The 140,451-nt window shown below is 40.8% G+C and overlaps 4 protein-coding genes and 1 pseudogene across 12 annotated transcripts; 1 reads left to right on the top strand and 4 right to left on the bottom strand.

The window, feature by feature from the left end:
* Positions 1-13,087: 13,087 nt before the first annotated feature.
* LOC127571135 (elongation factor 1-alpha 1-like) lies at positions 13,088-17,853 on the bottom strand (annotated as a pseudogene).
* A 22,257-nt stretch (positions 17,854-40,110) lies between these two features.
* On the bottom strand, positions 40,111-59,637 carry ogg1 (8-oxoguanine DNA glycosylase). 2 transcript variants are annotated; one of them, XM_052018039.1, is made up of 9 exons: positions 59,627-59,637; positions 57,372-57,501; positions 55,542-55,683; positions 51,930-52,363; positions 50,647-50,826; positions 46,617-46,795; positions 44,531-44,678; positions 44,056-44,105; positions 40,111-41,086 (listed from the first exon to the last, which is right to left on the bottom strand). In XM_052018039.1, exons 2-9 carry the CDS (start codon positions 57,481-57,483, stop codon positions 41,003-41,005), a joined length of 1,329 nt encoding a protein of 442 aa, XP_051873999.1. In that variant the 5' UTR covers positions 57,484-57,501; positions 59,627-59,637; the 3' UTR covers positions 40,111-41,002. The 2 variants fall into 2 exon arrangements, with proteins under 2 accessions (XP_051873999.1, XP_051873998.1); XM_052018038.1 differs by lacking the exon at positions 59,627-59,637 and adding an exon at positions 58,948-59,607.
* A 4,779-nt stretch (positions 59,638-64,416) lies between these two features.
* Positions 64,417-102,182, bottom strand: brpf1 (bromodomain and PHD finger containing, 1). Of its 6 annotated transcripts, XM_052017916.1 has the most exons (15): positions 101,713-102,182; positions 95,867-97,414; positions 88,588-88,744; positions 88,020-88,151; positions 85,919-86,047; positions 85,486-85,798; positions 83,502-83,813; positions 81,625-81,912; positions 80,259-80,406; positions 78,193-78,326; positions 76,773-76,888; positions 74,572-74,726; positions 72,829-72,970; positions 69,359-69,412; positions 64,821-64,956 (listed from the first exon to the last, which is right to left on the bottom strand). In XM_052017916.1, exons 2-14 carry the CDS (start codon positions 97,402-97,404, stop codon positions 69,377-69,379), a joined length of 3,600 nt encoding a protein of 1,199 aa, XP_051873876.1. In that variant the 5' UTR covers positions 97,405-97,414; positions 101,713-102,182; the 3' UTR covers positions 64,821-64,956; positions 69,359-69,376. The 6 variants fall into 6 exon arrangements, 5 of the variants coding, with proteins under 5 accessions (XP_051873873.1, XP_051873874.1, XP_051873876.1 ...); XM_052017913.1 differs by lacking the exon at positions 69,359-69,412 and having other exon boundaries at positions 64,417-64,956; XM_052017914.1 differs by lacking the exon at positions 69,359-69,412 and having other exon boundaries at positions 64,417-64,956; positions 83,502-83,810.
* Positions 102,183-102,542: 360 nt separating this feature from the next.
* On the top strand, positions 102,543-109,476 carry ccdc51 (coiled-coil domain containing 51). 3 transcript variants are annotated; one of them, XM_052017413.1, is made up of 4 exons: positions 102,543-102,621; positions 103,741-104,078; positions 105,656-105,820; positions 106,899-109,476. In XM_052017413.1, exons 2-4 carry the CDS (start codon positions 103,779-103,781, stop codon positions 107,667-107,669), a joined length of 1,236 nt encoding a protein of 411 aa, XP_051873373.1. In that variant the 5' UTR covers positions 102,543-102,621; positions 103,741-103,778; the 3' UTR covers positions 107,670-109,476. The 3 variants fall into 3 exon arrangements, with proteins under 3 accessions (XP_051873373.1, XP_051873372.1, XP_051873375.1); XM_052017412.1 differs by having other exon boundaries at positions 102,588-102,758; XM_052017415.1 differs by having other exon boundaries at positions 102,588-102,899.
* A 666-nt stretch (positions 109,477-110,142) lies between these two features.
* zgc:171775 (STKc_p38 domain-containing protein) lies at positions 110,143-136,587 on the bottom strand. Its single transcript, XM_052017416.1, has 12 exons — positions 136,380-136,587; positions 131,443-131,572; positions 131,248-131,306; positions 128,760-128,871; positions 125,822-125,851; positions 125,372-125,419; positions 123,628-123,742; positions 120,136-120,207; positions 118,042-118,121; positions 117,099-117,177; positions 115,358-115,531; positions 110,143-113,748 (listed from the first exon to the last, which is right to left on the bottom strand). Exons 1-12 carry the CDS (start codon positions 136,496-136,498, stop codon positions 113,687-113,689), a joined length of 1,080 nt encoding a protein of 359 aa, XP_051873376.1. The 5' UTR covers positions 136,499-136,587; the 3' UTR covers positions 110,143-113,686.
* Positions 136,588-140,451: the final 3,864 nt, after the last annotated feature.

Here is a 140,451-nt window from a genome sequence, read left to right as displayed (position 1 = left end):
TAAATCAACATGAATACAGGCCCTTTGGCCTAACCAATCCATACTGGCCACAGTGCCCACCCATCTAGTCCCAATTTCCTGTGTTTGGCCCATATCCCTCTAAGCCCCGCTACTCGATGTACCTATCCAAGTGATTCTTAAATGATACTATTGCACCTGCCTCAATCACTCCCTCTTGCATTTGGTAAATTGTTTTATTATTGTCACATGTACCGAGGTACAGTGAAAAACTTTGTTTGGTATACCATCCATACAGATAATTTCATTACATCAGTACACTGAGGTAGTACAAGGGAAAACAATAACAGAATGCAGAATATAGTGTTACAGAGAAAGTGCAGTGCAGGTAGACAATAAGGTGCAAGGCCTGATGAGGTAGATTCTGAGGTCAAGAGTCCATCTTGTCATTCAAGAGGTTTGTTCAATGAGCTTATAACAGTGGGATAGAAGCTGTCCTTGAGCCTGGTGATATGTGCTTTCAGGCTTTTGTATCTTCTGCCTGATGGGAGGAGGTAAAAGAGAAAATGTCCGGGGTGAGACGGGTTTTTGACTCTGCTGGCTGCTTTACCAAGGCATCGAGAAATATAGACAAGAGTCCATGGAGGGGAAGCTGGTTTCCATGATGTGCTGAGCTGTGCCCACAACTCTCTGCAGTTTCTTACGGTCTCGAGCAGAGCAGTTGCCATACCAAGCTGTGATGCAATATTAATCCAGTCTTCAGCTCACGAGACCACCTTCTAGCCTGGCAACATACAGCACTCTCTGAAGTGAGAATGGGAATTTCAGCCTTGCAGAGCTGGGAGCTGATGGGAATCAGGGAGATAGGGCGCTAGATGAATCCAGTACAGGACAGGATGCAGGCAATGGCACAAGGCTGAGTCAAGGCTTTTGCATGTTGGAGCCCAACAGCCCCCTGTGAAGTCCAACAGTTCACGGATAAGGATTTCAGTTTTAGTGAGATTAAAGCAGAAGGTTCCCTTTGTTGCAGAATGGAATTAAATGGTGTCAGGGACACATTAATTTTAGGGCTTTGAACAGCTCGGCACAAAGCAAAGCAATGAGGTTATTGCAAATTGGTTCAGGCTATGTGAGCAGTTTTCAAGTGTAGTCAGACATTGATAAGATAGGATATCTTTATTAGTCACATGTACATCAAAACACACAGTGAAATGCATCTTTTTGCGTAGAGTGTTCTGGGGGCAACCCGCAAGTGGGGCCACATTTCCGACGCCATCATAGCATGTCCACAACTTCCTAACCTGTATGTCTTTGGACTGTGGGAGGAAACCGGTTGAAAAACTGCAGATGCTAGAGATCTAGAATAAAAACAGAAAACGCTGGAAATACACAGTAAGTCAGGCAGCATCTATGGAGAAAAAGAGTTAATGTTTGAGATCAACGACCTGCCATCAGAATGACAATATGTTAGAAAACAAGCACGTTTTAAGAAAGGAGGAGAGAACAAAGGGAAAACCTGATGGAAAGTAAGAGAGAGAGTATGATGCAAATTGTGCTGGTGATGGAACTAGTAACTTGTAGCAATGAGCAAAAAGCTACTTTCTTTTGAACAGAGGGCAGACCAATTCCTAATCACAGAGTCATAGGATTGTACAGCATAGAAACAGGCCCTTAAGCTTGCTAATTACAAAGGATCTGTCTGGAGGAGGTATAAATAGAGGGAGGTGAATGAAGACAGAGCAGAGATACAGAACACTGCATTGTTCCCAGAGGTTACGTGGCACCTGTGGAGTGGTAAGAAGGGAGTGAACATTACAGGCTGATAATCTGCATTTGTTTTCTCCAATACAGAGGAGACCACAATGTGAGCATCAAATGTGTTGGATTCGAATGTTTTAATTAGTTTTTTTAACATGTATAGTGTTTAATACACGTCAAGTGGCTGCACAAGCAATGGCTGCTTCCTAGTTTATTGGTTCGTCCATCAGGCTTTTTCATTGGTTGGTTTTTCATTGGTAGGTATCTAATAGGTTTCCTGATTGGACTATTGTTAGCTAAGGAGGACCTCTTATCTCAGGTATAAAAGGAGTCGTTTTTTGTTAATCACCCTCTTGCCTGTCTCTCTCTTGCTTATCTCTCTTGCTCTTTTCCCCCCCACCCCCACCTCCAGCTCATCTTTAGTTCATTTTGTTTCGGCTCATCTCCTAGTAGTAAAGCTAGTGCCATGTGCTCTGTGATTGTTTCTTTGTTTTAAACTTTTTCAATAGAACTTTGTGAAGCACCAAGTTGTTTTCAACTCGTTCTTGGACTCCTGAAAGAACCTGCGGATTTGAAAATAACCGGATCCGACAAATGCAACACACCAGATTGGAAGTAGTGGCAGTGGTTTGCTCTTTTGCCTGTGGACTGTTTGAGTCTCTGGAGGGTGAAATAGTAGAAGTAAAAGTTCAGGTGCTGCATCTCCTGCCATTACGTGGCAAGGTGCAGGGAACAGATGTAGCCAAGGGCTTCAATCTTCCTTCTGCAGGAGCACTGACTAATGCTGGAAAACAAGGGAGTGGTCCTGGCGTTGTGGGTGAGGGAGAGGCTCCATGCATCTGAAGCTGACTCTGTATCTACAAATGATTCTATTGAACAAAAACATGTAAACAAGGGGAACGAGGAGGAAGAGACTCAGGCTGTTCTGAGGTGGAGTCAGTACTGGAGATATGTATTCTCTTGGGTACATCAGGAGTGGTACCACATGAGAACAGTTCAATGTCACCAAGTAACAGCTGAGGAGGCACATCAGGGAAGGTGAGGGGTACAAAGCCCCCTTGATTCAGTAACAAAGTCCTTGTTGGTGACTTTGACTGGAGTAATCCCAGTACTGCAGGCTCACCTGGATGAAGATGTTGCGGGAGAAACTGTTGGGCCCCGGAGATTAGAAAAGGGGAGAGGCTGAGATTCACCTTTTACAACTGGTTTGAAATAGAGCAGCTTTGAAGGAGACGTGTAAACAATGAGAGCAGCCGGTGAGTCAAAGAGGCCAGGAAATTGTTTTATTATCTTCTACTCAAGGTCTGCCTTGTAATTTATTTAATCCTGGATCTGTTATGACCCCATCCATCAGCTCCCCATCACCCCCTCCCACACACACACCCACAAAACTAAACCCCCATGGTCTCCGCTGTCTTTCAAGAAACACCAACACCACTCCGGTATATCACTGGGATCTATCCAGCAGTGTGGAGCATTACCCATGTATGTCCTTGAGAAACAAAGGACTGCAGATTCTGGAATCTAGTTGAAAAACACGATGATGCTGGAGGAACTCAGCAGGCCAGGCAGCATCCGTGGAGAAAAGCAGGTGGTCAACATTTCGGGTCAGGACCCTTCTTTCAGGACTAAAGATAGAAAAAGGGGAAGCCCAATATATAGGAGGGAAAAGCAGAGCAGTGATAGGTGGACAAAAGGGGGAGGTGTGGTGTGCGCAAGATGGTCACCGGATGCTGCCTGGCCTGCTGAGTTCCTCCAGTATCCGGGTATGTCCTTGTTTATCAGAAGATGTGCAGCTGCTTTTGAGCTGTTTTGTAAAAAGGAGGCAGATTAAAGGTTGGCAACAAATTCTATCATTAGCCAAATTCACCCAACCTGGTCAGCTTTTCCAAAGCTAATAAAAGGCATCTATTACCTTTCATAGACAGGTATCTAATGGATACCTATATTTAACAGCTAATGATGCCTTTTACCATCTTCAACTTGATTTCACCTCTGGGAATGAGGACAAAATCCTCAGAATCCTTTCTGAAGACAGGTAGGTTATTAATGGGCCCTCTTCACTTATCCACTTTTATCTTGCATCACCGAGCAGGAATCTGCTGATAAAACCAACATGCCAATGCCAAACACCAATCTGACCTGCAGACTCGAAAACAAAAGTCACAGAGACTGGGTTTCTGTGGATAGATCTGAACAACCCAATAACCTGACAAAATGGTCCTTCAAAAGTCCAGGTTAGATGGTGTGGACAGAGACCTTTGATTAGACCTGACAGAGGGATGTTCCTCTGCAAGTCTGCTCTCTGCTTACAGCTAACCTTGCCCCTATATGGGCTGTGTGTTTTCCGTGACAGGATGAGATATCACAGCCTCCCCTGTAACGTGAGATTCAGTAATGAAAAGGGCTTGGATCAGGAAACTTAATCTCCAGAGTGCATCGTGAAGAATCCCCAAATTCCACTTAATTCACAAATGATTAATCATAAAAGTGAAACAAACGTCTGCTTCTCTGTCTCTTGCCCAACAGTTGAACTTTGTTTTTCTTTGGTAAACCACCTGCCAAGAAATAGATTCACACATCTGGAATTTTTATTACAGAGGAACTGTGAGCCTGGAAAGTGCTGTCAGTGCATGTGTCTGGTAACTGGAATCCTGAATGAGCCTTGAGCAGAAGCCACAATCAAGGTCCCACAATCCACTTAAAAGGAGGAAGGTTGTGAGGGATAACCTATTGACCTCCTCCGCCTTCCTTTCCCCTTGGTTTTATTGTTGACACCTGCGATCTTGTCAAATCGTCCTTTGTCATCAAGGTAAGCAAGTTAGAAAGCCAACTAGTTTCAGAATCAGATTTATTATCACTGACTTAGATGACATGAAATTTCTTGTTTTGCACAGCAGTACAGTGCAGAGACATAGAATTACTATAAATCACATAAATAAATAAATAAATAAATAAATAAATAAATAGTACAAAACTGAAGGAATAACGAGGTAATGTTCATTGGTTCATGGACTGTTCAGAAATCTGATGGCAGAGTGGAAGAAGCTGTTTCTGAATCATTGAGTGTGGGTCTTCAGGCTCCTGTACCTCCTCCCTGATGGTAGTAACGAGAAGAGGGCATGTCCCGGGTGGTGAGGGTCCTCAGTGCTGGATGCCACCTTCTTGAAGATATCCTTGATGGTGGGGAGGATTCAGAATCAGAATTATTATTGGTGACTTATATGATGTGAAATTTATTGTTTTATGGCAGCAGTATAGTGCAAAGACATAAAATTACTATAAATTACAAAAATAAATAAATAGTGCAAAAAAATGGGTTGTGCCTGTGATGGAGCTGGCTGAGTCTACAACCCCCTGCAGCCTCTTGCAATCCCATGCATTGGAGCCTCCATACCAGGCTGTGATGCAACCAGTCAGAATGTTCTCCATCTGTAGAAATTTTTAAGTCTTTGCTGACCTACCGAATCTCCTCAAACTCCAACTAGCTTCAAGTCAAACTCAAGTTAGCCTTAATCAAAAAGTATGAAGAGACATGCAAAACGTTGGTACTAATGGCCTCTGCAGTGCCAAGGTCCTGAGAGCACAGCATTAAGAAAGCACGTCCTCAGGAACTGTGGCTCTATTGGAAAAGTAAAACACTCAGCAGATCAGACAGCATCTGTGGAAAAAGAAACAGGGCTATATTTTAGATCCGAGGTCGTCCTGATTTTCAAGGAAATGTTACCACCTTTTTAAAAATTTCCACAGGTGTCAAAACACTGTATAGCCTACTGCTGGTCTTATTTCTTACCTTCTTGTGTCTTTTTTTCATGCACCAAGCATGGGGGCCAAACACATGCAAGTGCCCAATTCTCAGGCTTCTATGCTCACTATTCTGTAGCTGCTTTCATGTTACAAGCCTGTCTAAATAAAAGTTCCATCACTCTGTAATGCACAGTATTAAATTACTGCCTTCTTATGAAAGAATGAGCTAAATTAGAAATGTGAATTCTTTCCGTGTTCTCTACCATGCTGTGCCACCCACTGCTGTGAGAGAGCATTGCCCCACTCTGTAATTGAGACAACAGAAGGTCCCAGTTGATGCCAAGTGATGTAAGAGAAGAGGTGGTGTAATCAACACTGGTGCCCAGCTATAGGAGAAAGGAAGCCAGGCTTTCTATCAAGTTCAAACAGCATCATCTGGACTGCAATGCCTCTCAGGGTTAAATAGCCTGCTAATTTGCATCATTTAGGCTCACATAAGAAAAATGCTATAATACGTCATCCTGGAACTGTGATCCCAGGAGAGAAAAAAAACAGCACCAAACCATGCTCCTGAAGATATTTGGGCTCTGCTTTGCTAATCTAAAAGAAAGTATTATCTTTATACACTGCCTTTCACATCCCTTCCAGCTCTTATAACTACTAAAGTATACCTGAAGTTTGTCATTGTTGAAATGCAAGAAGCAAATGGCCAATTTGTGCATAGCAAGCTCCCACAAAACAGCAATGTGATGACAACCAGGTACACAAGTTGTGATGTAGATTGAAGGTAAATATTGATCAAGACACTGGACATAAGTGCTCACCCCTTGCTCTTCTTCTAATAAGTGGCCATGGGGTTGTTTACATTCACCAAAGAGAGAAAGACAGCATCTATTGAGGATGTATCACATCCCACTTCCACCCCGTACTAGAGTTGTACGTCAACCAAAATATTTGCACTTTTCTCTGGAGCAGGACTTGGACCCACAGCCTACTGACACTGAGGTAAGAGTACAACAATGGAGACCCAGAAATCTACATTAGTAAAATAAGTGGACTAAACATGATAGGGGGCAGAATTCCAGTGTATTTATCATTACCAACTAATATTCATAGACCAGCTCATCATTAGCTAACATCCCCAGAAGGTTGAAAGTGTGGACATTAGGTAAGAGGACATTATGATGCTCCACTCAGATGAATAGTCTGCTTGTACACGTACATGAAGGCAGCCACTTGAATGAGGTAATAGAAAACCAATGACACCTTCAGAAGAGCATAGTGGAAAATTCTGCTTTGCTTCCTTTTATTTAGCCTATTACTGAACACCACACAGGAGTGGTGCTGTAGTTCCCCAGTGCTTCCAGCTTCCGTCTTCATCTATTGGGCTGGTTTTTTATAGATAGGGGATTTGTCAGAGTCAGATTTGAAATGTAAAGTTTCAACAACTAAGGCTCAAAAAGAAACTGTACCTCACTGCTCTCTGTGACATGTTCAATGAGTACCACATGTTCAAATATTATTTTAAAAATAATGTTTATTAATTGATTTCTCTTGGGATTATTCTACAAGGGAAGAGCCCTTTATTGGTCCCCCTCAGTCATGCACAATTCTCCATAAAGAACTAAGTGATTCCTATCTTCAAATTCTCCTTTTGAGGGAAATGAACATAAATTCACAAGGCTATTTCATCCCAAGTGAAGTGCAATTTATTCATCAGTTATGAATCAGGAATTCTTCACTCAGGGATTTGAACATAGACCAACAAAATAACTGTTTTTAAGGCTCACAATTGGTGTTGGAACAAAGAAGCATTCAGGGCCATAAACACTGCAGTGCTATCATGATCTAATGAATTTGTGTTACGATTTTATGCTTCTAGTTTGTTGAAGGTTTGTTTGGTGAACTTGTCAATGTGCTTCAGGAACATATGTTTTGTGAAAAATGAGTACATGTTCAGTCACAATACGGGAAAGGATATTCTAGCTCTGTTTAATCTTTGAGGAGTCTGTGTTGTGGTAGACAGAGGATGTTGGCTAATGGTACAGTTGCAGAGATCAGAATAAACATTGAGAATTGATTGCTTAATGCACCTTACATATTCCCTAACTACTATTCCAACAGCACCTCCCAAATCCATCACCTCTACCAGGAAAAAAAGACAAGGGCAGCAAGCCCATGGAAACACTACAACATATAGTTTCCCTTCTCAGTTGCACACTGGCCTGACTTGGAAATATAAGGAGATATCTTTATTAGTCACATGTACATCGAAACACAGTGAAATGCATCTTTTGCGTAGAGTGTCCTGGGGCGCAGCCTGCAAATGTCACCACGCTTCTGGCACCAACATAGCATGCCCACAAATTCCTAACCCATACGTCTTTGGAATGTGGGAGGAAACCTGAGCACCTGGAGGAAACCCACACAGACACAGGGAGAACGTACAAACTCCTTACAGACAGAATGCAGCCAGAATTGAACCCGGGTCGCTGGCGCTGAAAAGCGTAACGCTAACTGCTACTCTACCATGCCTCCATCATTGAGTCTACATCCTTAACCTCCCAGCAACACTGTGGGAAAACCTTCACCAGAAGGACTGCAGCAGTTCAAGAATGGTTCACCATCTCCTCAGGGGCAATTGGAGATAGGAATTAAATGACTTGCCCGTGATGCAGACCACAAAAATGAATTTAAAACAAAACAATTCTCCTTCTCACCTGAACCACTCATCAGTTAATTCATGACTGGACATTCTGAATTGCAATTTGGCAATGAATGCTATTGGATTATTTGACCATGGAAGACTTCACATACAAGCCCAATCTCATCTGACGTCTCCTTAACATAGATCACTAGATGGCAAAGCAAGTGAGGTAACCTTGGTTACTTCCTCCCCTGCCCATTCAAAGTTACTGGGCCGATCAAGCATGCCTACCTTTCTCATAGCTCCAAATATCACAGAGCAGAGACTGGGCATGGAACACGTATCAATACAATAACACGAGGCAATGGAGAGTGAAAGGGTTAAAGTTGTAAGATGATGACCCATCAGCAGAACTGGAGAAAGGTTAGAGAATGAAGAAAGTTTTCAGTACAGAGATAAGGATAAAAGAAGAGTGTAAAAGGGAAGGTCTATGAGTGGGTGGGTTGCCAAAGAGTAGGTGATGATGTAAAGTAGAAGAAATGGATCTGGGAGAGGGATAAATGGGAACAGAAATAACAAATGTTGTTAGAAAAAAAAAGATGGAAGCAGCACGATCTGGAATTGTTGAACTGAAGCCTCTAATATGCTTAGTCATAAGATGAGGTATTGTTCCATAAGCTTCCACTGAGTTTCATTGGAAGCAGAGGGAAACAGAAACTTAAGAAAAATATCTTTCAAGTGGGAAGTCGAAAGACAACAAAAAGTAACATTCCTTATAATTTATTCCTCTCGTGTACTTGGTAGTGAAACTCTGAACCCATTTTTCCCCCCAAATATTATAACTTCAATACCATTTGGCAGAGAAAATTCTTCCCACTAATTTTTCAGGGAGCAGAAATATTGGATTGGCAGATATTCTGGTTTGTGTTGAATACTAAATAGCTAATCAGATGCTCAAATTAAATGTAGTCAGAGGCAATTGAAGCTGACCAGAAGGCTGTTAATCTCAGTCCTAGACACTCATGGCTTTAAGCACCAGATAACATCCACACAACATCCACACTGGGGCAGGTAAATCTTAATTCCATGAATGCTGATACAGTTATGCAACAACCTTTCATTCTGAAAGTACCAGCCCACGCCAAGAAACAGAGCTGAGATTAGGAAGTAAGGAGGGGCAGGGTAAGAGAAGGGGAAGAAAGGAAAGGGCACATCTAAAATGCCAATGTCAGACACGACATTTCTGAGCACATTTGGGAAAGAATGTGCTCAGAAATGTCGTGTCTCCTCGGGCAGCTGTTCCATCAATCTTGTTTACTTGAACAGATGTGATTATTTGTGAGGAGATGGTGTGTCATCAAAGATTAGTCACAGATAATATTACCTTCTGGTTGCCAGGCAGCTGTGGAGGAGTTCAGCACATGTTACAATGAGAACACTCATAAGGACACTCTCTTGTATGGCAACAATGAAAGTGAAGGCTGGATGGAAATTTGGAGTCAAGTCCTCAAATCAGAGGAGGCAGAGTCAACCAGACAAACTCCAAAGGAATTCACATCTGACCCCCACCAAAATACTCAGCAAGAAGTAATTTATACATCATTAGAGTAAACAGCCCTCAAATATTTGAAGTTAACCATTTTTCCCACCAAACCACTCACTAAGAAATCTCTGGCTCACTGAGAATGGGAAATAATAGAACAAAATATTTCTATCTTAATCTGAGGAAGCCTGATCAACTGAAGACTTTATCTGCAACTGAAATACTCCCATCTTCTTCCAAAGAATACTGTTCAAAGAATAGGTTTAAAGAAATGTAAACATGTATTCATTTTCAAAATTGCTTTCTTCATCTTTGTTACAACATTAGCTTGTATGGTGTTCAGGAACCCAAGATTGATGGGTTACATTTAAAAGTGGAAAGAAATTCTTATGCACAAAGCAATTTAACTGGTGTCAAAGATTTTGATGAATGTGTCGCTCCAAATAGGGCGGGGAGGTGGTGGTTTCGGACTAACCCAGTCAGCTGCAGCAAACAGAGGGAGCACACTAATGCTCTCAAAGGGACCATCACTTACCAGATTAAGATTAATGTTTCAGTGGCTATCTTGTTGGTTACCTGCACAAAATCAGGAACCAGTTATCATCCCATAACATAGAGCCTGAGTTATACCACCCCTCAACTTTAAACTGCAACTGCATCGGTGTTTATAGGGAGGGAAAAAGCACAATGGTATTTAGACCATGTGCTCCTACAAGTCATTTCTGAAATTCTTGCTTCTCAGGAGCTTGATCCAAACCCTCAGTCTCCTCAATTTAATGCTGGTTACTTTTTAGTTTTCCAGTAGGGCACCTTTGTCCTGAACTCTGTTTAGATTCAAATACATTTCAGGTTTACTCAAATATATTGGCCTGCACCAAATTGGTATGAACTGTATGGTTTGGGTTCCTGTCCTATATTCTGAATTTTGTTCTTCAATGTGAAGTGGCTTGTACTTAAACACTGATCCATGCCACAGTAATAAAGTAAAACAAATTGCTAGAAACATTCAAGTGATCAGCAGCTTTGTGGAGAGAAACCAGAGATAGCAGGTCAGGCCAATAATCTTTCATTAGAACATCTGATGATGTCATTGTAAAGCATTAACTCTCATTCCTCTATCCATTGATGCTGCCTAACCTAAAGTATTTCAGTATTCTACACATTGTACTTTTGTAAGCCAGAAAATGATCTGGCAGGCTTTCATTTACTTTCTCTCACAAAGTACAACTCCAACACTCAGACTTAACAATCTGGGACAAAGCTCCTCATTTGATGAGCAACCCATTCACATCTTCCATTGGTGCACCATATCTAGCTCACCTCCAAAAACCTGCTGAACCCTTGACCTCTGCAATCTTGCAGGACTACAGTAGCAGCCACATTGAACTTGCATGCTCAAGTCAGACATCCCACTCTGAAAGTGTTCTTTCATTGGTTCCAAGAGTTTTGACCTGGCATCTTAGCAGTTTGAGGAGGTTTGGTATGTCACCAAAGACCCTTACATATTTCTATAGATGTACAGTGGAGAGCATTCTGACTGGTTGCATCACCACCTGGTATGGAGGCTCCAATGTGCAGGATTGAAATAGGCTGCAGAGGGTTGCAGACTCAGCCAGCTCCATCACAGGCACAACCCTCCCTGCCATTGAGGACATCAAGAGGTGGTGCCTCAAGGTGGCATCCATTAAGGACCCTCACCGCCTGGGACATGTCCTCTTCACATTACTACCATTGGAGAGGAGGTCCAGGAGCCTGAAGACCCACACTCAATGCTTCAGGAACAGCTTCTTCCCTTCTGCCATCAGATTTCTGAATGGTCCATGAACACTACTTCATTATTCCTCTTTTGCACCATTTGTTTTTGTAATTTATAGCATCATCAAAAGCATTTGGGAAGTTAGGCAGATCTACTGCTTTTTCCTCATGATCCTAGCAATTTGGTTAATAGAACAGATGTCATAAAGAATACCATTTGCAGTTATGTTTTATATCTGTCCAGTCACACTGTTCCTAATGATGCTCATGCACTTAGTGGTTTGATAGTCAATGGGTCTACATTGGGGCTAGTGGCCTCCTTGTACTGGGGGGGGGGGGGGGTGTCATATTTCACTGCAAGCCCTTATCATTGACTCCAATTCCCATGTTGAAGTTCTCAAGTTTCATCTTGTATGTTGTACAAGGCAGCCATTTTGTCCAACCAATTTATAGACAAGGTTTGAGAAAAGCACAAACATAACCAATGTTTATAACCCTGTCCCTTCATGCTTGTCCAGCCTCCTCATGAGTTTAACATTGATTTCAACCGATCCAACTGGTAAAATGTTCCACATTCACTTGGTGCAAAACCATAGCTTCCAAATCTGTTGGACTTCTGCAATATGGATGGCCTCCCCACCATTCCAATGGAGTCGTCACCATATTCATTGTCAAAACACTTCACTAAGGTCACTTCTCAACTGCCAGAAAGTTAGTTTCCATCACAAAACAGGAGCACTTACATTGCCATTGAACTATTAGTACTCGAAGCCAACTTGGTACCTTCCACAATAGCCAACAAATCCTTTGCAAACTACCCTTGAAACTACTCATTACAAATCTGATATGAGCAACACTTCCCCCAGAGCTTTAGCCCAGCAGCTGTTTTCTGTAATTTTCTTCAAGTATTGCTTCATTGATTGAAATATGTCCACTGTGTTTACTAGTTGGTTTTAAAAAAAAGTTCTTTCATCAGAAACCCACCTTGATACAATTCATTACTAGACAGTATGATTAGCCATTTCAAATCTATTAACAAGGTTACTAAATTCATATTTTACATTCTTGGTGTTTGGCTAACAGGCAACTTAAGGTACTGTCAGTTGTTTTTGTCAAGATGGAGATACAAGGTCAGGTTCAATTACATCCAGTGATCATCCTGTTACTTCATCAACCTGTCATTTACAAGACTGTCCAGACATGCAACAAGTTTGCCTAGGGTATATCCCAGAGGAATAAAGCATTGTGCTACTGCATTCCAGGAAAACTGAAGTCATTCAAATTGGTAAAAGTTTAAAGTCCTCAAATACCTCCTCAGCCAATTGATAATTACTAAAGTAGAACCATAATCCCCTCACCCACAAAGGTTTAATTTGAGGGCAGTTTAACAAGGGCCAGGTAGTTAGATTTGGAATAGCACCTCACTGAAAATTGCAGGGTGCCAAAAATACAAGTTATGCCACTTAGAAATTTCAAGCCCTTAACAGTCACACCTGGCTCCCCTCCTCCCATTCCACCTACCCCATTCCCTTACAACCTTGAATTATTAATAAACTGCAAGCTATGGAATGGCAAACACCTAGGTATTGTTAATCAGTTTGAGGAGTAGTTCCTGGTTTCAGTTTTAGGAAGTATCCCCCAACACCCTAACCCAAGATTCAGATAACATCACTCAAGGCTTTTTTTAAAGACTTTATTGCAATGTGGATACACTGAAACATTAGCAGATAGTTCATTTCTTTTGAGCTTTTGCAGCAGACTTGGTAACTTTAACTTGCCCAGTGGTTTCCTTGTCCACTGCTTTGACCACTCCAACAGCCACAGTCTGCTGCATGTCACGCACAGCAAGCCGACCTGCAACAAGGGAGGTTGTTTAAGTTCTTTCACAATCAGAAGTGTACTACAGCAAGAAAGTCTCTTCCCAGAAGGAAGAACAAGCCACCAACTCCATTAGAATATGTAGAAAGAATACATAGGGTGGAATTCAACCAGTTTCTGTCCAATGAGGGGGGTGGGGAGGGCAGTGGGAGATTGGAAATTAAGTCTTAGAGTTTGCCAATTGAATGTACTTAAACCGACAGAAAGAAATAGAACAAAATCCTGGGGTTCTCACCAAGAGGAGGGTATGCAGAGAAGGTTTCCACACACATAGGTTTTCCTGGGATCATCAAAACAATACCAGCATCACCAGATTTCAAATGTTTTGGGTTGTCTTTAATTTCTTGCCAGATCAATGGTCAATCTTGTGTCAGTTCAGAGAACTTACAAACAATGTGTGCAGTGTGACAATCCAGTACTGGGGAGTAGCCAGCATTGATCTGCCCAGGGTGGTTCAGAATGATCACCTGAGAAGCAACAGTCAACAAGGAGAACAATAGCAGGTAATCCAGCATTTCTACCACACCAAAACAAATGTCAGCCCAGTTCAATTGTTAATCTTATTTATGAACTTTGAAGATCTACATCAATGCATGTCAAGTTGCTGGTAAAGCTAAAGCATTCAACTTTGTCCAAGTCAATCAAATGAAGACAAAGCTTCTATCAGCTAACTTGCCCATGTTAAAATTTTCATTAATGTTTCACTTACTTTGATCAAGGTTTGATTAGACAATTAGCAATTTCTTTATGTCCTTGCCTTATCTCCAGGCTCCCCTAGTAATAAAACCTAAAAAATCCTTATTAACCCAGATACATCTAAAATTTATTTTGCCATCCTGCATGCTGTCACCTTAGCCCCATCCAGAACAAAAATTCTGCCATTCCTACTTTTGGACATCCATCTTGAAGTACTTTGTTAATGCCTTGGAATGTTACAATGCACTGCTTATGGACACTGGGCATTTGACAGCCATTATTCTCAATTTGCTCACTTGGGATGTGAAGCTTCCTGCTTCTAGAAGAGGATCATTCTTGCTGTCTCCAGCCACATTTCCACAGCAAATATCCTTTATGGACACATTCTTCACATTGAATCCCACATTGTCCCCAGGCATAGCTTTTGCCAAAGCCTCATGGTGCATCTCCACAGATTTCACCTCAGTGGAGAGATTGACAGGAGCAAAGGTCACCACCATGCCAGCTTTCAGGACTCCTGTTTCCACTCTTCCTACTGGCACAGTGCCAATTCCTGAAAACAGATTGTGGGAGAAAGTTCACAGTTCAATTCTTTCTAAATACATGCTACTGACATTCAGGATGGATTAATGGATCAAACCCACCTCCAATTTTGTAGACATCTTGTGGGGGGGGGGGGGTGGTAGTGGCTTGTCTGTGGGACGTGTTGGAGGCAGGATAGCATCGAGGGCTTCCAACAGGGTTATGCCAGTGACATTGCCTTCCTTGTGTTCCATTTTCCAGCCTTTGAACTAGGGCATCTAATATAGTAGGAAGAGAGTTTAGAGTTCCAGACTTCTTTTGAGACATGGGACTGAAGCTTTCCAGGAAGTAGAATTAAAAATTTGGAATGTTAATAAGGACAAATTAGTTCATGCTCAGTCTTTACCTCCCAATAAAATTGGATTAGTTTTAAAAAGTTGGAAATGAGTCAGGCAGCATCTGTGGAGAGCTAAATGAAAGTTAATGATTTTGATTGGAAAAAGACTAGTTTTGATAAAATCAAGTTTTGACTAACCAAAACTTAGTCCCAGAAGGAATTTCATACCTAGTTGGAAGACAAGATACTGTTCTTGGGACTTGTGTTAAGCTTTGGAACAGGTCAAAGATGATCAGAATGGGATGGAGGATCAAATTGATAGACATGTGGAAACTCAAGGTCGCCTATGTAATCTGAACAGAAAGGCTCTGCAAAGATGTCACCCAATACAAATAGGAAATCAGCTATACAAGATGGACATTTTAGAGAAGTTGGACTCTGCATCCTAACATTAGGAAAGGAATAACAAAATGAACAAGGTCACTCACATTTGAGCTTGGCTCCAACATGTTGTCACAATGCCAGCCTGAAATTGGTACAAAAGCCACACATGCAGGATTGTACCCAATCTTTTTGATGTAGGTGCTCACTTCTTTAGCAATTTCTTCATATCTCTTGCTGCTGTAGTTGGGCTCCGAGGAGTCCATCTTGTTGATACCAACAATCAACTGCTTGACCCCCAATGTGAAGGCCAGGAGGGCATGTTCTCTGGTCTGCCCATTCTTTGAAATGCCAGCCTCAAATTCTCCAACACCAGCAGCCACAATCAGCACTGCACAGTCAGCCTGCAAACAGTTGTACAGTTGGACTAAAAAAGGCAGGAGGTAGATGGTCATCATTCTGGGTCAAATCTAAGTTTAATAAGCTGTCTGGATACTACCCACAGCTGTGCCCCTGAGAATTCTCTACTAGCAGTAGAAAGTGTGAACAGCATCTCTATATTTTAAATAGGAGGATTGAATCCCCATGTTTAGATAAATAGAGTCTGAGGCATAGAAGGTCAAGTTTTGATAACTAGGATTAATATAGATGACCACTTTCATTGGTATGGACATGGGCTGAAAGAATCATTTCTATGCTATACAATTATGTTATACAAGCTATTCCTTGTGTTGAAGAGTAAAGAGCCTGTTCCCATGCTTTAGAGGCTAGGGCAAGAGGTGCATGAAAGCAAAAAATAGAGAATACCAGGTTGAAGGGCAAAGCTTCCAGCTCAATTATTCTGCTTAGTGGCAAAACCTCCAGTATGACAAGAAAAGATTGTGGACCAATGTGCAGTATGGTGCAAGTCTCCAAACCAGATGAAGAGAGCAGAAGAAAACCATAGATGCTGAAACTAAAAACAAAATGCTTGAAATACTGATCAAGCTGTATTTGTGGTAAGAAACAGTTAATGTTTCAGGTTGAGTATTGAGTTCTTGTGAAGGGCAATTGGAAGTTTTAGGCAAGTGAAAACTAGTGTACTTGAGTGCAATGCTAACCTGTTCATAATTTTAAATGTCACTGAGGGCAACAAGTTAGTGTCTAAAAGTCAGAATGCACAATTGTGATTCAATGTTTATTTATCCACAAAATTAGGGATTGTCCCATTTAACTTTCTCCTTCAAACTTCTCCCTTTCAATGACAGCATACAATGTCCAATGCCCATTAAATAATTTTCTCTTTACACCCTCAGCCACAAGCAAGCATACTTGGGAGGTCCCTGTGATCATGTTCTTTATAGAGTCCCTGTGTCCAGGTGCATCAATGATAGTAATGTAGTACTTGGTTGTTTCGAAATTCCACAGGGAGATATCAATAGTAATACCATGCTCCCTCTCTGCCTTCAGTTTGTCCAACACCCAAGCATATTTGAAGGAGTCTTTACCCATCTGCAAGATACAAGAGCATTTAGTCCTACCCATATTAAAGAATACTTCAGGGTCATTTTCCCAAAATACTACAGGAACACCACATTGAAGACAATTTCTTTCAGCAAAAGGAAATAGTTCTTGAAGTTTTCATTCAAGTTCCTTGATAAGAAACCTCTTGAGGTGTTGAGCCAATTCCAATTAAGGGAGTGCAAGACTAACCAATTGGGAAATTTAAAACAATGAGCCAGTTACTGTACTGTATTTAACTACCACAAAGTGTTACAATCACATTAGACTTTAAACACTTGATTACAGCCATATACTTTCCCTCCCCAATCCCAAAAAGTGAATTCTGGGAATACATCTGTCTGCAAAGAAGGCAGGAGGGAAACTTGAAACTGAAAGCATTCATTCTTTGCCAATTCATATTTCAATATGAAAAAAATTGACATTATAGACCATTGATCTATTAAACTAGTATGGTGGAAAGAGTAGTCAAATTCAGGGTTTGACTATATTAGATCCAAATGCAGGAATTGAGTGGTAAGTAGACAGACTGCTCAAAAGTCAGACAAGCAGTTCATTAGTCATGCAACAAAAAGAGGGATGCTCATTTTTCACAAGCACAAACCCAGTCTGTTTAAACCATTGATTATGGTTCTGAATATGCTACCATTTAAAGAGAACTAGTTTCAGATGTACATTTTCAAGTTAAGCAGTCACAGATTTTTTTGTATGTAGCATACCTTGTTAGACATTAAGACAGTAGCTACAGAAACACTTAGTTTTTAATATCCTAAAAGTCCTATATTTATAGATTAGGAAATATTAACTTGCAACTTTACCATTCAAAGACAGTCTTATCCCTTCACAAGTCAGTTTAGTTGCCAACAAAATACAAGGGAATGACCTTAATTAACAAGGTTCTTTAAGTAGGTCATGTAAAAGGACAACTACCACAACATCAGTACAGAGCAAAGCCTTCTCAATAGTGAAATCTTTGATAAAGCAGTTTACCTCTGCAGCTTCTCATTCAAACTTCTCAATTGTCCTCTTGTCAATACCACACTTGTAGATCAAGTGGCCAGCGGTAGTAGATTTACCAGAGTCCACATGGCCAATGACCACAATATTAATATGGGTTTTCTCTTTGCCCATGGTGCTTCTACTCAGGGAAGTCTGTACTAATCCCTTTTTAATTTAAAAGAATACTACTACCAGCAAAAAAGCAGCCTTTTATATATCCCACCTCTTCCTCCTCTGTGGTCCAGCAAAAAACAATGCTACAAACTGGGATCAATAACACCCAATTAGGCAGCCTGATCCCATTTGGTTCATTAACAATTAGGATGATTAATCCTTAAAGGGAAAGCACTGAAACACTTAAACCATTTTAAAGGGCCACAGACAACAAAACCCAAATTCCTGTTTGTTTCAAATAATGATGTTGTCCCTTTCATTTACTGTGTTTGTTGAAAACCTCAAAACCCTGCCATGGGATATGTAGAACAGAGGCAACAGCTGGGTTGAATGGCCCTCTCAACCACACTTTCTTGGGGTGTTAATAGCCAGGCCTTTAGGGGAACCTCCAACATGTCCACTCACCTCCACACTGGGTGCCCACCCCTTAAATAAAGGAAAAGGGTCAGCAACCTCTCATGAAGCCTTGCTTCATCTAGGTGGGCTGTAATGCCACAGTTTGGCTTTTCTTCCATTACTCACAAGAACTGCCCATAGTCATCAAATCTAACCTATAGGAGGGCACAATCAACAAGAAACTTAAACAAGAACAAAGGAGATTGAAAGGTTGAATATTATTATTTCTTCCATCCAGCAAGCACTATGGTCACAGAAGAACCTCAAGAATACCACTGAACATTGCATGCTCCTTCTCCAGGTTTTCAAGTGCCAACAATCATGCGATGTATTTGTATTTAAAATATAAATATAATTGACAATGAGAATTGTTTTCAGTTCTGATGTGGATTGGCAATGGTGGGAAAAGTTGTTCAAAAAACATTTGTTGTTGCACCCCCAAAATATCTCAGCTGGTATTATTGAGGGGCTCTGGGAAAGTCTGTAAGCCTGAGGTACAAGCAGCAGAAATGATGGAAAATAGCTGTGAGTATGAAAGTTCCTGAGTGTAGGCTCAGTGGATGCGTTTGCTTGGGTCGGCTCATAGAGAGAGAGAGAGAGTGAGAGGGAGAACATGAGAGAGAAAGGAAGAAAAGGAGAGCAAGAAAAGAGAGAGGAAAGGGCAGAGGGAGAGCAAAGGAAGAAGAGAGATAGGGAGCATTCCCCACAGAATGCTCTTTTAAAGAGATAAAGTTCAGTCACTCACCCTTAGCAAGAGAACCCTTAGTTCAACCAGTTGACTGTGAACATTACTATGAGCTGACTTCTCACAACCTACATGCACAGTTAGCAGAATACAAGTTTTTCAGCAAATGTAACTCATTACCTGCCCATGTGTACCTGGATGTGCTTGAGGACAATCAGAAATACCTCACAAGGGCTTGTACTCCGACAGGCAAGGAAATCATATTGCTGCAACGTAAATTGAAATGGCCAAGTGTGCCTTTGTTCAACTAGAAGGGCCTTATCTCTGCCTGAGACAAGATGCTGACAGGTCAAAGTCTGTGAAAGGCAACACTGATGCTATCATGGAAGTCACACATCTGGGAAAAGTCATTGAGTTAATATCTTTTGTGGGAATAAAAATTTTTTAAAAAACTGCAGATGCTGGAAATCTGAAATAAAAACAGAAAAAGCTGGAAAGGATGTTAGAATTGGAAAGGAGACAAAGGAAACTTGTTAAACTGCAGGGATGGTGGGGAGGAGATGCCTCTGAGAGGCTAAAGCTGGGGCGGCCATGAGGATAAGCTGTAAACAAAGTTATCTGGTCAATAAGTGAGTGGGAGCAGTTGTAAAGTGAGAACGTAGACAAAAGAATGTAGGAGTTGAAAAATGCCAAGCAGGAAGACATGCCTGGTAGGTCAGGCTGGTAATGTCCTCCGTTTCCAGAGAGAATAAAGAAAAAAAAGGAAAATAGAAACAAACAAGCTGAGCTGATATCAGAGATGGATGACTGACACTGACAAAGAGACCAAGTTACCTGAAGTTGTAGAATTCAATACTGAGTCCAGAAGGCTGCAACGTGCCCAGAAGAAAGATGAGGTGCTGTTCCTCAAGCTTGTATTACACCTCACTGCCACACACCAATGCATCAGAATGGGAGTGGGAATTAAAGTGGCAGGCAACAGTAAACTCAGGGTTGCCCTTGCAGACCGAACACAGGTGCTCCATAAAATGATCGCCCACTTGGCTTGAAGAACAGCACCTCATCTTCCATCTCTGTTTCTCTTCCCACATTTTCTGTTTCTGTTTTCTGGGAATGATTCAATATTGTTCCAGACTTCTTCCCTGACCTAAAGATTGGTGCTTACACCATTCCACCAGCTTCATAAGGACAATAGGAAATGGAATTGGACACCTGGACAGCGGAAGGCATTGTAAGTTTGAGCAGTGAATCTCTATTGGTTCATTACAGTACAATCAAAACCCTAAAGCTAATATGCACTGCTTCAAGTCATCGGCCATGTTGTAGAACATGGGCAGGGATACTCAATAGCGTTTTCTTCACATACTTTGGACAAAAGGAAGGATAGCCAATAAATTGAGAAGGAGCAAGACATTATCTTCAATGTGAAGAAAATCTGTCAGTTCCCATTGGAAAGGCCCTTTGTTCCTCTTATAAGCACAAACTGTTTTGGTAATCTTGGGTCCTAAAGAAGAAATTCCAATAATAGCATCTTCCAGGATACATAAATGGGCAGTTTTGCTATTGCAGGATGATTATATGATTGAATATGACTGATGATCAGTCCAGATTACTGCAAAAATCATTTGATACTAATCACTGAAAGTAGCTTGGTGAAGTAATTCAAGTATGCAGTCATTGGGTCTGGTCTCCTTACCTATGGAAGGATGTACTTGGGATGGGAAAGTGCAGCAAAGCTTTAGCAGATTGATCAGTGGGATGGAAAGGGGTGGGAGCAGTGGGCTTGGATTGTTTAGTGAAGAGAGATTAAGCTGATTAGGCCAATACCTTCTTGAGTTTAGAATAATGGAAGGGGATGTCATTAACAGGGTAGACATAGGGATGATGTGCCCCCGTCAGTGGTGACTAGAATCAGGGGTCAGCATCTCATTCTGAGGAGTTGGCTATTCAGGACTGATGTGAGAGCAATTCTGTAGAGGTTCATTTGCTGAGTATATTTAAGACAGAGACTGAAAGATTTTTGGTTATTAAGGGAATCAAGGGATACAGGATATTGGTATTGGTATTGGTTTATTATTGTCACTTGTACCAAGGTACAGTGAAAAACTTGTCCTGCATACCGTTCGTACAGATCAATTCATTACACAGTGCAGATACATTGAGTTAGTACAGAGTGCATTGAGGTAGTACAGGTAAACAAAAACAATAACAGAGTGCAGAGTAAAGTGTCACAGCAACAGGGAAGTGCATTGCAGGTAGTCACACAAGGTAGATTGTGAGGTCAAGAGTCCATCTCAATGTATAAGGGAACTGTTCAATAGTCTTATCACAGTGGGATAGAAGCTGCCCTTGAGTCTGGTGGTACGTGCCCTCAGCCTCCTGTATCTTCTGCCTGATGGAAGAGGAGAGGAGAGAGAATGACCCAGGTGGGTGGGGTCTTTGACTATGCTGGCTGCTTCACCAAGGCAGCAAAAGGTATAGACAGAATCCATGGAGGGGAGGCTGGTTTCTGAGATGCGCTGGGCTGTGTCCATGTCTCTCTTCAGTTTCTTACGGTCCTGGGCAGAGCAGTTGCCGTACCAAGCTGTGATACATCCAGATAGGATGCTTTCTATGGTGCATCGATAAAAGTTAGACCAGGAAAGTGGCACTGAGGTAAAGGATCAGCTGTGATCTTACCGAGCGTCAGAAAAGGCAAAAGGGAATGAATGACCTACTCCTGCTTCTATTTTCTATGTTCTTATGCAGTCCAGAAAGGTATTTGGTACACATTGGAAATGAGGTCAGAAGTGTCCATATTGTTCAAATGCTCACAGCAAGGGTGATACATTGGAACAACAGTAACTGCTGCTACCTCACAGCTCCAGAGACCTGGGTTCAATCCTGATCTCTGGTGCTGTCAGTGCGGTGGTGATTACATGTTCTCTCCCTGACCCCTTGATTTCCTCTGGGTGCTTCAGCTTCCTCCCACATCCCAAAGACGTGTTGTAGGCAAAGGAAAGAACTAAAGGAGAGTTGATAGAGCCATGCTGTTAGTCCTGAAAATATTGCATTAAGGGTCCCAAAAAAGCCTTTGCTCACAGCCAACTAAAACGCCTCCAGATCATAAATATCGGTTTCTGAGTATATATTCAATTAAGATTTAAAAATGGATAAGTCATTCCCTCACAAAAGTCAGTTGACTTGCCAACTCAGTGAAGCATGAGAGCCAAAAGGCCATAAATATTAAAGCAGTATAAACAATTGGTATTGGTTTATTATTGTCACTTGTACCGAGGCACAGTGAAAAGCTTGACTTACAAACCGATCGTACAGGTCAATTCATTACAGTGCAGTTACATTGAGTTAGTACAGAGTGCATTGATGTAGTACAGATAAAAACGATAACAGTACAGAGTAAAGTGTCATAGCTACAGAGAAAGTGCAGTGCAATAAGGTGCAAGGTCACAACAAGGTAGATCGTGAGGTCATAGTCCATCTCATTGTATAAGGGAACCTTTCAATAGTCTTATCACAGTGGGGTAGAAGCTGTCCTTACGTCTGGTGGTACGTGCCTTCAGGCTCCTGTACCTTCTGCCCGATGGAAGAGGAGAGAAGAGAGAATGACCCGGGTGAGTGGGGTCTTTGATTATGCTGGCTGCTACACCAAGACAACGAGAGGTAAAGACAGGTCCAAGGAGGGGAGGCTGGTGTTAATTGCTTAACACCATCAACATGACACCCTTCTGCTCTGTGGAGCCAGGAAGTGTCAGTCAAGGGTCTTGCATAGTAGGCAGTTAACCTTGGCAGGCACTAAGGCACTACAACAAGACATCCCAATGGAAGCGAAAAACAGTACAAGTAAACATTAAAGGAGTGTGGATCTGCTTGCTTCATTAGGTGCTCTGTTGAGAACTTTAACATGATGAGAACATAGAGACGTAGTCGGTGGGAGGGGAGAAAAGCAGCACATCAGAAAACCAACCGTCCACTGCTGAGCAGGCCAGCTACTCCCAAAAACACATTGAGTGAGAAATTTACGAGTTCAAGTCCCAGTCCAGAGAAAGGAGCACAAAAATCTTGCTGATACAACAATGCCACACTGTCAGAGGTACGAACTTGCAGATGAGATGTTAAACTGAGGCTCTGACTACAAAAGATGACATGACATTATTTAGAGAAAGAGCAGTGAGTTTTTACAGACCAATATTTATCCTTTCATCAGGAAAACAATCAGATTATCTGCTTGTTATCGCTTTGCTGACTGAGGTAAAACTATTGTACACAACCCAGCTGTTGTGCTTCCTATCTTATTACAGTAATTATATTTTAGAAAAAGTTATCATTGGCTGCAAGGCACTTTGGAATATGATATATTTACAGGAATGTTTTCTTCAGGGTCATGCTTAGTATTGACCGAAGAGTCAATCCTGGCAGCTTGTAGCAGTGGGAAAGTGATAGCTAATAACAGGACAACTCTTCCTGACCCTGCACTCACCAGGCTGATGAATGACCACAAGCCTGGCTGCCTAAAGATGAGGAGTATTTTCCATGTTGGAAAGTTGAGGAAAACATGAACAGAGCGCTAACAAAAAATGAAAAGAGTTTCCCTTTCATGTCCCTTTCACGTTGTCCCATCATGCTATACAGCCAAAGAAGTATTCTTGAATTGCAATCACTCCTTCATTACAGAAAGTATGGCAGCCAATTTTCACAGAGCTAGCCCGCACAAACAGCAATGTGATCATGGCCACATAATCTGCTTTGGGGTTGTTGATTGGGAGATAAACTGGTGGAAAGATTGAGTGATAATATTTCTGTTCTTCAAAATCACGTTGGGGGATCCTTTACTTCCTGAGAGCACAGACGGGGCCCCACTCGATCATCCTGGCAGAAGTACAGCACCTTTGGCAGTGACCCCAGGTCTCTGTCTTCCTTGGTTGTTTCAGCTAACAGTACAACCCAAAGAAATGTAGTCTTTGCCAATCACCTTTGCAAGGATGTGCCTGATTAAAGCTACTTTACTGGCAAAAAATGTCAATTAAAATGTCAATTAAGACAATGGTGCTTTCACACCACAGGTGACAACATTGAACAGACATCACCCATCTGAAAAAACCTAATGACTATCAACCTCCAAGATATAAACCAAAGTGTCTTCAGAATCAGAATCAGGTTCGTTATCACTGACATATGTCGTGAAATTTGTTGTTTTGCGGCAGCAGTACAGTGCAAGACATAAAGACATAAAAATTACGATAAGTTACAAAAATTCAGGCTCCTGTACTTCCTCCCTAATGGTAGTAATGTGAAGAGGTCATGTCACCATGTGAAGCTGTTTAATGTCAAAATGCATTGATTTTTTTCAAATGCAATATTAAAGCAAATAAGGAGATAAAACTCAATGTGATGGACATTCACATCTGAATGCTTAATGTGCTTATAAAGATACATTTTGTCCCACTTCTCACATCCTCCTCACCATGCTCCAAAGTGCTTTACTGACCATGAAATACCTTTTGAAGTACAGTGACTATTGTGGTGCTGGAAAATAGAGTGCACGGCAAGCTCCCACACACAACAGTGCAATAATGGTCAAGAATCTGTATTTTGCAATGATGAGTAGGGGAATAAATAGCCTATAATAATCTTGCGTGGTTTTTGTTTTTTTAACACTTCGATTCTAGGTGTGCATGCATGGAAAGTGAAAAGGTAGAAATAAGCTCCATAACTGCACCGCATGGGCTAGACCTCGCTTTGAATATACACAGAATTCCTGCATAATAATTTGTGTCTAAGGACACATTGTATGTTCTTCATATTTCATGGGTTGATCCTTATTTGCGACTGACAATTACCATAAATATTTTGTGAGTTTTCACAGTTAAGTGCTACAATGTAAGGTTACGCAATAAGGATCACTGCTGAGAGTTCAGAATCCAAGGGAAAGGCACATCACCGAGTCAAATGAGAGAGTGTAACTGCTCATGGGTCAATGACACTGCATAAAGCCAATTCCCATCTGATTCCAATTGCCCAAAGTCTGCAATAACAGAGCTACAATATACAGCCTCTCCCAACATTCTTAACATGGGCTCACCACTAATCACAGCCTCCCTAGATGCAGCCCACCACTTAGGAACAGTAGTGAATATTATGTAATATTATGCAATCACGAAGAAGGCACACCACCAGCTCTACTTCATTAGGAGTTTGAGGAGATTTGGTATGTCACCAAAGACTCTTACAAATTTCCATCAATATACAGTGGAGAGGATTCTGACTGGTTGCATCACATTCCTGGTACGGAGGCTCCAATGCACAGGATCACAAAAGGCTGCGGAGGGCTATGGACTCAGCCGGCTCCATCATGGGCACAGCCCTCCCCACTGAGGACATCTTCAAGAGGCGGTGCCTCAAGAAGGCGGCATCCATCACTAAGGACCCTCACCATCCAGGACATGCCCTCTTCTCATTACTACCATCTGGGAGGAGATACAGGAGCCTGAAGACCCGCACTTGACAATTCAGAAACAGCTTCTTCCCCTCCACGTCTAACAGTCCATGAACCCATGAACACTCCTTTATTACTCTTTTTGTTTGCACTATTTATTTATTTTTGTAATTTATAGTAAATTTGTGTCTTTGCACTTCACCTCTGTTGCAAAACAACAAATTTGACATCATCCAAGTCAGTGATAATAAATCTGATTCTGATTCTGATTCCGATATTCTTCAGAGCTAACCATTTATCCATTTGCAGCTGTTACCCTAATTTTAAGGACCACCATTTCCAATAATAGTCTTCATCATATGCTGAACACTCCACACAAAAATAGCTTATTCAAAACTTAATTTAGATGAGTGCCAATGAAAGATCACATGAATAAATATGGGAGCAGTGGGCAGTGCAGTGGTAAAACACATTGAAGTCCCCAGATGTTGCAGTATGAATGGTTGGATGTGACCTGGCAGCTGCATTTCCTTACTGAATGAACTTTCCATCTCAGCTATTTCACCAAGGGAGGCAGTGGCATTTCTGAGCAGAGGCTAGGTAGGAACATTTTACATGTTACTCCCAGGGAATTCCTGCATGGGTTTCAACAATCTAGAAGCACATAGTTTTCATTGCAGGAATATTACAGGAAGGAAAAGTAATTCATAAATATAGAAAGGGAAATTGCATGTGCTAGGACAAAGTGAACAGGTTGTTCTGGAAAGTTATATTAAATTAAAGATATGTCTTAATGTTCAGTGGGCAAATCTTTCCACTCCAATCTGAGTCCATTTTTTTCCCAGCTGGTGCTTCCCTGACAGAGTGCAAAATTCACTTCAGATTTATTATGTATTTGTATTGGTGAATCAGATCTTCACTACTGGCTCCCACTGGTGTCAAAGCTGCACCTCTTAAATTACAGGGTAGCTTCGATAGCAGATGGACTTTGAAACAACAGTGCAAGTTTAACCTTGTAAATCTACAGTTGTTTTCAATTATCCAGCAAAAGACTGCATTTCTTTGTTGAATCCTGCTAACATCGCCCATAAATGGAGAAGGGCCATATAAAACAATCACAGCAAAACTGTATCTGATAGCCAACGGGACGCATTGGGTATCATCTCTAACCAGTCCACTGAGACCCATGTGTTTGACTACCTGTAGTTCTGACGACAAGCTTGTTGATGTATATACAGTCGTCGCTGGCAACAGTGCTATGGGCTTTCCACTTTGATCCAGAAAGATAAGGAGATTCAAGGGGGATCTCCTGAGAGCAGGCCTGGTAATGATGTCCCTCATACCAATGCATGAGCATAAACAAAGGAAACAGATTCTCAGGACAAAGTGAGGGAACTGCAAGAGAACAGAGAGTTAGTAAACATGTACTAAGGTTGTGGGTGCCAAAGCCTCTACGGCAGCTGAAGATGATGAGAAGAGGTTATGCTCATTGCATTGGGAAAAGTGGTACCCATGCAGCATGGCATACGAACAACTGGGTTTATGCGTTAGAATCTGTAAATGAAAGGAGAGCAAGGAGGGGAAATTAATTCCAGAAGTGAGGCATAAGGGATGAGTAGAGGAGGACATATTGGGAGCAATCACCAGGCATAGCTATAAATGAGGTACCAACCTGGTGAAGCTGCAACACAGGACTAGGTACGTATTAAACAGCAAAAAAAAAGCACGCAACTGGCAGAGCTCAGTGATCCCACACCCAGTGGATCTGATCAAAGCTCTACAGTCCTGGCTAGTGATCATGGACAATTAAACAGTAAGCAGGAGGAGGAAGCTCCACGAACTCCTCCATCCTCGGCGACGGCAGGGTCTGCTTGCTGAAACATTTGTAGATTTATTAAGCCAACAGGGCCAGATGGTGATCCAATGTCGCTTCTTCCTGAGATCCACATCATGGCAGAAGTTAGTCCTCAGTCAATTTGATTCATGCATGATTTCAAGAAATGGCCGAGAACATTGGATACAGCAAAGTCGATGGGACCAGATAACACACTTGCTGCACATCTAGCCAAACTTTCAGTACAGTTATAAAACTGACACCTACTCATTAATGTGAGAAAATACCCAGATATGCCCTATTTACAAAAAAACAGGTCAAATCCAATCATAATTACAACCCAATCAGTCTACTCTCAATTGGTATTGGTATTAGTGTTGGTTTATTATTGTCACTTGTATCGAGGTACAGTGAAAAACTTGTCTTGCATACCATTCATACAGATCAATTCATTACACAGTGCATTGAGGCAGTACAGGGTAAAACAATAGCAGAATACAGAGTAACGTGTCACAGCTACAGGGAAGTGCATTGCAGGTAGACAATAAGGCGCAAAGTCATAACAAGGTAGTTTGCGAGGTCAAGAGTCCATCTCATCATATAAGGGAACCATTCAATAGTCTTATCACCGTGGGATAGAAGCTGCCCCTGAGCCTGGTGATATGTGCCCTTAGGTTCTTGTATCTTCTGCCTGATGGAAGAGGGGAGAAGAGAGAATGACCTGGGTGGATGGGGTCTTTGATTATGCTGGCTGCTTCACCAAGGCAGCTAGTGGTATAGACAGAGTCCATGAAGGGGAGGCTGGTTTCCGTAATGTGCTGGGCTGTGTCCACAACTCTCTGCAGTTTCTTGTGGTCCTGGGCAGAGCAGTTGCCACACCAAGCCATGATGCATCCAGATAGGATGCTTTCTATGGTGCATTGATAAAAGTTGGTGAGTGATAAAAGTTGGTGAGTGATATGATGGTAGGTGATAATGGCATTGCTGAAAGGTGCCACTTACTCACCAATGGCCAATGCCCAGATTGGGCTTTGACCTGGCTCCAGATCTTACCTTAGCCTTTGTCCAAGCATAGACCAACGAGCTGAATTCTGCAGGTGGGGAGAGAGTGAAAGCATTTGACTGAGTGAGGCATCAAGGAGCTCTGGTAAAATCAAACACTAAAATCAGTAGGCACCAAGAACAGCTTCTATCCCACTGTTATCAGACTATTGAATGGACCTCTCATGCTAGAAGATGAACTCTTGATCTCCCAACCTATCTCATCGTGGCCCTTGTACTTTATTTGACTACATGCACCGTACTTTCTCTGTAACTGTAACACTATATTCTGCATTCTGTTTTCCTTTTTACTATTTTGATGTACTTATGTATGGAATGATCTGTCTGGATGGTGCGCAAGCAAAAGCTTTTCATAATATCTCGGTACATGCGACCATAATAAACCAATTCCAATTCCACCCTTCACCAGTCCTGGAGCCAAGAGCTCCCTGTTCCTCTAATTCTGTTTTCTTGTACATCGACCTCTTCTCCCTCCTAACTATTGGTGGCCCTGCCAGTCCCAAAGCCCAGGAATTCTCGCCTCAAACCTCTGCCTCTCTCCTTTAAGATGCTCCTTTAAATTTAAACATTGACCAAATTTTTGGTCACCTATCACAATAGCTGAGTGCCAGATTTGATCTGACTATATTCCTGTGAGACATCATCCAGCAAAATAAAATGTTATTGAATGCAACTTGTTAATGTTGGTTTTGTTGTAGTACAAATCTGGAAATTATTTATGCAAAGCCAGTGGATGCTGGGTAAATTTAAATGATCAAGATTGAGGTTAAGAGATTTTGATTGGCTGAGAATGAATAATACTTCCATTTATATGATTCCTTTCCCACCATCAGCATAAACCAAGGGTAGTCACAGCTGCAACGTTAGAAATATGGTACTAATTTGCATAGAGTAAAGCTCCCACTCACAACAATGTGATACTAATTATTCTGTTTTAGTGATGATAATGAAGAGACAAATATTGGTCTCAAACAGTAAAGTAATCCTTCAAAGCTGTCAGTCTAGCTTTTGAACTCAAGGGCATCAAGACACATGGAGCAACAGGAGGTGACTGGAACTAGGCTACAGACCAAATTACAGGATTACAGAACAGCCTTGAGGGGCTGAGTGGCCTATTTCTGTTCCTATATTTTCAAAGTATTAATGAATCAATCTCTCATAGATATCCTAATAATGCTATTGATTACTTCAAAGCACTGGTATAGCTTTGCTTCAGTGACTATATAGATCAAAGTCCAAGAATAAGTAAATTGTCACAAACTTCTGATTATTCTAAGGGGTTTAAAAGTCATTCATTTCTGATAATGGAATCCTTTACCTTCCGTATATGTGCATTTTTACACAGATAAAGTAGCCCAATACAGAGGAGATATGTACAAAGATCTTAATTTAAAGTGTTATTTATCATAATTATGGTTATCTATCATTTTTTAACAATGGGAATTGGTGGGATGTTTAGCCTGAAGCCTTTTCCAATTGCACTTTTTGCTCCAAAGTGCAGGTAACTGCAGAAGCACAACAAAAGGGTGGCATTATTTTTCAGACTGGATTGGCATGTTAGTATTTGGAAAGTCAGGTGCTTGCACTAAGGAAAATGAACTGGAAACATGTAATGACAGATAAAGAAATCGAACAACAGCGGAAAATATTCAAAATAACGCACTAGGAGAGAAATATCCCACTAGAAAGCACAAACAAATCAGCCTGCAATCACACATCATGAATGAGTGATTATATAAGGACAAAACTAAAATGAGCTTACACTAAATACGCAGAGAACAGGGAAGGCAATAGAAAAGAAGTTATAAAATTATTGAGAAGGTGAAAAATACAAAATGAAAATAAAAGTAGGAAATTATTACACAGATGCATGATTGACAAAATAATAACCAGGGTTATGGGTTCTAAAGGATAGAAACAATAAGAGGAAATGATAATGTAATGGCAGAAATATTAAATGACCATTTTTTGCTTTATATTTACCAATAATATGCTGTGGATTCTATTATGTGAGATAATTAATGCCATTCAAGGTAAAGAGAGGGTGGTTAGGGAGAGAGATAGTTATTACGTCAGTCTAAGTGAGAGAGGATAAAACTCCTGGTTCAGATGGATGCGTCCATGCATATTAAAAGAAGATGCGGAAGCGACAGCAGAGATGCTATTAGAGAAATACAAAACTTAATTAGTAAAGGCAACAAAACAGGTGGACAATTAATGTCATTCCTATATATAAAAATGGAGACTGAACAAATTCAGGGAACTACAGACTAAATCATGTAATTCAAGAAAGATAATGGAATACATATTCGAAGATGCAATACAGAAATACCTTGAAACTTAAATTATGGAAAAGATAAATCAGTGTGAATTGCAAAAGGGGAAGTCATACTGACCAAACTTGTTGAATTATTTCAAGAAGTAGTGTAAAAGGGAGATAAGAAAAGCCAGTAGATGCAAAATATTCAGATTTCCAAGAAAAACTCTTCAATGTGGCAGACTGGGCAACAAGATAAAACACAAACTATAGGGGTGAAAGTGGTTACTCTGACTGGCAAAAGGTGTGAGTGATATTCTTTGATGATTGTACAGAGTCAAGTATTGTTCATTTGCTTAAATGGCTTAACCTTGGAAATTGGAATTTCGATTGCAATATTTGCAAATGACACCAAGCTAGGATGCGTCGTTAATGAAGAAGAAGTCTGTGACAAAATTCAGAGACAGCAATAAATTTTCAGAATAATCATGCAATTGCTAAATAAAATTCAGCAAATGTAAAGCAATGAATTCTTTGTATGAAGATTAAGGAAGCTTCATACTCACAAAAATAAATCTCTGAATGGCTTAAAGAAACTAAATTATTTGAGGTGAGAGATATGTATATCAATAAAAGTAGTGAAAAAAAGAAGTCTGTAGAATCCCCAAATAAAGCATGGAGTTAATTTCCAAAAGGAAAGAAAGAATAAAAATGCAATTGGTATAGGATTGGTGTAAATGGGTGAATAACAGTGTGCACAGACTTGATGGGCTGAAGGGCCTGTTTCCACACTTTATGATTCTATGACCAATGTTACATCTGGAAAGAGGAAAAATTGTGTTAAACATGTGGACGTTAGCTGGCCAATTCTTGGAATACTGTGAACACTTCTGGTCTCCTAGTATAAAAAACACACAGAAGTAATGTCGAAGGGCAGCACAGTGACCACTGCCTTGCAGTGACAGAGACCCAGATTCAGTCTTAACTTTAGCCACTGTCTGTGTGGAGATTGCATGTTCTCTCCGTGACACCTCTGGTTTCCTCACACATTCCAAAGACAGGCAGGTTGGCAGGTTAATTGGCCACTGTAAATTGCTCCGAGTGTGTAGGCAAATGGTAGATCCTAGGGATCGACGATCGGCATGGACTTGGTGGGCTCAAGGGGCAGTTTCTGTCCTGTATGACTCTATGTCACTCTATGTAAATTGGTAAGTTGGTTTATTATTGTTTCGTGTACCGAAGTACAGTGAAAAACTTCGTTTTCCATGTCATCCATACAGATCATTCCATCACATCAGTACGTTGAGGTAGTACAAGGGAACAACAATAACAGAATGCGAATATAGTGTTTCAGTTACAGAGAAAGTGCAGTGCAGGCAGACAATGTGGATGCTATAACTGGGCACAGCAAATAAAACATTTGGTGAAGGTCGTCCTGCAGCTAACATAGAGTTTGATGACTTTCCTATATCCACTTTCTTATCTGTGTTTCTTATTATTGCTTTTGTGGTCATGGGGTTTAAATCCTACAATCTCTTTTTTGGTAGAAGAGAAGCTAGTGAGCAGTTTGTCCTCTGACCCTGAACTCCACTGCACGAAGCCATTACTCAGCCACCAAGAAGTAGACAAGTTAAGGAAGCCTTTCTGATCACACGCTCTCAAACTTCCAACAAACTGAGACCTGATGACATGAAATCTGGTCGTCAGCTTCAGTGTGCAGTCGAATTTTGTTCATAGATCTGACCATTGAGCTTTCAGGTTTCCGCTTGCTATGTAAGTATTGGAACAAGTTGAGCTACATCTGTATAGGACTGTCAATAAGTGAGATGGACCTAATTTGTATATTTTTGGTTGGCATGGACATGAGGGGTTGAATGGTCTCCTTTTGTTCTGTAAACTTCTTTGATTCTAAGTTCAAATATTAATATTTGTGCTTAATATTAAAGAAATGGGGCACTCAGCAAACTGCATATACAGCAAAAAAACATTGCAAACTCTTGTCCTGAACATGTGAATCGTGAAGGGAGTGAAGTAATGTATTTAGCCGGCCAGGTGTCATCACATCAAATATTACCATCCAACTTTAGCATTCACTTTTACTGTCATTACTTATCCTGCAAGAAGTCTCAAAGATACTCATGGTGAATGTGAAATGTTGCTCATACTTAATTGATTTGGTTGATACACAAGTTTGAATGCATTCCTAAGGATTTGGTTTTTACATGCCTTTTTCAATCTGGCTGTTGGATGGACATCAGAAATGAGCTGTTGTGCACTAGACTTCAAATGAAAGAGCAGGGGGTTGAACATATGCTTCAGACCTATTATTAAGTGCTCTACTGGTTTACCATGCCTTGGGTTCTCAAGTGATCATCCTGAGCCATCCTGGACAGATTAATGCCGTCTGCTTTCCTTCCCTGGTTTCCCAAGTTAACCACATTTCCCGAACAAGCAAAAGACTGTGGCTGGAAGATTAAGCTCTTGTAATGTTCCCCTTCACCCTTGCCCAACTGTTAATCTCATTAAAAATATTGAAAGACAATCACATGATCTTGAAATATACTGACACTGGCAACACCGCTACAATGTAAGGGAACGAGTAGGTTCTCACCTGGTTGTTAGAGGTCGCCTGGGCTTGGCTGACAGAGGGAAATCTTTGACCTAAATTCTGACCACAAAGAGTCATGGAGTCATACAGCACGGAAACGAGCCCTTTGGCCCGACTCGTACATGCCAACAAAGGTGCCTATCTACGATAATCCATTTTCCTGCATTTGCTCCACGTCCCTCTCTTCCTTTCCTATCCAAGTACCTATTCAAATGCTTTTTAAGTGCTGTGATTATACCTGCCTCTACCACCTCCTTTGGCAGTTTGTTCCAATATAACCACCATTCGCTGGGTGAAAAACCTGCCTCTCAGATCTTTAAATATTTCCCCTATCACCTTAAACTTATGCCCTCTAGTTTTACACTCCACTCACAAAAGACTGCAACGATCTACCCTACCTATGCCCTTCATAATTTTATAACCCTCTATAAGGTCACCCCTCAGACTCCTGCACTCTAGTGAGAACAGTCCCAGACTATCCAATCTTTCCTTGTACCTCAAGCCCTCCATTTCAGGCAACATACTGGTGAGTCTCTTCTGCACTCTCTCCAGCACTACTACATTGTGTGGTGACCAGAACAGCAGACAGTATTCCAAGATGGAATCTTCAGGAAAGTCAGAGGCATTTTGATCAAGCTTCCTCCAGAGAAGTTCGACATGTTATGCCTTGAGCTCCTCGATGTGGGTGTAGCCTCAAAACTGGTCCTAAAAGGGATCATTTTACTGATAGTAGACAATGTCTTGTACAGCGATAACATGACATCCCAACTCATTTCCTTAATATTCCTGCCTACAAAGACAAGCAAGATAAATGCCTTCTTCTCTACCCTATCCAGCTGTGTTGCCATTTTCAGGGAGCTATGAACTTTGCACCCCAATGTCCCTCTATACATCAACGCTTACAAGGTCCCTACCATTTATTGCATATGTCCAGCCAGTATTAGAAACCCAAAATGCATGACCTCACACTTGTCTGGATTGAATTCCATCTATTCTTATCTAACAATAAGACTATTGAACGGTTCTCTTATATGATGAGATGGACTCTTGACCTCACAATCTACCTTGTTTGACCTTGCACCTTATTATCTACCTGCAATGCACTTCCCTGTAACTGTGACACTTTACTCTGTATTCTTTTATTGTTTTTACCCTGTACTACCTCAATGCTCTCTGTACTACCTCAGTGCACTGTGTAATTAATTGATCTGTACGAACGGTATGCAAGACAAGTTTTTCACTGTACCTCGGTACAAGTGACAATAATAAACCAATATCAATACCATCTGCCACTGTTCCACCCAATTTTCTAGCTGATCTATGTTCCTCTATGTTCTTACAATTTACAACTCCATCAATCTTCGTGGCATTAGCAAATTTACTTATCAGACCACAGACATTCTCATCCAAGTCACTTAACTATATAACATCGATCCCTGTGGTATACCATTGGTTACAGATTTCCAGTCAGAAAAACAACCCTCCATCACTACCCTCTGTCTCCTACCACAAAGCCAATTTTGGATCCAGTTTGCAAAAACATCTTGGACCCTGTGCATCCTAACTTTCTGCACCAGCTTACCATATGGGACCTTGTCAAAGGCCTTGCTAAATTTCATGTATACTATGTCTGATGCTTTGCCTTCATCCACCTTCTTAGAAGCCTCCTCAAAAAACTCAAGTCAGATTTGTGAGACCAGATCTCCCTGTACAAAACCCTGCTGACTCATCTTAATCGGTCTCTGGCTTTCCAAGTGATCATAAGTCCTATCCCTAAGAATCTTTTTCCATTAGTTTCCCAACTACTGACTGGCCTGTAGTTTCCAGGCTTATTCCTACTGCCCTCTTGAATCTGGGAACAACATTAGCTACCCTCCCAGTACTTCACATATGCGAAAGATGATGCAAAAATCTCCGTCAGAGCCCCAACACCCTGGGATAGACTTGATCAGACCTCGGGTATCTGTCCACCTTATTGTGCGTCAAAATCGCCAACACTTCTTTTCCGATACACACACATTCCAGACTATCAGCACACACCTCCCCTAACTCCTATCCTTCTCCTTGGTGAATACTGACACAAAGTATTCATTCAGGATAACACACATATCCCCTGGCTCCACACAAGGACTTCCCTTTGGGCTGCTAAGGGGACCGACTCTTTCCCTAGCTACCCTCTTGCTTCACACCCTCTTGTGTCCAGTTGATCACGTTACCAAGCACAGCAGTTTCTGCAATTCTTGTACCTGCCTTTTGGTGAGAGCTGTGTTGGAATCATAATCATAAGAAGCTCAATGAAAACATCTGTTAATTATTACTAGATTTCTGAAGTTGGTGCAGGGCTGAGCTGAAGGAAGCTGATTAATTGCCATGAATGGATAACTTGAGAGCATTTAGTAATACTGGCCAAAGGCTGGAGTGTTTAATAAGCTGTCTCTTCTGTGATGGTTGTGTGTACACATTGTACCAACTTATTAATGAGCTTACTGTGGATTCCAAATAAAGGATGGTTCTGTTCCCATAATGAGTGTTAGCATGGCTCAGATATAGGGTCCCTTCCTTGCTTGGAAATAGCAAGAACATGATGGCAAATTGGGATTAATATATACCCGTGGCGTTTGGCCATCGTAGATTCAAGAAATTGCATTTTTAATTCCGGGCTACTCTGCATTTGGGGAAACAAATTCTACCTCAGACAATATTTCCCTCAACTTGCACTAATGCTGTTATGTTTACTTTTGTTTATTCCATTGTGTAAGTTATGCATAATTTATGTTAATTTAAGTTCATGTTGTCATGTTTGTAATGTACTGTGCTGTCCTGCAGAAAGCTCATTTTCATGGCATTTATACCCTGGGTATGTATGCCCATGGTAATAAACTTTAAACAATGTTTGTAATGGCTGTTTGGTCAACTACAATCTCATTGTTATTAATTTCAGTCCTTATCACAAATGTCTTCCATACTAAACCAGATTCACATGAAAGCCTTTTAATCCAAATCCAAATGTTGCGCCTTTCCCGGGTCAGGTACGGGCATCAAATACCGAAATGGGACAGAGCAGAATAATATTTCCAAAAATAGATAAACCTCAATGATTGAGAGGAAAGATGTTCACAAGCAACAAGGCAAATATTTTCATTTGCATTATATACATGTAATTTGCATGGCTGAATACTTGAGCAACGAACAATCTACTGGAGGAACTCAGTGGGTTGAGCAGCATCTGTGGGGGAAAAGGAATTGTTGACATTTCAGGTCGAAACCCTGCATCAGGAATACTTGCTGTGAGGCAATCCAGTCAGCTTGCTTGCATTATGCTTTGTTAATAATATGTTGTCTCTTCATTTCTGTTTATATATAGATCCTGATCTGGTTACATTCTTAGAGCTTTAATTACACAAGCCATTGAAAGAACCCTGTGGAGAAAACTGTAAAGACTCCAAAGACTTGGCCCTGGACACAAACCAGATTGCTTGGTTGGAAGTTGCTTACAAAACTGTGTAATGTGTCATTTAATGAGGTTAATTTTAAAATATGACTGCTACTTGTTAAAGCCTTGTGTTTACTGCGGGCTGCTTTAGATTGTACAATGGAGAAAGGCAGAAGCTGCTGCAGTGTTGAGGTCTGGGGATGCTGAAGGATTGCAATATATTCTTATAGTTGCAAAAATGGCCAGACCAAATGAACCCAGGCACGAGAGAAGAACCTTGTTAACACTGTAAAACTTTAGGCAAGAAATTATAGCTATTGCAGAGAACCCAGCAGTTTGTCTGACGTAAGGAATCCATCTGCAATAAAAAGATTAAATGGAATTGGATATCATGTTAGACTTGTGGAGGGTTGTATATAAAATGGTGAATCATTCCCAAAAGCTTGGTGGAATAAATGCTTATGTTTGCTTTCACTCCTGTGATCACCAAGGACTTGCTCAAGGTTAACATCACTAACTCTGCAGCCATTTATTATGGATTGCTTACAAACAGTATAAAAACCAATTGACCTTCACTCTCATGACTAGTATTGGACCTCTTGCCACTAGTTTCAGCTCTTCACAGTCCATTACATATTGGCTGAAGGACAAAGGTGATGGTGTAACTTCTCTAGCTATGATAGGACCTTCAGCTTTTTATTGTGATTTTATAAAACACACCACTCACTCAGCAAAAAGGCCTAGAACATGTGTTCCCACTGTGTGGGCTGGAGCTGCCATAGTAACCTTTTGTTGGGTACTGGATTCAGACCTTGGAGCTTTTAAAATCCTTAACTAATGACTTCAGAAAAATGTGTAAACAAGGTATGCATCCCATAATGAAACTGTTTCCTCCTGGCCCTAAATTATAAAAACCTCCCTGTCTGAGTGGTCCCTTCTGAATTGCTGAGCTTAAGGAGCTGAAGAAGTTCTTCAGCAGGTTGGGAGGGAGCCTAACTATTTGGGAGCTGGTCTAAACATTCTTCATATTCTTACTTACCCTTTTCTGCTGATTGAATTATTGTTCTCAACCAGCATTCATTTTATTTCCCTCCAGTGGTATGAACATTGAGGCTTCTACTAAAACACCTCATATGCTGCTTGGGTAGCCAACAACCCAATGGTATGAACACTGAAGTTTCCAATTTCAGGTATTGTCAATTTTATCACCTTTGCTTGTTTCTTCTACCCTCCCCTTAAATGCACTTGGACCATTTCTGACACTTCTCTGCCTTTTCTGGATCTGTCTGTCTCCATCTCAGGAGACAAAGTATCCACGAATATCCCGTTAATTCTCACAGCCACCTTGACTACACCTCCTGCCACCATCTCCTGCAGGGACGGCATCTTAGTTTCTCAGTCACTGCCACATCTGTTCTCAAGATGAGGCTTTTGAAATGTCCTCCGTTTTCAGGAAACATAGCTTCCCCTCCACTGTAGTTGATTGAGCCCTCACTCACATTCCCTCCATTTCCTAGACCCTCTCCCCCCCACCCCACTAACCCCTGCATTCATCCTTCGCCATTTCCACCTGCTGCAACGTGATCCCATCACCAGTCAGATCTTCCCCTCTTCCCCTTTCTGGTTCCACAGGGACCACTCCCTCGCTGACGCCCTGGTCTGCTCATCCCTCCCCAGCCCATTCTCCTGCAACCGTAGGAGGTGCAACACTTGTTCGTACACCTTCTCCCTCACCACCATCCGGGGACCTATGCAGCCCTTCCAGGTGAGGCGGAGGTTCACGTGCACCTCCTCCAACCTTGTCAATTGCACTTGGTGCTCTCAGTATGGGCTTGTCTACATCGGTGAGACCGAGGGTAGACCAGGTAACCGTTTTGCAGAGCACCTGCACTCTGCAACGGCCATCTTGAGCTTCTAGTTGCATGTCATTCCAAATCCCCTTCCCATTCCCACCCTCAGCCTTCTCCACTGCCACAGTGAAGCCAAATGCAAACTAGAACACCTTATATTCCACATGGGTACCCTACAGCCCAATGGTATGGACATTGAATTTTTCAGTTTCAGGTAACCCACTCCCCCTAGTGTTTCTTTCCCACTCTCGCCAGTCCACCCAGGGGCTCTCTCCCTTTGTTCATCTTTTCCATTGCGTCCCCCCCGCGTCCCACTCCATCCCATTACCTAGTTACCCCCCTCCACCTGGTTCCATCTGCCCGTCACCCATACATCTGTGCTGCTTCTACCGGGGGCCACACTTCCCCCTCTGAATCCATCAGCTCATCATCCCTCCCTCATCTAGTTTTACTTATCACCCTCCAGCCTCTGTCTCACCTGGCCCTCTCATTGCTATATACTGGCTATCTTTCCTCTACACTCTGATACAGGGTCTTGACCTGAAACATCAATCATCCCTTGGGCTCCACAGATTCTGCTTGACCAGCTGAGTTCTTACGTTTGTATTTCGCTCCAGATTCCAGCATTTGCAGATTCCTGTCTCCATTTTATTACGTGTTTATTCCGCATGTTGCTAATTCTGCAGATTTTAAAATAAAAACAGAAAATGCTTGAAATATTCAGCAGGTCAGGCCACATCTGAGGGAAGAGAAACAGAGTTAACATTTCAAGTTGGAGATCCTTTGTCAGTTCTGAAACTTTGACTGTTTCTCTTCCCGCAGATGCAGCCTAACCTGTTAAGTATTTCCAGCATGTTTTTGGGTTAGATTTCCAGCATCTGCAATGTTTTTGATTCTTGTTTACTTGTTGAATTCACTGCCACTTCTCTTCCAGGAATGCCTAACCGGAAGAAGTCCTCCAATGGAATTTCTCTCTGTAGCTCTTACCTAGTTCACCCTTTCACTTCTTGCCTTTGACAAGGTGTTGACCAAAATGTTCTGACGAAGGATCTCCAACCTGAAACATTGACTGTTTCTCTTCCCACAGATGTGGCCTGACCTGCTGAGTGTTTCCAGCATATTTTTGTTTTATATTTCTATCATATAATTTTTTATTTTCACCTAGAATTTTAAGATAGTGAATTGAGCTATAAACCCATTCATCCTTCAATGACCCTCTCCTAAATATCTTTGTCACAGGTACATCGAAACACACACACCTTTTGCGTAGAGTGTTCTGGGGACAGCCCGCAAGTGTCGCCACGCTTCCGGCGCCAACATAGCATGCCCACAACTTCCTAACCCATACGTCTTTAGAATGTGGGAGGAAACCGAAGCACCCGGAGGAAACCAATGCAGTACAAACTCCGATTGAACAAATTAGACCATACAAAAGGTGGCCAGTTGGCCTATGGTGGTAGCTCTTTGGTAAAGCTATCAAGTTAATTCCACTTCCTTGCTCTATCCCCAAACCCCCATGAATGTTTTCCCTTTGTACTTACACTCGCCCATGGTAATGTTGCCACTATTCTACCTAAATTCCTTAATTGAATGGCAGTCTCTAATTAAATTCTTGGTGGTCTGCAATTAACTGATTTAGTCAATTATTAATCACCATCACTTTTTATTAGAGTTATTAGAGTAAAAAAAAATTTAAAAACTGGATCAGTTTTAGGAGAAATACATTAATGAAATCCTTCTCTATCCATTATCAAATTCAACGCCAAATATACCTGTTCTCCACAAACTTCCTCTTCCAAGACAATTTGATTCCTTGGTTTAATAGTTACAATTTATTACATAGAGCCTCGCTTAAGAGACATTAGCACAAAATCAAGGTTTATAATCCAGTGCACAACTGAGTGTTATACTACCTCTGACAGTACCTTTGCCAGTATGAGATCATTTCACTCTATTTTACAGGAGTTATCACTGGGGTCCTGACAAATAATTATCCCGCTATCAACAATGATAAAGCAGATTGTCCATTTACAGTCACATTGATGTTTGTGGAACCTCCTGCAGAACACAGACCAGTTGGAGTGGTCTCTACTTTAAAAAGGATAGCAAAGTATTTTACAGCTGATTAAGTACTTCTCAATTGTAGTTGCGACTGTAATATAGGAAACAAGGCAGTCACAGACCAAGTTTCCACAAACATTAATTTGATGTGATCCAGATAACCTGCTTTAGTGTTGAGGAGTGAGGGGTAAATATTGTCCAGGACACGGGTAATAACTGCCGTGCCCTTCTTCAAAATACCTTGTACATTCATCTGTCAGGGCAGACAGGGCCTTGGTTGTGTCTCATCTGAAGGATAACATCTCTGGCAGTGCAGTACAGTACTTCACAAACTCCTGACTCAGATGAGAAAATATATCCAACCAAGCCATGCTTACAGTGGGTCACAGGTTTGGAAAGGTAAATAGAACCAGTCACAAGAATAGAATCATTGTAGAGTAGAAAATATTATCCTCTAGGTGATGTTGGACAAATAGTAAGTTCTGCTGTCAACTCCTGGTTTTACTGCCCTGCTGCTTCTCTTGCTTGGACTTGTATACTTGGAACTTCTTCAAGTCTGCTGAAAACAGAACCTAGAATAAAAAGTACAAACAATTCAGTGTTGAGAGGTGGAGAAAGCACACTTAGTACTGACAAGAAGCTGTCAATACTCTCTCTAAGCCGCACTTAGTTTGCTGCCAGGAAATTATACAATTCTTATAACTGCTACTCTTTGATCTTGCCCCAATGGATGAACCAAGTATGCATGTGAATTGTCACAAATTACACAGCAGCTTCATCCCAAATTCTTTTGTACAATAAACATTTATAATTCTGCCAATATTCAATATTCTACCTGAACCCTTTAATTACAGCACAATCTTTAACTTCAGTTGCATCATCTCTCCCCAGTATTTTTATCTGAGCCCATCAATCATATTACAGTGCATTGAATATATAGGTATCTCATGGAAACTGATCACTTCACTCAACCACTACCTGCAACTGCTGGTCAGGAGAAAATGCCACACTTTTCACTCGCTTATCTGAATGCAGTTTCAACAACCAGCATAAAGTTTGATGCCATCCAGATCCAGTGAAGCTGCTGCCTCACAATACCGGCGATCTGGGTTCGATCTTGACCTCCAGTGCTGTCTGCGCAGAGCTTGCCTGTTCTCCCTGTGTCTGCGTGCGTTTTCTCTGGGTGCTCCAGCTTCCTCCCACAGTCCAAAGATGAGTGGCCTGGTAGGTAAACTGGCTGCTGTAACTTGCCCCTGGTGTGCAGTTGAGTGGTGGAATCTGGGGGAGTTGATGGGAATGTGGGGAGAAGAGGTCGTAGGGAAAATTAGTAGGGGAAAGGGATTGGCCTGTGAGCAGCATGGAGTCGATGGGCTGAATGACCTCCTTCTATGTTGTGAGGAATTAGGGAAAGACAAAGCTGCCTGTACCCTATCCACCATTCTGAAGATTCACTCCCTCTTCCACAGAACCACACAGACCCAGAACCTCTCCAACCAAGTAGGGCTTGAGATGGATTAGAGAGTATACATTATAAGGAGAGACTAAGGGAGCTAGGGCTTTACTCTTTGGAGAGGAGGAGGATGAGCGGAGACATGATAGAGGTGTACAAAATGTTAAGAGGAATAGAGTGGACAGCCAGCGCCTCTTTCCCAGGGCACCAATGCTCAATACAAGAGGGCATGGCTTTAAAGTAATGGGTGGAAGTTCAAGGGAGCTATCAGAGGAAGGTTTTTTTTACCCAGAGAGTGGTTGGGGCATGGAATGTGCTGCCTGGGGCGGTGGTGGAGGCAGGTACATTGGTCAAATTCAAGAGATTACTAGATAAGCATATGGAGGAATTTAACATAGAGGGATATGTGGGAGGAAGGGGTTAGATAGTATTAGGCGAGGTTCAAAGGTCGGCACACCATTGTGGGCTGAAGGGCCTATATTGTGCTGTACTGTTCTAGGTTCAATGGTATGGCAACACCTGCAAAGTCCTCCCTCCTCCCAAGTCACAGACCATCTTGACTTGGAAATACACCAACATTTAATCTCAGCTAAAATGAATAGCTAGGATTTTGGCATGTCCCCTTTGACACTCACCAATTTTTATCGATGCACCACAGAAAGCATCCTAACTGGATGCATCACGGCTTGGTATGGCAACTGTTCTGCCCGGGGCTGCAAGAAACTGCAGAGAGTTGTGGACACAGCCCAGTGCATCACAGAAACCAGCCTCCCCTCCATGGACTCTGTCTATACTTCTCACCACATCAGTAAAGCAGCCAACATAATCAAAGACCCCACCCACCCTGGACATTCTCTCTTCTCCCCTCTCCCATCAGGCAGAAGATACAAAAGCCTGAAAGCACATACCACCAAGCTCAAGGAAAGTTTCTATCCCACTGTTATAAGACTATTGAACGGTTCCCTAGTACGATAAGATGGAACTCTTGACCTCAGAATCTACCTCGTTATGGCCTTGCATCTTATTGTCTACCTGCATTGCACTTTCCCTGTAACTGTAACACTTTATTCTGCATTCGGCTACTGTTTTAGCTTGTACTACCTCAGTGAACTGTGTAATGAATTGATCTGTATGAACGGTATGCAAGACAAGTTTTTCACTATATGTGACAATAATAAACTAATTTACCAAGTTATCCTGGAACTCCCTTCCCAACAGGTTGTGGGAGCATCTGCACCAGAAGGACTGCAATGATGCAAAGGGGGCAACTGCCCCACCTTTTCAACAGGAATTTGGTGTAAGCATGAGGAGCAACTCTTGCCTATGATGTCCATTTTTCGTGAGAAACTAATGTTTGTTCTCCAATCGAACCAATAACCTATATCACATCCCCCATAGCCTTTCCCCATGGCCCTTTATCCTCTTTTTCTTAATTTACTTTCCAATATAATCCAAAATGTCACCAGATTCTGACTCTACTATTTAGCCCACAATGTAAATTCAATTTAGGGTGTAAAGAAAGTTTTTTGCTCTTTGTTCTATCATTTTTACATTAATCTCACATCTACAAACGCTTGTCCAACAGCTCTCAGACACTGGGAACATTCTGCCCATCTAACCCATCCTTTCATAATTTTACGCTTTGTAATCTGTAAAGTTATGTCAATAAAGCTCCAAATTTTCAAGACATCAGATGTCTGTTCCCTCATTCTGCCTGGTCCCTATTGAATTGAAGTTGTACATGTTCCAAAGCCTACATATGCTTCTTTTAAAATGTAGGGCCTACCTCAATCCTCTAATTGAAGTCTCATTTACAAAGGTTCACCATTGGCATTACATTTTATTGTCTTGAAATTTGCCCTCAGTTATCCAATGCAGCAGCTGCTGGTGGAACAGTGAATTCAATTAAGACCAAACCTCAGGAAATTAGTATGCCACTGTATTGCCTCGTTAATGCTACTGGTTGGGAATAAGATCTAAGCAATCTATTTTCTGTAATTAAAAAGTAGATTTTTCATATTCTCCCTTTGTTTCTCTTCTTCCATTGTGATTCTTATAGTCCTTTGTGAATGTCGTATTTCTGCTACTCACAGAGTGTGCCCAGCCAGCAAAAGGACCCCAAAGGCCGCGATAAAAGTCACCTGTAATAAAAATAGAGAGGTACTTTACATTTCCAACGGTCACCATTAAGGTCCTTCATGGTGTAAAGTACAAAGGCCCAGAAATTCATTCCTGGTCAGCAGCAGTAAATGGGCTCTGCTTCTGACGGTGTAAAACATCCTGACAGTGTGCTCAGTGCTTTGCCCTGTGAGGAATTTCTTGGCCAAAAACCTGTTTTTTACTTCCGTATGCAGAGCTCATTTATACATCAGAGACTATAGCGGTGAGGGAAGTACTCTACCGATCAGATTCTACATACTGTTTACAGCTGATAGTTTACAGCAAAAATAATAATTAATCAATAGATAAGTAATCCACATAAAAGACTATTCACTTATGGGAACTAGTTAACGAATCAATGCTGTTTATTTGTTATATGAATACCCTGGGCTGATCCTTTTCTTACCAATTTCTCGATACACCTTGTCAGTGAGACTCTTCTGACCTGCCCCCAGGTGGGAGAGGTAATCGCGCTTTGTGATCTGCCAGACGTGTGTGTCCACTGGAATAACACCTGGCTTATCCAGAGACATCAAACAAACGCAGTCAGCCACCTGGAGCCGGAGATGAGAGAAGCAGAAAGTACAGGTCAGGAATGTTTCCTGAAACTCACCCAATAAAGACAGGTTGTGCAAATGTGGTTTCTAGTCTAGAACACTGAGCATTGATGTAATCAACAAAAGGATTCCATATGGAGAATACAGACATTACTCCCTCTGGTGAAGGGAACATAGTCTTAAAATTAAAGCGGTCCCATTTCGGAGTTAAATCAAGAAACATTTATTCATATCAGCTTTAAATATATTCAAGTAATTCCAAAGATTCACCTCCCTTTGAGAGAAGGCATTCTTCCAGCAATGAAGTCGATGGTCACAGTCTTTTCCCAGGGTAGGGGAGTCTTAAACCAGAGGGCATAGGTTTAAGGTGAGAAGAGAAAGATTTAAAGAGGGCCTGAGGGGCAGGTTTTTCCACACAGAAGGTGGTGGGTATATGGTATGAGCTGCCAGTGGAAGTGGTAGAGGCAGATGCAATCACAGCGTTTAAAAAGCATTTGAGGGGTATATGGATAGGAAAGGTTTAAAGGGATATGGGCCAAACACAGGCAAATGGAATTAGCTTGCATAAGCATCTTGGTCAGCATGGACAGATTGGGCTGAAGGGCCTGTTTCCATGACGTATAACTCTATGAATCTATTTACAAAAGATGGGGGAAACTCCTGCAAGGTTGTGAATTCTGGGTTAAGTGAAATTTTCAAGTAAGAGATTGATAGGTTGGAGAAAAGGCAGCTGACTATAAACATCCAGGTCAGTCATGATTGAATATAATGGCGAAGCAGGCTCAAAGACTAAGTGCTTGCTCCCATGGTACCCTGCCACATAATTTGGTTTTAATTCAGGATGTGGGCATCACTGACAAGCCAGCTCATCTGTTACTATCCTGCAGAAGACAACGGTGAACCGTTTCCTTCATCCAGTGCAGTCCTATGAAGGAGCTTATACAATACTGTGGGGAAGAGAGTTCCACTATTTAGACCCATATTCCAGAATAACACCAACATGGTGTACCACAAATAAAATGGAACAGAACGTAGACATCCTGCAACATGGCTCCACAACGTCCAAAAGCAAGATACTGCAGAAATCGGAACTAAAACAGAAAACACTTAGCAGGTCAGGCAGCATCTGCAGAGAGAGAGAAACAGCTAATGTTTTAGGTTGATGGCCTTACATCAGAAGTAGGAAAAATGGAATATGTAGACAAAATTCAAGCTGTAGATTGACCAGAAGGGAAGCTCTGTGATGGGCTGGAGGGCATGAGAGGTTAAACGATAAAAGTGGTGGGGGAGTCAGCTTAAAGAAAGCAGTAAATAATAAAAGATACATCTTGGGAGGATGTAAAAAGAGCAAATTCTGAATTCCACAGTGACTGTATTTGGACTAATATTATAGATCAGTGGGCAGGCACGGTAATGTAATGGTTAGCGTAACACTTTACAGTGCCAGCGACCCGGGTTCAATTCCGGCCACTGTCTGCAAGGAGCTTGTACGTTCTCCCCGTGTCTGTGTGGGTTCCCTCCGGGTGCTCCAGTTTCCTCCCACATTCCAAAGACGTATGGGTTAGGAAGTTGTGGGCACGCTATGTTGGTGCTGGAAGCGTGGCTGCCCCCAGAACACTTGACGCAAAAGATGCATTGCACTGTGTGTTTTGATGTACATGTGACTAATAAAGGTATCATCATATCAGTGGAATGGGACAGCTTTTATGCAAAATGATCCAGCACTAACATCTCTCAGCTTAGTGAACACCAAGACCAAAAGGTAAAAGAAGCTATCAATAGCGTGTCTCTTTTGCCTTGGCTTCAGTTAAAGCTGTAACAGTTGGAGCCGTCAGAAAATTAAAAGTAATTAAAATTAAATATATTTCTCTCAATTTAGCTAAACTGCTTAAAAATCAATCTACTGCCTGAACCATTCTTAAATGAACTGCCCACCTTTGCCCCCACACCAGGTAAAGTGCACAGAGCTCGCTTTGCTTCCTCATATGGTGTCCCCCGTAGGGAATTCAGCCAATCAGGGCCATGCTTTTCCAGTATCATCTTGGCAGTCTGGCTGATGAACTTTGCTCGGTAGCCAAATCCCAGTTCTCGCAACTGCTTTTCCACATCATCTCCTATGACCACAAGAAGTTATCGTCATCTCCTTAAATCCAGCTCTTGTATTGCCCCTCCACAGCTTCCCATCCTGACTCCCTCCCTGTCAGCCCATATGTCTCTCGCCATCAGCTTGATGCTGAAATCCTTCCCCATTCGCACTCTGACATCACTCCCCATCCTCAATCTGAACCTGCTGCTCCATCTCCATTATCACCCGTTCCTCCCCAGTGAACCCCCCCCAACCGTCTCCATCAGAACCCTGTCCACGCACCCACCCTCCTCATCTCCACACTGACCCTACCCTTCCCATTCCCCACACTGACCCTTACTCCTATCCTCCACTCCCCATCACCAAGATGACCCTCCCCTTCCAACCCCACACAGACCAACCTTCTCCCATTCTTACCCTAATCATCACCCAGACCTCTCCTCCCCATCCATGTCCTGATCCCTTCAGATTCCCTCCCTCTCTAATCCTTCCCAATTTTCCTCCTCCAGGTCTCCACCCTGATTATCATCCCATTGATTTCTGCCCCTCATCCCCACCCTTACCCCTACCCACAGCCCCACCCTGATGTTCCTCCCGCCCTAGTTTGCTCAGAACTTGTGACCTCCATTCCACATCCTAGCCCACCTCCTCCCCAAAATGGACCCCCTTGACCCATCCCTCACCATGAGATTCCCTTTCCCCATCCCCACCTTGACCCTCTTTCTCCCCACACTCGCCAAACCAACCTCCCCCTCCCTATCCCCTACCGTCTCTCTCAATGACACTCCCTCCCCCCATGCCCTGTCCTGGTCCTCCTTATCTCCCAGACTAATTCTCCCTCTGTCCATTCTTCCTTAGAAAAGGAGACCAACAATGTAGACTACTTTCCTACTTCCTGACTTCCCTTTTCAATTTTCCCTGGCAAAAAGCACTAACACCCTCTTCGCTTCCCTGATTACTTTCCGTACCTGCATGGCAGCCATTTGCAAGTCATGCACTAGGACACACAGAGCTCCTTGCAGCTCAGAGCTCTGCAATCTCTCACCATTTAGATAACATGTTTTATTTTTCTTGCTGAAGTGGACAATTCCATATTTTTCCACAGTTTACTCCATTTGCCAGATGTTTCTATTCCCACTCACTTATCTATATTCTTTATGCCTGCTTCACAACATATACTTCCACCCATCTTTGTGTCATCAGCAAACTTAGTAACCATACCTTCATCTAACATTGATATAAATTGTAAATAGTTAAGGCCCTAGCACGAATACCTGTGGAAAACCACTTGCCCCATTTAGTATTGTTACATCTAACTAACCAGAAAATGCCTCCACTCTGTTTCCTGTTTGCCAACCAACCTATCAGTACCAAAATGTTACCTGCTATATTTTGAGCTTTTTTCCATAACCTTTGATGCGACCCTTATCAAACACATTCTGGAATTATACACATAATACATCCACTGGTTCTCCTCAGCAACTGTTATTTTCTCGAAGAACTCCAATAAATTCGTCAAATATGACTCCTCTTTCACAAAACTATGTTGACTCTACCTGATTACCTTGAATTTTCCCAAGAGTCCTGCTGTATTGTTTTAATAGTTCTAACATCTTCCCTGTGACAGACATTAAACTAACTGGCCTGTAGTTTCCTGCTATCTTGTCTCTGTCCCTTTTTGAATAAAGAAGTTATATTTGCTAGTTTTTAATCAAATGGAACCTTCCCTGAATCTCGGGAAGTTTGGAAATCCAAAGCAGATGCATCAACTATCTCATTAGCCACTATTTTTAAGATCCAAGGATGAAGTCCATCAAGACTGAGGTCTTGTCAGCCTACAGCTCTGACATGTTGCTCAGAACCACTCCCTGGTGACTGTAATTTTCCTGAGTTCCTCCCTCACTTCCAATTCCTGATTTACAGGGATCATACGTGTATCCTCTAGTCAAGATTAATGCAAAATACGTATTTAATTCAACTACCATCTCCTGTTTTCCATTATTAATACCCCAGACTCACTTCCCATTAAATTTAATGATCTATAAAACTCCTTGCCAACTCATATTTTTTTCTGATGAAGGGTTTCAGACCTGAAACATTATTTGTTTCTCTTTTCACAGAAGCTGCTTGATATGAATGTTTATATCATTTTCTGTTTTTATTTTAAACTTTTAATTGCTCCACTTAGTGCACAGTATATTGCTATTTAAGTTACTTATTTTATACCATATACGTATCAAGCTCAATATTCCACAACAATGAACTCCAGTTGATTAAACCATCCTACTTGAATTTCCTGTGCTGGTTTGAAAGCAAAGGGCTTCCACCAATTTGTCTTTTGATGTTAGTCTGGCTAATGGTGTGGTTAAAAGAGGAAATTGTACTTATATAGCAACTTTGACATCCTCAACACATCCCAATTGGCTCACGACCAATTTCTGAAGTGTAGCCATTTTTGCAAGGTAGCATAACATTCTGATTTGCGTGCAGCCAGTTCCCACAATGATATAATTGGCTAGATAATCTCTTTTAGGTAGCTTCATAGGCTGTTTGAGTGAGGGATCAACTAAAGATGAGATTGCTACAACTGAGGCAAGGTAGACTTAGGGTTTTTCATACTTTTCCAATCAAACCATAATTAGTTCTGTCTACATAGCTAAAGTTGTCATATTGGATTAGAAAAGGCAGGCAATCTCACACAAATAAAGATTTCTGACTTACCCACGGACCAGTGAAACATCACCAGTGACACCTCAATACTGGATTCCTAAGGAATTAAACTAAACTAAATGCATGTTGTCTGCATCGAGTCTCCAGTCGACCGTGGATCTGCTCCTCAGAACATGGGCAAATAGTGTGCTAATGTGATATCACCACCTTGTGGTAGCAAGGAAGCACAACAGGAGAAATGCCTTGAAGGAAAAGAAGACAATCAACTCCACCACCTCCCACTGTCAATACCCAGTCTTGTTTCAGCTGGGAGTAACCTGGTTTTCCTGACTTACTTCTTTTGGGTCACAGCCTGAATCGTCGACTGTTCATTTCCCTCCATAGATGCTGCCTGACGTGCTGAGTTCCTCCAGCATTTTGTGTTCATTGCTCCCTGACTTACTTGCTTTTTCCTTGGCCACCTCACTACTTGGTCAATAATTGTTCTGAGTATTTTCTGCTTTTATCTTGGATCGTATATTATTGAGCTGTGTACACCAGGATTTAGATCTACGATGACGATGGAAAAGATGTAAATTTCCAAATCAGAATAGATTCTCAATCGTTTGTAAATGCAATACCCAGAGGTAACATTGCAGCACCCATATACTTGTAAAAAATGTGTATAATTTTTGTTTAATTTTTGTTTTTCTTGTGAATGCTGTTTATATGATGTTATGTGCCTGAGATGCTACTGCAAGTAAGTTTTTCATTGCACCTGTGCATACATGTACTTATGCATATGGCAATAAACTCGACTTTGACTTTGAAATGTCCTGAATACAGTTGTAGAGCCAGACCTGAATTCGCTGGTAAATGGATTAAATGGGTTAGGTGGCGGGAGGCAAGGGGTTGGAGTGGTGAAGATGAACAGTATAGTTTACTCATGCCATTGGTTTAAAGAAGCAGTTTGGAGAGAAAGAATTTTGACCAGAAAGTATGAACAGACTATTTAACTTCACAGGACATAATGGCCAAGTTTCCAGTGCTAATCCAGTCTTGAATGCACCCTCATGCATTTGTTCACATTCTCCCACAAGCTCTCATCGGGTATCAAGGAAGAATCAGCTCCACGGCTAACTGTACTCCTCCCTACAACCCAGCAACACGGGGTCCAAATGTCAGACCCACTCCCCAGCCAGTAGCCTGCCTTTCTGTTTTGCCACTCACCTGCCAGCACCTGCAGTGTGGGGAATGAGTGGTAGGTGCAGGAGTCCAGCTTGCACAGCCTCTCCCCATAGGTCTGGCACAGACGCTCGATCATTCCGGAGATGCGTGAGATGTGGTTGTTGGAGCTACAGATGAAAGAGAAGAGACACTCAGTAGGATCTTGTCGCAGGACGCGGACACCTGAAACAACAAAGAATGCAAGGACATGGTTGCAAATAAAACTATTACTCACTGCAGAGCTGAAAGATAAACTGTCCCAAAATAACCTCAGTTTAAAACAGTGGAAGAATTTTGGATTTGGATATTAAGGGAGTCAAAGGCGATAGGGTTAGTACAGGAAAATGGAGGTGAGGTAAAACATCAGCCGTGCTTATTGAATGGCAGAGCAGGCATGTGGGCCTTCTATTTCTGATGTTCTCCTGCATTTATTTTAGTGCATGACAAGCAAAGAATTTCAGAGTTTTCTGTTCTGGATCATCCACCAGCTCTTACTTCCAGAATGATATGTCCTTGCTTAGTTATTTTTGAGATTTGGAAGTTGCTGACAAGGCTGACATCTAATGTCCTGGTTACTTGTTTCCTAGTGATGTTAGTGGGCAGTTAAATTTAACCAGGTTGGTGCAGGACTGGTGCCACATGTAGGCCAAACTGGGTAAGGATGGCTGGTAACATTAGTGAACTGTTGGGATTTTAGCTATAAGCCAACAGTTACGAGGTTAGTTTTTCTGACATCAGCTTTCATTACCAGTTTATTTAAGAAAACTGAATTCAAGTATTCAGAAATTTTAACTCATCTTCTCTGCATTATTAGTTGAATAACATAGTCATCATGCTACTGACTGTATAACCCACTACATTTAGACGTTCACATAACCATTTTACTACAGCATGCATATAATCATTACACCATCACACATGTGACTGCTACATCACTATAACCGTAAAACCAATACACTACCACTCTATGTCTGACTCTCAGATACAAAATAAATTGCAAGTTTCAATACCTTGTATAGGTAGCACATTTTTAAGCAGTAGAATCATTACATTAAAGTTGCCAAATGCTCTAAATATGTGTACTACTACCCCTTCTAAACAGTGTCTGCCATGCTAGGCACAAATTACAAAGCTCTGATCTGGCCTTCTGGCAGAAAAAGACAACCATTCAGTATACATGGACCTATACGTTCAGGACTATCTGGGAATGCAAGCAGTCAATGCGGGCAGCAGTCCCCTCTAAGCAAACTCCAGACCATAAATTCCTCCTTCACTGATACACACACCTGGGAAATCTTGTGCCACTTGCGCAAAGTGTTTGTCAGCCTGCGTCCAGTGAGAGTATAGGTCAGACAGCCGCACATGCAACTGAAAATAGTCGCTCAGAATCTTGCACTCCTCTTGACCCGTAGCTCCAGATTCCCGCTGCTGTGTGCACTCCTCTGGTTCCATCTTCACTTCAGGAAACATCTTCTCAGTTTCTAGGACACTCCCATCTTCACTTTTACGTTTTCTTTTTACAGCATTTTCCTTTTTCAGTTTAACACTGACCAGACTTGTAGGGGGGGCCTTCCTCTTTCTGTGCCCTTTTGGTTCATGGGGAGCATTATCTGCCTCCTTGCAATACGTCCGGTACCAGATGTGACTCTGGGTCTGCGTCAACGTCCACACACGATCGGCTAAGACTCCTGTCCAGTGTCCAGGGCTCTTCTCCTGCCATCTGCAAAACGGAGCATTCATGAAATTGTTGAGTTTGATTCTGGAAGGCTGGAAGGGAGGGGCTGTTCCTCAAGCTTGCATTGAGCTTTGTTGGAACAGTACAGAAGACCACAAACAATTAGGTGAGATCGGGAATGGGATGGACAATTGAAGCGACAGGGCAACTGGTAGCTCAGGATTGGTCCTGCAGACTGAACAAAGTTGCGCCGCAAAGCGATCACACAAGAGATTCTGCAGATGTTGGAATCTGAAGCAACACACACAAAATGCTGGAGGAACTCAGCAGGGCAGGCAGCATCTACGGAGGGAAATAAACCGTCGACGTTTCGGGTTGAGACCCTTCATCAGGACTGGAAAGGAAGAGGGGAGAAGCCAGAATAAGAAGGTCGGGGTAGGAGGAGAAGCACACGCAGGCAGGTGGTAGGTGAGACCAGGTGATTGGTGAGTGCAGGTGAGAGGGGGAAGGTGGGTAGGTGGGGGAGGGGGAGATGTAAGAAGCTGAGAGGTGATAGGTAGAAGAGGCAAAGGGCTGAAGAAGAAGGAATCCAGTAGGAGAGGGCAGTGGACCATGGAATAAAGGGAAGGAGGCGGGGAATAGATGGGCAGGTCATGAGGACAGGGGAAGGGGAAAGAGAAGGGGGTAGGGGGCCACAGGAATGGGGGAAGACAAAGTGGGGGGGATGGAGGGAGAAAAAATGGGGAAGAGGGGAGGGGTTACCAGAAGTTAGAGAAATTGATGTTGATGCTGACAGGTTGGAGACTCCTCCCCCTCCCCCAACCTTCTTATTCTGGCTTCTGCCCTCTTCCTTCCCAGTCCTGATGTCAGGTCTCGACCTGAAACATCGACTGTTTATTTCCCTCCAGGGATGCTGCCTGACCTGCTGAGTTCCTCCAGCAATTTTTGTGTGTGCTGCTCCACAAAGCGATCACTCAATCCGCATTGGGCTCCTCTAATGTAGTGGTGACTACATCATGAGCATTGAATGCAATACCCTAGACTGGACAAAGTGCAAGGGAATTAATGCTTCGCCTGAAAGGAGTGTTTGGCTCCCTGGATGGTGAGAAATGTCAAAATAAAACAGCCAGTGTTGCATCACCTGAGGTTGCATGGGATATGCTGTGAAAAAGGGGAGTGTTTGGTGGGGACAAGAGAACAGACTAGGAGGTCGCAAAAGGAACAGTCCCTTCGGAAAGCTGAAAGAGGAAGGGAGGTAAGGTGTGCCTGGGGGAAGAATCTCGTTGAAGTGGTGGAAATGGCAAATGATGGTCTGTTGAATGCGGAGGCTGCTGGGGTGTAAAGTGAAGACCATGGGAATTCTATCCTTCCTCTAGTGCCGGAGAAGGGGAGAGAGTAGAGGCGCAGGAAATCAGCAAGACGTGGTTGAGGGCTCTGCCAACAAGCTACAGTTCAGGAAGAAGGAAGCTATTTCAGCAGCAACTGTGTGGAAAGTCTTGCCGTCAGAACAGATACAATGGAGGCAAAGGAACTGGGAAAATGGAATGGAGTCCTTACAGCAAGCAAGGTGGAAGGACAGACAGTCAAGGTAGATGTGGGTGTCTGTGGACTTGTAATGGATACCTATCACTAAAAGTGAAGGGAATGAATAGGACTGAACAAAGACAGTTGCACATATCCCATAGTTGACGCATGTAAATTCCCAATGCCACACCTTGGACAGTGGAGATGGGAGGAGTTGTTCAATGTGAGAAAGCGTTTATCCAGCCAAATGAATGCATTGGTGGAGGGGAACTGGTTTATCCTCTGTTCAATAAAAAAGCAGATGTCCCTCAGACCATCCTGGTGTGGTTTGGAGGGACTGTCTGCCCATGGTGAAGGTAAGCTCATTGCAACAAGGACATCAGAGCCCAGAGGGCGTCTGATGTGTATTGTGTGTAAGTCATTTGAGGTTGCTTGGATTCTTCCCTCAGTAATTACAAGAACAGGGCTTCCACTCTCCACTGCATCCCCAGCCTAGGCTTATAAACACCTGGCTGTGGATCCATTGTGATGTGAAGGCCAATTCTAAATCTGTCCCTCTGCTAAAGAACTAAAGCACAGGCCTGTGGCCATGAAACTACTGAACTGTTGACAAAATACATCAGGTTCACTAACATTATGTAGAAAGGGAGATCAGCCATTGTTATTGGGTCTAGTCTATATGTCACACAGCAAAGTGATTCAATGTTAACTGTCCCTTGAAAAGGTCTGGCAAGCCCCTCAGTTATACCGAAGCTTTGGAGACCCTTCACCCCAACACACTGCCGCAGTTCAATGGGCAGCTGACCAGCGCCCTCTACAGATAGTCACTAAGTGCAGGTATTGCCGGTAACACCCTACACCATGAAATAAAAGGAAAATTAAAATACTAGAGACACAGTACAGTACAGTAGCTTAGTGGTTAGCGTAACACTTTACAGCGCCAGCGACCCAAGCCCAAATCCGGCCACTGTCTATAAGGAGTTTGTACGTTCTCCCCGTGTCTGTGTGGGTTTCCTCCAGGTGCTCCGGTTTCCTCCCACATTCCAAAGACGTACGGGTTAGGAAGTTGTGGGCATGTTATGTTGGTGCCGGAAGCGTGGCGACACTTGCGGGCTGCCCCCAGAACACTACGCAAAAAGATGTATTTCACTGTGTGTTTCGATGTACATGTGACCAATAAAGGTATCTTGTCTTATCTCCTTACATTAAAAGAGAATAAAACAATGGTAGGTATCACAATGTTTGAATGGGAATATTATTGAGTTAAGTAGTATGCAACACTAAAGAGATAAAACTTTTACATTCAACCCCATGTTATAGTTTAAATAAAATTTAATAAAGCTCAGCAAGTCAGGCAGCATCTGTAGGGAGATCCAACACTTCAGGTCGATAACCTTCGTCAGTGCCGCATTAAAACTGGCTTTGGTTAGTTGAAGCGGAATTCATTACATGAAGACTGGTTCTCTGTTTCTGGCTGTTTGTTTTGGTGTAACTGAGGAGCTTGCTGGGCCTTTTCAGAGGGTAGTTAAAGGTGAACCACAATATTATGTAACGTACAGACCAAATCTGGTAAGGGCGGCAGATTTCCTTTCCTATAATAAAGTAGTTGTGCTGTTTTCATGAGCCTTAATGCACACAGGAAGTAATTCCATAAATGAAGTGGCACACTTATCCAATTGCAACCAGAGGCAAATCTTACCGGAAGGACTGACCACAGGAGAGCACAATATCCAGCCTCAGCTCAGAGTGAGTACAGGGGATTGAGTGCCAGAGTGAAGGGCATTCGGACAGTATACTGTGTCTTTGCATGACTTGATCAACAAGCTGACAAAAGATTATTCCTGCAAAATTAACACAGTAACACAGTAATATGAAAGACTGTTTCAGATAGAGAAATGACCATATTCATACAGCATCTGTGAGGAATGAAATTATGTCTAAAGCTAAAAGTGGTAAGTTAATTGACCACGTAAATTACCCCGAGTGTAGATGGTTGGCAAGAGAGTCAAGGGTGAAGTTGATGGGCATGTGACAGACAGTAGGTTACAGGGAGAACGAGACTGAAGGAATCGCTCCACGTACTGGCATAAACTGGATGGACCAAATGTTCCTTTTTTTAATATCCATTTAGAGTGGTGGGGATTGCTGGCAAGGCCAATATGTATTGCTCAGTCCTAATTGTTCTTGAGATGGTGGTGAGATGCCTCTTTGAACCTTCAAATATTTCTATTAATTCTACTTAAAAGTTGAAATGCAAAATCATTTCCACATTTAATAACATTGGGGAAGATACTGATTTTATGCAGTAGTGCACAACAAATAAGAGGTCATATAATCCTTTAAGCCATTCGATACGATTGCGGCAGATTTTCTACCTTAACTGCACCAGCTGCAATAACCACAAAGCCTGAGTTCCCAAAAATAAGTCAGTATGTTCCTGCAACCCATTAAGGTATAGGCAGTGGTAAGTCCGGTATTTTAAATTTAATGTACAGCCATAGAATCAGAGAAACTCTGATCTTTATTCCCAGTTGGTGGCTATTTTTTAAAAAGGAAGAGATGGGCACTATTACATGTCTATGTTAATAGATTACATTTCACTTCACATTAATGGGTACTATGGTTGTGCAGTGATTCTAACCCAGTTACAGTTCCTGAATTTGTAACCCAGTGGCCTGGACTAATAATCCAGAGATCTGGGTTCAAATCCCACCATTGTAGAATTTAATCTCAAATGGCTGATAACCTAGAATTTTTAAAAAATTTACTCTTAGTTCTGATCACCACAAAACTACCAGACTGTCATAAAACCCCATCGGGTTCACTCAAATCTTTCAGGGCAGAAAATCTGCCATCTTTATCCAGTCTGTCCTGTATCTGACTCCAGACCCACAGAACTATGGTTGATCTGAAATGTCTTTGCAACCCATTCTGTTCAATGGCAATCAGGGATGGCTAATGATCCTACATCCTCAAAAGTGAATACTTTTGATTTACTAACGTCATAAAATTAATAATTTTACAACATCACGTTGCAAGTTAAAAAGAAGAAATAGTCATTCTGGGAAGAAAGTCATTTCCTTTGTTTTCCCTCATTTGTGAGGGTCACTGACAAGACCACCATTTACTGTGTACCCCCATATTATGGGAGTTCCAATAATGGAAATTTACAGGGATTCACAAATCATCACCAAAAAAATTGAGATACGGAACTAAATTTGCTCTTACAGAATTCATGTGAGAAAAAAATAACATAAAATGTGAAAAAAACAAATTTTGTCAATTTTTGTCAAGGATTCATGTTATAAAAAATCATGATATGGACAGTTTTCCAGGAACATAAACTCTCTGTAATGTGGGCATGTACTGTATTGCCAATCCTCAACTGCTCTCAAGAAAGAAGAGGTGAGCTGCCTTTCTAAACAGCTGCACTCAATGTTATTAAAAATAAAAATTCAATTTTTAAAATGTTTCCAGAGAATCACTATTGTTATCTGGCCATTGCTGACTAGGCCAGGAATTATATTACCTTGAGATGACCTTGAAATACCGTTGAGCCTGTTTGATATTGAACCATTTGTTCTGCCACTTGTGAGAGTAGTTAAGAGCAAACCAGGTTTGGTTTGGAACTGAAGTCGCATCGAAGTACAGGAGAATTTCTTTAAGAAGAACAAAAGACAAACCAGTTAGGTTTTTATTACTGAAATCAGCTTTATGTTTTACTTTTTTAAAAACTGATTTCACATTCGTACACCTAAACTCCTGTCCTCTGGATTACTAGTCTAGTATTTTAGATGCAATGTTAAACCATAGATTCATAGAAAATAACACAGAAGCTATTCTGCCCATGGTGTCCATGCTGATCAAAAAGTTACTGAACCTAATTCTACCTTCCAGCACTTGGTCTGTCAGCCTGGCAGTTCACAGGTTTTCAAGTATGTGTCCAAGTCAAGTGGACATAATAGATTCCATGGCAGAGTTCAAAGTCAACAGGGGCATTCTCCCTTGCGTTCTAGGCAAAATGTAAATCCCTCAATCAACATCACTAAATTATCTAGTCATTATCACATTACAGTTTTGGGGTGTTCTTCTGTAGGCATTTTCACATTTGCGCTTCCAAAACTACAACAATGGATAGATACACTTCAGCAATACTTCATGGACTTTCAAGTGCATGTGGTGAGAGGCCCAACTGGAGGTCAGATCTGACATCAAAGCTGAGAAAAATCTGGTTCAGTTTCATATGGTTTCCAGGGAGAGTGACTGTCTCAACTGCAAGGGAATGCACTGATCAAAGCTGAAGACATCACTCCTTTTGTTGGATGAAATTTGTGTTTAATCTGTCCTATATGTTAGACAAAGAATTTTCAGACAGTTGGTGAGGTAAAACTAGGTTTCATCACTGTTCATTTATGAAGTGGCGCCATGTGTTTGAATGATGTGGTCTTGTCCTAAGCATCTGGATGAGAAAGAGCAAGGGTCATTGCACATAACAGATAATCATGCACAACAGGAATAGAAGCCATGGGGACTGATTTTCTGGCTACAAAACAGATGAGAATGGAAACAGGGAGTGCAGTCCCAACTTGCTGGAGAACAGTAAAGAAGGACTGGAGGAAGGTGATGTGGTTAATCATGCTATTGCTTTTCCCTTGTACTACCTTAATGTACTGATGTGATGAAATGATCTGGATGGGTTGCAAAACAAAGTTTTTCACTGTACCTCGGTACATGTGACAATAATAAACCAATTCACCAAAGGCTGCACTAAGGTCAAGAAGGAAAACAAAGGATAGATCAAAGGCTACTGTGTCAATTACAACTTAATCTGGGGCCCCATGATTCAAACCTTGCATCTGTCAGTCGTTGTTCAAATCTTGCCCATCATCAACCTCCACCCTTGTCAATCAATGTTCAAATTCTGAACAAAAATATTAACACTCTTTCTATTTCCACAGATCTGCCTGACATGCTGAATGCTCCCAGCATTTTCTGTTTTTAATTCAAATTTCCAACATTTACAGTTTTTCTTTGATTTCCAAAATCACACCCGTCCTTCATGCATCAATTTCTTGCCCTCTGTCAATCATGGCGCAGAAACCCACCTCCTGGCAATCACTGTCCAAACTTCCACCCCTCTGCTTCATTTATTTCTTGCTTTCTATCATTCAAGGTGGAGAAACCCGTCTCCTGTCAATCACTGTGCAGAGATCCGCCGCCTGTCATTCACTGTGCAGAGACCCGCCGCCTGTCAATCACTGTGCAGAGACCCGCCGCCTGTCAATCACTGTGCAGAGACCCGCCGCCTGTCATTCACTGTGCAGAGACCCGCCGCCTGTCAATCACTGTGCAGAGACCCGCCGCCTGTCATTCACTGTGCAGAGACCCGCCGCCTGTCAATCACTGTGCAGAGACCCGCCGCCTGTCATTCACTGTGCAGAGACCCGCCGCCTGTCAATCACTGGGCAAACCTGCCCCTGTCAATCACTGGGCAAACCTGCCCCTGTCAATCACCAAGTAAATCCCGCCCCTGTCAATCATTATCCAAACTTCCGCCCTGCGTTCTCTGTCAATCATGAGGCACAGGCCCGCCTCCTGTCAATCATTGGTGGAAACTTTGGCCACTGTCAAATATTCTTCTCAAGCCACCGCCTGTTAATCCCGGTCTAAAACATTGCCCGTGGGACAAGTCTTTCCCGCCGTCACTCTCCAGCTCTCATCTCCGCCCTGATCTGGTTCCTGCCGCTCTCCTCCGCCGACGTCCTGCCCTGCCCGCTCCATTACCTGGACCTCGCTGCCCGGAGCTGCAGCCGTGGTGGCCGAGTGAACCTTTCGCGGAGTTTGTTCAGGCTGCAATAATAACTGCTAGCCGGCTATGTGTTTCCCGAGGTTCACTCCACCTCGGTGTGTGTCTGAATCTGAGAGGATCAGTAAACTGGCAACACTTTGCCACACAAGAGTTTGCTATTTTTGAAAAGTCACTTGAGCTATCTTTTTGTATAACACAGGTCAATGTGTTTTAAATATAAATACAGATATAGAACATAGAACAATTACAGCACAATTCAGGCCCTTTGACCCACAAAGCTGTGCCGAACATGTCTCTACCCTAGAAATTACTAGGCTTACCCATAGCCCTCTATTTTACTCAGCTCCATATACCTATCTAACAGTCTCTTGAAAGACCCTATCATATCAGCCTCCACCACCGTTTCCGGCAGCCCATTCCACGCATTCACCACTCTCTGAGTAAAAAACTTACCCCTGACATCTCCTCTATATCTACTCCCCAGCACCTTAAACCTATGTCCTCTTGTGGCCACCAATTCAGCCCTGGGGAAAAGCCTCTGACTACCTACCCGATCAATACCTCTCATCATCTTATACACATATATGTGAGAAGGATCACTGAGCTTTCTATAATTTATAGAACAATAATGTTTATGAAGTGAAGCTGAATACTGCATTCTTTTTAAACTTGATATCGACTGCATTACCTTTTAGCTTTACATTCTATAGATCATGCTAAAAGTTAGCATTCCATTGCCTTTTTTTATATAGGTGCTGTCGATAGCAAATTTCCCACAGTTACCTTGACTACACCTTCCCACCCCATCACTTGTAAGGACGCCATCCCATTCTCCCAGCTCCTCTGCCTCCGCCGCATCTGTTCCCATGACGAGGCTTTCCATTCTAGGACATCAGAGATGTCCTCCTTTTTCAGTAACGGGGGGCTTACTGCCCCCCAGCGCATTCTCAGTAACACAAAAAGACGCATTTCACTGTGTGTTTCGATGTACTTGTGAGTAATAAATATCTTATCCCTTCCATCACCGTCAATGCTGCCCTTTTCCGTATCTCCTCCACTTCCCACACGACTCCCTTGTCCACTCGTCCCTCCCAACTGATAACCCCCCGACACTTATGCCTGCAGCCGCACCAAGTGCTATACCTGTCCCTACACCTCCTCCCTCATCACCACTCAGGATCCCAGACAGTCCTTCCAGGTGAGGCAGCGCTTCACCTGTGAGTCCGAGGGTGTCACTTATTGCATCCGGTGCTCCCGGTGCAGCCTCCTGTACGTCGGTAAGACCCGACGCAGATTGGGTGACTGCTTCGTCGGGCACCTTCGCTCCATCCGCCGCAACAGCCAGGACCTCCTGGTGGCCACTTGCTTCAATTCCACATCCCACTCCCATACTGACACGTCTATCCATGACCTCCTCTGCTGCCATGTTGAGGCCAGATGCAGGTTGGAGGAACAACACCTCATATTCCGCCTTGGGAGTCTCCAACCTGATGGCCTCAGCATCGATTTCTCTAACTTCCGGTAACCCCTCCCCTTCTTTTTCTTCCCCCCCCCCACTCCTTTGTCTTCCCTTATTCCTGTAGCTCCCTTCCCCTGCCTTGATGACCTGCCCATCTCCTCCCCTCCTCCATTCCATGGTCCACTGCCCTCTCCTACTGGATTCCTTCGTCTTCAGCCCTTTGCCTCTTCTACCTATCACCTCTCAGCTTATTACATCTTCTCCCCCTTCCCAACCCACTTACCTACCTTCCCCCTCTTGCCTGGACTTGCCTATCACCTGAACTCACCTTTCACCTGCCTGTGGGTGCTCCTCCCCCACCTTCTTATTCTGGCTTCTCCCCTCTTCCTTTCCAGTCCTGATGAAGGGTCTCGGCCCAAAATGTCGACTGTTTATTTCCCTCCATGGATGCTGCCTGACCTGCTGAGTTCCTCCAGCACTTTTTGTGTATTGCTCCAGATTCCAGCATCTGCAGAATTTTGTGTGTCTCTGCAAATTTGGTAAATTGGTTTATTATTGTCACATGTACCGAGGTACAATGAAAAATTTGTCCAGCATACCGTCCATACAGATCAATTCATTACAACAGTGCATTGAGGTAGTACAAGGGAAAACAATAACAGAATGCAGAGTAAAGTGTCACAGTAACAGAGCAGTGCAGGCAGACAATAGGGTGCAAGGACCATAATGATGTAGATTGTGAGATCAAGAAGCCATCTTATTGTACTAGGGGACTGTTCAATAATCTTATAACAGCTTCTTATAGTCTTATACTATAATAGTCTTATAGAAGCTGTCCTTGAGCCTGGTGGTACGTGCTTTCAGCCTGTTGTATCTTCTTCCCAATGGGAAGGGGGAGAAGAGAGAAAGTCCGGGGTAAGTGGGATCTTTGATTATGTTGGCTGCTAAACCAAGGCAGTGAGAAGTGTAGACAGAGTCCATGGAGAGGAGGCTGGTTTCCGTGATGTGCTGAGCTGCATCCACAACTCTGTGCATTTTCTTGTGGTCTTGGGCTGAGCAGTTGCCATACTAAGCTCTGATGCATCCAGATAGGATGCTTTCTATGGTGCATCGATAAAAGTTGGTGAGTATCGAAGAGGACATGCCTAATTTCTCTAGCCTCCTGAGGAGGTAGAGGCGCTGGTGAGCTTTCTTGGCCGTGGCATCCATGTGGTTGGACCAGGACAGGCTATTGGTGATGTTCACTCTTAGGAACTTGAAGCTCTCAAACGTAGGAGTGGAATGTATTTGTTCCTTTAAGACATTATTTTTCTTACTATTATTATCCACAATTAACTTATTAACCATATAGAAACTATTTAAATTTACCTGCATTAACACACCTGATGTTAGTGAATAGGGGAAAATTGTGTTTTTGTCCATCCCATGTTCTCCCTCTATGTTCTCAATGACATTTCTGCTTGTTTTATCTAAATGGCAGTGGTGGGAGGGAAGAGGCAAGTTTCCTCATCAATTCTGGTACCACCTTCTGCTCTTGCTGTTCACTAAAGATGATTAACAACTGGTTGCATAGGTCTGAGGTGGTAAAGCTCAAATTTCTGCAAGTGGAGAAAGAAGCCCGATTGAGCACTACTCTTTATATCCCAGCAGTTAACTTCATTTCCAAGGCCAACATAAACTTTCCTCATTTGCTCCGTCGGTTCTTTTAAGTAGATGTGGTGCTGCAGCAGTGGCAGGTTCTGCTCCTTTGTATTGTTAGATTCCTCCCATGAGGAACCCAGTTCTGCATATTATGTCATCCAATGAAAGATAATTGTTAGGAGGCATGGTTTGGTCAGAGGACAAGTAGTGACAGCTCTCTCCATACCCTCCACACCCTTTGTTACCACTCTATCTCAAAAACAAAATACCACCCTGTGTCTCAGGTGTTGTTCCAAATGTCTGAATGAAAAAACAGACTCATTTTGAGTGCCAAGAAGGTAAGCAACTAATTCCACTTTTATGCTACATCCATTGCATTTTATTTGTCTTGTTTCTGTGAATAAATTAATTTGTAAATGAACGTGGTGCAAATTTTACTAGTACAAAGTGGGCCAATGCAATTTTTATCATATAAATTTGCATTTTGAGAACCTTTCACCAGGTCTGATGAATATTATTGACCTGAAAGCTTAAGGCTATTTCTCTCTTCGCTGAGTGTTTACAAGATTTTCTGATTTATTTCTGATTTCCATCTTGTACAGTATTTCACTTTTGGATTCTAAGCAGCCTTGACAGGGTAGATGTTCAGAGGCTGCTTCCATCAGTTAGGGCTTCTAGAATCAGGTTTATTATCAGTGACTGTATAATCTGCTCCTATTTTGAATCACAACCACTATATGAAATAATACCTCCCATAATTTTAATAATTCTTTTCAATCTATAGCCACTTGTTACTGAGGCATATGATAAAGAAAGTTTCTCCCTGCTTTCTCAAGTCTTTCTGATTTTGGATAGTGCTACTAGGTCCCTCTTCAACCTACCCTGCTCCAAGAATAAGTCCCAGTTTGTCCAACCTCTCAGCAAAATGGAAAAGCCTCATAATCCCTGCTTCTATAATCCTCCAGCCTCAACCTTCTTAAAATGAAGTGTCCAGAATAGCACACAACTTTGGCTGAGGCCCTGCAACAGGACTTCTCTGCTGATGCATTCATTGTGCACATTTACAATGAACAACTTTGCAATTTGCCCTAACATCAGCAAGAGTCGTGAATGTACACACCGAGGCTCCACTGTCCTTGGAACCCTAGGAAAATAGTCTAGCACAGTAGTGTAGTGGTTAGCCTAATGCTATTACAGCGCCAGTGACCCAGGTTCAATATCTGCCGCTGTCTGTAAGGAGTTTGTACGTTCTCGCCGTGTCTGCGTGGGTTTCCTCCGGGTGCTCCGGTTTCCTCCCATATTCCAAAGACATACGGGTTAGGAAGTTGTGGGCATGCAGTGTTGGTGCCGGAAGCGTGGCGACACTTGCGGGCTGCCCGCAGAACACTCTACGCAAAAGATGCATTTCACTGTGTATTTAAATGTACATGTGACTAATAAAGATATCCGATCTTATCTAGTAACAAAGACAATGGAAGACTCTGAATGGTAATTCTCTCTGATAAGATCATAACTACATTGTAGTGGCAGGAACTTCTTCAGTTTCTGCAATTCTAGCTGTAAATGCTTTTCTGTTTGACTAACAGTGAGAATTATGCATTTTGAAAAGTTTGAATAATGTAAGGCAGGTCACACGAGTTTTCAAATAGCCATTTATTTATTTTCCTAAGAATCAGATAGACTTTTTTCTTCCAAAATAAATACAAACTGAAAAAAACATTCTAGAATTTAAAGGAAGAAATATCTAGATTTTTTTTGCTGGATCAGAGTACAGTGCTCCCAGCCCAAGTATGAAAGTGTTTACAGTATAATTATTTTTTTTAAATTCAATTGTTTAAAATGGTGCTTCTGCTATCACTTCACACCAGTTTGCTGTTTGCTAGAGTTACCTGCAAAAATTTAGAAAAGGTTTCATGATGTCCATTTTAATGTACTCAAAGAAGTGTTCTCGCCTAAAGCCTAGAAATGTCAAGAGATGTTTACAAACAAAAAATAAGTTAAAAAATCCATAACATAACAATGTACATTATTTACAATTTGCCTAGGGCATAACTTTGAGCTGACCGAGCCATCGATTCATGTTCACTTGTTAACAGACAGAGCTTTTATATAATATGCGTTTCCAGGTAGACAACTTTCTTCTGCATTGCACTGTTTGGTGTCCTTGTTCTCCACAAATGAACCACCAATTTTGGTGCCCATGTCCTGTGTGCAAAAGACCAGAGGGTTTGTTTTTTTTAAAAAAATGTTTCTTCTTTTGGAAAGCAAATTACATTTAGAAAAGTCTTTGCTGAGTTTGGAAGGGGAGTCCACCCAAGAGATTTTAAGGCTTCTCTACCTTCCTTTCACGATTTAAACATAATTTTAGATATGGCACGGATGCAATAAGGTTGCTAAAAGTGTAGCACTTTGTTGATCGTTTAATGGAGTCTGATCAAAGCTAATCAAACATATGAACTTCATGTGAAAAGAAGAATGCTTTTGTGTAGTTCTAAGGGGGAGGGAGGCTGTTTCGAAGTAAAAAAGAGGTACAGGACAGAGATAATAACTTTTCTACTTTGCAATATTGACAGGCTTAAGCACTTCTAGATCAGGTATGGCACAGAGTCAGGATACAGGGCAATAAAAATTATTCTCCACATTAAAAGCACTTTAAGTGACCCAGTGTTAGAAAAAAATGGCTAATTCTGAGGAAGAACAAAAGACAATCCTTGTTTTATTTACGTTCGCCCTTTAAAGCAGAGCTTCCAATTTTACTATTCTTCCTGCCATAAAGTAATGGCTGTGATCACTCAATTACATGGCAAGTGGTAATGAGTTCAAATTGGTCTTTATAATGAAGCTACTTTCCCTGACATGTACAATCATGTTTTTTGGCCTCCCACTCCACATAAAGGGCTTGTAATTTTGGTTACATTACCCCAATTTTACCACTGAACAGATCTTGGGTAGTTAAAATTACTTACCCTACCAAATAGCTGCATTGAGTGACAAAACACACTAAGCAGTAGCAAATTATTCTTGGAGCCCTAAACAGCTTTTTTTTTAAAAAAGCAAACTCTTCAATGATTTTATCAAGGTGAGAAATCTGCATTATCCACAAACATCAAACAAACATTATGTATAAGTCTGCAAAAGTAAATTCACTACTTTGACTTGATCATAATTTATAAATTAATTCTTTTGGGTTACCAAAGGATTTTTCTAACTGTGGAACTCCAAGCTGGATTCTTGAGAGACTATTACGCCTAGCTTCCCCGAACAAGGAAACATCAAGGCAGGTTTGCTAATAAAGCTGCAACTGAAACACTCCTAGTCCTCATTTGCAAGTCCAGTATTATATTTCTGTTTGTATCTAATGGGCTTATACAAGGCAGTACTTAAAACAAAAATGAAAATATTACATTTCAAAGTGAAAATGGTTTGATGTAAATAAGAAGAGTTATAAAATTAAGTTACTGAATAGATGAGAGCAGTTAAAGAAGCAGATTAATTTGAATATCTTTTAAATGTGCAAATCAACTCTGCAGGACAAATAATTGAACCATTCCTTACCCTCAGGAGCCATCTTGATAAACTCAAGTTTAGCTATGGTAAGCTGGAAAGTATGCACAACATTGAAGTCAATAGGAAACGGCTGAGCTTTCGAACATGAAGTCAGCATTAGTGGTAAAAAGCCCAATTCCAATAGTTTTTGCTACATTCCAATTTTCACACTGTTGGTATTAACCGAACTGATTTTAGGGAAGTAAATAATAAACTTCATCATGCAAAAAAAAAGTGAAAACTCCCCAAAGTAAATTAAAAATATGAAACATTTATTCTACAATAAATAATTCATTGCAGTACCTGCTCATTTAATGGACCATTCTTCAAATTTGGGGATCTCAAACAATCGCTATATACAAGTATTGCACTAATGGAACTGGCATTGCTGTGCTAGGTCTAAGACAGAACTTCAGCTCATACACTTTCAATAATGCAATTCCCTTTAGTAAACAAGCATTTAATTCGCTACATTTCAAGTTGCTATCATGGTTATATAAGGAGTCTTTCCTCTGTTGGTGTAACAGTTGAGTACATCAAACCATCCAAAACCTACATCTACAAGATGTCCTTAAGGATTAGAAACAAGACTGTGCTTCAATGAAAACTGGTTTAGCTCTCTTATCTAATCCTAATACTCAGTAAAATGGTTTCAATGAGAAGGTCACTAAATAAACAAGATTTTTAGTGATGGACAACAATTTTGTTCCATTTGCAACATGGTTCAAAATAGAAGGATTAAAATAAGCAAGGAAAGAACAGCTCAGGCAAGAGAGCTGCACCATCATTCAAAAGGTCACATCTTCCCAAAGGACCTCTTGAAGTTTGTTTGGTATGGATTCTTTTCAAAAGCTATTACCTAGGACAGGTATTTCTATCTGGATAAAGAGTAAGTAACCTTGTTCTTTATGATTATCCATGTCACGATTGTTCTCCTGATCTCTTTGTATTACATGTATAAACATTGATATATTAATCTGTATTAATTTGAAAACTAATAAAAAGATTGAAAAAGAAAGAAGAGTAAGTAACCATGTCCCCAGATCAGCCCCAATTGTGCTTGAACTAAGAGCCTGACTATTCTCATTTAAAAGTTGGAAAAAAATCCAAGATGTATGTTCTTGAGATAGACCCATAATGAAGTTGCCAAGCAAAGCGAAAGATTAGGGATGAAAAGGAAATAAAAATAAAAGACATTAAGCAGTCAAGTAATCAGGAATTGAAATCACATATTGTAACAGAGGAGGTTTACTAAATATCTGGTGTCAATTTGTAATTTAGTTTTGCATACAATGGGGTAAAAAAACATGAAGGAACTGTCACTGAATGACTACTTTCAGTACAGATGGAAAACTAAAAAAAATCTAAATTTGCTTGGCTTTTCAAAACAATAGAATTATTAATTTGTGCTTCAGGCTATTTGCAAATTTTTAAAAGTTTATCATTATTCTTTACTTCCATCTTTTATTGACATAGAAAACTTGCACATTGATTGTTGATCAAAGCTAACAAAGTTAATGCAAGGGGAACCAATATGGATATTAAATATACAGCCAAATAGGGTGCTCCTAAAAGCTCTGGCTACTCCAAAGTTGATTCAACCACCAATTGTTGGATCCACTCAGGTATGCAAAAGGTGACTCAAAAACAAAATACTGCACATGCTGGAAATCCAAAATAAAAACAGAAAATGCTGGAAATACTCAACAAGTAAGGCAGTAGCTGTGGAGAGGGAAACAAAGTTAATATTTCAGGCTGATGAACTATCATTGGATGTTGCCTGACATGCTAAGTATTTCCAGCATTTTCTGTTTTCATATAAAATATAGGTACCTCTAATAGGCAGTGAGAAAAAAGGTTATAAACTGGTCAGTTTCTGCATGTTGTTAAATTAAAACCTGGCAGAATACCAATGATTACTTGGTAAATGGTAGATTACAATAGTTAACTAGCACAATAGATATATTTTAAAAAAGATAAACAATTTTGCAAATATTTTTCCTTTGAATTCTGACAGGAAAAATGAATGGAATTTTAAGGATAGAAATTAATGCTATTAGCAAACAAAAGCATTGGCATCCTTGATAATTTAGAGGAGATATTACTACGTTTTACTATCTTCTTTAAAATAGCAGGCACCATAAAGTAATGTATTGAACAATCATGCATTACTCTGTGAACAAAATCTCTGAACATCCAAAATCAAAACTTCAAAGTTCACTCTTTTTTTCATCCTAGTGCAGTTCTAACACTTAACTGAGGTTGGGAGTTTGTGTGGTTGTCAATTACCCTGACTGCCTGCCACTTTTCCATGTCTGTATCTGGGTAATTCTGGAGAGGAACAACAACGCTTGAGGTATACATGAAACCTTCCATAAGTGTTCACTGGAGGATTTAATGGACATACCTTAAAAAAGGAGCACTTCTGTTAATTTGACTTCTACTGATGATCTGTGTGTGTGATCTTAATTGGCGTTATAGAAGAATTAGAAGTCACTCTCTGGTAATAAAAACTCACTCTAAAATTACCAGCTAGGCTTATATCCACTTTGGCAAACTGTCTTATTCTTTTAAAGGGAAATTACAGCTAGACAATTAGCTAACCTAAATAAATCTGAAACAATTCCCCCCCCCCCCCAGCTCATTTCTTAAGTCTCCCCCACATACATAGATTACAATATTTAAAAAGCACAATAGATATACTTTAGGAAAGAGGAACAATTTTGCAAATATATTTCCTTTGAATTCTGACAGGAAAAATGAATTGAATTTTAAGGATAGAAATTAATGCTGGTGTTATGGAAAGTCAAGTAACCAAAGTCCTTCAAAAATCCAAGAAAAAAATGCAGATGCTTAACCAGAGCCCTTGACAATTCGAAGTCAGTTTTGTGGAGGCTAATACCGGTTTTCTTTATGGGGAGTGCTTTGCTTCTGTTTGCTGTTTTCCCTTCACAGCATAGTACAAATGGAGGACGTACTAATCAACATTGTACCATTCTTTGGAGTGGTACAGTGTGGCTCAACACATTGCTGAATTCAATTATTTTTACATTTAACTCACCAACAGGTGGCTGGTCTCCTACTGAAAGCCACCATGTTCTTGGGAGTCTTGAGGCTGAGTACAATAATATGAGATTTTGCCATTTATACTCCTCTTAGTCACAGCATTCAATAAGCTGCAAGAATACTGAAATCAAAGGTTATGCAATGAAATACAGTGCTTCCAAGCCAGTTCCCAAAACAAAAGATGGTAAACCCAAATGAAAAGCTATCACACAATACTCATTTTTAAAAATCTGCCTGAAAAATTAAGTTCAGAGTTTTATTTTGCAGATAAATACTCAAGGACTGTCTTGGGGCTTTTATTTCAAGGATTTTATTCCTTGGAAATACTTGTTTCTAACAAACACAAAGTAAGGTTCAAAGCCAGTTATTTTATGATCACCAGTTATCAGTGATTCCAAAAGAAGAATGCTTAACAGAGAGTCGAGCTTCTACTTTGGATGTCTTAAAACAGTAATGATGATGACGACTTGGAGAAGGAATACAATGCTTTCCATCTAAATTTGTACCTCAACAGAGACTGCAAGAAGAAACTTCACATGAGAATGGAGATCTGAATTGTTCCCAGTCTTACTGTCATGTTTGCTGATATTATTGTATTTCAATAAAAAAAAGCATTGCATGAAGTGCTAAGGGCATTTCAATATGTTAAGGTGCTTTTTCAATGGAACTATAATAAACATTGGTAAAGGATGGTAGTAAAAGCTAATGTTTACAATGGCAATACTATATTAACACCAACATCCATGACAAGGAAAAGTACCTAAAACCTGATTAACAGTAACAGCCTGCTGAGCAAAGCCTATTGCATATGCTGCCATGATTTTCTTCTACACATTATCTATCTAAATGGGTAAGTTGTCAGGCTGTTTTCCAAGGGACACAAAAGGGAATAGCTTCTCTTAGAACGTATTTATTTCTAACTAATTTTCCCTACAGTTCTTGCTGGGTAGATTTCCACAGAGACCACCAGTACCAGAAGTGATTATTATTCAAGTAGAAGTCCAGAGCAACCAACAGAGACTACCACAAAAAAAATTATATTGTCACATCCAACACATGTATTTCCAGAAATGAAGAGTGGATCATGAGCCGGGGGGGGGAGGGTGCGTGCTGCTGTAGGCTGATCAATGGATAGTGATCAAAAGCAGAAACCCTAACAAATTCACTCTCTCGTTCATTAGAGTTTCAATATTGTGACCATTTGTGGCATCTCCAATACCACCCATGCTGAGATCAGCACAGACCAAGGATTTAATCCCCAACTGAGCCAACGAGGAAATCCCAAGAATATACTTTTAAAGAAGTATTTTCTTCACTTTCATGGGGGCAGAGGGCAGTAATACTTTGTACTTCTCCCCTCCCCAGAGACACACATATACTAATTGTAGAAATTTCTTCTGAAAAGTTTCCCCTTTCAATTGCAGGTACCCGGTTTAAAATAACAAAATGCAGGTTGTCAACAGAGCTCAATGATTAAGCTTTGAGTAGGAGCAGAGGACTGCACGGACGACTCACAATATACTATTCCTTTCAATTTCTGAATAGGTTTAACTACTCAGACCAGTCCTAGGCCACAGGTTGCTTTAAAATTGAATGCAGAATCCATATCCCTAACATTCACACAAACGCAAAGGATGTCAACACTTGAGGGCCTTAAATCACCCGTCTACGAACAAATGTGGTGCCCGTTTAAGTCGGAAGGTAATTGCAAATTAGCAGCAAAATATCTGCAAAATTATCAGAGAAACTGAACCAAAAAAAATGTATACTGCTGTGGCCAAGAACAGTTTTAAAAATAAAGCTACACACAGCAAGAGGATAAAGGCATTAGGGAATGAGCCTTTCTGCACCCTTTCATTTATTTTATACTCTGAAAATGGCACACACAGGTAGAAATTTAACAAAACTGCCAGACTCATGACAGTCTTAAGATCCAACTCAGAACAAGAGGTAAATGAGTTTACTGTATAATTCAATAACCTGTGTAGTTTACAAATGGTGCCGTTAATCATCCATATTAATTAAAGTGCCCTCTCTGAGCTGATTTTTCACTTCCACCAACTCACCCTTCACAGGTGAAAATATGACCATGAGCAGCAAAGCAGAACATGCCCATTTTAACACCATACTTGTGCAAAGTATTTACATACCAGGATTGTGAAAATCCAGCTTGAACAATCTGTAAAGCTCTGATTACTGACTCTCAGACATACTGCTCTATCAGATAAAGCACTTCCATCCAGCAAGTTAGAAAGGACTGACAGCAGAATTCAAACCAAATGACAACAAAAAAGCTGACCAAGGGGCAGTATTATCTATGGGCAAGTTCTAATCATTAAAGAACTTTAATGCTTTCCATCTAAATTTGTACCTCAATAGGTAACACAGTCAGACTTAGCCTGTGTACATGTGTGTTTAGATGCAAAGTACAGAGTTGCAAATAGGTGTGTGCAACTGTAAATGTGAAGGCAATGAAGATGAGTATAATTTCAGGGCTAAATAACACCAATATTAAGCTTTCAGCAAATTTACAGAGGACAGTATTGTGAGAAAATTACAGTGTATATATTACATGTATGGTTTGAAGTTGTGGTATTTAGCAGCAGGTTTAAAAAAAATTAGTTACTATCCCACCCTTAAAAAAAAGTTGGCTTTATACACTTTAAAATGGAACTGATTTCCACAGTGAACTCATGCAGGTTAGTTGATTTTCTTTCCATCTGACTACAATGAAAAGTTTGCAACTTCTATTCACCCTCTGGTCAGAGGTTCTATGCTCACTTTCTCTTTTAGGTCACCTGGATTGGCAGAGTATATTGTTCTCAATTGAAAATTATGGATAAGTAATGCAAAGGAGGACTTCAAGGTCTGGAGTAAACCCGTTCCCACAAGCATGGTTTACTTTAGCTAAATGCGGATATCACAGGAGATTGATTTTATCCAGAAATCGTAAGTCCATAATGATATCACCTATTCATAATTCTAAGTAAACGAGTTAAGGCAATCCATGGCTTCACAGTATCTGATGCACGATATTGCTTATTTTATTCTCTGAATTTAATTAAAACAAATTGTGTGGCATCTGATTTCACCAACTTTATATAAAAAAACTAGACTAGTTTAGCCAGATCTGATGACTCGGTCTGTTGCTTTAATTAGGTATCTTAAAGAATGATTTGACTCCTGCTTAACACAGTTTAGTACTGCCAGAATAGCTGCTCTGCTTCCTGTTTTCTGAACCCTCAGCTGTCCATCAGCTCGTGTCTAGCGGCCAGCACTGTTCTGTCTCTGCTCCGTACTTTATAGTTTAAAATTCAGTGCTTTGAGACGGTGCTGTCTTCTGCATTTTACTCTCAGAATCACTGAGCTGCAGGTCCATTTTTATTTAAACAAAAATATTTTAAAAAAAAGAAATTTCTATGGTCAGTCAGTATCACTGGAATCGCTGCTCTGTTCGCCCTGCACCTTGCTTCGATGCTGCATAGCACGATGATATGCAATCTGCACCGACTTCCTGATGTTTGATTTCCTCCCCTCCAACATCTTCATTTTATCCAAGGTCTGGTCCACACCAAGAGGAACAAGTTTTGTTCGAGGGAGCCACTGCCTGATTAATTAAAAATAAACATTGTACATCACATTACTGTACACAGCAAACTTCCTTCAATATTACATTTTTCAACAATGCTCTATTTTTCCTAAAAGTATTTCCTTCATTCTCCTTCCTCTCTGTAGACAGGCTTTTCATTAGCTTTTATTTTAATTGTTGGCACGTGGACATTTACTGTGCATTCCTGATTGCTCGGAGAAGGTTCTTTGAAGCATTATACAGTAATTTGACACAGTCCAATGACAGACTTCAAATGACAACTTGGAGTCAGCCGTAATAGCTTGGGATTAGAGATATACAAGGACTAGACCAAATATAGACATTTGCCTCCGCAAACAACATGGGTGACCAAGTTGGACATGAAAATCCATGAGCCCAATAGCCACTTTTACCAATAATAGCCTTTTATTTGCAGATTTTTAAAATTTTTTAAGTTCTCAAAGTGCCAATCTGAGGCTTTTGAGTTTTCTTTTATCCACTGTCAGGATCTGGACTTTGCTGGCAAGGACTGCATTTATTGCCCATCTGTAACTACCTTTAAGAAGGTGATGATGAGCATACTTCTTGAAACACCGCAATCCTTCTGGTGGAGGTATTCCTATAGTGCTGTAAGTAGGGAGTTCCAGGACTTAAACCCAGTGACGCTGAAGAACTAGCAATATATTTCCAAGTCAGGATAGTGTGTGAGGGGAAACTGCAGGCAGTGGTGGTCCCATGCACCTACTTCCCTTGTCCTTCTTGGTTGTCACGGGTTTGGGAGAAACTATTAGAATAGATTGGGTGAGAATGTGCAGTGCATTTTTTAGATGAGGTACTGTGCACTGGTTGTGGAGGAAATGAATGTGCTGGATGGGGTGCCGATCAAGTGGACTACTTTGTCTTGGATGATGTCAAGCTTCTTGAGAAGTTGTAGCTGTACTCATCCAGACAAGTGGAAAGTATTCCATCACAAGAGGTGGGGGACTCAGTGATGGTAATGCCGTCAAGTGTCAAGGGTAGGTGGTCCGACTGCCTTATTGAAGATGGTCAGTGCCTGGCAAATGTTACTTGCCGCTTATCAGTCCATGCCTGAATGTTGTCCAGGCTTTGCTCCATGCATGTATGGGCTATTTCATTTCCTGAGGAGTTGCAAATGGAATTGAACATCATGCAATCATCAGCAAACATCCCTACTTCTGATCTTATGATGGAAGATCATTGAGAAAGCAGCTGGAGATCACCGGGCCTAGGGCACTGCCCTGAAGAACTCCTACACACATCCTCGGGCTCAAATGAAAGAGGTCTTCAGAATTACAAGTTTAAGAGGAAACAAAGATTTGCGTAGTCTTTCACACCCGTTCCACAAAGCTCCAAAGTGTATGAAAACCAATGAAGTACTTTTAAATTGTAATATAAGAAATCCAGCAGGCAATCTGTGTCCAGGAAGCTCCCACAAACTGCAAGATTGTGCCCCGAGATGTAGATTCTACTGACTGTGTTTATTCTTTAAGGACTATGAGTGACCATAATGATTCTACAATATTTCAAGCTGACATGGTTCAATTCCGATTAGTTGCATTAGGGGGTATAAACAAGAAAGAACAGTTCTCCCAATTTACCATGTTCTCTTGTTGTCAAAGAAAAGTACGAGGTAGAGGTGCTCCCGTGCTTCCACGGTCATTTGTTCTCCCAGTTTGAGCACGTCCAGTGGTGGAACAGGAATTGGAACACCATGATGGTACAGTCCTTCCCGAGGCATCTTTGGATCAATTATCTGTAGAAGAAATGGAGACACAATGGTATATTGTTAAATAATTCTTTAGAGTCTTTGCACTTTTTTAGTATAGTCACATATCAAAAGATTTGAAACAACTCGCTTCTCTCCTCAGCTACCAACTAGTGCAATTTGAAATATGCATTCTATACAATCCCATTGCAGTAAATTCAGTGAAGACAAATAAATGTTTTTTTTCTAATATTATACATGATATCAATTAATTAAGGTTAAGGAACCTTTAATGTTTCCAAAGTTATTAGATTTTAGTCAATTAATAAATAAAATGTCAGTTTTATCAACTGTATATGTGTTTCTTCCAGGTCTTGCTTCGAATGTTACATCAGTTGAAGTATGGATTTGAGGAGATTCACAAGCATGCTCTGCCTGAAATTACATGTTATTTGAGGCTAGGTTCTAAAGAGGCCTATCCAGCATTACTTTTATGTAGGAACCCTGAGTATCTTCTGAACGATTTCATGCAAGGTGGTGAAACATTCAAAGGCCAAGATGCAGCGCAGAGGTGGTGAGATAAAAATTGGTGGCTATGATTAGCTATGTGGATTAGCTACGCTATTTTCCCTATTTTATCAACTGTATATGTGTTTCTTCCAGGTCTTGCTTCGAATGTTACATCAGTTGAAGTATGGATTTGAGGAGATTCACAAGCATGCTCTGCCTGAAATTACATGTTATTTGAGGCTAGGTTCTAAAGAGGCCTATCCAGCATTACTTTTATGTAGGAACCCTGAGTATCTTCTGAACGATTTCATGCAAGGTGGTGAAACATTCAAAGGCCAAGATGCAGCGCAGAGGTGGTGAGATAAAAATTGGTGGCTATATACAGTTTTTGACTAAATCTGATTTTTCAAATGAAACATATAGTATTCTAGAATGACCTTAATTTATTGGATACTGCAGAGAATTTGGAAAGCTTAATTTTCCATGCTACATTAAATCTATTCCCAGAGAGTGAAGATTATTGGGTAATCCCATGGTCAATTAGGCCTGTTGAACACATTGAAACAACTGACTGAGATTGATTTGAAGCACATAATTGGTGTGTAACTATCCACCACTCATTATTTTTCTGGCAAATTACTATGCTTTTCACAAGTTCTGTTTTCTCTGCCTTTTAAACAGACTGTGTTTCCTGAGTAAATTAACTTTATTTGCTGGATAATCAACTGTTTGGTTTGAGCCCAGGCATATAATGCACTTTGCCCCAAATCAGTGGCTAATTCAGCATTGTCAAGAGGGACCACAGATTTGTAAAATGGATATTCTCTGACCTGGATGATAATGGTATCAGTTTAATCCAAAATTATTAACTCTGTATTGTCTGCACAAACAAAATCCAAATGTTATGAATATCATCCCTCAGCAGTACATTTTACAGTTTAAAGTTTATCATACAATAGGCAACAATATAAATAAGGAATATAAATAGAAAATGCTGGAAACACTTAGCTGGTCAGGTAGCATCTATGTAAAGAGAAACAAAGTTAATATTTCAGGTTGAAGACCCTTCATCAGACCTGATATGTTAACTGTTTCTCTTTCCACAGATGCTCCTGGTCTGCTGAATGTTTCCAGCATTTTCTGTTTTTATTTCAGGCTTCCAGCATCTGTCATTTTTTCATTTGCATGTAAATATGAAATTGTTATTCAACAATACTAATGTAGCAATATTATAGAAGTGAGCAGAATACACCTATTTATGTTTAAATCTCATCTGGATTAAAAAGGAAAGAAAATAGAATGCATACTGAAATACCATTAAATAATATTAACTGGATCCATTGGATCAGAATTTACTTAGAGAGAATGGTAAAGATTTTGGTTCATTGATTGAATGAGCTCAAAATATTAGGAATGGGCTTTTCTCAATATTTTTTTAAGGAAAATAATATGTTTTTACCATTTATTTAAAATCTGTAGATTAAGCAGCAATAATCAAAAGCTTTACATGATAAACAAATATCAAAGAGTAGCTCGGAGGCAAACATTCAACATTGCTACCTCATTCACTCCCATAGAACATACCAGAGCTGGATAAGATGGGTATCCCCTGCACTTTGCCCAGACCAAATCCAGTGATTCCAAAGGACTATCCTCATCATCTGAAATCCAGCCTGCAGACCTGCTCAATCCCTTGCGCACTGTTAAAAAAAAGATTTAGCAGTGAAGATTTTTCAAACATAATTCTTCGTGCAGTTGTATCAAGTAGCAGAAATCCCGACTGCATCAGAATTCAATTGAAATTTGTTAATCATTAATTTTTTACCTTAAGTAAAAATAAACTGGTTTGCTACATTCAAAATGGTGCATGTCTTCATGTCCACATGCAATAAAGCTATAATGATTAAAGCCACTGGTGTAGCAGACTAGGTGGAAGGCACTAGGGAATAATAGCTGGAAGTAAAATTCATGAGCTGTAGATCTTTTGAATAAAAATCTTTCTGGACCATTTCCAAAACTAAAATAAAATTAGCAGCTGGAGTGATGACTGAGCTTCTTCTCCAGCAATACCAAATTGGGCCCATATTGAAAGTCCAGATACAATCTGCGAAAGAAGGATCCCTTCACTTGGAATTTGAAATATTTTCACATAGTGTGAGACAGGAGGCTATAAAACCAGCAGAGAATGCAGGTACATCCCAAGCTTTCCCCATGATTATATCTGACCTGCTTGCATCAACTGGTAATGATACTAATGGGATTGACCTTAGCAATATGTGGTCTGATATTTTTTGTATTATAAGGGAGGAAAGAAATGGGTGAAGAATGTGCCCATAAAGTAAATAGTCAACAAACTGAACTGGCCAGAGTAATTCACCCAAATGTTGACCATGTACAGGTATAAAAGGAAAAACTGCAATTGCTGGAAGTTGCAATAAGATTTTAAAAAAAGCTAAAAACTGAAATCAGGTCTATCTTCAGCTCCAAAGAGAAAATATGTATTCTCCTTATGGCTGCAGATACTTAGAAGGTATGCACCCAGAATGTCAATCTACCTGATCTAGTGATTGCTTCTTAAATCTGTTGTCCTGCAGTAGTATTCTGCGCCTTGAAGTAATTTCTCAGCTCTTATGTTGTTTTTTATATGAAATTACATTTTTGATGCATATGGAAGATTGCTTTTAACACATTGTTATAGAAGAAACCATGCAGCACATTTAATATACACCACACAATATATCACACAGTCAGTATACACACTATATGTGCACATCCATGCCTTGTTTTCATGTACTCTGCTACTAAAAATGCTACTGTGGTTGTCAGACTTGCTAGAACATATCACTTTTACTTTGTTACCTCTTCACCTACCTCATTCAGAAAAAACTTTAATCTTCCTTGCTTGTCAGCATCGTTTGTGTTTATGACTTGACAGAAAGAAAATGTTTTAGAACTTAAGTGACAAATGGTAAATCTTTTTTACCCCCTCCAAAAGTGGACTCACCACCATGTGCATGCCTGCCCGATCCAATTGGATAAGATTCATTCTCTGTACAGGAAGTGTCTTCACTGCTATCCTCGTGGAAATTCACTCGGGAAAATGAAGGCTTCCCTCGACCCTGCTTCGAAGGGGTTGTGCTGGTATAAGGAAAAAGATAATTTTAGGACATGCTTCCGTCAAAAGTGCTTGATAAATACTAACTTTCCCCTAGTTCACATTCTGCTTTACTTACACTCCCTGGGCAGCACAGTTGGACACTGCTCTAGTGACTCAGGTTCAATCCTGACCCCAGGTGCCGTCCGTGTGTAATCTGCACTCTCTCAGTGTCCATGTGGGTTTCCCCAGGTGCTCCTCCCATATCTCAAAGACACATTGGTTGATAGGTTAATCGGTGATGTAAATTACAACCTAATGTAGGTGGTCGGCAGGAGGATCAGCGGGTAGTTGGCGGCACGAGAGAGAGAATAGGTTATAGAGAAATAAGTCAGGGAATGAGGCAGGTGGGGACATTAAGAACCACCACAGACTTGATTGGCTAAATGGCCACCTTCTATGTCGCAAGTAAATATGAAAACACGAGGATGGGCGGATGTCATTCACTTTTACATGTGACTTCCATACACATGCACTGAGATCATATAAAGTGTTACCATCTTGAAATCTGTGGCAATATAATGATATACAAGCTATAAACTTAAACTAACCTGCCCTTCACAGATCTAATCCAGCTATGCAACTATTGTAATCCAGAGAGAAAAAAGCACTATAACTCAATACCACAGCTTGTTTGCTATTCAAAGAAGTGATACTATATGAAATGATTAACATTGCGTGACCCAAAGTACATTGGTAACACTGGGAGCCTATCAATGATACATTGTCACAGTATTTGTCACACTCCACTGTATTGTGGTATATTAAACTCAAGTCCATTAAATATGCAAGATGATTTGAATTCTGTGGATTTAAAATATCTGCTTATTTTTAATAATTAACATAAAATAAAATAATCTATGTTATAGGAAATAGTAAAACATTGGAAAGACGTAGTCAAATGATGAATTGGATAACTAGGTAGCTCAGCGTTTTATCTGTCAACTGTAGCACCCTCTCTTTATGGGCCCTTACCTGAAATAGAAGTAGGCCATTCAGTCTCTTGAGCCTACTCCACCATTCAATGAGATCATGTTGATCTGATAATAACCTCAACTCCACATTCCAGCATATCCCGGTAACTTTTCATCCCCTTGCTTAGCAAGAATCTATCTAGGCTTGCCTAAAAATATTCACAGGCTCTGTTTCCACCACCCTTTAAGTAGTTCCAAAGTCTCACAGCACATAGAGAGAAAAACTGCACCTCACGTGATGTGATACAACCTTTTACGTCATAGACACTTGAATATTAATTTAAATAATGGAAGACAATTCAAAACACCATCCATTCTATTCAGCATCAGAGATGCCAGTTAACAGCAAAATATAGTGTATCTGACCCCACAGCTTCACCCTGGGACTCAGTGCTGAGTCCATCAATGGAGTGGGAATCAGGGACACAGGCACCTGACCTGCAACACATCCTGTATGCAAGGCGATTTGAATTCTGTGGATTTAAAATATCTGCTTATTTTTAACAATTAACATCATCTTTATTATAGTTATTTTATTACATACTATGTTATAGAAAATAGTAAAACATTGGAAAGGTGTAGTCAAATGATGAACTGGATAACTAGATAGCTATATTTCTGCACTGCAACATGCAAATGCAGAAGTCAGGAACACCCTGACTGTAAGAAGTACCTTGTCGATTGTTCTCTTCTGAGCAGTTGGCAGAAGTTCATAATGTTCTGGTCCATTACTTTGAATGACAATTTCATATATTTTTCTGCAGTACATTTATGGCCATTAATTTCAGCTCATGCTACTTGTGTAGAATACCTGCACTGAGTAGAGAGGAAAATGCTTGCATACTTGGACAGGATTCAAATCCTGTGTAGTGGCAGGACAAGTTGCTGAGCTGCATAATTAACCAATACCTCGGCAATAAATGTACAAAAAAGAACAATTACCTGGTGCGATCTGAAGCTGCACTGCTACTTGTGCTGGAACTGGACTCGGTGTCAGAACTGCTACGTGGCAGGCTTCGTTCATTCCGATAGACTCGGAAACTTTCATTCACAGGTTGGCTGCCCCCATCAAACCCATTTGTTGGCAACCCTGAAAATATAATCCAGAACAAAAAGATGTGCTATTGTATTCAATGCACAACTTATTTTTTGGTGCTTTTTTTGCCTTTTAATTGCTCACATAGTTCCACAATACCCATATCTGTCTTGGAAGTAAATGAATGAGGACAATATCTGCAGATTTTTGAAGATAAACTCTGATTCCACAAGGCGCTTCCCATACTACCAATACCAAATAAACATTTTGCACTTTGAGTTACAGGAGTCAAGAGAACAAAAGAGCCACAGAGAGAAGAGATTTTGCAGTACACGAGAAGCTACGCTTTGAGGACTTGGTGAAGTCGTCTTCTGTGTACTTTTGTTTTAAATACTGGAGAACACATCAGTTTCCTGCCTGCTGTATTTAATGTGAACTTTATGTACTCCCAGATTGGGTGGAGTTTGGTTGATTCAGTAGAAGCATCCTCATTATTAGCTCAAGAATGCAGTCTCTGGGTCTCAGTTTTCACTTGTAGGAAGATAATCCAGGCAGTGACATTGGGCTACCAATTTACACCAGATTATAGTCACCTTGCTCAGCTGCATAAGAAGCTAGGCTGAGATAAGCAAAAGTACACTTTACATGGGAACTGCATGGCTCACTGCTAGGTGAAGGCAGTAGTACGACACTAGGTGCTGATAGGGCCTCTGCACATAAATCCATCCCATAGGAAATTGGGAACCAGGTCAAATGCTGCCCATGAAACTGCTGATTCAACAAAAGCTCCCACAGAAGGATGATGATGATGATGATGATGAGATTTCTTTATTAGTCACACGAACATCGAAACACACAGTGAAATGCATCTTTTGCATAGAGTGTTCTGGGGGCAGCCTGCAAGCGTCACCACGTTTCCGGCGCCAACATAGCATGCCCACAACTTCCTAACCCGTACGACTTTGGAATGTGGGAGGAAACCAGAGCACCCAGAGAAAACCCGCGCAGTCACGAGGAGAACGTACAAACTCCTTACAGACAGTGGCGGGAATTGAACCCGGGTTGCTGGCGCTGTAATAGTGTTACGCTAACCGCTACACTACTGTGCCTGCCCTGGAACTGGAACAGATGTTCCACCTCTCTACTATAAATGCAGATTAACATTTTAGTCATATGAACCATTAAGACAGAACTATTTTACCCAGATTAGCTTCAGAAATTTAAATGTTTAATATCAGAAAACAAGCAGTCGCTACACAGCACTCTCTTTACCTATGTGTGCGTCACCACCAGCTGATTTGTCACTATCACTTTCAGAGCTGGTGCTGGGGCTACGGCCTCGCTTCCTTGGCTGGTTGGACCTCGTCAAAGTTTGCGTTGCTGTTGGATTCTGAGGACTGCTGCTCTGATTTGGCGGGACCTGAAATTCACGATTTTTCGGCGGCCGCCCTGGGCGTTTGGGCAACCCTACGCACTTGTTTTTGGATTTTGCAGTGAAAAGAAACTTTGTCCGTCTACCGACTTCTGCTGCTGAGGCTGACGAGGAAGTAGTACCAAGACCTGCAGGAGAAAGATTAAGGTAAAGTAGTTGAAAGCAACAAAGTTAAAGCCAAAGCTTTGTGATTTTTGAGATGAAATTTAAGTTATACAATCAACTTTAATTGACTAAGTGATGACTTCTAAAAGCTTCTAAAATTATCATTCAGTGGAAAAGAACCCACACAATGAACAGGAGTTTTCCCTTGTTTTATATTACTGAGCTAACTTTCTTGTTTTACAACAGTATATGATGGTAGAAGTTTCTGCTGAAGTCCAATAATATCACTTAAAACCAGAAAGATTTTGATTCAATAGCAAGTCACAAAGGGAGAAGTATTCCAGTAAATCAGAGAAAAAAAACATTTCAATTTATTGTAAGCTGCCAAGTGGAATAAAAGCTGCAATTGCCAACAACATTCAAAATATTCTGTAGAAAGGAAGCTTGCCACAACCCAACCACAACATACTGTGGAGTGACCTGCAGTAGTTTACTGCCAAGACCAAACAAGGGTTAACATAATTTACAAGTTCACTGGCATTACCAGAAATCCCAACATTCATAGCACTCTACAACTGAGTTCCAGGATCCAGCTTAGTCAGTAAGCCATCATAGAAAACTCATTGGTATGCAGCTGAACTCAGCTGTGCTTCAACAGTCAATTTCAACAGCAAATGGATTAAAACCTGTACCAAAAAAACCATCTGAAACAAGGAACTCATTCAAGAACAAAGGCAAGGAAAGCTTCCAGTTTTCCACTTGCCTTGAGGGACATGGGCAGCTCTAAACAGCATCTAAGTGTGACATGGATGATGTGGTCACTTAATGAGGAAGTTGCAAAATCAGATCTTCCTCTGCCTGTGAATGTGGTAACCTGGATCAAACAATGACCCATATCAACAAAACCTACCCTCAATGTAAACTCTGAGATAAACTCCCTCTCTAAAAAGGCCACAGAATGGTTATGAACCTCAAAGTCAAATTTATAAATAATGTTCCAACCTTTTGCAAGAACACAAACTTCTTGTCAGGCTTTTAAAGCTTACAGTGTTAAATCATTCAAAATCCATGGATGTTGAGTATAACTTCAAGAATTGCAGAGAAATGCAAGTTTTCTGCCTTACAACAGCTGAGGTATACATGTTCTTCCATTCTATTTATATAGTGAAATGTCTATTCTCTCAGAGCTAAGCCAGAATCATGAATCTCTGTAAGAATGACTATTTAGAATATATTAAATAAGCCAATATCTATCAGATGTAATATTTGGAACTACATGAAAATCCTGAAGATGTTCGCTTTTAACAAGACTACAAAGTATTAAACTGGAACAAGCATTTAATTTACAAGATGAAAGCTAGTATAGTAACAGTGAGCAACCTTTAGAGCCACACATTATATTACAAGTACTACCTGCAAGTTCTAAGACTCAATCCTGAGAGACTGGTCTTCTCAGAATCTGAGCAGTCTCAATGCCAACCTGCAGCAAATGTATCCCTTGCATCTACTCACAGAGCTATTTTTAAAGCCTGAACCAATTTATGTTTTTTTGTAATTTCTCTGAAGATTCTGGTTAATATATTGGATAATTAAGGGCTCTTTTAATCCATACCTTTTCCAGTCTCGTGGCTACTGCTTTCCTCAGCGGCACTGTCTGTCTGGCCATCTTTTCCTGACGGGTTAAGTCCAGCCGCAGAACCTCGACTTGGTACTCCATGCCGCTCCGATCCTGCATTTTGCTCTCTATGCTGACCAAGTTTCCGTCGAATCATAGCAACCTCTTTTCTCAAGAGCTTAGCTCGACGTGACCGTCCATTGCTCTGTTTAGTGGAGCCCATTGTGTCCAGTTTGTTGAGCAGTACCTTCAGTTGTTCTTCCAATGGCATGTGTGATCTGTTCTCGGGGACTAACAGCCGATCCACTTCTGTCAAGACGCGGTGACCATAAAAAGATTAAACCAAACAGAGAAATTATTTGTACAGGGGCAAATGAGAATGACAGAAAAAGAGTAGGAGAAGAAAGCATTAACTACCAGTAGGTAACTAATGAGGGACATTACTGTAAAGACATGAGTCCGTCACATTAACAGAATTTTTCAAGCTGAGCTGTGGAGATTAATAAAGCAGTAATGCAAGGTCTTTGGCACTTTACACTGTTAGTATGGTTTGCACTTGTATACTATGTAAATACCAATAATAAAAAATAATACCTGAAATCTTCTGAATAAATTTTAGTGTTCAGGGAACTAGGGGTTACAGTTACTCAAATGAAGATTATGGTACCTATCACATCAATAATCTTTCTTTAAAGAACAAGGCCAGTTGCCCAAAAATTATCTGTGAAATTTTTTTTTTGTTTCAATGGATTCTATTACTTATAGCAAATTTCATCTTTGGAAAGAAACAATTCCTGCCGAGGTACAGTTCTACGGCTTTTAACATGGCTTCTCCAATTGCAAGACTAACTAGTGAAGGTTAGCAGGCTGTTCAGCCACAGCAACATCAGTCCTGAGATTAAACTTGCTTTTGAATAATCCACACATCCTTTCCAGCAGGAAATAATAGACCTTTGCCAATCTTCCCAATTCTGGACTAGAATACTTACGTTAGTTACCACATCGCTTCTGTGTCAAGCTTCTGAAGTCAACATCATAGACTAGAAATTGAATCACGTACAACTTTGCAATACCAAGGCCATTTCAAATGCTATTTCAATTAAATACATGTAGTGAAGGGTTTGGAGGTTGGTACGTGTCTCAAAGTTCTGAAATCTAAACGATTTCATTACAATTCAAGATTCAATCATGCAAAATTCTGCAAAAACTTATGGCTCCTTTAAATTATACTTACTTTTTAAATTATTTCACCTAATGATGATATAAGCTGAGCCATGCTACTATCAAGAAATACTCCCTTTAATGATTAACCCTGAGATTTAATGAATAGTTCAGCAGAATTAATGGATACGAGGAATTCCCTGGATTTGGTCTCTGGCGTGTGCTGAATTAGCTGCTGTCAGATCCAGGTTTGATCCATAAAGCATGATCTCAAGCTGGGATGATGTAAGAGGGCTTTGATTTGCCTTATACAAGGGAGGGAAAGAAAATCAAAAATGTGCCCAGGCTCCTGTTGCTGATCATTAGCCTTTGCTGTAAAAAATGTTTGCATGTCAACACATGGTAAGGACAAGATAAGTCTCCATATTGTTAACCTCCACAAGTGAAACCTTTGTCCAGATCACAAGCTTCCCATGGTAATGTATATCAGCATGAATCAGCACCATCAAACTGGGTGGGAGGATGGGCAGAAATAAGATGAGAAAAGAATAGCTGAAATTAATTTATAAAATTGAAACATTCCAAATCTGGCTTTCTTGCCTTTTGCAGATTAAGTACAACCTTCTACTGCCAAGAAGTGAAAAAATTGGTCTGAAAATTCAAAACTGCGCCATAAAATAAAACTAATAAAAGTGATCTGCCAATTTTGTAAAGCACTTAATTTTAAAACTCAACAGGTACAAGCCGACTCTTCCCCATCAACAGAAAGAGATTTGTAATTAATATACACTAATTGATAATAATTAATATTTCCACCTACCTTCTTCCCAGAAAAGTTGACCAGAGTCTTCTGCTGGCACTGGTTCAGGTACATGCATTCCTGTTTCATAATCAAAACTAATTTTCTCTGCCTGCTTGCGAGCATATTTCAATACCGCACCTCCTTGGTCTCTTAGCCTAATTGCTGCACGGTAAAATATTGTGTCCTTGGCATTATACTGTAAGCAGTTGTTCACAATCAAATTAAAATCTTCTTCAAATTGGTCAAACGTCCGATATTGATAGCCTTCGAGCTGTTTCTTCATTGTTTGGAAGTCCATTGGCTTTTTAATGTGATCCAAATAATCTGGAACCTGATCACAATTTAAAATGAAAATTGATTTTAGAACTCTTGTAACATCTTTTAACAATCAGAAGTTCAGAATTCACTCAAACCCCGATCACCAATATTAACTGGTCCACAAGCAACGTACCTCTTTTAATGGCACGGGCTCACCAAAGATGTTTCCTGTGTCTTTCTCCTGGAGCTGTTCCAGTGTCTTACGGAGGAGGATAAGGAAGGGAGTCAGCTGCAGTTCCATAGCAAACTGCTGTATCTTGAGCTGGGTTACAACCAAACCAGAAAGATATCAATCAGAAATAGAACTTGCCATGAACAAAGCAGGTGAGCCTTTTGTTCCAAATACACATTTACTACCTTTACAAGCACTCAATACCCTTTATCCTGCAGCACACAAATTTCATAATCTGAGTCAAAGGTTCTAAGTTGAAATCTTACCTCTGGCTCAAAATTTAAGCTGACATAAAAAGAGAAAATGCTGGAGATACCAGAATATCTGGCAGCATCTGTGGAGAGAGCAACAGATTTAATATTTCAGGTCAATGACCTCCAATCAGAACTTATGAAACATTAACTCTGTTTCTCTTCAGCTGGCTGACCGGCTGAGTATTTCCAGCACCTTGTTTTGATTTTAGACTTCAAACATTGGCAGTGTATTGATTTTCAACTATATAATGCATGCCAGTCTTCTTCCTAATTAGTTGTCTCATGCATCATTGTAAGATGCTTTAAAATGCTTTTTAGCATAAAGCACAGAAGTAATGTTAAGTACATATATATGTACGTTTTTCAATTCACAGTATCCTTCAACAAAATATAAAAGAGTTTTCTGGTGTTTACCTTCATGTTAAAGTTCTCTTGAAATAATATAGCCCACTGAACATTCCCTACATATTTTGGAAGTGTGCCTTAATAAAGGATTCCACACCACTCCCACCATACATCTCATATCATGATTGAAAACAAACTGCTGTTTTTGCCAATGCCTAAAGATAACTGGGCGTGCACATTCAGGTTCATGACAAATATAGTAACAGTCAGAAAATTGTGTAAATGGAACACCAGGAGGTAAACTGGCATACAAGAAACACATCTTCAGATTTTGAAAAAGATGCAAAGCATGCCAATTTAGCTGTGGAACATTCAGCATCCAATCTCCATGGGTATTTCTGAGACCTAACACAGGCCTTAAGCTCCATATCTATGTAAATTAAATATTTAACGTCCATTGAAGAACTGGTAAGTGATTAACTTTGTTTTGGGAAAATACACCCATACAGCAAGGAGAAACACAATCACATTCACCCTTTGGTTGCCTGCTCCGATCCCGCCTCCAGGGACTTATCTAAGAACTGCTATTCACAAGTCAATAATTTAAAGTAAATCCTGATTAGCAATACAGAACACCACCATTAGATGACACTCTCCATGGACAAAACAAGTTACTTTTACTTTCTTTCTTAGATATAACAATGAAACAATATAGTGCAAAATTCACAATGACAGTTGCAGACTTAGCAACATGAAAGAAAAATGAGTAGAAAATGGTAACTGTCAAAGATAATGAAGCAATAATGCTAGATTGGAAGAGGCATTTACACTCATCATCTACCCTCCACCAACCTGTCATTTGAGTGAGTTATTCTGATACAAATACACGAGCTCCACTGCAAATAAATGGTTTATGGTGATGCTTATGCAATTCATGAGCCTCCTTCCACTCTAATCATCTAACCCAATCAGTATATCCCACTATTCATTTCTCACTCATTTCTCCTTAAGTTTACTTACATTATTTCTCATAACTATTGCTTGCGGTAATGTTCCATATGCCCACCACTCTGGGTAAAGAAATACTAAATTTCACATTCAATTCATTCTGTACTGTGTACCTTTTATTTATAGCCTTTGCTATTGGTCTCCTCTGTAACTTTGCCTGCACCTGTCTTTTGAAAGCCATCTCTCACCTTCACTTTTAAAAGGAAGAGACATAGTCTGTTCAGCCTTTCATTGATAAATAAATCTTTGCAGTACTCAGACATTAGCAGCATTATACAGAACTGAACACGAGTTCAACAACACAATTTATTCATCTTGAAGCTGGGTGTTTAATCTGTGAACTTGCACCATGTCTTAAATCTAAAATGAAACTGTACACACAGCACGATAGTTGAAATTTACAATCCAGTGCCACCAAGGGCAGTTTTAAAATTAAATTTCAAGAGTTGTCTAACCTCCTCACGCTTTAGCTTTTCCCTTTTCCGGATTAGCTCCACCAGGAGCCGTGCTCTTTCTAAGTCATGCCGCAGTCGCTGCCACGATTTCAGCTGTTCTTTCAGTGCACAATTTTTCTCCTCTGATTCTCTCTAAAATTAAAAAGGAAAGAGTTTTAGATACTTACTTTCTCGCTTCTTGTGCAAGCAAACAAATGGATAAGTGGGGCACAAATTGGTTTAAGCATACTTGTTGTGGGGAGTGGATAGTAGTCAAAGGATGGGAGAGGCAGTGGGAAGTGTTAAACATGGACATTTCCATTTGAACAATTACTGGCTTTGCAATGGGGCTGAGAGGAAGATGACTCGAGTCTGTATTTGTTGTAAATGAGGACCAATTTTTTTTGGTTTGTTAACGTTATATTAATAATGGTCAAATAACAAGTAATACATTATCAGCTCTAAATGGAAGATTGACAAAACAGTTTGCTCACACACCCAATTTACTAAATCCTTATTCTACTTTTTAACTGGTACTGCAAGCTAACAAGTATAGGTTTGCTGCTTATGTACATAAACCCTGGCATACCTGTTCTGCATTTCGTTGAGACTGCAAATGGGACTGTAACCGCCGAAGGAGTGGAACACCATTTCTTGACTGTCGCTTTAAAGTCCAATAGCTGTGAAGTCGCTGCATGAATTGGCTCTTACGTTGAATTGATAGTCGACCTGTGATCTTACTTAATCTAAAAATAAAGATCATGATGCAACGTTGATTATTTCTATCAATAATGACATCTTGTCTCAAAACGTGAAAGCATAATTAGCATAAGAGATAGCATTATAGTCTTAGCAAAATATCTGTGAGATTTTATCATAAAGACTAAAGTAAGCATCCTCATCTTGACTAGATTACCAGAAGAATAGAATAAACAGATGTGAAAGTTCGGGTTGTGCATATCTTGTGGCGTCTTGAACTAACTATTTATACAGATTCACCACTCTCAGAGGAAGATAACTTCACACAAGTTCAAAATCTCACCACAACTGCTGGAGAATTTAAATTCGAGTAATTAAATAATTCTGCAATTTAAAAAGCTGATTTCAGAAATGGCAACAATGAAACTATCAGACAATTGTAAAAGCCCATGTGGTTCATCAATGCCTTTCAGGGAAGGCAGTTTTCCATCCTTACCCTGTCTGGCCTATGTGCAACTCCTGACCCCAATATGATTAACCCTTTACTGCCTCCTCAGATCAGAGACAATTAGGGCTTTCCAAAAAAAAGTTGGCATTGCCAGTGTTGTCTATATCATGTGAATGAATAAAAAGACTGGGACCCATACTAAAGCAATTTATATAATTTTGTTAACTTTCTGGAAACACATTTCAAAGAAAGCTGTTACAATAGCAAAGTATCATGGATTGCAGTAACTTGAAATGAAATGAGAAAATACTGGAACCATTTAACAGCAGAAGCAGCATCAATGGAGTGAGAAAGATCATTGTACAGATCAATGTTTCATACCGTTGTACAAAACATTGGCTAGGCCACACTTGGGAGTATTGTGTGCAGTTCTGGTCACCACACTACAGGAAAGAAGCCAATACACTAGAGAGGAAGCAGGAAAGATTCAAAGGATGTTGCCTGGAGTACAGGGCTTGAGATACAAGGAGAAAATATCTCAAGGTAATCGGCTAGGTCTATTTTCCCTGGAACAAAGGGGCTTGAGAAATGATAGAAATATGTAAGATTGTGACAGGCATACATAGGGTTAATAACCAGAGTCTGTTTCCCACAGTAGCAGTGTCTACAACTAAAGGGTATAGGTTTAAGGTGAGAGGGAGAAGGTTTAAAGGGATCTGAGAGATACCAACTACTCTTTGTGAAGAATATATCTGGAATGAGCTGCCAGATGAGGTGGTGGTGGTAGGTGGTGGAGGCATCTGGACAAGTGCTTGAATGAGCAAGGCATAGAGGATAATGGAATTCATGCAGGTAAGCAGTATTAGTTAAGAAAGGCATGATGGTCAGATTAGACGTGGTGAGCTGAAGGGCCTGCTTCTATGCTGTACAACATGACTCTAAGGGCCCGACTGAAGGGAGGTGAGGGAGGGTATGAGCAGGGAGAGAAAGATAGAATAAAAGGAAGATGAAAAACATGACGGATTAAATAATAAAAGGGTTGGAGGTACAAGGCAAAAAAGGTGGGAATGGAACAAATAAAGAAAAAAAAGACAGATCTAAAAGGGGCATAAACAGGGAATACCAGAATTATTTTCAGAAAACTGTTGGGTTAAGTTCTGACTGTACTGTGCATAAACTATATGCTTCAATTCCAGCCATTTTGTTCTCAACCCTTCTTGCCAGAACCACAGAAGAGTTCCCTTTATCTTCCCCTTCCACCCCACCATTCTACATATTTAACAAATCTTCTTCTGCTATCTCCAGCATAACACCAGCACCAAGCGCTTCTTCCCTGCTCTTTCAGTATTGCCAAGTGGCATGCTCTCCATGATGTCCAAGACAACTCCTCAATCATTGCTGTCAACCACTTCCCACCTTTTCACAAGAATAAGGAAATACAACATGAGCTCTTTGCCTTCTTAATCCTGCTGACGAAAGATTCAAACACTCTTTCAAGCAATTTATTATATTTAATTCTTTTCTCAAAAATGCAGCCTTTTCTACATGGGGGTGATGAGGGGGGGGGGGGGGGGCGGGGAGACAAACCTAAACTGGGTGACCTAGACTGCACTGAGACGGTGCAGAACACCTCCCTTAAACCTCAATGTAAACCTGAGCTTCACACCAACTATCAATTTAATTCTACAAATAACCCACCTTGAGCTGCACTCTACCCCCTACACAGATGCAGTGGAGCAGATCTAATCTTTCCATCAGACACATCAGAGCTTTCTGGACTGATCACAGATTTCAACAATTTCAGAAAACAATTCTGCTATTCCTTTTGTCTTGCACCATTACCTCTTTTGTCATTTAATTTCTTTGCCCATCTGTCCTATTCAGGACTTTTTTTTGTCCCCTCGCCCTCCTTTACCTCTTAAAACTTGTTATATCTCTAACTATATCTCATGTTAAAAGGTTGAAACATTAACTCCGTTTTTCTCTCCCTACAGATGATACCTGACCTAGCATTTCCATCATTTTAAAAAAAACATTTTAGAAAAAGTTCTCTAAAAAGAATTACATTTTAAGGTGTCCTCATCTGCATAATGTTGGATCCAATATTTCAAACTTAGTTCTTGTAGTGTTTTTTTAAATATTTATGTTAATGAACTTGGTATGCATACTGAAGAGCAAACAGTGAAAGTCTCTTGAAATTTTACGACACTTTCTGACAATTAATAGAGAAATCCAGCTTCTGTAATTATGCCCTTTTTTATTGGAATACTGGTGGAAGAACCTTCAAGTAAATTGTCACAATAGTGTCTGACAACCATGTGCTTCAGCTGATCTACATTCTAATTTATGATCAAAGCAGACTTTTATCACTCTTATGACCTCTGTATTCTTCATACTTTTTCCTTCCTGCATATTTTTTGATCAAAACTATCACCAAAAACTTGTTAATGTAATTATCAAACAAGAGGTAATTAGAGCCTTCTCTCAATAATCACTTCAGTGTCTGTGATTTAGGGGGAAAGCTCACCACCATCTTCTAGGGGAACTACATAGGACGATTAAAGCACCAGTACCATTGCCATCCACATTCTGAACATATTTTACCTAAAGGCCACGGAAAGAGACCCAATCCTCATTTTATTCAGAGCAATTCTAGAAAAAAAGAAAATCAGCAACATCACCACAAGTGTATACTAAACCAAAGATTTATTTTTACCCATGTTGAAATTAGGTGCCAAATGGACAACAAAGACTGGGTTGACTGTGAGCAGATGGGGATCATTGTGCTAAATTTCAATATGTGGTGACCAATTTGTTACCATTCATTTCAATAAACTCAGATCTTTCATTTTCACAGTTAGTTTCACTCTTTCTCATCCTAGCTACTCTTGCCTCCTGTTCATGGTTCAGTTTGTCTCCAATAGCTTACAGCTTTGATGTAAGCCACATTTTCAGCAGTGATTATGGCATTAGCCATTTTATTACCAAAAGTTGGCAGTCTGTCCACAATACTGGTCATCTTGCACTAAATCTTAAACAGGAGAGTTTGAGCCTTTCAAATTATTTCATATTTTCTTTGAAATGTTCTCCCATTATTGTTAAAAGTATTCCTATTGAAAGCAGAAGGAACATAGGAACGGGAGTTGGCCATTTAGCCACTCAAGCCTTTCAATGAGATCATGCATGATTGTGACTTAAATTTTCTGCACATCTTTTAATACATTTAGTTAACAAATCCCCGATTTAAAATTTAAAAAAAAACTTATTGGCCATTTGCAGAAAATAGGTCTAAATGTTTACATGCCTCGGGATCAAGAATGCCTTCCTACTTCAGGTCTTAGAAGACCTGGTTTCGATTTTTAGACTATGCCCCCCCTCCCCCAGTCCTAGACCACAACTAGTAGAAATAGTTTCCCTCTATCCACCCGATCTGTTCCCCTCAACGTTTTGGAAAGTTCAATCAAATCACCCATCAATCTTCTAAATTCTGAAGAATACAACACTTAATCCTCTCATTATATAACATACGTTCCAGGCATCATTCCAAAATGCAATATTCTCGCCAAGGTCAAAGTATCCCTTCCTTGTGTGGTATCCAGAACTCCTTAGAATACCCCTGATGTGGACTGAATTAGGCTTGGCACGTAAGAAGGGACAAGAAGTGCTATTGATGACTGTAACCACAAAGTTGAATTTAATAAATACCAGGCCTCAGTTGTAGTGAATCCTATTTTGTTTTTCCAAGTTGACTTAGTATTTTCACTAATCCAAGACAGGCAATGTATCAATGACAACTACCTGCAGCACAGCATCACTGAACTCACTTCTTAAAAAAAAAACACTGATTATTTCATAAGTTTGTTTCACTCAATTTTACTCAATTTACTTTCCTATAATGAGAGCTACTTTTTGCATGTCAATCTACCTTCTCTTACCATATGTCAAAAAAAAACTTGGATACCATCAATTTCTGAATTATTGTGATTAACCCACAATTACAATATGTTGACAATTCTTTTTTTCCACTGGTTTTTTAAATCCATCCCACAAGAAAATCTTTTAAAATGCTCAAGTATATGTCACTCCTCAGTTTAGAAAGGATGGAAGTTTAAAATAGCCTCACATAAGCTGCATAAATGAAAGGCCACTTATAGTTAAGGCTTATGATTATGGATATTTAATCACTTTGGATGAGACTGAGCGCTTTTTACTCAAAGAAAGATTGCACTGCCTTTCTTTCCTTTCAGAAAATAAAACATCATTCTTTAGTCAAAATATGTATTTTTCAAACTGCTACAGAAATAATGATGGAAAGGCAAATGTCACATTGTACCTTTTAAATCTAACAAGCACTGTGATCTGCAGGTAGAACAAACCAAGGTTATCAGCCAGTCCTGATGAAGGGTCTCAACCAGAAACGTTATTTCCCTCCATAGATGCTGTCTGACCTACTGAGTTCCTCCAGCATTTTGTGTGTGTTACTCAAGGTTATTTGATTTGTTCCATTTATGAAGAAATAGCAAGTCCAGGGTGTCAGATCACAGATTAGCCAAAATCTTACAGAGTGATGTAATGAGCTTTTTCTTCCCATATTCCTATTAGCTTATGCTCTCCTGCAATATTTAACTGTCTCCTCAATAATTCGTTTTTTCTTTGTTTACATTCAAAACATTATACAGGATTACACAATACATTCATCAGATTACACTAATCCAAAGTATTATGGGGAAACAAAGCAAAATTGCAAACTAATTAGGTAAGATGATTAGGCAATGAGAATAGGAAATATGCGGCTAAATGACTTATTAAAAGCTGTACAGCACTCAATCCAATGAAAAGTAAAAAAAAAAGCACTCAATCCAATGAAAAGTAACCAAATTTCTATCACCATAAACATTCAAATAACAGACTATTATATCAAACTTTAGGTCTCACTCTACCCCCCACCCCCCCTCCCGCCCCCGCCAGTGCAATCCAATATCATGATGGAACACCATAAAGTATCCTCCAAAATACAGTCTTTAATTTCTTTAGTCCTTGAGGAGAAGCTTACAAGAGCTGCCAAGATTGTTGGGCTTCACTGGAAGACTGTTGCTTCACCCATATCAGCAACCTACCCATCATTGGATGGCTCGCAACATTATTCCCAATCAGGCTGGTCTATCTCATATCAAAATCATAAGCCTCTGCAAAGTGAAGAGGAATCAAATATGCAAGATAGCAGAGGGCTGCCAGTGGAAACATTTGCCAGCAAAAGCATTCAAATTAAAAGGTTAAAAACAGACAGCTGTAGGAAGGGCAGCTGAGAACTTTCTTCCTCTCAAGAACTCGTTCACTAAAGCATCACCAGATCAAGGTCCATTAGACAAAGACAATGAAGTTAACACCAGGCCTCTCCTGATATGGGTTAAACAAGTCGGGCAAGAGATTGAACAAACCCTTGTTTCTAAGCATTCACTGCATTTAACTAATGGAAATACAAAATCAGTAGTAAGTTCTTAAAAAAAAATTCAAACCTCACCCAATGGAAAATTAACTTACTGTCAGTACCCTACCCGACACTGATTCACGATCTACAAATGCCTTCTGCTGCTTCAAAATACCCACAAGGAACTGTGTGAACATGGTCCTCAAGGGCAACAACTTTCCTAAGGCTCCTAATCCTATATTTAATAACTTACATCAGCAGACTGAATATACCTTTCAAAAAAAATTAAGGATCTCTGAAGTCACTAAATATTGGTCTCCCTACTTCAATTTGAAACACTGTGCAACATTGCCTCAATTAACATTATTATAGATGCAATCATAAATTCAGGAAAGCTCTGCCTTTACATACATAATTGCTTCATTTCTTGCACAATGCACTCCATAAATTTTCACTTTATCCTCAAATAAAACTGTTTAGTTCAAAGTATCTATTTATACAGCACAGATAAAGTACCAAAATATCTGAAGCAGAGTGTAATAAAATAAAATCTGACACTGAGCCACAGGTTTGCTCAACAGAAATTTTAACAATCATTTTAAAAGGAAAAGGTGGAGAAGTGTAGGGCAAAAAGTATAGTGCTGAGGGCCATGGTGGAGGAGGCATGACTTAAGAGATCTTAGAGGGTTGCAGGGCTAGAGGAAATTATAGCTATATGGAGGGGATGAGACTATGGAGAAACTGTAAGACGTGGATGAGAGTTTTAAAAGTAAATATGACACTGATTCCACACACTCTGGATCAGTATAAAAAATGTTTACTGCTCTGAATCAGTATCAGATAGATACCAGGAGAGTGATGAAGTCAACGCCTGGTGAATGAAATTTGTGAAGGAGTCCAAAGGCAATGACATTGTTTTTCCCGGTACTTAGAGGAAATCATTATTCATCAGGAGACTGTCAACCAAGAACTCTGATCTTTTTAAAACAAGGAATGTCCAGGAGAGGTACTGGGAAGGTAGTGCTATATCAGCATACATGATATGTTTGCAGACGATATTGCCGAGGATAGATCATTGAGTGTCACCAGAAATAACAGCGTAACAGCATGAAACAAACCATTGTGAGCAATTCTTTGCCTAGCTACAATTTTATAGAAATTATACTCTTACACGGAACACAAACTCTATTCCAATAACCTAGCTTTGTATTGTTACTTTATATCACAATTGATGTAAAATAACAAATCCACGTGTCAGGTACAAATCAGGTGTAAACATTATATCAGGCTTACCTGTGAGGTGGAATACAGGGCACTGAAACCACAGGCGCTGCAGCTCGTTTTTCTGCTAGGATCTTCCGTGCCTTCTTCATTTTTAACCTCGACTTAGCTTTGGCTTTTTTCACTTTCTCTGAACTGGGCCCCTTCCCGTCCTCTCCTTCATCATCATCCTCATCCTCGCCTTCGCTATGGGAAAGAGCAGGGGCCTTGCGCACTGACCCAGGCGGTGTGTGAATGTCACAGTAAGCCGTTTTCCGTACGCTGAACGAGGTGCCATTTGCACCGGTTTCCCGCACGGGCTCCATCTTCATGTAGAGTCCTGCTTGCTGTGCGCAGGTGACATGGAATGCTGTGTAACAGTTGGCTTTATGACACTGAATGCATGCTCCTGATCCTCGCTGCTTACAGATATAACAAGTCAACTTCCAGCGTGCTGGTGGGATGTGCTCAATACTGTCAATTGGCTCTAGGAAAACAGTGTTTGCAAAGCAGACCTCTGGGATCCACAGGGCACAGACCACATGTGCCCAGCGCCCATCGTCCGTCTGTTTAAATGCACCACCCTTGTTGGGACATAAGGCACAGTCCACCGCTCTTGATGGTGACTGCAGACACCTACGGCAGAGCCACTGTCCCTCGGGGATATACGGAACCCCATAGCACTCTTGGTGAACAGCCAAGTTACACATGTCACAGAAAAGAATGACATTACTATTTTGGCATTCGCCATCATTACAAATACAACAAACAGCATCTTCATCAATCAACGTATTTGGGTCTCCCTTGTTGTGACTTTCAAAGTATGATTCCTTCTCCAGCCGATCCATGAGATACTCAAACACCTCCTGTGGGATGAAGTTCACTCCTTCAATTTTCCTTTTCTCATTCATTATGTCCAGCCACACATAATCCTCCTCATCCATGTCATATTCAACTTCCTCGTCCAGTTCCTCTACTGACTTCTCAATGTAGCGATAATATGATAATGGTCGAGGAGGGGCATCTGATGCACTATGGTCAATTTCACGATAGATCACTTCAGGCAGTTTGGTGGCAGAAGCAGGGGTATTATGGCTAGAGTCCTTGCGCTTGTCTTTGTTTTTATGCTTGTTGGCTTTTGGGGTTGCAGTCAATGTCTCTGCATTCTCCTTGTTACTGTTGCACTCAACAATATCCTCTGCTGTTGTGTCATCTTCAGACAGAACCTCCAGATTATCGAAAATGCTAATCCTGTGCAGTCGTCCTTCAATGTCCACCTCCACCAAGCGCTGCGCCTGAGCATACGTCAGCATCTCCCGGCTTGGTGACTGAGAGATCTCCGACGGGTTTGGAGACTGCTGTGCGCCTGTCCGTGAGTTCCGACCCTTCTTCTTGGGTTTCCGCACTGGAGTCTGCTGAGCGGGGTTGTCATGATCATAATGGTACAAGTGGTATTCAATGCCACTGTAACTTTTGTAAATTTTCCGACAGCTCTCCACGGGGCACTCATATGGAGGCTTAGTAGCACGCAGGTTGTGACAAAATGTTTTCACATCAAAGTCCAGACCCATCCTGCTATTCCTGAAAACAGAAATAAAATCCATTGACTACAGTTACAATAATACTTGTTGACAGGAGAGCTTCACTAAATGGGCAACTTTAACATTATTGCACAAATTATGCCACTAGGGAGAAGATTCTGACATGATGTGAGAATACTTTCTGGCCCACATTATACACATCTTCCTCAGCTTGTCTCAATTAGCACCAATGGAGTATCTGTGGAAAGAGAAAGAATTAACACTTCAAGCCAAAGAATCTTCAACCCGAGGCATTAACTTTGTTTCTCTTTCCACAGATACGCCTGCTGAGTGTTTCCAGCATTTTCTGCTTTTATTCATTTCTGTTTGTTGCATGCTATCAACATTATTGAGGTTTCAGTCTCAAAAAGAATTGATTTTCAATAGCAATAACTTGACAGTTTTTAAATATCAACTAAAATCTACAAAACATGCAACTGATGGTGAAACATGGCCCATATTGGACGACCTGCTCCAGCTGAACTCCGGTCACTTTTTATAATGATACTTCGGACTACACTTTGTAAAACAGGCACATCAATATATTTCGTATAGGAATTTTGGATATGTTTTTCTACTTTAGCAATATTTTTTGAACTTGTCTCCTAGCCAAGCTTCTTTATAAGGTTAGATGGTTGGTGACTGTTGAATTTAACACTATTCCTAATCATAATAATATTATAAAACATCCTCAGGGATATTCAGTCAAACATGGGTTTGCATCAAGCAATTAAGTGAGATCTTTTTGAGCTCGATTGGTGGGAAAATTAAAATTAAGGGTGTACTGCATGATCACAGTGTCAGACTGGGAAAGCAGCTAAACAACAGCTGCAGGTTCTATTCATAGATCAATTCTGTTCAAATGCCAACTTGATGAGTCACTAGGCAAAGCACCAAACAAACAACAGTATTGCTCTGCCTCACCTTTATCAGTTCCCACCACCCAGATGCCAAGGGACATACACCCTTAGTACCTGTCTATCTTGAGCAGATTAACAAAGTGTTGTACTCTAAGTATTATAACCAACCATATAACTAGTTTGTCAGTGTGCTATATGGCTGACCACATCATCATATCCTGTTCAAATGAAACTAACAATTTTGACTGTACAAACAAAATTGTCACAAACCACTCATTACTAATCATTGCTGTACAGCAGGACTTCTCAAATGAGCTGGGATTGAATTAGCTCTTTGTAACAAAAACACATTACTCTGTCTGACTAAGCTAGACTTCAGTGTAATGTGCTGGTGATATGTTGCTGCGTTTGAACAAGAAATGCTCTTTCGTGTCATTGAACAGGAACACTTCAATGTGTCTAAATGAGCCAGAGATTATTGAGCCACTTGTGACACTTGATTAGTGTTTCTGAATGATCTAATATTCATTTAGTCCTGAGTGACAGTTACAAATAACTGAGTCTTAATAAGATGCATTTCATTTAGTACTGTATGACACCAATCCATTAATATGTCTAACCATGAAGTTTTATCCAGCACTTTACAACATTAAAATTGTGCCTCAATATTTTTAGCCTGTATAGGAGGGCATGAGAAGTCAAATGACAAGTGACCTAAAAAAAGAACTAAAGCAGGAAGCTGATTAAGCAGACAATTGAATGAACCCCACTCAAGGCGTTAAATTCCATTTCATTGAACCTGCCTTTATTACGACTGCTTGCAGAAATTAGATATGAAAGTTACTGGTGGCAACTCATAGTACAATACTGCTCCCTTTGAAATTAAACTATCATAGCCAGTGATTACTTCAACCCAAGATGAACTTGAACCACTTACAAACCAAACAAGAAACAGATAATTTTCAGGGATGTTTCACAAAGGACAGCCACTTATAAAATTACCTCGTGCTCTTCTTTCTGTCTATCTTGCAAAAACGTTGTTATTCTTCCCTTTGTTAGCTTACTGTTTCCCCAATCTCTATGATGTCTTAATTTCTCCTGTAACTGCAGCTATTTTTTTAAAAATATGCAATAGAAAAATTTCATTTTATTTTTAGTTTTACTTATAGAAAAGTAGTCAGCCTCAATGTTGTGCTTCCCAAAATGGGTCATTAACAACTTAGAACGTGTGATAATTTATGCAGATTTATTGCAAAAGTAAGTCTATTTTTCTTCGCAGAAACTAAATGATCAATGTTCATGTGCCTGGCCCATAGCTTGCTAGCAACCATTCAACAGTCCTTAAAGAAAATAAATTGATCCACACCATAGGACTAAGGAATGAACCAAATCTACTTGAACATGAAAAAGAAATTGAAGAAAAGGAAATCTAAGATAAAGAAAAATTGAATTCATAGGAAAAATCTATGTATTAATTAAAATGGAATCCATTGCTTGCTCATCAAAACAACAACTGACATTTATGAAACAACTTTAACAAAGCCATTTGTCCCAAGGCACCACATGTAACTAAAACCTTGACCAAAAAAGCTAGGTTGTGAGGAATATTCTGTTTTGTTCTTCATTAAAGAACAAGAAATTAGAGAAACTTAGGAAGAGAATTCATGAGCTCAAGGCAAAGCCAGCTGGAGGCACAGCCTCCAAAGGTGGAGCAATGAAATTCAGGGACGCACAAGAGCACAGAATGCAGTTCTCTGAGGTTATAGGACTTGAGAAGGTAACAAAGATAGGAAGGAATGAAGACATCAGAAGACTTTAAAACAAAAATAAGACTTATAAAAACAAGGTATTGCAAGACAGGAAACTACTGTACATCAGTGAGATCTTCATATGAGCTGGATGTAGGCAGTACACCAAAGTTTTGGCTGAGTACAATTTGAAAAAGCTACAAAATGTAAAGCAATCCAGAAATGCAAAGGAATAAACTTTGGAGCTTATTGAAGCAGATAAAAGAAAAGCAATTACACTTCTTTTGAAAGTATGACTTTTGCATTTCATAGCAAGGAACAACGAATTGGTTGGAAGGCATCATGCCAGCCAACATTACTCGTATAATTCTTCTACTTTCAATTACAGAACCAAGATTTATGGCAGCAGACAGTTAAAGCTCTTGCTTTGTAAATGAGCAAGCAATAGGGACCTGTTGGTCGAATATCAATTTCATTTTGTTTGAAAAAAAAGGTAAATTATATTCCCTGCTGTTTTATATACATGATTTAATAGATTACAGATATTATACTTCACTCAACATATATTATGAAAGAATAATTTTAAACCTGTATACAAAAACCTAACTATGCATCTATTAATTTCCAGTTAGCTTTCCTGGCAAACACCCAAGGATAGAGATCAATCAGCTATTAGAAAATTTTTACATTTAGTTTCCAATTATATCAAAAATGCAATTATTTGAAACCACTTGAAGCACCAGAGCAGTGGCCGAGACAGATTGACTGTGTAGTGGGCTCACAAACAGATCGACACCCCTGTGAACACCACCACAGTAAAACAACTAGTGATCAATGTGAGACTTTAAAGCAGAATCTGCTTATTTATGGAACGATATGGATTTTTTAAATTACTCGTGGCTTTGCAAATGTGTTAAGACAGATACTATCTAGTATGATAACCAATCCTATGATTACATCGGTAGAACATAGGGAAGCCCACACACTCAGGTTGCGAGAACCCAGCATGTCATTCCCAATGCTGCGCACATAGCATTCACATGGTCATCTAAAGTTATGCAGCGTGGTTACAACAGACATCTTCAAGACCACTGATGTAGCACTGCAGTAATCTAATGTTTTTCACACAGCAGAATAACCAGACGATGTTTTATATTTTATGCTTGCAAAGGCAGCACACACACAAGAACATGTCAACAAATTTTATATGCTGAGATACCTAGAACAATAATAAAAAGATAATTTCATACCATCTTTCAAAACATGTCATGGAATCAGCCTTTCCAATGGCATTTCAAATATCATTCCGCTTTCATAAAAAAAGAGAAAAAATTCCAAATTCCAAGCTTAGCCAGTCAACAACAACGTTGGGTCTGTCAAGTTCATCACACAAACACATAATAATAACAATAATACACGCACATATGTATATGACCTGGATATTTCTGCAATTATCTAACAACCACAACTGCTAGTATCTCAGAGACCATTACCTTTTACAATTAGTAACCAGTGTCAAATATCAGTTCAGCAAGCAAAATGGTAAAATCCACCAAACCCATTTGTTGCTTTGCTTAAATCTCATTATGACATGTGCCTCAGAACATTTCATATTATAACTGGAGGGAGTAGATATACCCAAAAACATTTAATAGAGTAATTTAAAAAAAATAAACACATAAGGATATTACCAAGTTAGGCGTGTGGATCATTTCTGTTGTGCTCCTGTGGTGGTGTCAGTGCAGATGGGTGATGGTGTGTGGGATTACTTGAGGGGGGGCTGCAGTGTTGTGCTCCAGATCAGGCCCATCACAGACAGTCAGTCAGTGAAGGGAACCAGGCTGTGAGCTCCATAACAACAGCATCCCTCCCAGGGGCACCCCCAGCCCCACTCACCCACAGAGGAAGCCAGGGTTTGGAGGGGGAGGGGGGAAGGCTTCACACACACCAGCACACAGTCCAGAGCCGCCCCACGCACAGACCCCGCGCCTCTCCTGCCCCCTCACTGTTGGCAAATGGCTTTTCCCCCTCAGTTTGAATCTTAACCCCAGGTTCCACTCACAAGATGGAACAAAGGCGCCTCCTCCAACAACAACTGCCCCTGCGTTCCACGCACAGCACATTCATCACCCTGCACACTCTGCCGAAAAAATACTCGGCGTGGAGGAAATAAATTCCGACCACACCTGCCCTCAAATTGATAACTGTTGCGCCGCATTTCTCCTCTGCCCTCCCAAATATTTATATTTTACCACCTTTAGAATCATAGGAATGAATGAAAGAAGCGAATCTGCGGGACAAACGGGCAAGTGACGGCACGGAGCAAATAGAGCGATTGATTCGACGCCAGCACATTCGAGGTCAGCCTTTCTGGAAAAAAAGTATTCAACAGAGCGGCAAGCGGATTGGAGGTAGCAGCAGCATAAATATTGTTTGGCATTAATGGGGGGGTGAAACTGCGTTGCTTCTGTATTATTTGGAAAGGGGTACTGAATGAATGGACTGGGGCGAATCGGTGGATGCGGAATGGAAGAGCTGCAGCAGACCCGCCTCCGGTGGGACGGAATGTGAATAAATGAGGGGCCGAAGCTCCGCACCCGGTGCGGTAAATGTAACCGGGACATGGGTGAAGGGAGTAAAGTCCGTCTGCTCTAACGCTGCGAAAGAGGGGAGATCGGCCCCCGCCTCCGCAGCGCTTGAAGCCGGTCGCCGGGGAGGCGCCGCCGGCAGCGCCGAGGTGAAAGGTCGTGGGCGGGTCCAAAGGTCACTGCAGCGGGCGGGGGGGCAGAGGGGAGAGGGTGCTGGGCTCTGCGGAGGGGCTACCTCCTCAAATCCCCGCCGCAGTGACAGGAGAGAAGCTGCAGCTAACTCCAGAACAGTAAGCATATAATTCCCCTTGCAGGGGAGGGAGAGGGAAACTGGCTGAGGCTGTGAGAGAGGGAGTGGAGAGCAGTAATTGCTGCCACGGTTTGTGTGTAGAGATAGAGTGCAGATGGTCTTGAGATGTGGGTGGAGGTAGGGAGGGGGTGGTGATAATGAAAGACTATGAAACTGTTGGTACAACAGATTATGGGTCCGTAACGGCACAGAATTTAGACTACAGCTGTCACTGAGTGTGTGATCTATGATCAGGGTGAATGTAGTTGCTCTGTTTCCTTTGAATGTTCTTAATCAAATTAGTGATTGAGGTGTGTGTATGTTAAAATCTTGACGTGTTCGTGTGGTTAATAGGAAAGATTAAGTAGTTGGTGAAACTACTATGATGATATAGTAGTTTCATTACTGGACTCTATTTCTTTGTGGGATGCGGTAATGCCAGCATTTATTACTAGTGATCCAGAAGTTTGGACTAAGATCTTGAGGCATTTTCAGGGCATTGCCCCTGGCAACTGAGGATTTTTAAATTCCAGTTAATTAAATCTGAAATAAGCTATTATTAGTAATGATAAATGTTAATACTGGTTCACTAATGTCCTTTTAAGGAAGGAAATTTGTTCCACTTCCTGGGTCAGGCCTCTGTGACTACAGACCCACAGCAGTATGGCTGATTCTTAATCCTCATAAATAGCCTAGCTAACAGTTACATTCAATGGCAGTTGAGGTGGTCAGTAATTGCTGGCCCTACCTGGATTGCTTACATCCTGTAAATTTAAAAATGTATTTAAAATTCAAATTGCTGTTATAAATGTTCTAAACAATCTTTGTCAATGTATTCTCAGGTTTAGTTTTGACTGAATGAGCATTGTTTTTGGAGCGAATGACAGTGATGAACAGGGGGCTAATTGGTACGATGTGCTCCCATGTTTATTGCTTCCAAATTGCAAGAAGCAATGGTCTCCGAGTCCGCCTTTACTGTTCCCAGGCCTCACAGAAAACAATTACCAAGACTCTGAATGAAAGTAAAGATGCTACACACCTGAAATTGGTAGAACTAGGAAAGAATTTGAGCAAAAAAACTATAGACCACATCCGAGCCACAACGAACACCCTATGGGAAAACTATGAGGAGTTTGTTGGACTGAAAGAAGTTCAAGAGGCACAGCTGAAAGTCACTGAGGTAAAGACAATTATGATGTCTCATAAGTACGGGCTAGTATTGAATAACTCTTGAAACAGTAAATTAATTCTTATTCTCTTACAGGCTGTGACTGTCACTGGCAGGGCCAACAATTGTAGTCCATCCCTTCTTTCTTTTGAGAATGTGGTGAATCACCATTTTAGACTGCTGCAGTCCTTCTAGTGAAGGTACTCTCATGTTTTCGTTCAGTGAGGATTTCCAGAATTTGGACGCAGTGACAACCATGATATATTTCCAGCTAGGGTGGCATTTGATTTGGAAGGGAATTCCAAGTATCCTCAGGTGGCAGTATTAGGTTTAGAAGTGCTATTGGAGTAGCCTAAATGAGTCACTCCAATGCATTTTGTAAATGGCAAACCAAGTATGGTGTGCCAGTGGTGATGGGAGTAAATATTTATGGTAATGTATTGGATGCCAAGCAAATAACCCCAGAAGGTGTTGAGTTGATTTGTGAGCAGCACTTGTCCAGGCAAGTGATGTGTGTCCCGTCACACTTTTGGTTAGTGACTTGTAAATGGTGGTCTGGCTTTGAGTCACTCACACAGGATACCCAACCTGCTGTTGCAGTCACATTATCTAAGTGGCTGTTTCAACTGAGTACAATGTCAATGGTGGCTTCCCCCACCCAGGATGTTGATGGTAGGAAACTTGATGGTATTACCAATAAGTATCATGGGTTATGTGGCTGGATTCTCTTGGAGATGGTCATTGCCTGGCTGGAGCACAAATGTTATTTGCCACTATGCAGCCATGCCTAAATGTTCTCTTGGTCTTGCTGCATGTGGGCATGGCTTTCATTTTCTGACAGTACTGAAAATTAAATCAGTGGGCTGTGAAGGGTACTCGAAGATGGTAAGTACAATTGCATTGGTAAAGTATGGGGTATGAGGATAATTCAGTCAGAACAATTCAATAGAATTATGGAGGACATAAGCACCATTTGATTCCTAAGCCTGTTCATCTCAGTTTGGCATGTGTTAAGTTAAATGGTTGCAGTGGACTCGTTTGGGGTGGTGGCGGGGAGTGAGGAAGAGTCAGAGATCCTGTGTATATACTTCAATGAATATGTAAATGTGCAGACATCAGAAGATCAAGTCTACATATTAAACATTAATATATTTGATGTACTTTTTTCTATTTCAAAAGAAAATGTACTGCTGAAAATACAGCATCTCTAAAGGAGTCGGTCTACATTTCAGATGCAACTTAATTTTTTTATCTTTAAGTTTTACTATTGACAACACAATGAGTTGATGACAGTGGTCAAAGATGCTGATGATAGAAACCACTCAGAAGTCAGTTTATACTAGTTCTTTATTAATGGATATTATCTTTGCAAAAGCATGTTATAACCAGTTCTAAGGCCACATCCAGTAATTTGATATCAAATTTTGTTTGATAAAACTGAGATATTATGACTTAAAAAGCACAAATGTAAGTTATTATACATGCTAGCTGTTAATTAAATGCATTGAGCTCTATATATAAAAAAAACTGGAAACCTGCAAGACAAACTGAGGTGTTGATGAGTGACTGACATACATTGTTCCTCTTAGGCAGAAAAAGCATTCATGGTTGCCCGTGGTGTTGTTCGACAAAGCCAGGAAACCCTTGAAGCCCAGCATTTAAAACTGAAGGAGGTGCGGGATAAATTAGACAGAGTCTCACGAGAAGACAGTCGCTATCTAGAGCTGGCTACTCAAGAACATAAACTGCTTCAAGTGAGGATTTCTTTTTTGCAATTTAACTTTGCTCATTAATTGTACGTTGATATTTTGGTGAAGGGTAATCACGATTGAAGGTAGTACAAAACCTCTGCTTTTCAAAATATATTATGGGCAGGTAAAATGTAATGTGGGTTTGTTCTCCACAGAGAGTTTGCTAATGTACTTTGAATCATCCAGGCCCAATAAATCTGTGTCAGTCTATTGTGTGGCTGTCCTTCACTACAAGGATTAATTTGGAGGATGCGGTTGGAGAGTGGTTATTCTTCCTCCCAGCCTTGGAGTTGTTTGGAATGACATAGGACAAATGTTATGGAAACAAATGGCTTTTTTTTTAAGGTTGCATAGATTTTCTATACACCTTTTGCCAGAAGTGAATGGTGTGTAACAACCAACAAAATCTACTGGTTAAAGAGACTATCACAGAAACTCTTATGTCATCCACACTTTGCTATGGGTTTGCACACTTGTCACTTCTCTTTGCAACTGCCTGTCCCCCTCCGCTGTACTCCTTAGTGTTCTCTCTGCAATTCTTAGAAGTAAACATAGAACATTGAACATTACAGCACAGCACAGGCCCTTCGGCCCACAATGTTGTGTCGACATTTTATTCTGCTCTAAGATCTATCTAGCCCTCCACTTTCCGATCATTCACATGTCTATCTAAGAGTCTCTTAAATGTCCCTAATGTATCTGTCCCCGCAACCTCTGCTGGCAGTGCGTTCCATGCACCCACCACTCTCTGTGGTTTTTAAAAAAAAATCTTACCTCCGACATCCCTCCCTATACCTTCCTCCAATCACCTTTAAAATTATGCCCCCTCATGTTAGCCATTTTTTGCCCTGGGAAAGAGTCTCAGACTGTCCACTCGATCAATGCCTCTTATCTTGTACACCTCTATCAAGTCACCTCTCATCCTCTGTCTCTCCAAAGAAAAATGCCCTAGCTCATTCAACCTATCCTCATAAGACATGCTGTCCAATCCAGGCAGCATCCTGGTAAATTTCCTCTGCACAAAGGAGAAGAAGATAAAATTAAATGGAAGCTTAAATTTTGTTTTCTATCCTGAAATCAGGATGAGAGACGACATCGAACGGCGTATGAAAATGCAGAGGAGCTTGAGCGTGAGACGTTTGCTCTGTTTTCAGCAGCAGTGAGGGAAAGCCATGAGAAAGAGCGGGCCAGAGCAGAGAGAACAAAAAACTGGTCTCTGGTGGGGTCTGTTTTAGGAGCCGTAATTGGAGTCCTGGGGTCGACTTACATCAACAGAGTTCGACTGCAAGAGCTGAAGGCATTGCTTCTCGAGGCACAGAAAGGGCCGATTAACTTGCAGGAAGCGCTTAAGGAGCAGGCCTCCGTGCACCAAACCCAGAACAAGGAGCTCAATGCTCTCGTAACCAATTTGAAGGAACTGGTGCTCCAGGAAGGTGCAGTGCAACAAGCAGGGAAGGCCACCACTAAAATTGGAAAATCAGAACCTGCTTTGAAACTGGATCCTTTTTTGATTTCTCTGAAAGAACAAGCAACTTCATTGAAGCAGACCAATGCAGCATTAGAGGGGCTGGAACAAAAGGTAAAAAGTCTGCAAATGTCACTTGGGCAAGTGGCTTCTGACATCAAGATAGTAAAAATTGTCACGCAGACTAAGCCATCACAAGCAATGCCTTCGGAATTGATGCAAGATTGGCAGACTCTAGCAACAGAGGATGTGATTGTTGGATTAGCAGAGACTGAAAAGAGGCTGGAGTCTCGTATCAGAACAAACAGCATGTATAACACAGTGCTGACGTATGCTGCATTTGCGCTCACACTACCAGTATTGTATGTGCTCTTCAGAGGGAATTAAAGACGCTATACCACAGATGCTTGTAAGTTTTGTAATGTTTGCCAAAATTGGATGCCATTTTCCAGCAAATGGTGCAATTAATCTCGGCAATTGATGTGCATTTTTATTTCAAATGTGAAAGAGTTTGTGCTGATCTGTACTTATAAATCTAGAACTTGTATTTGCATAGCATTTCAGTGCTAAGATATCCATATGCAATTTAACACTGGTAGATTACTACAGAAATGCTGATGATATTTTGATGTAGAGCATTAAACGTTAATGACCATAGAATGCACTGCTCACAATTCCAAACCCTGCTTAAATTCCTTCAGTATCCATGCCTCCTGGCAATGTGCAATACATGATGGTTGAATCTAGCGCTTTTTAAATCCTCAGAGTCTGTCTCCAGCCATGATTGTTACATATTTAATTTTCTGTTTAAATGGCATTCCAATTTTGCGTTGGGACAAAACGTGTACAATGATGGTGTCAAAGCAGCTTTAATGTGTTTTCTTGGATTGGCATACAATGCATATTTGCAAACAACAACGATATTTATCGGTAATGAGTACTGAAATATTTAAGGAACGGACCAATACAAGCACAACCACAGCTATTCAGTCTTAGTCAAAATGCCAGGATCTGCCTGTGCATGACCACTGTTTGTAAAAAAAAAACTATACATAATAATAGTAAAAGTTAATTCAATAACAATATAGTTCCATTGCAAAAATGTCTATAAATTATACTTTTCCCTTCCCATGCCTTTTACAGAGGTGCCTTTTATTTTTGCCCAACCTTTTAGTCACTTTTCAAGAGATGGATGACAATGCAGTATTGCAGCAGTTAATGCTGCTACCTCTCATCTCCAATGACCTTGATTCAATCCTGACCCCATTTGCTGTCTGTATGGAGTTGGCAGTTTCTCCCTGTGATTGCAAGGCAAGTAGTAGGAGAATCGGAGGTTAACAGGACGTGAGAGAGGATGGATTAAAGGGAACCATGTGGGGGTAGGGGATTGATGGGATTACTGAGAGCTAGTAGGATTTAATGGGCTGAATAGCCACCTATGTTAAGAAATATGTGATGATCTATTTTAAACATTCCAGTGCTGTTCTGATTCTTGGTATTGGTTTAGTACTGGCCATAAAATGACCACACCTTTTAAAAACAAAAGTAGCTGGCCTCGATGAGATAATGAGCATCACTGCTTGAAGGGCCTCGGCACCTCCAGTTACCGGATGCTGCAACTTATTCTGATTTGTGAAAAAACATTATAAAACTTGGGTTCAATTCTGTACTACTATTGCAGTCATTTCAGATTACAGCATAGCGATCTTGGAAGGTATATTCTTTGTGTTTCTGTGGTATGGTGCAGTGCTTACATGGTCTTCCAGCAGTTCAATAGTGTTTCTGGTTTGGATTTGTGAGTGGGCTGAACAAATTTTATTGCAACTATTTTTGAGTAAATAGATCTATTAATCCATAATAATAATGAGGAATTATCCCCTAGAGAGTTCAGTTTGGATGAGGTCAATGATCACCAAATTTGTGAACACTATCCTATTTCTGTGCTACATTTAGAAATTTAACATCAATTGTGTAATAAAGTAGGTTTTGTACATAAGGTTTAATAACTGATGTCCAAATGGTTGTGATTTTATTTTAAAGTAAATAAACCATGAGTGTAGAGTAAAATGGTAATTTGATGTAATTTGCTTCCAGGGCAAAAATCAAAGCAATGCTTTCATTGATGGGGCAGTGTTTATAATTGGCCTGGGAATATGCCCAAACTACAGATACAGACCAGTCCTTACAGTTCACCTTTTCCATGGTGCACAGCAATAGCTGAAGGCCAAGCACATCTGTTCAAAATGATCAAAACTCCACATTTCACCTGACTACTCAATGCTTGCAGACTTTGCCTGTTGATCCATTCAGTATGAAGTGTTACTTCTTGTTCGTCAGTCTGTATTTGTCTTCTTTCGCCCTACTGGCAATTTATTTTGTCGTAGTGGTCTGGACCTGCATTTTTCGTACTGGTTATCAGCAAACATAACATTTTTCCCCTGAAGATATTGGAGTAAGATATCATGTGTTCTGATAGCCCTCCACTTGTCCTAAGGTACAAGTTGTTAAAGATAATAAATCAGTTGCAGTATTTGAAGTGAGAACAGCTCCCATGTTTTTTTTTCCTCTCTGCCCTTTTCCTTTGCCTTCTGGCATTGGGGCTTTTTATAATGTACAAATTCCTGTTTCTAACATGCCAGCTCCTGTTTCTCAACACAAACCAGCATCATTAATGTCAACCACAAGAGACTGCAGATGCTGGAATCCAGTAGATTGTTGCTCCAATGTAATATTTTTTATTACTTTTCAGTGACTTGATGGTCATTGGTCTGCAGGGGCAAGAATGTCATTTACCTAAGTGAACAATAAGTTGATTCATTTTTATAAAAATATTTCCAAGTGTTACTCTTTCTACAATTACGTAAAATAACAGTGGATTTTAAAGAGTGTGTGTCGATTTGAGAAAGTTGCAATACTAAAAACGTCACTAAGTCCTGCAGGACTATCAATCCTGCCCATATGGGTGGAACATAACCATATGGAGTCCTGGTTTTCCAGGTTTAAATAGCTAAACCCTCTGAACAATAATGGCATGTGGTGGATACTGTTCTTGTGGTCAGAACCTAATTAGTCTTCCCCTTTCTATACTTGCCCAACAATACACAAACTGCATGATATTGTGTCATGTGTATGAACTGAAGCTGAGACCTCTAAAGTGTAAAATAGTTTATTTGTTTCAGAACTTTAAAATATACATCGTTAAGGAGTTGCAAGTTCATTCAATTACTGAAAAGAAAAATGCCAGTTCCTAAACCAATAATTAAACAAATGCAGCAAGCTTAAAGCAGCGATGCACTGAACATGGTGATCTTCAATTAGCTACATACTGTCAATGAACAGAATACTATGATTGTGTAATTGGGATGTACAATATGTTACAAGGACTGAAAAGGTAAATGTTCTGCTGTTGAAATAGTGAAGTGTTTTATTTTGTCCCATGCTACATTGTATTTTGCTAGGGAACCTATCCTACATTTCATGGAATACAGTAAAGCTCTGTTAATCTGTCATCTGAGCATTTGGAAATCCTGACTGTTTGGCATCTAGACCACTAAGTATTTGCTGTGTTCTTGTTCATCTTGCTGGGGCTCTTGTTCCCAAGCTCCCTTTTAATTTACTAGGGTAACAGAAAAATTTATTGTATTAGTGTAGCATCTTAAAGTGATTTAAAAGTGTGTTGGGGTATCATTACAAATAACATCCAGCAGTCTAAAATCTGCCAGTATGACAACTTCAAAGGCCTCAGCGTACTGCATTATCATAGTTTTACTGCACTGGGCTTCCTGCAAAGAGTAGTGTGCTGACAATGCTGATTTACTGTGAATCTTGAGATGCCCCTTCATGTGCCACAGGAAGATTCTTTTTTTACTCGAATGGATAAAGCTCACTGACAAGATGCAAAGTTGTTTTTATATACACATATATCAGAAAGTAATGATTAGGTAATATTCAGCTTCAGTTTTATAGAAGTGAAGAGAGGTTGTTAGGAAGTTCCACAGACTTAATGTCCTCATGAAGAGAACAATTCTGTGGTAAGAGTTGCCTCCATCTCCATTTTGGAATTGCAAACAACGGATTTGAAGATTAATGGAAGATAGAATTTGAGAGCTAGACTCACTATGGTAGTCTTAGGCAGTCCCTCGGGATTGAGGATGACTTCCTTCCACTCTGGTTTTGTAGGTTCTGGGGTCACTGCTGAGACCAATGAGACAGCAGGTGCCTGATGGGGGTGAGCCTGTGAGTAGTTTATGAAGTGATGTGCTCCTGCTGTCTGCTTACACAGGACTCCTCTGTGCTCCTGCTGTATGGGACCTGATTCTCAATACCATTCCTAATATTTCATCTGAGTCAGAGGCAACGGATTCCCAGGAGTCACTGGAGATGTTGCATTTCTCAAGGGAGGCTTCAGGCACATAGTTGAATCTTTGCCTTTTACGTGACTTCAGCAATAACAAATATAGCTCTCCCCCAGTTAGTGAACATTGGCTTAATGAATCTTTGCTACAAGGAAGGGTTTTATTTAATTTGTAGCTTAAAGCTTTTGTTTGTGACAAAGGATAGGGAATGCATTTGGAGACTGTCTTTTAAACATAGCTCTGCCTTGTCAAAGAAAATATTTTACAGTCTGGGATCGATGGAAAGGAGTGTTAAATATTATATTTAAAAGGGGGGGATTTGCACTCTTCCATCTGGCAATATGGATAGCTTGTATGTCAACTTGTCAGAATAAGCATGGTTTGCTTTTGATTTATTGCATCCTTACAGAGAGGAGGTTGCCCAGCTTCTGACTTTTTCTCACTGTCCATGGCGGCTGATATCCCGTGACAGTTACAGGGTTCTTTAGCATCCTAACTATAATGCTAATGGAGGAGAGAGAGAACACTGTATTTGAAAGCAGTTGTTATAGGGAATAGAGATGAAAGACTGCTGCCATTTTTCCTAGACAAAAAGGGAGACAATAATATCCCTAGAAAAGGATGAAATATTCAAGTCTTCAGCACTGAACAGTGAAAAGTCAATGAGAATCTATGAATAACACAGAGAAAAAGCTTTAACAATAGAAGATGTGGATAATCTTTTAAGGTAAAGGTAGATGGGCAAGGCCAAGATTTCATTTATTTTCAATGAGCTATCAGCATTCCTGTCAAGACTAACGTTTGTTGCCTAATCTAAGTGTTCTTGGATTGGGTGATAAACCTTCTGGTGAGATATTCCCACAGTGTTACTGGATAGGGAGTTGTAGGGTTTAGACTTGGAAAAGAAGCTGCAGGTGGTGGCGACAGCCCCATGTGCCTGCTGAGGGGTCTGCTATGATATAAAATCCTGACCTGTGGCCAATCTAAACAAAAACCAAGCCTGATGAAGTGCATTTATTTCCTTGGCCACCCCACAGGTATTTGTAACTAGTTATTGGCACCAAGTAAGACTTGGGATCCATGCTTTTAAAATAAACGAAAGGGCACGCCAAGCCTGGGTGGTCCCAGACCTGATGATAACCCTCCCCTCCTGGGAAAAGTCCCAAGTGCAGTCCCTGCCTACTCTTGTTTCTTGTTGTGTTAAGTCTAGCCACCACTTCTAGCAATCACTTCTGATTGCCAGCAGCAATATTTTCTGGAAGTGGATTGTGATCTGGGTATCATTTCTATCAGCACAAAGGAGTAGAACAGGTATTTCCTGAAGCAGACAGCTATAGCTTGGATAACTCTGAGGCTGTCATAGTGATTGTGAAAGTTAGTGAGGAATCAACATGATAACTGTATAGATTCTATAATGTAGATAGCAAACGGGCCAAATACCAAAAGAAGAGGATATTCTCAGTTACAAGAAGGGCCAATATTTTGCCTGTGAAGTTGATGCCAGGGATCTAATTAACACTACTGATGCTCAGTCACACACAAAACTAACTTGCCCAGATATGATGACCATTTTGTGCTCATTGCAATGGTGGTCAGCACATAGCAATCAGCATCAGGAAGAATGGAAATAATAAAAAAATATAAATTTACTAATGTGTGGTGTTGAATTAGAACTTCAAGCAGAACTGGACAACTCATCAGAAACTCCAATCATTTGAGTTTTTAATCTCGATGCTTCCTTTAAAATCTAAACCAAAAAGATACCTGTTGTGTCAAAGAATGGTAATTTAAGTTAGATGTAGGATCACGGACATTCTTTAGACAGTAATTATGGTGGACGGTGGCTGCCAGTTTATTATTTGGACAATATCAGATAGATGTTAAAATCACCAGACTGGACTTAGCTGTCCTTAACTATTTTGAAACATTGGGCCATGTATAATCAGTCCTACAAAGAGAAGAACAGATGCAAATGATACTGCTAGGACTTGGCTTCATGATTCCAGATTCATTTCGGATGAAAGTACTGCTACTAGTGACCAAGTTGTATCAGGTTGCCATTTGCCTTGGGTTATCTGGGTCAAAAGTTGTAATCTCCATGTGAAGAAGGCCTGCAGGGGAGATTTGTTGAGGTGGGGGGGGGGGGGGGGGGGGGGGGGGGGGGGGGGGGGGGGGGGGGGGGGGGGGGGGGAGGGAGAGAAAAACAAACCTTTAGGAATGGTGGTACCAAAAGCTATTGAAACAGACAGCTATTTTGTTGTAAAAGTCTAGTCTTCACATAGTGTGAGTCTTTGTTTTGCAAGTAGATCTGAGCAATTGAACTTATTTTCAAATCACTGTTTCCTTTATAAGGAATATTTTTGAAGGTCAATGTACATTACAGGTCAGACATGTGTAGTTTTCCTTTGAAAATCCTGATGCATTTCTCATTTATACATGATTATGCAACTTAGGCCTTCTAACTTAATCCTGTTACAATTGTGATGGATACCATTCCAGCTGCAAGTTTGCTTCAAGCATCTTGCATCTGTAGGTAGAAACGTCTGCCACTGTATGGTAATCCTGTCACTGATCTGCCTGAAAAACTATGTATTCAAAGAATTTACTGACAAATGGAACTTGGAGCTCGTATTCTCAATTAAGCCACAATAATTACTAATGCATAAAAATATTATGAGAGCAACAGAGTAAGTGTAGCACTTTCCACTTATTTGTTTACGGAGTGGAAATTTTGAAAATCAAACTGACAAAACCTAAAAATAGTTTATACAGTAAACATGCACATTTTCTATCCTCTAAGATAAGAAAGCCACGTACCATAATACATTCTTTCAAATGGAAAGAGTGAGCAGAAAGATTTGGGCAGATAGCTTTTTTTTAAATGTTGTGAGAGTTCCTATAAGTGTTATGTACTGATTAAGAGCTATGCACCTGACAGGTTAACTGTTTCTCCTTCCTCAGATGCTGCCTGACCTGCTGCTCACTTCCTGCCTTTTTCTGTTCTCAAATTAAGATAACAATCACCAGCCTTGATTCAAATTAGTGTTCATCTCCATGTAATATCAATTTTTCAGAAAAACACACACACACCATGTATGTTTTTTTTAAGTGTAATTTAAAACACGAGGGGAAGGTGGGGGTGGTGAGAAGGGGTGCATCTTTAAATGTTGTTTTTTCAGCCTGGTGGTGCCTACCTGTTTATGACTGTACATGCACCAGGATGTGCTGGAGAGAGAGCTACTCCGAAGGAAATCCTCTACATCAAACCTGAGAAGTCTGCAACTAGTTACTTATTTGCAGTTGTATTAAAAACTATCAGCAGTATTATATTCTGAGATTTCTACATTGGCAGAGGAGAGGTTTCTAGCTGTGCATCTGAGTTGTGGACTGTAGAATAAGTAGTTCTTTCCCACAGTAAGTAGAAATTGCCATATACAGTGTGGAATAGATGAGATGTGCTCTAGTGTTGTATTCAGAAGGTGAGGCCAAGCCTTCTCATGCAATAGATTATGATTCTCCCTGTGCCAATTTAAACAAGATTCTTTCTCCCACTGGAGTCATGTGTCCAGGAGATACATGTTCCAAAATGCTCTCATATTCTCATGACCCATCTCCTTTCAAGGCAGTGTTGATGGACGGCAGAGCCACTGAAATGCACCTCTCTGAGCTTCCAAATATAAAGTAAAGAATAAAAGGTGAAAGAGTGTGAGTAATACTTGCTTTTCCATTCTTCAACCTTTAGGTCTAGATTTTCAAAGGAATCATCATATGGTTCTGCTTCTGGCTCATTGTTTGGATCATGATGTTCACTGAGATAAGGATGTGCTAGTGCCTCACTGGCTGTTATTCTCCTGTCAGGATCTAGAATTAACATCTTTTCAAGCAGGTCAACAGCTAAGGGAGAGGTGAGAGATCTGTAAATGACATGGTTACATACATCCACTGCAAGTTACATAAAAACAATGTACATGGACTCTTCCCTGAATGTAAAACAAACATTCAGCATTAAGATATCCCTCGTCAAGTCTTTACTCTCCTATCAGTTATAATGTATTATTGATATTTTTCCTCATTTTTCTTTATTCATCCCTTGTCTAAGTTTTCTAGGTAACAATTTAAAGGAATTTCCAAGAATAAAGGAAATGAAACTTGATAGTTAAATACCAACAGCCACCACCCCTTCCCTCTTCAACAACCTTCATTTCACTAAGAAGTCCTCAATTCATAAGAACACAAGGAATAGATCTGAAAGCTACTTGTGCTTGCTCTATTATTCAGTAAGATCGTGAATGATATTTTTTTTAACCACATTACCATTTCCCTGCACTAAGTCCATAGCCCTTAACTCCCTTTGTACAAAGAAAACTATCAACCTCCACCTGGAATATACTCAGCAACTGATCCTCCACAGCCCTCATTATCCTCTCAGTGAGGGATTTTTTTTTCCTGATTTCAATCCTTAATGATTATTATTTTGAGAATGTGACCCCTGGTTCTCGTTTCCCCTAGCTGGGGCATCAATCGTTCCTAAATCTATCTTTCAAGCTCCTTCAAAAATATTAATGTTTCAATGAGATCACCTCTTCTAAACTTGAGTACGTAACCAGTCTTCTCTCACTGATCAACCAACTCCGCCCCCCCCCCCCCCCCCCCAAAAATTTCCATTCCAGAAATCAATCTATCAATCTTTGCTGCACTGCCTCCATCACGTTTCCTTTTGCTGGTAGACCAGACTGGCACATAATATTCTACATGTGGTCTCACCAGAGAGGTATCAGTACTTCTGTACTCTAACTCTCTTCTCAAATGTACCTTTCTAATTGCTTGCTATATTTGCGTATTAACTTTCAGTGATTTGTGTATAAGGACACTCAAGTCCCTCTGAACATCAACACCTTTTCAGTTTCACTATTTAAAAAAAAATTATTTTTATATTTTTTCTATCAAAGTGGATGACTTCCCATTTCTCCACATTCCATTCCATTCCTTCAGCCTCTCTGTAGCACCCTGAAGCCTCTGTTTGCATTCTCCTCACAAGCTGCACTGCCACCCAACATTGCATCATGAACGAGCTCAGTTATATTACACTTAGTCCTCTCCTACAAATCAATGATGTAGATTGTGAACAGCTGGAGCCCCAACACTGAACACTGATCAACCCCACAAAAAAAAATGACTCATTGATTTCAACCCTATATTTTCTGTCTGTTAACCAATCCTCCATGCTGGTATATTACCTTCAATCCAATGAGCTTCAATTTTGGTTAATAATCTCTTGTATGGTACCTTTTTGAAGAACTTCTTCAACTCTAAAGACATCACATCCACTGGTCCCCCTTATCTATTCTGATAATTACAATCTCACAAAACAAAATGAATGTCAAACATGACCTTCCTTTCATCAATCCTTGTTAATTCTGTTCAGTCCTCTAATAAGCTTTCCCAAAATTTTAACCAATACCTTGCTTTTTCATTGTGGGAAAAATTTGCTGGAATTTTTTCTTCTCTTGTGGTACGAGAGAACAGACATAGTTTCTTGCCTGAGGAAATTCAAAGATATAAATGGCTAGCAAAATTGATGTAAAACAGTTCGCTTAGTATCAAATGCAGCAACCTTATGTTAGGGATGTCAAACATTCTGTTGAGGTTATTCAACAGCTCTAGACTCGTTTACATTTATAGAAGTGATTCAGGCCCCTTAGCTCTATGGTTCAGTGAGTATATCTGGACAGTAGCTGAGCTATAGTAACTAGCAAGATTCGAGGTTCAATCTCTGTTGAGTTGGTCAATCGCAACTGTAGTGGCAGTGCAGATCCACCATGAGCTATCTTCTTTAGGAAGTCAACAATTAAGTTTCTTACACTTGATTGCTCTTCAATAAATGCTAATGGAGTTCATGTATGTAAATGTTGGGTAATGGTATCACATAATTGACGCCTCAAAAGTACAACTGTTTTGGCTCGTGCATGTCAGCTGTTCAAGGAACAGCTACTCTGAAATAGTAGGTCAGCAAGCAATTGAGGCTTTCAGAAGAGCATGGAGGCTAATTAGCGAATGGCTTTGGAACAATCTTAAAAAGCATTTGTATCAATAGAGAAAGAATACTCCAGTCTCCTGTTCAAATCTGCAATGAGCTACATTGTACTTTCCATTATATTGTGCTCGGTGACAGCTTTCAGAGACAGCAGGTTTAGGTTGTTGTCTCTCTGTAGTGAAGAGGAACCCCAAAATCTAGCCAGCTCTGCTCTGAGTGCTACATCATTGGAGTGGCTACCCTTTGCAGTGAGATGTTTAAACTGAGGTCACACCTGTTCTTGGACAATTGCAAGAGATTGAATGGCACCTTTTTTTATAATGGAATCCTCCCGTGTTTGCCCAATATATAAAATGTAGTAAATACATACATCTTTGCTCTTCATGTTATCCACCAGGTATTTTGGTGGTGTTCCTGTTACATTCATGATCTTTTTCAGCTGGTCAAAATCTACACAGAAAAGTTAAAGAATCACTATGGTCTAAATTGTAACTGTCTTCATATTTGCCCAAATATCTGATATAAACAGTATCTATCCAAAAGTAATATACTATGGCTTCCTTTTTATTCCCTTGATAAATATTCATTCCAAAAACAGGAAACTACATTTCCTTTCAAAATTCCAATGAAACATACCATCACACCTCCATCCTTCGTGAGTGTTGTTATTTACATCCAAGCTAAAACTTTGATCCTTTTCTATGGCAGGCCTCTCCTGGTCCAATTTTGGACTCGGCTGGTCAACAGTGTATGTAATTGGAACTCAAATAGGAATGATGCTTCTTTCCAAATGTAATATTTTAGGAACATTATTCAGTCATGGGGAATGCATTCAAAAAACCCTTCAATTTTACTTTACTAATAAAATTTGCATCCTCCGCTTGTTTAAATTAACGATCGACAAATCTGTTAAAGTAAAAAAACGAATCCAGAATCGGGTTCCAAACCAACGTAAGAGTTTGAACAATTGGAAGAGCTTTTGCTTCAGTGTCAATTCCATAAGAACATAAGACATGGGAGCAGAATTAGGCCAATTGGCCCACCAAGTCTGCTCCGCCATTCGATCGTGGCTGATTTATATTTCCCTCTCAACCCCATTCTCATGCCTTCTCTCCGTAACCTTTGACGCCCTTACTAATCAAGAACCTATCAACCTCTGCTTTAAATATATCCAATAACTTGGCCTCCACAGCCATCTGTGGCAATGAATTCTACAGATTCACCATTCTCTGGCTAAAGAAATTCCTCCTCACCTCTGTTCTAAAGGAATGTCCTTCTGTTCTGAGGCTGTGCTCTCTGGTCCTAGACTCTCCCACTACTGAAAACATCTTCTCCACGTCCACTCTTTCCAGGCCTTTCAATATTCGGTAGGTTTCAATCAGATCCCCCCTCATCCTTCTAAACTCTAGCGAGTACAGGCCCAGAGCCATCAAACGCTCCTCAAACTTTCATCCCTTTCAACCCTTTCATTCCTGGGTTCATTTCGTAAACCTCCTCTGGACGCTCTCCAACACCAACACATCTTTCCTCGGATATGGAGCCCAAACTTGCTCACAATACTCCAAATGCAGTCTGACCAATGCCTTACAAAGTCTCAGCATTACATCCTTACTGTTATATTCTAGTCCTCTCGAAAGGAATGCTAACATTGCATTTGCCTTCCTTACTACTGACTCAACCTGCAAGTTAACCTTTAGGGAATCCTGCACTAGGAATCCCAAGTCCCTTTGCACCTCTGATGTCTGAATTCTCTCCCCATTTAGAAAATAGTCTGCACCTTTATTCCTTCTACCAAAGTGCATGACTGTACTCTTACTTACGCTGTATTCCATCTGCCACTTCTTTGCCCATTTTCCCAACCTCTCCAATTCTTTCTGCAGAATCCCTGCTTCCTCAACACTACCTGCCCCTCCACCTATCTTTGTATCAACTGCAAACTTGGTACGAAGCCGTCAATTCTGTCATCCAAATCATTGAAGCTTTACATCTGCTATGTAAAGGATGGTGCACAGCTAAAACCACATAAGGTTTGATATAGATATACCACTTTTTTTTATTCACCAAGGAAGTTTCCATTTAACTTGAAAAAGATGTTTCTGGCTTTGCAGAGGAAGGAAACGTTTGGAATGAGATTCCACCTAATCTCACTGTCTGAGTTAGCCGCAAGCATTGTTTCTGAAATACATTTGCAAAAGACTGCAGGTGCTGGAAATCTGAAATGAAAACAAAATGTGGGATATACTCATCAGGTCAGAGACATTTGTGCAGAAAGACACTACATAAATATTTCAGGTGTCAGTATCGAATGATCGAACTCTGATGAAAAATTCTCTTTTTCTCCAAATTCAATGAGTATTTCCAGCATTTAATATTTTAATTTCTTGTTTCTGAAAGTTGTATTCACTCAATAATAGAACAAATTCCTTCTCCTTAATATTGGTGCAGATATTTAATCCAAGGATACGGTCAAATCCAGGGAAGATCACAGACCCTGTGACCATCTCAGCCAGGATGCAGCCCACTGACCAAATATCCACTGCATGGCAAGGTGAGAAAAGAAAGCAAGGATTAGACAAATTTACCAAAACACAATAAATGTTCTTGAAAAACAGGTAATCCTGTTAAACTCTTTGAGATGTTAAATGCAGCTAAATACAATTGTAATAATACATATATTTTCCTTTGTTTCTTTGGGTGCCACCCTCACCCATTGCCTCCCCCACCCTAATCTTTCCCTTCCCTCATCACCTCCCTGCATAAGAAAACAATTTGTATGTTATAATAATGCAAGATCTAGAACAAAAACAATCAAAAATACTCAGAAGATCAGACCACAACTGCAGAGAAACAAAGCAGTTAAATGAGGATTTAGATCCAATAACCCTCACTGAGGACAGCTCTTCAGACATAAAACGTTCTCATTGTAACTTCTGTTACCCCACTGGTTTTCCCTGGTTTGAGTATTCCACATTTCTGATTTATGGCATCTATAATATTTTGCTTCTTGTCCACAACTTCTTAGATTCTGGATCTCCAGATTGGCTTGTATATCCCACTGAAATAATTAGGACTGGCTTCATTGTTATCAACTATACCCCAAATTTCCATTTGCATATTACTGATGTGTGAACATTGAAACCAACTCTCAACAGGTTCTTCAAGCTCAGGGGCATCACCTTTCATTCCAACCATTGTGTTACCTAATGTGCAAACATATTCTCATCACCAGAATTAAATGGATTGTGATTCAGAGTGAGAACACTGAAGGATTTTTTTTTGTTTCCCTTCCTCATCCCTAAAGCCAGTTGAAATGACCCATTATTAGCAGAACACCTATCCCCATCGAAGATTAACTAATATGCACACTCTGATATTCAAACCTGGCCTTTACATCTCAGTTATACACTGGATAAACTCAGTTAATTATAGAGGTGGCTACCTTTTGCTTCTATATTAGCTGTGATTCCAGACCTACCAAGTCTTACGGATTGTCAGTACGGATTACCATCTCCAGGTTAAGAACACCAAGATGGCGCCGGAGCGTGGCGACACGTTGCAAGCTGCTCTCTACCAATACCCTACTTATGGACGCCTGTACATATGAACAAACTCCCATAATAGTATTAAATTCAAAAGTCTGACATACATACATACATATGTTCCCATGAACAGCAGAACTAGTTTCCCCTCTCTCTCCACTTTTACTAATTGTTCTTTCAAATCAGTTTTAAGTGCTTTTGATGCTATTTCATTACACATTTGTGGAGGTGTGGTTACCATAATCAAGTGATTTTTGTGTATTTTCTGATTTATGGACAAAATTGACTTATGAACTTCTGTGAAGATGAAACTCATTGTTATCTGGGCTTGGCCTGTAATAACTGTGGCTGTTTTCAAGCTTTGCAATTTTAATGACCACAAATAAAAATATTGCTGGTAATTAGCTGAAGAATCAAGTCCCAGTGGCGACCCACAGGGATCACCATTACTGCCAGCCCACCCCTGAGGCTGGACTGGCAGCTTGGCCACTCCACACTACACCACCCAGCTCCCCCCCCCACCCCCCCACACACAAACCCTCTGGCAAGACTCATCAGTGGAATACCTACACCCAAACCCCTACCCCACCAGCTGCTGCTGTCTTGATATCCCACAATGAACTGAAGCATTGGAGCAAAGGCAGAACCTACCCAAGTCTGACCTGCTAACACAAGAGTAGGTAATAGGCCTCCACTCCAGCTACTGGCAAGCAGGCTCACCTGAGAGAGGGGAGGGGGTTAGAGAGAGCAGACAGATGGGAGAGGGGGAGATGGGTGAGGGAGAACAGAAAGGTATGTGAAGAGAGAGAGAGAGAGATGGAGAAAGATGTGAAGGAGAGATGTAGGAAGGTGGGCTGGAGATGCCATTTTATTGACCTCCCCCAGGCACAGGGTCTAGTCTCGGGATATCTCAGACTTGGTATTATTCACTGTCTACACTCCCGCCACTAACAGAACTGCACTCCCACTCTTCTCTCCCTCCTCTTCTTCCCTTTCTTTTCTTCTCACATTCTTCTGCCCTCTTCATGCCCTTTCTCCTTATCCCCACCCACCACACTGAACCCTGCCCATAGTGCCTCTTCACTCTGGGGTACCCCAGCACCTAACTCCCCTTTTCCTCCTCTCTGTTTCCCCAGCTACCCCGCCCCACTGTGTTCCTTCCCATCCCTCTGTGCCTCTTTTTTTTCCCTATGCCCCCAAAATCCACCTCCCTTTGTTAACCCCACAATCTCTCTCCCTTTGCACACACCCTTCTGCTCTCCCTCGGTGCCCCTACCCTCTGAGCTCCCCCCTCCTTCAACATTCCCTCCCTCTGTGGATCACCACGCCCACTTCGTGCCCCCTCCCCATACCCTCCTAAAACCCCTCTCTGTGTGCCCCATCTCCACCTCCTTCTGCAGCACCAATTCCATTTCCGGTGCCCCATCCCCCTGTGCCTTCCCCTTTGCACCTCCAACCTCTGCTCCCACTCTTCTACTTCATCTGTGCCCGTATCCTCCAATGCCCGTTCCCCCCCCCCCATTGATCCTCCCTCTGTGCCTCTCAACTCTCCAACTACCTGTGCTCTCAACCTCTGGGGTCCCTTCCTTCTCTGTTCCCTCACCCCTCCTTTCCTCTGTGCCTCCCATCTCCCCTAAGCACCCTAGCAGAGCGCTTCTCTTTATACTGTCTACCTCCTGTCTCCACTCTCAGTCCTGGTGCAGGGTTTCAACCCAAAACATTGACAATTCCTTTACCTTTACAGATGCTGTGGAGCCTGCTGAGTTCCTCCGGCTGCTTGATTTTTGCTCCGGATCCCAGCATCTTCAATTTCTTGTACCTCCTCTTTATTTTCCCCTCCTGTGTGTTCCCCACTTCTCCTCTGCCTCCGCTCACTCTTTTCCCCCGCCCTCTGCACCCTTTCACTCCTCCTTGCTTCGTGCCCCTCATTTCCCCCCTACCCTTGTGACCTGCACTTTCACTCCTCTTTGCCTCTCCACTTACCCCTCACATTTCATCCATTTGGTCTCGCTCCTGCCTGTTTAAATATATTGGTGATCTTTTATTGTTGTAGAATGCAATTTGCACTGCTATTAACTCTCAGAAATGATTTATTGTGATTAACTTTTAAATTACTTGACAGCCCTAATTATAATGTTGCAGTGTTAAAGATGTTGATGCTGTTCTCTTGTAACATCGTAATGTTAATAATGAACACAGCAACCAATAAAATATTTCTAGCTGGTAACAGTTAATAAAGGAGTTCTGTACTTTTTCTTTCAACATTTATGCCATGATTTTGTATTATTGTTCTATTTCAAAACTTACTGTTCAAGTTAAGGCCAAATTTATTAAGGGTTGGGTGCATTCCTCAAGGGTTTGAAAGCTCTTGTGCTCGAGTGGAATTCAAAAAGAGTTGACAGATATGTGATTTGTACCTGAGTAACTATAATGCATCCAATTCAGTATAACCTCAGGGGGTCGGTACCAGCGAGTAATGACGTAGCCTGTCATTTCCATCTCGGTATGACGAGCTAATCCAAAATCCAAAATCTGAAAAGAAAATGATGTAACAAATGTGGAGGGTATTTTTTTTTGATGACCACCTTAATTTTTGCAGACTGAAACTAGGAGAAAAATAGGAATGTACAGAAACAGATCACTGCAGTCCATCGAGTTTGAAGGATCAGTAACCATGAGTCATAACATAGCCTGTCATCTTGATGTCATAACCAGTCCAGTACCTGATAGCATTGTCATGATTCACTGCTGGTAAACACCGAAGATTATTCTGATCATTTATACTTCGTAATGATTTGGTTTTAAAAAATACGTGACCAACTGTTAGATATTAAATCTAAACTAAAACTAATTTAATTAATTGATCACCGTTTCAGCAAATTCCCCCGCTATCTCAATCCCTACCCCCAAACATCCTTCCACATTCTCCACCACTGAACACAGCTTCGGGAGCTGGGGTACAGTCCTCGGCGAAAGCTTCCTGCTCCTGGGGCACAACACATCACACAACAATGCACATCACAGGCCAGTGTAAATTCCTTCTCCTCTCCCAAGTTTGTGCTTCCTTCTCTGTGTCCCATAGTTTGTGGTTCTCTCTTTCTCTCATTCCCATCTCACCTCTCATTCTCTGTGACTTCTCTGAGTTGGCTGAATGCCACCTTGCTGACCCAGCCAGTAGGTCTAGATACCTGGTAATCGGTAGGTTCAGACAATGTGGTCTGGTCACCAGCTCTGACATTCAAGATAGGGTGCATGCATTCAAACCCATTTTTATAAAGTCATTCCCAAGTCACCTGCAGCAGTATTCAGGAAACCAGTCACTCGATCTGTTAAACTTGGGAATTTGACTGTATAACCAGAATGTGAGAATACAAGTCAGGGAATGTCACGACCAAACTGTAGAATACAGTTAACTGATGATGGAAATCTGAAATGAAAATAGGAAAAGCTGGGAAAACTCAGCAGACCAGAGAACTTCTGTGGAAAGAGAAATGGTTAACATTTCAGGTCTGGTACCCTTCATCAGAGCTGATAAAGACACCACTTAGTTTAGGTAGCAAGGAGGAGGAGGTGGAGTTAAGCATTTGGTGGAACAAGGGACTTTCTTCTTTGATGGGATGAAGTAATGGGGCAGTTAAGATATAACTAATCTTCCTTGTCTGTGTAATGTGTTGCTAATGTTGCATAGCCTTTGGCCCCCCCCAAGTCCATACTGACCAAGTCCTATCAATACTAATCCCTCTTCTACATTGGTTATTTTTGTCACCATCTGTTTCTTGCTGCCAGAATTCCTACAACTGCAGCTTTCAACTTCATACCAATTTTTCCTGATAATGTGTAGTTTTCTCCTATAATCTGCTCACAGAGAATTGTTACCTCCAGTAGCTAGAGGGAATCTTCATCCCATCAGTCTGGACTTCAGAAACAATCACTTCATTATTCATGTTTGTGTATTGTTCATTCTTTGTTTAAATCTGAGATTTGACAATTATCTGATACCCTCTCCCTGGCATGCTCAACGATGTCAGGTTTTGGGGTCACTCAAATCTGAACAAAGTCCAGACATTAAAACATTTTGCAAAATAAATATAGGTGAAATGTGTCTGATTTAATATTTTCAAATGTATGTCTCATTGTATAGAATCATACATTTATTCTTACCTTTAGTTCACAGTTCTGGTTCACTGCTAGATTACTAGGTTTAAGGTCCTGCAAAGAATAAAAGGAAATACCTACCTTTAGAAACATCTTGGCAAGTACAGGTATTAATTATCTATTCTCAGTTTAATTATTTACCATATACATATTATCTTTTCTTTTCAGATAATTAATACCCATATTAACATAGGATATTTTGATAGATGGACATATTTTAGATCACAACCAATCAAAATATAAATTTACAAGGATAGAGGACATGACCTATGACAAGATGAAGAAACCCCCTAGAAAACTAACTTTGAATTAACTGTGCTATACATTTACTATAGAATGAAAAAACTATAGAGGAGAATTTGTGGTTTGCAAATCAATTTTTTTTTTCCACAGGAGTATCTATCTACTCTATTATGGACCACAGTTTTAAAAGGTTTATTAAAGGAAGTGCCTTACCCTGTGTATAATCCCAGCAGAATGGATGTACTGTGTGAGAAATAGGAGACAAAAACAGTGCAATATCAAAGCAATAAAATCATTGCATTCAATGATTATAGTTGGAAGACTAAATAATTAATCCACTATATGTAAAGGTATCTCCATTTTGAATGGGTATGGGTCCCTGCAGTGCTGTCAGATTTAGGCAGGGTTTATTTCTGGAATGGAGGTAGTTTCCACTAATGGCATTGCATATGCCAGAATACAAATCATCATTGCAGATCAAATTTTCACCATGAAATAAACAGCCCTAGTTTCCAAAAATAAAATGCCCCAGATGCTGAGAATCGGAAATAAAAATGTAAAGCTCTGTAAAAGCAGTCAGTTTGGGCAGCATATGTGAGCAGAAAATCATTGACCTGCAATATTTGTAGCTGAAGCGACTCATGATCCATCACTGTCTGATAACACAGCAACTCTGTTTCTTGCTCCACGGACGCTGTCCAAACAGATGAGTATTTCTAGCATTTTCTGTTTTTAGTTCTACTTAACAATAAATTTCCCCTTCAGAGCTCACACACCAAAGAACCTTTCATCAATTTACAAACTCTATTTTTTGGATGGTAAATTCATAAAAAGTGATCTCCTAAATTTGTGAAGAAAAATGAGTTTGTACTGCTAGAAAAACGTTCCAGTTCCCTTCATTCATTGGAGATAAAGAGCTGATTAGATTGTTGTGAAGAGAAATTGAGTAGAACTTCAAAAAAACATTTACATTTCCCTCATATCCTATCATTCCAAGTTTCCATCCTATCCCCCAACCACACTTCACATCTGTTCCCAGCATTCATAGTGAAAGTGAATTAGAATTGCAATTATAAATTAAAGTCACTAGAGAAAATTCATGGCAGATCAGTGGTAGGGGGAAAGGAGACAATTCACCTTCTGTAACTATAAGTATTGAATTGAATCAAGACCCCATCATTTGAAAAAGTTAAATTGAGTGAATCTGGATTTCCAGTTGTTGGAAACACCAATGAACGTCAATGTGAATTTCAGAATGACAAAAAGCATGAATACTTTCAGTTAGCCTGTGACTATCTTTCTGTCAACCTCCAAGTGATGTTTATCTTGCTCCATTTTAATTTACCAAAAATGTGTTAAAAGACCAGAGAACAATAAATTAGATCATGAGAGCCTTAACGTGGCTCACCGTGTTAGATTTTGGGCCAGAACTAATGACATTTCAAAGGTTACTGAACTTCAGATGAAGTAGCCAATCAAGCAAATCGAGATACGATCTCTTTCAAGAGCAGAGAAATGACTGCAGACCTTTCCATCTGAATATGCCAAGTTAACATCAAGGCCATTTCTTGTTTTAAATCCAAGTATTTTGAAAGGTTCCTTGAAAAACACAGAATTAATATCAAATCCTCGAAGAAAATCAAATTGAATGTCAAATGATTCACAACCTGGATATTGTTGACACTGCCACCTTCTCTAGAGATGGGAAATTAAAACACCCCTGCCATGTAACTCGGGGTCTCCTTACCAGACTCCAGAGCACATCACTGAACACAACCTACCCCACCAGCTGAAGGAAGTTCACTGGCAGCCTACAAGATGTCCACACTGTTACACCAGGAGATTTGGCCAGAACATCGAACTGGGAAACTAATGTCTGATTTGTATTTTTATCCTACCAAATAAAAGTAGAAGGAGATGATTTTAAATTAAGAAGTCCCTGTTTACTGACAGATCTTGAAAGAGCTCAAGAAACATGTTTAGGCACTGTTCTCAGTCACGCAAAATAAAAAGTAAAGACTTTTTTTTAAATGTGAAATGTGAAACTTCCCAATGATTGACATATGTCTTGAGCAACACAAACCAGGATTGGATTCAGGGTTCTGCATTAGGAAAACATTCAGCTGGTTTCCTTTCTTTACTACTCTTCCAGCTACCCATGCTGTAAGTGCATATAAGATAAGAGAAGAGAAGATATTTCTTTATTAGTCACATGTACATCATACGTCTTTTTGCGTTGCTAAAAATGTGCTGGGGGCAGCCCGCAAGTGTCGCCACTCTTCCGGTGCCAACATAGCATGCCCACAGCTCCTAACCTGTACGTCTTTGGAACGTGAGAGGAAATCGGAGCACCCGGAGGAAACCCACGCAGACACGGGGAGAACGTACAAACTCCTTACAGGCAGCAGCGGGAATTGAACCCAGGTCGCTGGTGCTGTAATAGCATTACGCTAAGCGCTATGCTACCGTGCGTGAGAACGTCTTTGAGTCTATAATCAGATGTTCATAACGTCCCCATCTTGCATTTGGATAAAGGGTGAGATACCAGAGGGTGGTCAGTGCCTATGGAACTGTAACTTGTTTAAGGCTAGTAATACTCCCTAGAATCTAAAGTGGTTTAGAACTGTGTGGGGTTCCTGTTAGGTTCAGCCAGAAGAGATATTGGGTATTGGTTAATGCTGAAACTTTTTTCTAAAGAGCCACTGGTTATAATTAGAAACATAGAAAACCTACAGCACAATTCAGGCCCTTCGGCCCACAAAGCTGTGCCAAACATGTTCCTACCTTAGAAATTACTAGGCTTACCCATAGCCCTCTATTTAGCTCCATGTACCTATCCAAAAGTCTCTTAAAAGACCCTATCGTATCCGCCTCCACCACCGTTGCCGGCAGCCCATTCCACGCACTCACCACTCTCTGAGTAAAAAACTTACCCCTGACATGTCCTCTATACCTACTCCCCAGCACCTTAAATCTATGTCCTATTGTGGCAACCGTTCAGCCCTGGGAAAAAGCCTCTGACTATCCACACGATCAATGCCTCTCATCATCTTATACATCTTAAAATTGTGAGAGCTCCCATCCTTCTGCAGGAATCTATCCCTTGCAGCCCCCCTCTCCCCTACCCCCCCCCCCCCCCCAATCTCCTCACCTTCAGACCACATAGAATCTGGTAAAGGAGAAACACCACCATGTTCTCAGAGAGCTTCTGTTTCTTCATGATGTGACCGAGGTCGCACTTCATGAAAGGCATCACCATGTAACTGTGAATAGAGTTTACATGCACACATACATGGACACACATGTAAGTACTCACACTTACTCCAGGCAACGTCAGTTATATTCACACATATTCACAATTTGTTACGCTTGGAGGTGATGTTTTTATCTCAACTACATAGTATTATTGGAATATATTATTATTGCATGTTATCATGTATTTATGTAATAGTCCCACATTTTTCCTGGTTGTAGCTGATCTAGCGTATGGGATAAGGTTTTGTGGGTATCTCTGTAACTCTCATGATCAAAAGAAAACACTCCCAATTGCCTTCTTCAAGATTAAAAAATAAGATCTTAATCGTAACTGAGTACTGAAGAGCAAGTTCTACTATTGAACCCTGGTGGACTTCGGACTTCCTTTAATTAGTTACCTTCCACTGCTTGCTCTGCAGCCATGTACATGCTTCCTCATCAAGATAAAATCCAATTGCCTTTTGAAAGTTACTATTGATTCGCTGTCCTCCACTCTTTCAGAGAGTGAATTCCAAGACACAACAAGTGGAAATTAAATTATCCTAATTCTTTTTCTGGTTCTTTGCCAATGACCTCAAATCAATCTCCTCTGGTTATCATTCTGATCCTGGAACAGTCTTTCCTGCTTTGTTCTAGTAAAACTCCTGAGAGTTTCAAATACTATCGTTAAATTTTGCTTTTGAAATGCTTGACAGGTCAGGAGCTCTGGAGAGAGAAACAGAGGAAGCTTTTTGGTCAATGATTACTCATCAGAATTCTGATGAAATCTCATTGACCGAAAATATTGTGTTGTTCATTTTCACTTTAACTAACAATTAGAGAGAGAATCACTGTACTGAAAGTACTAGAGGTCAGATCCCAGCCCATCTAGCCTCTCACTCCACTGTGTCCAGAGCTGGATGCAGTTCGTTCTGTGACAAGGGACCAGATGCCATTAATTTCTGGTTCTCAGCCTTATGCCAGCCACAGCTGACGTACCTATCATGGATCCAAACGTTTAATGGTGTTACCTACTGTCATTAAAATGGTAAGAGGTGATGTTTTGTTTCTTTTTTATTTCGCTGTGTATTTGTTTTTGTTAATTTACTGTAGTTTAAACAGATTATTTTGTTTTTGATTATTTTTTTAAGTTTTTGAAATTAAATGTAGTTGAACAGTTTCTAAATGCCTGTGATCATCAGATACATTGAGAAGAGCTGGAAATGGCAGGGACTTAAACTGTCAGAAAGACAGTTAGGGCTGTACAGGGGCAGAGCACCAGACTCTTTCACCTGAGGCCTAGTCACTGCTTCACAGGATGACTGCAATAAAAAATTAATTAAAAACATAACCAAAGACTGAAATAAAGAAAAGAAACAAAACTTCACCAGTTACTGTTTTAATGAAGGTGGGTGATGCTATTGAATGACTGGGGTCATGACAGATGTGCCTGCAATGGCTGGTAGAAAATTGAGGGGCCATATATGAATTGCATCAGGTCCCTTCTCTCATAGAGTCACAGAGTCAAGTAGCGTGGAAATGGCCTTTCAGCCCACTGAGTCCATACCCACCACCAAGTGCCCATTTCCACCAATCCTACACTAATCCCACTTTATTTTCCCCACATCCTCTCAACTCTACTATTCCACTACACACTATGGGTAATTTACAGTTAATCTACAACTGCAGGAAGGGCACAGAAGGGCATACTCAAAGTGCAGGCTGTCTCAAGTACAACACTGGCCATCAACATTGTGGCAGTCTCCCAGATGACCATTTCCTGGAGTTTCTATTTTTATTTCAGAGAAATAGAATAAGAGTGGTAGCCAGCTAGGCCAAGATATGCAGGCAAGACAGCTGTAGCCCCCTGCTACCACATATTGAATAGATCGAGGTGGGTTGCAGGGCTTGGTAAGCAGTGGTAACCAACAGCAATTGTATGCAAGGCTAGAGAAGAATGCAGAACGTGTGTGTGTGTGTGTGTGTGTGTGTGTGTGTGTGTGTGTGTGTGTGTGTGTGTGTGTGTGTGTGTGTGTGTGTGTGTGTGTGTGAGAGAGAGAGAGAGAGAGTGCACACACACGCACAGGGGAGTAGGAGAAGGGGTGTGGAGAGCTCATTGGGTTAATAGGGGATTAAAGGTGAGAATTTTGGAATTTTGAATTTAATGCTTTGGCAAAGAGAGAGAGCCAATGGACGTTATGACAACCGAATCGGTAAGGCACCTGGGTGCTGGACAAGTTGTTATGCATGTAGGATGGAATTCAGAAGACAGACGAAGAAAACAATTGAAGAGGTTGGACCAGGAATTACTAGAGGCTTATAGCGTTCTGCAAGATGGTGCATGTCATTGAGGAATTCAAAACATTACAAATGTAATAAGAAATAAACATTAGTCATGTACTCACAAGCTCTGGAATGTCTGTAAGTAGTCCTCGGGTGAAAAGACATTCAGCAAACAAACCACCTGCAAAAGCAAAATGGCTGGCAATAATTAGAGTAGGAATATAGAAACATAGAAAACCTACAGCACTGAACAAACTGTGTGTATTACATTAACATGCTTAGAGCTTATTTGTGAATGCTTGTGGATCTTAACTCACATTTTCATGTTTGATATGTTTGAGCAGTCGCAGTTCACGATACGCTCGCTTGGCGTGAAGTAAAGACTGGAAGGGCCGGTGCAACTTCTTCACAGCTACTTTCTCCCCTGTCTTCTGGTCAATAGCTGAACTGCACATGAAACAGGATATTAGACTTGCTGGCACATGAGAGGGGACTATGTCCATGTAGAGTGAGTGCTGATTGCGGGTGTCAGATGTCATGGAGAAGAAGAATCAGGCAGAAGTTTCCCACCGCTTTATCAAGTGGTGTTAACAGGCCTGGCTGCTCTGTGATTCAGAATATAAAATCCTCAAAAAAGTCAAGGAGAAACAAAATAAATAGTGACCATGGCAAAAGCCTTCATAAGATTTAAGAAGTACATGGATGAGAACTCGAAGAGCCTTCACCTGCGGGGCAATCAACCAAGATGAAGTTCATATTTGATCTGTATTGGTGTGATGGACCATACATTTTTATGGTTATTAACAACACATCAGAGTAGACATAAATGAAGGAAGCCTTCCTGTTAAACCCTATTCATTTTGCAACTATATCATATTTTATCTACCAATCTGAATGGAAATGGTAATGAAAGATAGGATTTTCTGTCACCATTTGCCAGCTATTTCTGTAGAACCTCTGGTCTAAGACAAAATGCATTTCAAAATATTCAACAGGTTTGCTTGTCTAATCATTTTCATGAGCGCCCAATCTAACTATTGGCTGTAGATACTAAGGAGAGACCATGCGCTTCATAATAGGACTTGAATAGGAGTAAGGGAGACTTATTGCAATTGTATAGGGCCATGGTGAGGCCTAACTTGGAGTACAGTAAACAGTTTTGATTTACATACTAGTAGTAAGGGTCTACAGTGAAGTCTCACTGCGGATGGCAGGTTTGCCACATGAGAAGACTTCAGAAGTTTAGAAGAATGAGAGGAAATCTCATCAAAGCCCACAGAATTCTTCAAAGGCCTGACAGGCTAGATGCTGAGGACTCCATGAAAGTGGCACGTGGTCTGAGGAAAAGGGGTAGGTCATTTAGGACAGAGATGTGGGCAGTGAACCTTTGGAATTCTCTGTCCTGGCTGGCTGCCGAGGCTCAGTCATTGAGTTCATTCAAAACAGAGCTCAATAGGTTTTTGGGCATTAAGGGTTATGGGGATAGTGCTCAAAAATGACACTGAGATAGAAAATCAAGCAGGATTTGTATGAACCCCTTAGCTTATTATCTTAACTAAAAGGAGGCACCCCCAAATAGACAGCATTGATTACTGATACATAGATATACACTGGAATGAAGCTGGGATCAACAACCTCTGAATTCCAAAGCGAGGTTCTTAGAATGGAATTTCCAGCTCCATGTTCTTATAAGGAGAGAGAGAGAGAGAGAGAGAGAGTGAGAGTGAGAGTGAGAGTGAGAGTGAGAGTGAGAGTGAGAGTGAGCGTGAGCGAGTGAGCGAGAGAAGATTAGAAGATTCAAACTGCAAGTTGACCTCACATACCTTCGAAGAGAAAAATGCAGAACAAACCAATAAGCCGCAGGTGTCAGAAGATTTGCAGCTGCTGTCATTTTAAACTATTTATTTTCATGATGAAGCTTTTTACAAATCTACATGTTTGGTTCTGTGCTGAGAGCCTTACTTTGAAGTTTGGAGCCCCATTCCAGTACAGATCAGTAATTAACACTGACCATCAGAGGTACCAGCTTTTAGCTGAGATATTGTACCATGGTCTTGTCTGCTCCTTCAGATGATGTAAAAAAATCCCAAGGCACCATTCAAAGAAAATATAAGCAGTTGTCTGAGAATCCTGAACAACACATCCCTTAACCAACACCACTAAGAGTAGTTATTGCTACCCAAGGCGATTGCCTACAAATAGAAGGTAAATTTTAAATTGTGAAACGCTTTAAGACAGTCCTGTTGTTTCAGAAGATATTTCTTCTTTGTATCTGTTGAATAAGTTGATTAGCTCATTGACTGCAGGTTATAAAGTTAGTCAATAATTCTCTGCCTCATGGGATGTGTTTTAGACTATGTTTTTCCTGTGACTGGTTACTTAAATAAGAAATAATCAACATATCAGAGAAAAGAAATAGCATCTTCCATTATGTAGAAATGCTACAATCCCCCATGCTTCCATCTTGCTCTGATTTTTCATCATCCAGCCAGGACTTGGCATTCTGAGGAACTCCAATGTGTCACTGTGCAACCTCCATTATAATGGAGGTCTACATTACAACAGAAACTACACTCCAGAGCTCTTTGAGATACTGTGTGATACTTATGCTTTCTCTTTCAAATTGCAAAAGATATATAATTTCTCACAAGCAAGTATATCACAAAATGGGACGAGATCACAAGAGAAAGATAACAGCAGAGTACAGAAGTGAATGGAAAATTGCAAGTCAAATACTTGGGACAATATCTTAGATTCATACGGCACATAAAGAGGCCATTCCTGCCTTCATGTCAGTGCTAGCAGCTTGAAAGAACCAGACAATTAGTCTGGCTCTCTACTCTTTCCACTAGTCTTGTAGATCTCTCCTTTTCAAATATATACCCAACTGAAAATATATAGAGCAAACAAAATACAAATAATACCAGGGGAGTATGAATTATTCTTAGTATTCTGCTTAGCATTTTTAAATTATGTCTTTTTTTATATGTGTGACTACCAGAATGTGTGATCCTATAATGCTAAAAATGTTTTGTTCACAGTTCCAGGAGTTCCATTCACTTGTTTTTTTGTTACAAATGTGTATTTTGGAGGTACTCTTATTCTATACATCCCTTGGATATTGATACATTCTTCTTCTGTTCATTGGTCAAGCGTTACTACACCTTGATGTTAGATATCCAGTTGGGTATATATTACAGGGACAAATTTCATCCATTTGTGAAATGAAGTAAATGGTTATTGGGCTATTATTTTGAAATTATGTAATATGAATCAACATATTTGCAGAATTTTCATGATCCTATTGACATACTTGTTATTTCATCCCAATTTTGAAAAACTTATTCTCAGCATATGGGCAACACAGATCTGGCTGTACTTACTTCTCACCTCATTTTCCCACCAGGTCTGCTCACTAATTGAGCAGCATGCATTTAAGGTGAGAGGGGGGTATGTTCAGAACAGATGTGAGGGGTACGTTTTTTACTCAGAGAGTGGTGGATGCCTGGAATGCTTTGCGTGATAAGGTGGCGGAGGCAAATTCATTGGGGGCTTTTAAGAGGGGCTTGGATGAATGAGAGGAAAATGGTGGGATATGGGTAGAAGGGATTAGGTATGTCAGCACAACATTGTGGGCCAAAAGGGCCTGTTCTGTGCTGTAGTGCTCTATTGATTCTTTGTCGACACTCCAAAGGGCATTAAGAGCTAATTATATAATCTGGGAACATGAAGTCCAGAACACTCAGGTTAGCAGGTAGAAAAATAATAGTAAATCTGTTGACGATATTAGAAAATTTTAAAATTTGACATGTACTTGTCTGAGTGACATTGACTCTATCTCCACTTCTAGCAGTGTTGGTGTTACTGTGACACTCTTATTCTGGGCTTGACTCCTGGTAAAAGCTTTTCTACTTCTGAGGTATCCTTAAATAATGTGTGTCCTGCTATTACTTCATGATGCAACCATTGGCCTAGAATTCAACGCTTCTGAAACAAACCAAACCTCAACAGTAGACAAGTGAATAGGGAAGTTAAATGCAAAACACTGGTTCAAATGAAACTGCCAGAGTAGAGCAATGGCTGCAAATTCAAATTAGTGAAAATCAAATTCAGAATGATTAAAGTCAACCATTTTCTCTCTTTCTCCACTGATGTAGCTGTACCTTTCTGTTTCAATTTGTTTCCTTTTTTTATTATTTCTAACTGACCATTTTTAATATAAATTACTACATTGTCCCTGTTCACTCCAGTTCTACACCTCTCTCTGCAACTTAACACTCATTATCTCACTTTGTTTCAGTTTTGATGAAGGGTGCTTGACCTGAAAGATCAGCTCTGTTTCTCTCCCCACCGATGCTGCTCGACTTGCTGGCTGCTTCCAGCATTTCCTGGTTCTGTTCAGATTGATCGGGAGTTGGAGGGGAACTTGGAACATGTTAGCAACCACACCGTCAGTACCAAACTAAGAAATAGTTGTGAGATTTATTGGAGATGCTGACTTCCAGTGACCAGGATGATTTTCTCCTCTGTATTCAAGCAGTGACCTTGAGTTCTCAGAAATCCCAAAAAAGAGATGGACTTTAGTAAAGGGTGAGACAGACTGACTAATAGGTTCAGATCATCTCCATATATGGGCTGGCCTTTGAAATACACACCATGTCAAACTAGGAAGACCAAATGTATCCATTGATCTCTCTCCCATTTCCTAAATGTGTTTCCAAACTCTTTATATCCATTTTATTTAATGATATTCCCTTAATCTGCCTCTCTTTCTTCCCTTCATTGACCATGTGGATAATTTGTCAGCAGACAATGAAATCCAATAAGATGTCCTTTTTATCTCTATTGAGTTCCGTGGCTGACAGACCTTCACCGGGCCCCGACCCCCTCACACAACCGCATTCCCCCAAGCCCATTACAGCAGCCACCTCCAACCCGCCCCCACCCACAGCCCAGCGCCGGGGAGATTCTGGACTGTTTGTTTCAACTCCCTCTGCCTGGAGTTTCATACTGTGTGTGTACAACTCTTCTCAATAGTTTTACAGACACAAACTTGGCGCCAGTTTACAATCTCTCCTCCCTCCTAACACTTGAGTCATTAGCTGCTATTTCCTTTTCGACTCCCAAGGTCAGACGGATTTACCACCTTGCCGGCACCCAGGATAGGCAGTGTCGCTCTGCTTAAACCGCAGACCCGAGGAAGCAAAAGCCAATGCATAAGGGTGAAGACTGCTGCAGTTCCCATAACACTTACCACACACTCCCGTACGCCCCTGATCCTATCGGGCTGAGATCGGTGTACCTGACCGGCACCTCCCATATGGTCTTGTTAACGTCTTGTCGGTGGAAGCCTTTCCTCACCTGCGTCCCCATTGCCCCTGTCGGAGCTACTGTTTCAGGTGGAGCAATGCAACCCGTTGGCCAGCCTCCCAGGTGAGTCTCACCTGCCCAGTTTCTCGCGATTGCGCATTCAAACTGGAGGAAGCTGCGGACTTCAGTGTTAGTGCAATGGATTGCAAGGACGTAGTGCCCCGGGACTGTCTCAATTCCATTCTGCTATGAACAGACTTGATTATAAAAGTCCCTATACAGGCCGTCCCCGGGTAACGAACGGGTTCCGTAAGTCGATTCTGTCCGTAAGTGGAGAAAATACACAAAAATCTCTCGATATGGTAACCATACCCCCACAGTACTGTAATGAATGGCATCACAGACTGACTTCGAGTCGTAGTGTTTTATAGTATGGAAACTGCACTTTAAAAGGCAAGACTTAGAGATTTATGGGCATTTAGAGAAGCATAGGCTGACTAGGGACATTCAGCATGGCTTGGTGAGGGGCAGGTTGTGCCTCAGGAGCCTGATTGAATTCTTTGAGGATGTGACCAAGGTTGAGCAGTGGATGTGGTGTACATGGATTTTAGTAAGGGGTTTGATAAGGTTCCTCATGGAAGGCTCATTCAGAAAGTCAGGAGGCATGGGATCCAGGGAAACCTGCGTGGATTCAGAATTGGCTCGCCCGTAGAAGACAGAGGGTGGTGGTAGATGGAGCGTATTCTGCCTGGAGATTGGTGACAAGTGGTGTTCCTCAGGGATCTGTTCTGGGACCCCTGCTCTTTGTGAGTTTTATAAATGACTTGGATGAGGATGTGGAAGGGTGGGTTAGTAAGTTTGCTGATGATACAAAGGTTGGTGGTGTTGTGGATAGTGTAGAAGGTTGCTGTAGATTACAACAGGATATTGTTAGAATGCAGAGCTGGGCTGAGAAGTGGCAGATGGAGTTCAACTGAGAAAAGTGTGAAGTGATACACTTTGGGAGATTGAATTTGAAGGCGGAATACAAGGTTAATGGCAGGACTCTTAGCAGTGTGAAGGAACAGAGGGATCTTGGGGTCCATGTCCATAGATCCCTCCAGGTTGCCATGCAAGTTGATAGGGTCATTACAAAGGCGTATGGTGCGTTGGCCTTCATTTGTCGGGGGTATTGAGTTCAAGAGGTAATGTTGCAGCTCTATAGAACTCTGGTTAGACCATACTTGGCGTATTGTGTTCACTTCTTGTTGCCTCATTATAGGAAGGATGGAGAAGCTTTAGAGAGGGCGCAGAGGAGATTTACCGGGATGCTGCCTGGATTGGAGAGCATGTCTTATGAGGATAGGTTGAGGGAGCTAGGGCTTTTCTGTTTGGAGAGAAGGAGGATGAGAGGTGACCTGATAGAGGTGTACAAGATGATAAGAGGCATAGATCGAGTGGACAGTCAGAGACTTTTTTCCAGGGCGACAATGGCTAACACGAGAGGACATAATTTTAAGGTGATTGGAGGAAGGTATAAGGGGGATGTCAGAGGTAAGTTTTTTACACAAAGAGTGGTGGGTGCGTGGAACGCACTGCCGGCAGAGGTTGTGGGGGCAGATACGTTGGTAACATTTAAGATATTCTTAGATAGACACATGAATAATAGTGAAATGGAGGGCTATGTGAGAGGGAAGGGTTAGATAGATACTAGAGCAGGATAAAATGTCAGCACAACATCGTAGGCCAAAGGGCCTGTACTGTGCTGTAGTGTTCTATGTTCTATGTTTAAAAGTACAGTTGGGCCCTTCAGCCCAACTCGTGCATGCTGACCAAGTTGCCTACCTAAGCTCGTCCTATTTCCCTATATTTGGCCCATATCCCTCTAAACCTAGCTATGTATTTGTCCAAATGTATTTTAAATGTTGTAATTGTTCCCGCCCCTACCACTTCCTCTCGCAGTTTGTTCCATATACCCACCACCTTCTGGGTGAAAAACCTGCCCCTCAGGTCCCCATTAAATTTCTCCCCTCTCACTTTAAATCTATGCCTGTATCTCCCCTACCCTGGGAGAAACACTGTGACCATTCACCTTATTCACATTCCTTGTGATTCTGTATACCTCCATGAGGTCAACCCTCAGCATCTTATGTTCCAGGGGGAGAAAACCTACTCTATCCAGTTTCAGCTTATAACTCAAGCCCTCCGGACCCTTGTGAAGCTTTTCTGCATCTTTCCAGCTTGACGACATCCTTCCTATAGCTGTGCACCAGAACTGTGCACAAAACTCCAAATGCAGTCTCATCAACATCTTCTACAGTTGTAACATGATGTCCCATCTCTTGAACTCAATGCCCTGACCAATGAAGTCAAGTGTGCGAAATGTCTTCACCACTCTGTCTATCTGTGTTTCTACTTTCAGAGAACTATGTTCTTGTACTCCTAGCTCTCTCTGTTCTACAACACTCTCCAGGGCTCTACTATTTACTGTGTAAGTCCTGCACAGGTTTAGCTTACCAAAAGGCAACACTTCACACTTGTCCAAGTTAACGATGTGGGCCAAAGGCCCTGTTCCTGTGCTGTACTGTTCTATGTTCTAAATTCCATCTGCCATTCCTTGGCCCACTTTCCCAGTTGATATAGATCCTGCTGTAATCTTAGACAACCTTATTCACTGGCCACTAGACCACCAATTTTGGTGTCATCTGCAAGAATTGAAAGAACAATTACTAAAAGTAGAGAGAGGGAGGAAACTAGCTCTGCCATTTGTAGGAATGAATGTATGTACGTATGTCAGATTTTTGTCGGGATGTCCATAAGTTGGATGTTTTTTGCTGGTCACCTTTCTTCTGTGTACAATTCTTGAGCAAATCCACAGTTGCTTCATGACCCTTGACTGTAGGCCCTATCCTGAGGGAGATAAACAAGTCCCTTTAGGATCACGTATAATATAAAAACCAGAAATGCTGAAAACATTCAATTTGTTAGGTAGCACCTATGAGAAGAGGACCAGAGTTAATGTTTCAGAGAATTTTTGTTTCTCTTTCCACAGACGCTGCCTGACCAGAATGTTTTTACTTCAGATTTCCATCAACTGCAGGGTTTTGATTTCCCCTGAGGATAAAAGTGGTTCCCAGACCAATGAGAGTTCGGAGAACTCGGTCACAGATCCAGCTCAGTCTGTTTCGTACTGCTCCAGCATTCACTCGGCTATTGGTGAGCTGGGTTTAGGGATGGATACTGGACGGTTGAGTTTTAATGGTGCACTGGCCTGAAATTTTTCACCTTCTGGTTCACCAATTGTAATCTCAGGGGAATCTGATGGGAACCAGCAGCCAACAGAAGTGTTGCATCCCTGTGAGCTGATAACAGGAGCAACTCTTTTCCTGGATAAACTCCAGTCATTCTCAAAATATCCCTAAAGCTTGCCAAGTGTCAATATTTTATGGAGTGATAGAAGCATTTAGGCACCTCCCACAGGAAAGCTGAACTCAACATTGTGGATTTCTCAAGAGTTATTCAATTTATTCAGGTGATGATGAGTCTGTGTGTGTGTGTGACTCCTGGGTGACTGTGAAGAAATATTTTCTCCTCAAATAGTTCTTACAAAGGTTGTCAAGGAATGTTGCATTGTGCCTCTAGTAGTCTTCAGTAGTTCTTTTAGTAGTCTTCTGGTAGGTTTTGTCCTCTTCACTGTCTTGCATACTTTATGTATAATTTTGTGTGTTGTCTGAACCTACGTGCCTGTGATACTGCTGCAAGTTTTTCATTATACTTACACTTCACCATACTGTGCACATGGGAATAAACTCGATGACTTCATTGCTTGAATCTGAGCTCACATAATGACCATGAAATGGGCTACCGGGATTGGCTGACGTAATGAGTTGTTGGTGCACTTATTCAGTTATGTTCGCTTTAGTGAAATAGAGACAAAGATATGATTTGGTCTCAGAGCAAAGTGGACAATCTGATCATTTTGCCTTTCACCAAACATGAAGTGGTTTCAAAGTTTCAAATAAGATTTCTCACAATAC

This window comes from Pristis pectinata, chromosome 6, assembly GCF_009764475.1.
Source record: "Pristis pectinata isolate sPriPec2 chromosome 6, sPriPec2.1.pri, whole genome shotgun sequence".
Lineage (NCBI taxonomy): Eukaryota > Metazoa > Chordata > Chondrichthyes > Rhinopristiformes > Pristidae > Pristis > Pristis pectinata.
Note: the sequence above shows the minus strand (reverse complement) of the source record. Positions and strands in the feature narration are given on the sequence as shown.

Bases quoted from the DNA above. Each gene is read 5' to 3' on its own strand.
- ogg1 (XM_052018038.1), bottom strand. From the start codon at position 58,989: ATGAAGCAGAGGGGTGGAAGTTTGGACAGTGATTGCCAGGAG. The intron at 46,796-50,646 runs GTGAGTGGCAAA...TTGTGGTCATAG, and splicing joins CACACTGCAGGTGCTGGCAG to GAGATGATGTGGAAAAGCAG. The intron at 44,679-46,616 runs GTGGGCAGTTCA...CTCCGGCTCCAG, and splicing joins TACCTGGTGTGGGGGCAAAG to GTGGCTGACTGCGTTTGTTT.
- brpf1 (XM_052017913.1), bottom strand. From the start codon at position 97,404: ATGGGTCTGGACTTTGATGTGAAAACATTTTGTCACAACCTGCGTGCT. The intron at 85,799-85,918 runs GTACGTTGCTTG...AATTGTGATCAG, and splicing joins AGCCCGTGCCATTAAAAGAG to GTTCCAGATTATTTGGATCA. The intron at 80,407-81,624 runs GTAAAGAGAGTG...TTATATTTTCAG, and splicing joins TGGTGGTGACGCACACATAG to GGTTGCCAACAAATGGGTTT.
- ccdc51 (XM_052017413.1), top strand. From the start codon at position 103,779: ATGACAGTGATGAACAGGGGGCTAATTGGTACGATGTGCTCCCATGTT. The intron at 104,079-105,655 runs GTAAAGACAATT...TGTTCCTCTTAG, and splicing joins CACAGCTGAAAGTCACTGAG to GCAGAAAAAGCATTCATGGT. The intron at 105,821-106,898 runs GTGAGGATTTCT...TCCTGAAATCAG, and splicing joins AAGAACATAAACTGCTTCAA to GATGAGAGACGACATCGAAC.
- zgc:171775 (XM_052017416.1), bottom strand. From the start codon at position 136,498: ATGGGGACGCAGGTGAGGAAAGGCTTCCACCGACAAGACGTTAACAAG. The intron at 131,573-136,379 runs GTAAGTGTTATG...TTTCATGTGCAG, and splicing joins GGGGCGTACGGGAGTGTGTG to TTCAGCTATTGACCAGAAGA. The intron at 113,749-115,357 runs GCAAGTATTACT...TCTCCCCTGCAG, and splicing joins AAAGGTTGAAGAATGGAAAA to GCCTTCTTCACATGGAGATT.